Source organism: Myotis yumanensis, unplaced genomic scaffold (assembly GCF_028538775.1).
Source record: "Myotis yumanensis isolate MYYU_CA2020_CCGP unplaced genomic scaffold, mMyoYum1.0.hap1 SCAF_23, whole genome shotgun sequence".
In the NCBI taxonomy this organism is placed as follows: Eukaryota; Metazoa; Chordata; class Mammalia; order Chiroptera; family Vespertilionidae; genus Myotis; species Myotis yumanensis.
In genome coordinates, this window is record NW_027223774.1 from 12665911 (window position 1) to 12802217 (window position 136307).

The 136307-nt window shown below is 56.0% G+C and overlaps 9 protein-coding genes, 1 long non-coding RNA gene and 3 pseudogenes across 21 annotated transcripts in view; 11 read left to right on the forward strand and 2 right to left on the reverse strand.

The window, feature by feature from the left end:
• Nucleotides 1-1670, forward strand: part of LOC138999825 (PRELI domain containing protein 3B pseudogene) — a 2872-nt pseudogene extending 1202 nt beyond the window's left edge.
• An 11877-nt stretch (nt 1671-13547) lies between these two features.
• On the forward strand, nt 13548-14632 carry LOC138999826 (ADP/ATP translocase 3-like; annotated as a pseudogene).
• A 1508-nt stretch (nt 14633-16140) lies between these two features.
• On the forward strand, nt 16141-16569 carry NANOS2 (nanos C2HC-type zinc finger 2). Its single transcript, XM_070402593.1, has one exon. The coding sequence runs from the start codon at nt 16141-16143 to the stop codon at nt 16567-16569; it is 429 nt and encodes a 142-aa protein (XP_070258694.1).
• A 7853-nt stretch (nt 16570-24422) lies between these two features.
• Nucleotides 24423-25487, forward strand: LOC138999867 (alpha/beta hydrolase domain-containing protein 17A pseudogene; annotated as a pseudogene).
• Nucleotides 25488-30084: 4597 nt separating this feature from the next.
• On the forward strand, nt 30085-38088 carry MYPOP (Myb related transcription factor, partner of profilin). The gene is made up of 3 exons (XM_070402112.1): nt 30085-30166; nt 30900-31453; nt 36812-38088. The coding sequence occupies exons 2-3, from the start codon at nt 30952-30954 to the stop codon at nt 37492-37494; spliced, it is 1185 nt and encodes a 394-aa protein (XP_070258213.1). The 5' UTR covers nt 30085-30166; nt 30900-30951; the 3' UTR covers nt 37495-38088.
• LOC138999896 (uncharacterized) lies at nt 31798-41000 on the reverse strand. Its single transcript, XR_011469472.1, has 3 exons — nt 40857-41000; nt 40595-40689; nt 31798-32086 (listed from the first exon to the last, which is right to left on the reverse strand). It is a non-coding gene; the product is annotated as an uncharacterized lncRNA (long non-coding RNA).
• Nucleotides 41001-41181: 181 nt separating this feature from the next.
• On the forward strand, nt 41182-43761 carry IRF2BP1 (interferon regulatory factor 2 binding protein 1). The gene has a single exon (XM_070402082.1). It carries the CDS (start codon nt 41593-41595, stop codon nt 43354-43356), a length of 1764 nt encoding a protein of 587 aa, XP_070258183.1. The 5' UTR covers nt 41182-41592; the 3' UTR covers nt 43357-43761.
• Nucleotides 43762-51831: 8070 nt separating this feature from the next.
• FOXA3 (forkhead box A3) lies at nt 51832-58525 on the reverse strand. The gene is made up of 2 exons (XM_070401647.1): nt 58339-58525; nt 51832-53578 (listed from the first exon to the last, which is right to left on the reverse strand). Exons 1-2 carry the CDS (start codon nt 58405-58407, stop codon nt 52586-52588), a joined length of 1062 nt encoding a protein of 353 aa, XP_070257748.1. The 5' UTR covers nt 58408-58525; the 3' UTR covers nt 51832-52585.
• Nucleotides 58526-59369: 844 nt separating this feature from the next.
• On the forward strand, nt 59370-100361 carry SYMPK (symplekin scaffold protein). The gene is given in 29 exon segments (XM_070401500.1): nt 59370-59453; nt 65971-66047; nt 66506-66629; nt 66772-66837; nt 68057-68110; nt 68201-68274; nt 71183-71309; nt 72501-72750; nt 74509-74679; nt 75896-76135; nt 79421-79575; nt 81850-82000; nt 83399-83603; nt 84718-84868; nt 86140-86375; nt 87365-87446; nt 87655-87768; nt 88679-88826; nt 89777-89937; nt 91482-91590; nt 91908-92008; nt 92489-92579; nt 94251-94352; nt 97677-97864; nt 99063-99239; nt 99437-99532; nt 99710-99898; nt 99900-100031; nt 100155-100361. Coding segments are annotated over 27 exon segments (3819 nt in total). The 5' UTR covers nt 59370-59453; nt 65971-66047; nt 66506-66524; the 3' UTR covers nt 100299-100361.
• A 215-nt stretch (nt 100362-100576) lies between these two features.
• Nucleotides 100577-113942, forward strand: RSPH6A (radial spoke head 6 homolog A). The gene is made up of 6 exons (XM_070402105.1): nt 100577-101139; nt 104155-104392; nt 107434-108198; nt 109336-109480; nt 110209-110326; nt 113640-113942. The coding sequence occupies exons 1-6, from the start codon at nt 100577-100579 to the stop codon at nt 113875-113877; spliced, it is 2067 nt and encodes a 688-aa protein (XP_070258206.1). The 3' UTR covers nt 113878-113942.
• A 2391-nt stretch (nt 113943-116333) lies between these two features.
• Nucleotides 116334-123142, forward strand: DMWD (DM1 locus, WD repeat containing). The gene is given in 6 exon segments (XM_070402154.1): nt 116334-116833; nt 118001-118183; nt 120181-121203; nt 121205-121450; nt 122242-122313; nt 122611-123142. Coding segments are annotated over 6 exon segments (2013 nt in total). The 5' UTR covers nt 116334-116392; the 3' UTR covers nt 122659-123142.
• Nucleotides 123143-124568: 1426 nt separating this feature from the next.
• On the forward strand, nt 124569-134656 carry DMPK (DM1 protein kinase). Of its 10 annotated transcripts, none has more exons than XM_070402156.1 (15): nt 124569-124928; nt 127094-127227; nt 127456-127539; nt 127636-127731; nt 128197-128345; nt 128560-128653; nt 128936-129142; nt 129223-129486; nt 130071-130156; nt 131703-131814; nt 132513-132670; nt 132757-132854; nt 133018-133064; nt 133346-133435; nt 133770-134656. In XM_070402156.1, the coding sequence occupies exons 1-15, from the start codon at nt 124769-124771 to the stop codon at nt 133920-133922; spliced, it is 1932 nt and encodes a 643-aa protein (XP_070258257.1). In that variant the 5' UTR covers nt 124569-124768; the 3' UTR covers nt 133923-134656. The 10 variants fall into 10 exon arrangements, with proteins under 10 accessions (XP_070258257.1, XP_070258256.1, XP_070258262.1 ...); XM_070402155.1 differs by having other exon boundaries at nt 133350-133435; XM_070402160.1 differs by having other exon boundaries at nt 124570-124928; nt 127136-127227; nt 129223-129471.
• Nucleotides 134657-135481: 825 nt separating this feature from the next.
• Nucleotides 135482-136307, forward strand: part of SIX5 (SIX homeobox 5) — a 4172-nt gene continuing 3346 nt past the window's right edge. For all 3 annotated transcript variants that reach the window (XM_070402151.1, XM_070402153.1, XM_070402152.1), the window contains exon 1: nt 135482-136307. This exon is cut by the window's right edge and continues 16 nt beyond it. In XM_070402151.1, the coding sequence (XP_070258252.1) occupies nt 135524-136307 (784 nt within the window). In that variant the 5' untranslated portion in view covers nt 135482-135523.

Genomic DNA, 136307 nt, shown 5'->3' on the forward strand with positions numbered 1-136307 from the left:
TCTCACATCGATATTTCTCTCTGTCTTTCTCTCTCTCTCCCACTCTCTCTAAAAAGCAATGGAAAAATATCCTCGGGTGAGAATTAAAAAAAAAAAAAAGATTCCTGGCCAATGTTCCCAATTGTTAGAGCATCGATACCCGGGCTCTTACACACACACACACACACACAGAAGGGTTGGGGGTTTGATTCCCTATCAAGGGCGTACCTGGGTTGCAGGTTTGCTCCCTGGCCCCAGTCAGGGCTCCTGTTGGAAGCAACCAGTCAATGTGTCTCCCTCCCTCCCTCCCTCCCTCCCACTCCCTCTGAAAAAAGCAATGGAGAAAATACCCTCTGGTGAGGATTAACAGCAACAAAAAAGATTGAGGTAGAGATGACAACTGACATTGGTGTTTGGGTTCTGACCGTGGGTAGGGCTCGGGGTATGTAGGATAAGGGTGAAGATTGGGCACAGAGTTAAGACTCTGCTTGTAGCTAGAATCAGTCAAGGCGAGGCTATGGCTGAGACCCTGGCTGTGTGTGGATCTAGGACTGGACTGGAGCTATGTCTGGGGTCAAGGTCAAGGTGCATCTGTGGTCAGAACCAGGGTTAAGGTTTAAGATTGGAGTATATCATGGTCATCAGATTTATAGTTAAGGGCCAGGGTCAGGTCATAAGTTTAGGATTCAGGACCGTGTTGAGGTGCAGAACAAAGTCAGAGCTAGGTTTATAATAGAGACAGGGCTAGGGATATAGCTGAGGTCAGGGTCAGGTTAGGCCACAGGTAGGGTTAAGAGAGGACTGGGGTAGGCTTACCTTTAAGTGCTGACCCAGCTTTTGTCAGAATGTGGGCTGGGGAGGCTGGAGGGTGGGGCAGGGGCCTGTGTGGCCTCTTTGCCTCTTTTTGCCGCCCGGACACTGCACAGGCCCCTGAAGATCCGGACTTTGAAGCACATCGCTGACCACCCGTGGGAAACTGTTACAACAGCTGCAAGGCGGAAACACCCACACCCTCTGAACCCCAGCGTGGTCGGCGTGGATGCACTGGACAGGCATATAGATCCTTCTGGAGAGATGCACCGCAGAGTGGGGACCGGCTTCCATCGTGCAGCAAGATCCAAAACATACGGGCAAGGACAGTCTGTAGCTGATCCTGTAGAGCAGTGGTTCTCAACCTTCTGGCCCTTTCAATACAGTTCCTCATGTTGTGACCCAACCATAAAATTATTTTCGTGGCTACTTCATCACTGTCATGTGGCTACTGTGATGAATCGTCATGTCAATATCTGATAGGCAGGATGGTCTTAGGCGACCCCTGTGAAAGGGTCGTTCGACCGCCAAAGGGGTCGCGACCCACAGGTTGAGAACCGCTGCTGTAGAGGAAAACAATGGAACGCAAATCCACGCATATTTCATTTACAAATATGGGTTCAGTAGGTGAGAGACATACATAAACCACACCCTCCGGAGGCAGAAAAACACTGTTTTGACTCAAGAGGCCGTAATCGCTGTGAAAGGAGTCGGTGTCAGGAGTGATCTCAAAGGGCTGATGGCAAGTGTGATATCTTCAAATGCTAAGGAAGGCCGAGTAGCGAGGGCTGGGCCATCCATCGATTAAATGCTGAGGTTGAAGAACTGGCACCCACCCACCCCCCACCCCCATGGCGGCAGCAGCATTTGTAGAGAAATGATGACACTTGGTACACAGCACCCACTCCCCCAGGTCTCTCCTAGCGGGCATTATATTTATTTGTTATTTTAAAATACCACTGGTCCTAGGGTCGTGGGCGTGGTTGTGGGCGGGGCTAAGGGGCGGGGCTAAGGAGCGCGGGCCTTCAGCTGACTTGCCTTAGCCCTGGGATTGAGGTCTGCGGAGGGAACCTGGGTTCGCACCCCGCCGGTTCGGCTCGCACCGGGGAGGGGTGGGGGGGAGGGTGTGGGCCTCGGAGAGAGGATGTTGGCTCCCTCCAGGGCTGGAGAGAGGATGCCAAGGGGTAATCTTGTAACTAGTCCTGGAAGCGGAAGATCCGGAAAGTATCTAGCCGGCTCCTCGGACTCAGGAAAACACGGGGTGGCAAACATAGTAACAACACCCAGCGGGCAGCCATGAAGCCGATGCAGTAGGCGCCAGCACACACTGTGGAAGGACACACTTACCCCAAGAGGCCGCCCCGGCTGAGCCCCTGGGCTGAGCCTGGCACGTGACATGCGCCATCTCCCTGAATCCTCAAAAGGCCTACGAGGTAGAAACTTACCTTCATTATACAGACAGAGAAAAAGGCACAGAGACGCTCAGTAACCTGTCCCAACTCGCCCAGCGGGTGAGATGTAAGCTGGGAGCTGAAGTCATGCAACCTCCGTCCCCAGCCCATGTGCTGAGCGACTGGGCCTCAGATATTCCCATGAACCCCAGGAGCAGGCACAGGTAACAAGCCACAGACACAGATGCACGCCCTGGCTGGATGATCCCCACGCCCGCCTTGCCAGCTGTGGGACCCTAACCCAGCCCCCCCCCCCCCCCCCAAGACTGGGGCCCGCACCTGAAGCAACAGTGCAGCCCCTGCTGTGTTCAGCTGGCGGAGCTGGAGCCAAATAACCAACCGCAAGCCCTAGCCAGTTTGGCTCAGTGGGTAGAGCATCAATCAGCCTGTGGACTGAAGGGTCCCGGGTTCAATTCTGGTCAAGGCCACATGCCCGGGTTATGGGCTCGACACCCAGTAGGAGGCATGCAGGAGGCAGCCGATTAATGATTCTCTCATCATTGATGTTTCTATCTCTCTCTCCCTCTCTGAAATCAATAATATATCTATCTATCTATCTCTATCTATATCTATCTACCTAGATCAGTGATGGCGAACCTATGATACACGTGTCAGAGGTGACACGCGAACTTATTTTTTTGGTTGATTTTTCTTTGTTAAATGGCATTTAAATATATAAAATAAATATCAAAAATATAAGTCTTTGTTTTACTGTGGTTGCAAATATCAAAAAATTTCTATATGTGACACAGCACCGGAGTTAAGTTAGGGTTTTTCAAAATGCTGACACGCTGAGCTCAAAAGGTTCGCCATCACTGACCTAGATAGAGAGATAGATAGAAAGATAGATAGATAGATAGATAGATAGATAGATAGATAGATGATAGATAAAACGTGGAGACCTCTACAGGACAAACACCCCAGATTCTTCAGAAAATAAAATAAAAATAACCAGCCGCTGGGCCTGAGGTCCCTGGGAAGACCTGGGATGAACTCTAGGGGGTCCTTGACCCCTGAGATCAAAATAAAGGGAGCCCTGGCCTAATGGCTAAGCACAGGGGCTGCAGGGTGCGCCCCTGCTCTGTCACCGACCACCTGTGTGTCACGGGAGAGGCCGTTACCCTCTCAGATCTCACGTCCCATCTGTGTAATGGGATCATCAAGGTCCTCCTCCTTGGGTTGCTGTGAAGACTGCTTTCTGACTGTCAAGTATCAGAGCCGAGCCTGGCCCAGACTACGGGCTCTGCAGGTGCTAGTCGCTATGAGTAGGTGTGAGTCTGCATTCACCTGTTGAGAGGCGTGGCGTGGACCAAACCAGACAGCAGAACTTCCGTGTCCAGTGAACCCCCTGAAATCACACGGAAAATTGCATGTGTTCGTACAGCTTCCATCAGATTCACCAGGGGGCCCCCCAAAGGGTGAGAAAAGAACAAATACAGACAAAGTGATGTCTCTCTCTACAGCCTGGATCTCCTCGGATCACGTCACTCTCTGCCCATAACAGCCCCCCTCCCCGACCCAGGCCTTCCCGTGTCCCAGCTTCATGTTCTGCAGGCTCTAACCCAGCCGTGGGCAAACTACGGCCCGCGGACTGAAGGGTCCCGGGTTCAATTCTGGTCAAGGCCACATGCCCGGGTTATGGGCTCGACACCCAGTAGGAGGCATGCAGGAGGCAGCCGATTAATGATTCTCTCATCATTGATGTTTCTACCTCTTTTGAAATGAATAAAACTAAAAAAAAAAAAAAGACCGTACCCTTTTATGTAATGCTGTTTACTTTGAATTTATATTAGTTCACACAAACACTCCATCCATGCTTTTGTTCCGGCCCTCCGGTCCAGTTTAAGAACCCATTGTGGCCCTCGAGTCAAAAAGTTTGCCCACCCCTGCTCTAACCTGAACTCCAGGACCTGGGCTCAGTCTCACTTGCCCCCCTTGCTCCGCACCCCCACCCCCAGCTTTCTCTTTGCTCATAAAACACACCACATTTGGTCTTGCCTCGGGACTTTTTTTTTTTGTACAACAAAAGAAACTTTATCTAAAAATACTTTACAGCCCTGACCGGTTTGGCTCAGTGGATAGAGCGTCAGCCTGTGGACTCAAGGGTCCCAGGTTCGATTCCGGTCAAGGGCATGTACCTTGGTTGCGGGCGCATATCCACTGGGGAGTGTGCAGGAGGCAGCTGAATCGATGTTTCTCTCTCATCGATGTTTCTAACTCTCTATCCCTCTCCTTTCCTCTCTGTAAAAAATCAATAAAACATATTTAAAAAAAAAATACTTTACAGACCTGGGTGCTTGCGAAAGCTCTTCAGTTAACTGTGTATATAAATGGAAAAAAAAATGAATAAATAACATTAGTATAACAGACCTAAACAAGAACACACTGGCAAAACAACTGGACTTCAAATGGAAACAAATCTTCAAGCTCTGCCATTCTCCCTAGGAATGTTTACCTTCTGTTTTTCTTACTCTTTACCAGTGAGAAAGATTACATACTATGAATACAAAGTTTCTTGTGTTAATGACACACTTTTTAAATCGCCAACACAGATCTCTGTTTACCTTCCACACTGAGGCACAGGGGCCTTTTACACTGGCTGTTCCCCTTCTTTCCAACTCAAAACATCCCTGAGCCGGGGGTGTTCTCCAGCATCCTACCTACAAGAGCCACACAGCCCGCCCCAGCCCACCCTGGAGCCTCTTCACCGCACACTCTGTTTTTAGAGTCTTCACGGCAACATGATTCATTCATTCATTTCAACATGTCTACGCCGAGTGTATTGCCAGGTGCTGTTCTAGGCACAGACACAGCAGCAAACCAAGTCCCTGCCGTCACACGCTAACCTCATAACCATTTCTTTGCTGGTGTATTGTGCTTCCCCCCTCAACCCCACTCCCAACTAACAGGTTTGCTCCCAGAAAGCAAGAAGCATTTCTGTCACATTCTGATCTGCATGTTGGAAATGGCACTCTGCTGTGTACCATTTAAAGCCGGTCCAGCGGCCCACAGGGTCCTGCACTATCTCTCACCTCCTCGCACCCTCCCTCTCAGCCTACCTAAGCCACCGTGTCCCTTCAACACACCAGGCACACTCTGACCTTGGAGCCTTTACACTGGCTATTATTTCCTCTGTCTGGGACACGCTTCCCCCACATGTCGATAAGGCTCCCTCTCTCTTCTCCTTTAAGATTCTTCCCAAGTGCCGCCTCCTCCAGGAGGCCTTCCCTGACCACTCTCCATCTCCCTACCGCCTTTATTTTTTTTTTCTCTTCAGCACATAGACCTACCTGACATATTATATTTCAGTTGTCTATCGTATTTGCCATCTGTCTAGAATTCCAGCTCCATAAGAGCAGGGATTTTTGTATGTTTTGTGCATCACTGTATCTTCAGCACCTAGAACAGGGCCAGACACACGTTAACTATTCAGCAAGTCTTTGCCAAATGAATGAGCAAATATTCTTCCGCCTCTCTGTGCCCCACAGTCCCCGTCCCTCGGCCTAGCACCCTTCAGTAAATCTTTGGTGAGGAAATGAAATTAAAAGTACTGGCTAAAGCTCACTATGTACCTATTCTAATGACTTTACCTGCATTGTCAGCTGTCATCCTCAAAGCAGCCCCAACGTGCCCTAGCCGGTTTGGCTCAGTGGATAGAGCGTCAGACCTGCGGACTGAAGGGTCCCAGGTTTGGTTCCCATCAAGGGCACATGCCCAGGTTGTAGGCTCGATCCCCAGTAGAGGGCATGCAGGAGGCAGCCAATCAATGATTCTCTCTCATCATTGATGTTTTTCTCTCTCCCTCTCCCTTCCTCTCTGAAATCAATAAAAATATATTTAAAAAAAAAACAAAAAAAAACCACAGCCCCATCTCAGGAGGTCTGCAATGTTCTCTCTTTTTGTGAAAAGGAGGAAACAGGAGCCCAGAGAGGTGATGTCACTTGCTCAGAGCCACACAGCCGAGAGTGGCAGTGCTGAGGCTGTACCCAGGCCCTCTGGCTGCAGCGGCCACACCCCCAACCACCATGCTAAGTATCACATGATTCTTGTTTTCTGGCTTCCGTCTCTGTCCCCCTCGCCTGGAACCTGCCTCCTTCCATCACGGCCGATGTGCGTGTCCCTCTTCTCTCTCTGCAGACCTGAATTTGCATCCAGGCTAACTGGGTGACCCTCTCCGGGCCCCATTTCCTGTTCTGTAACATGGGGGGGATTAGGAAGCCACTCGACAGGGTTGTCCTGAGGGTTTCATGGGATTGCACGGGCCAGCACCCAATAGAGAGGCTGCAAGGACCATGACCGTGAGCTCCTCGGTCCTGGTGGGGGGCGGGTGTCTCTCATTATGCTGATCGTCATCTCCCCTGTCTTGGTCTCTGCACAAGTGCGTCCCTCATGCCCTCTCAGAGTCCTTGTCACCTGGGTATGTTTCTCTCCCCCTCTGTCTCAGCATTTCTCTCTCCTGCCCCTTCCCAGCCCGGAGAGCTATCTTCTGCCAGGCACCAGGCACCGGGCACCAGGCATGAGGCCCAAGGTGCCCCCCCCCCCCTCCCGTAAACAAGGGAGCCGTGAAGTCTGGTCAGCAGAGAAGTGAGCCCTGCTGTGGGCGTAGACGAGGTGCTCAAGTAAACAGCCCAGGCTGAGGAGTTTCTCATCAGTATCGCCTTGGACTTTCCCTTCCTGCACAGGGCAGACGCACCTCGGAAGAAGGCTGTCTGCAGAGGGATGCCCTTCAATTAGGGACCCAATTAAACACCACAGGGAGGAGGGGGAGGAGAAGGGTCGCCATGGCCTCAATCATAGAATCCTAGAGAGAAAAAACAACAACGATTGCCGGAAAGATAGCAATAAAAGATTCTGGCAAGCCACAGAATCTAAGTCTCCGGCCAGCAGGTGTGGTTGTTAAGGGGAGTTCCGGGAGCCCAGAACCCTCACCCCCCCTTAGTCATTCCACGCGTCCAGCAGACGCCACAGCGGCAGAGAGGGCGCTGGGCCCCGCGAGACAGCTCTGCCACCCACAGGGGCTCCGCGGTCTCAGCCGTGCTTCTGTGGAAAGCACTTACTGCGGAGACCTCCACGCCAGGCTTGGTTCCTCCCCTCAGGAACCTCGTGCTTCCGCACGCAGACCCCCTCCCTTCTGCCTTCAGAATGTCCGTGGATGTCCACCCAGGAGGCCTCATCCGTTCTTCCTGTGAAGATCTCTGTGGCTCATAGACCCCGTCCTTCCTGATTTCCCACCTCGCTCTGTCCCTGTGCCTGGCAGCACCCTCCACGCTCCCCTGCTTTCTGCTCACCACTTTTGCCAGCTCTTAGAAAGGGCAGACGGCCCTGGGCTCGGCTCCAGCCTCGCACTCACTGTCCGTAACCTTGGACAAGCGCCCCGGCCTCTCGGAGCCTCCCGCTGCTCATCTGTCAAATGGGACTATTAGACCCTCCTTCACAGGGGCTGGGGAGGTTTCCTGGAGAAGGCACAGGTAGAGCCTGGCCTGAAGGAGACACTCAACAAATAGGGGCCCTTAAGATTACTGCCTCATGCCCAGCCAGCGTGGCTCAGTGGTTGAGTGTCGAGCTATGAACCAGGAGGTCACGGTTCTATTCCTGGTGAGGGCACATGTCCAGCTTGCGGGCTCGATCCCCAGTGTGGGAAGAGCAGGAGGCAGCTGATCCATGGTTCTCTCTCATCATTGATGTTTCTCTCTCTCTCCCTCTCCCTTCCTCTCTGAAATCAGTTTTTAAAATATATTTTAAAAAGACTATTGCCTTGCCGAAACCGGTTTGGCTCAGCGGATAGAGCGTCGGCCTGCGGACTGAAAGGTCCCGGGTTCGATTCCGGTCAAGGGCATGTACCTGGGTTGCGGGCACATCCCCAGTAGGAGATGCGCAGGAGGCAGCTGGTCGATGTTCCTCTCTCATCGATGTTTCTAACTCTCTATCTCTCTCTCCCTTCCTCTCTGTAAAAAATCAATAAAATATATTAAAAAAAAAAAAAAAAGACTATTGCCTCAATTGTGTCTTAATTACTATAGCTCACACCTAATGAGCACACCCAGGGGCCGGGCTCTGTGTTATTGAGAGCCACCATCCAGTCTGTGCTCAAGGGCAAGCAGGTGGCAGAACCAGGCTGATTACTGAGCTGTTACCCATGATGCTTCCCACTCCCTTAACTCAAGTCACCCCACTGCCCAACCCAGGGACCCCAACATTATGCCAGAGAGGTCTGACTTGCCTCTTCGGGGAGGTGAGCAGGCAGAAAACCTCGCAGCCGGCCATGAGACTATGGGTGTGCTTTTATCTATAGGTTTTCAGAAAGTGCTTAGTCTACACATGTGTCTGGGGACCTTGGCCAGGAACCATGGCTTTAAGAGACTAAAACTTGGATCCTTCTCATCTTAAGACTCTGTATCATTAGAAAGTGGGGTGAGTTGGACCCGGTGATCTGGGAGGTCCTGTGGAGCCCTCAGAAGCCTTCATTTATACATTCATTCATTCCGTTGACAAGTAGTCATTGAGGCAGGATAGAGCAGTGGTTAAGGACTCTGCTGGCTGCCGGCTGTGTGACCACAGACAAACCACCTAACCTCTCTGAGCATCGGTTGCAAATCAGGAATAATAAAGTACTTCACTCAGGGAAGCAATGAGATTCAATGACACGCGGTGCCTAACAGGCCTTGTAGAAACAACCTTGGCTCTGCCCTCGCTCGCACAGTCCAGGGGGAGAGAGAGAGACACATCCCAGTCAGTGATGACAGAGTGGACAGGCCTGGGATGTAGTCACCCATAGAATTCGACTGACCCAGCGTGAAGGCTGGAAGGCTTCCTGAAGGAGAACGTTAGAGCTGAGCAGTGCTGGACGTCGTAAGCACTAAAGACGTAGGAATCACCACGTGAGAGATGTATCATTAGTCTACGGGCAGGTTGCCTCTCCATCCATTCATCCTTCTAACATCCCCTGCTCTGCTCTCTGCCCAGCCCTGAGCTAGCCGATGCTGGAGACACATCAGTGACCAAGATACCTTGTCCCTGACCTTCAGGCTCACGGATTACCAGTCAGGACAGACATCAAACAAGCGTTATGAAAGAAATTACAGCCCTGGCTGGTTTGGCTCAGTGGATAGAGCCTCAGCCTGCAGCCTGAAGGGTCCCAAGTTTGATTCCAGTCAAGGGCACATGCCCGGGTTGCAGGCTCGATCCCCAGTAGGGGGTGTGCAGGAGGCAGCCAATCAATGATTCTCTCTCATCACTGATGTTTCTATCTCTCTCCCTCTCCCTTCCTCTCTGAAATCAATAAAATATATATATTTTTTAAAAACATGCAGCAGCCCTAACTGGTTTGGTTCAGTGGATAGAGCCTCCGCCTGAGGACTGAAGGGTCCCGGGTTCGATTCCGGTCAAGGGCATGTACCTTGGTTGCGGGCACATCCCCAGTAGGGAGTGTGCAGGAGGCAGCTGATCAATGTTTCTCTCTCATCGATGTTTCTAACTCTCTATCCCTCTCCCTTCTTCTCTGTAAAAAAATCAATAAAATAGATTTTAATAAAAATAAAATAAAATAAAATAAAAGGGTAATATGCTAATTAAACTGGATGTCCTTCTGGACAAAGCCGCGGTGCTGGGGGCCGAGGCAGAGGCAGTTAGGGCCGTGGTCGGCAAATTGCGGCTCACGAGCCACATGCGGCTCTTTGGCCCCTTGAGTGTGGCTCTTCCACAAAAAACAAACAAAAAAGAAAACATGCAGCTATAAGCATAACCAATGGATATAAGACACTGGGGGGTAGGGGAGGCCAGGGGATTGTCAAGGGCGGGGGGGGAAAAAAAAGAAACATATGTAATACCCTTTGTAATACTTTAAGCAATAAAAAAAAATTTTTAAAAACCTGCAGCAATAAACGTTCACACATATTTTTAAAAAAAGAAAAGAAATTAAGTAAACTGGGAAACGATATCACAAGAAGACCTTTCCTGTGACATTCACAAATTCCTCCCTTTGTCGCCTCCCAACTGTAAGCCCATCCACAGAGACAATGCACCCCCTCAGGCAGCATTGATGAAGCTCTTTCTAAGGGATGACAGATACAGCGTCATCACGGAGTCCTCAGCACTTTGTTCAGCCGTTGGTCCATGACCACACAGAGACACGGTGAGCAGACGGGGACAGTCCGCTGCCCCCGTTCAGTAAATAGAAACCTAAAACACATTTCTCAACGGTCCCTTCCCTGCTTATCCCCTTCTGTGGCTCCCTATTTCTCTGAAGGCAAATACCAACAGCTGACCTTGGCCGACATCCTACTGGTTCTTAGCACCATGAGACCTGACACCCACTTTATATAACATTTCAAAATGCCCCTTTAGTACTCTGAAATTAAACTCATAGGTAATACAGCCACCAACACCAATTCTATTTTCAAAACTTTTTATCATGTCCTAAGTGAACTAACTACAATGGAGAAATTTATAGTAAACTAGAGGCCCGGTGCACGAAATGCGTGCACTGGTGGGGGGGGGTCCCTCAGCCCCACCTGCGCCTTCTCGCAGTCCAGGACCCCTTGCTCCTTACCGCCCGCCTGTTCGCTGCTCCTTGCCACTCAGCTCACTGCTGCTTAGAGGCTCCCGCCACCACCACTGCGCTCACCATCCCTGAGTCCAGCTTCTGGCTGAGCGTAGCTGCCCCTGTGGGAGCACACTGACCACCAGGGGGGCAGCTCCTGCGTTGAGCGTCTGCCCCCTGGAGGTCAGTGCTCATCATAGCAACCAATTGTTCCACCGTTTGGTCGATTTGCATTTTAGGGTTTTATTATATAGGATTAATAATCTCCTTTTGTATACAAATGCTCAGGCACTGCTGTTCTAAAAAATATATATATATATATATATCATCAGCCCTGGGTGGTGTGACTCAGATGGCTGAGTGCCATCCTATGCACTGAAAGGTCACCAGTTCTATTCACGGTCAGATCACATGCCCAGGGGTGGGGCTCAATCCCCAGTCAGGGTTCATGCTGGAGGCAGCCAATCCATGTTTCTCTCTCTCTCTCCCCCTCTCCCTCCATGTTTCTCTCTCTCTCTCTCTCTCCCTCTCCCTCTAAAAAAAAACAATTAAAAAATTTCATCAGGCAGATACTAGCATCTAGTGTCAATTCACCACAAATGAGATAAGAATACACTGTGTGTTGTTTGGACAGTTACCACAATCAGCATTGCCCGGGGTAACGTGGCTTCCAGCAATAGTGAATAAATCTAGATAGAATTCCCGGCAAAACCAAGAACAGGCAGGCCACCATGTGCACAGGTAGTTGAATTCCAGGAAAAGTCAGTGCCTCTTACAATACTGCAAAAGCACTCAGCGTTGGTACGTACAACACGGCTCGGTTCTGGACTCAGCTCTGCGTACACAGGGTGTCCAGCGGGACACGGGGAAGTTAAGTGGGCCGGGAGGAGGTCTGGCTCGTGTGGGCTGTTGAGATACCTGGCATCCCTGGACCCTGTCCACTAAAGCCAGTCACACCTCCAGGCACTGAGACAAACTCGAAATGTCCCTATTATTTCCTAAACATCCCCAGAGGAATGGCCACAGTCTCATGGCCCCTGCACATCCAGCTAGCCTCCTCTTGGGGTCCTCACTCTGTTCTGTCCACCTCAGCCCCCTGCTGTCCCCAAACTTCAGGCCTCCATACCTTGTGTTCCTCTTTCTAGAAGATTCTTTGTGGTTTCAGCTTTCAGGTCACCTCCCTCCCCTAGCCCAGCCTCTCTCAGAGCAGGTGGTTATGGTCTAATGTTTTCTCATTTGCTGGCTGTTCCCAGGATGGACTGGTTGCTCATGAAACAGGCACAAGGTAGCCGTGGTGGCTGCTGAATTTTCCGTGCCCAAAACAGGGGGCCTCACTGACTGTGTTGGGTGGTCACGGTGACCACTTCTAAGATGTTTCCGGACCCAGGCCTGGTGCGGATCCCAACTCTGTCATCTCCCTGCTGTGTGACCTTGGGTACATTCCTTAACCTCTCTGAGGTGCACAGCCCTCTCTGTAAATTGGAAATGATAGTGTCTACCTCCTTGAGTGGTTATGAGGTCCAAATCATGTTTATAGATCATGTTTCTCAAACAACTAGTGGCCCTGTGCACTAATTCGTGCACATTGAAAGGAAATTAATTAGAAGAAATATTTTACTATTGCTATTCGCCCTTTCTCTGTAATAGAAGTGTCAACCAAATTCACGATTGACAAGGACAGATTGAAACACACGTATGCGATTGGCACCGATGAGAGCTTTATATGTATCATGCATGCAAAAGTCAACTTAGCCCTTTATACAGTGGGGTCTTGACTTACGAGTTTAATTCGTTCCGAGACCGAGCTCGTTAAGGAGCTCGTTAACTCAAATTACTCTGTCAACTCAATGCAAAAAATCTGCCGAGAGACAGCTGGTATCTCAAAAAACTCGTTAGTCAGGACACTCGTAAGTCAAGGCTCCACTGTATATAGAGAATAAACTTGCCTAATTAGACCTGCTTTCTGATGTAGCTAAACCTTTTCCAGCCCAGTGAAGCACCCCAACTTCTCTTTCAGGTAATTGTCAGCAACACAGCAGTAAATATCAACACGAAGCAGATTATTATTATAGATCACACAGGGAGAACAAAGGGTGAAATATTTAACTGCAGCAGTGTTTGACTATATTCTGCGCAGTGAGAAAACCTGAAGTCATTTTCAAGGTCCACCATTTCTTACTTCTTTTCAGTCGGGTCAAGTTTCTAAGCTTTCTAAATCTCTGTTTTCCGGCTAATGAAAAGAAAATAGGATTCTACCGAGTCTCCTATCTACCTACTCCAGGACTTCTGTGAGGATCAAATGAGATGAGGCACGGGAAAACGCTTCACAGACATTTGGGTACAGTGTAAAATGTTTGCACCTGGCTATAAAGCAAGTCCTGTTCCTAGGCTGAAAAAACTCCAAGGAGGCTAGTCGCTAGGGAGAGGAAGCCGGGCATTGCTACGTAACATCATTATCCAGCGCCCACAGCCACCGTTTCCGGGCTGGGCTGGGCTGTGGGCCGCATTTTGCGCCATGGGGTCTTGACAGCGTTGGCTGCAATTTGGTGGGGTGTCTCTGCAGGGTGGTGCCAGGGCCTGTGCCCCACTTGGGGGAAGCCAAGTGTTGCTTTGTGAGCGCCAGGTCCGAAGTGCCATTTCTCTGTAAATGGCCAGTGCGTGTCACGGCAGCTCCTGCATTGAGCATCTGTCCCCCTGGTGGTCAGTGCGCATCATAGCAACTGGTTGGACGGTTGGACACTTAGCATATTAGCCTTTTATATATATAGATGAACCCCTTTTGGTCCTACAGTGGCAATGATGATCCAGCAGCACCCACCCTCCGTGTATCTGCACCTGCCCTCCACTCTGTGCCCTCTGCACGGCCCACTGGGCAACCAAGACAGACCAAGCCATCTCCTTTGCCAAGGACTTCTGGCCTGAGGCATCGCCATGGCCCCAATGGAGCCGGCCAACCTGCCGCTTCAGGCACAGCACCAGCAAGCAGATCGCAGTGGACAAGCGGTACCTGGGCATCGGGGGCTGCACCGTGCACCTTCCCAAGGAGCAGGGCGTGCTTCCTGCTGGAGGGGCAGCCTGGCCAACGTCATCCGCTACCTCCCCACGTCAGCCCTTAACTTCGCCTTCAAGGGTAGGTACAAGCAGGTCTTCCTGGGGGCGTGGACTAGCACATGCAGTTCCAGAGGAATATTGCCGGCAACCTGGCCTCCAGCGGCGCCACCGGACCCACCTCCCTCTGCTTCATCCACCCCTGGATTTTGCCAGAACCCACCTAGCAGCCGATGTGGGGAAATTTAGAATCGCGTGGAGTTCAAGGGCTTGTAACTGTCTGGTGAAAATCACCAAGACTGTCGGCATCCCGGATCTGTGCCAGGGCTTCAGTGTTGGTTGCCTCCCGGGCTGCCTACTTGGGGCTTGTACAGCACGGCCAGAGGCAAGCCCCCGGGCCCCAAGAACACCCACATGGAGGTGAGCTGGATGACGGTGACAACCATGGCGGGCCTGGTCTCCTACCCCTTCAACACCCTGCGGAGGTGATGATGGTGCAGTGGGGGCTCGAAGGGGCGGACAGCACGTGCGGGGGGACCGTGGACGGCCGGCAGGAGATCTTCAAGGACAAGGGGGGCAGGGCCTTCGTCAAGGGCGCCTGGTCCAGCGCCCTCAGGGGCCTGGGCAGAGTCTTTTGCTGGTCCTGTACGATGAGCTGAATAAAGCCACCGAGGTGTGCTCCTTACCTAGACAGGGGACCAGGAGAGCCACAGAGACGATGTCACTGTTACAGACCATTGATCTTCCAGAAACTCCAGTGTTCTTGCCCAGCGGGATCATGGGTAGAGCGCTGGGGAGGCTCTAGAACCGGTTCCTTGTGATGAGGACCACTGGCACCCTGATTCCAAGCATAGATGGGGGGGCGGGGGACACTATTGCCTTCCCGGGTCCATAGGCAGGGCTGCTCCACCACGCAGGCCTACAGCCCAGGTGCTCGCAGGCCGGCCGTGCTGATAGTTCACTTAAAGGAATTCAGCCCGCGCCCTAGCTGGTGTGGCTCAACGGATAGAGAGTCGACCTGTGGACTGAAGGGTCTCAGGTTTGATTCTGGTCAAGGGCACATGCCTGGGTTGCAGGCTCAATCCCCAATAGGTGGTGTGCAGGAGGCAGCCGATCAATGATTATCTCTCCTCACTGATGTTTCTGTCTCTCTCTCCCTCTCCCTTCCTCTCTGAAATCAATAAAAAGATATTTTAAAAATATAAATCAATAAAGGAAATCAGCCGAAACCGGTTTGGCTCAGTGGATAGAGCGTCGGCCTGCAGACTGAAAGGTCCCAGGTTCGATTCCGGTCAAGGGCATGTACCTGGGTTGCGGGCACATCCCCAGTGGGAGATGTGCAGGAGGCAGCTGATCAATGTTTCTCTCTCATCGATGTTTCTAGCTCTCTATCTCTCTCCCTTCCTCTCTGTAAAAAATCAATAAAATATATTTTTAAAAAATAAAATAAAATAAAGGAAATCATATCACCCATTTGTACTTAAGCACCATCCTCATTGCACAGCTGAACGTTTGCGACTAAGTTCTATGCCGGATGTAATCTGCTGCAAACAAAACTAGGCACAGAGAATAAAAAAACACACACACACACACAAGGAAAAAACCCCTGAACACGGTAGTGTGCCCTCAATAAATAGTTATTGAGTAAGTGGCTTCTAGTTCAGGACATAAGACGTGGGGTTTTAATTTATTCAAGAAAGGTAGGGGAGCACTTGTTTCGGAGTCTCACAAACCTGGGTCAGAGCCCAGCTCCGTCACTGGCAGGCTACGTGCCTCTGGGCCCATGAGTCTCCCCCTCTGAGCATCACATGTTTGTCCGTCAAATGGGGTCATAACCGTGCCTCCCACGGGGAGCTGTTGTGAGGGTTAAGTCAGATGGTGTCGGCAACTGTGCGGCGGTGCCCAGCTTGGAGTCAGGGGCTGTACTGTTATTAGGGATGACCCTGGAGCACACGGAGGAAGCGAGGAGGGGGTGAGGGACATTTGCTCCATCGAATGGACATGGGAACAGAGGCCCATGGAGGGGAAGGGCGTTCCTAGAGGTCACAGAGCAGCTTGGAGGCAGAGCAAGAACCAGAGACCAGGGCAACGACCCCTTCCCGATCGATCTCCGTGGGGGGCTAGTCAGACAGGAGTCGTGGGCAGGGAGTGGGCCCTTTAAATCCTAAGCTCCACCTTTGCTTAGAAGGGTCTTTGGGGGAGTATAAAAGGGGGGGTGCAGTTCTCCTCTGCTCCAGAACACCACCCGCTGCTCCTGCCACCGGCCCCCAGCCCAGCCTCTGTCCGGAGGCCCAGCCTGGCCACCTGGGCGCCATGCAGCTGCCACCCTTCGACATGTGGAAGGACTACTTCAACCTGAGCCAGGTGGTGTTGGCGCTGGTCCAGAGTCAGGGGCAAAGGCCGGAGGCCCGGGACATGAGGGAGCCAAGACCCGAGCCCCAGCTGGAGCCGGAGCCGGAGCCGGAGCCGGGGCAGGGAGGGTTGGGGGCCAGCGGAGGCCCGGCCACCCTGTGCAACTTCTGTAAGCACAACGGGGAGTCTCGCCACGTCTACGCCTCGCACCAGCTGAAGACACCGGAGGGTGAGGTGGTCTGTCCCATCCTGAGGCACTACGTCTGTCCCCTGTGCGGGGCCACCGGCGGCCAGGCCCACACGCTCAAGTACTGCCCACTCAACGGCGGCCAGCAGTCTCTCTACCGCCGCAGCGGGCGCAATTCGGCTGGCCGCAAGGTCAAGCGCTGAGGGCCGTGAGGTGCCCCCACCCCTGCACCCCTAACCATCCTGGTGAAGTCCCTACTACGTTCCTGGACCCTCCCCAGACGCATCCGGCCCTTTGGAACTGCTGATCCCCAGAACTCCGGCCCTGACGGATCCTGAAACAAGGGTGGCTGCTGGGGAGCCAGGCCGGCCCAGCCCCTGGGGCCCACTCAGCCTGTGGGGTTCTGTCCTGCGGGCGCCTGTGGATTCTTGGTGCAGCAGGACCTCTACCCCTTGGACCACACCGCCCCGGTGGCTCCTTCTGGGGCCACAGTTCATGGATCTGCAGGGACACCAGCTCTGCCCCTCTGACTTCTCAGCCCCAGCCCCGGGCTCCATTCCTGGTGGAATTCTTGGGTCCTGGGACCCACGGGGCCCGCTGTGCTCTCCCAGGCCAGCCGTCAGAACTGGCAGAGTGAGCAAGACTGGCTTGGACCCGCAGCCCGAGAACTGCAAGATGGGACTGTGACCTTGAGGCCAGCCTGGCCCACCCACCGTCCTCAGCACCTGCAGACCCGGGTTCATTGTGAACCGCAGGGATGGCGCCCTCCTGCCCTCCAGCCCCCCATCAGCCCGTCCATCAGGAGCTGGGGGCGGGAGGGGGCCCACTGCAGGACCCCGTGTCTGGGAGTAGAGAGCTTTGAGGTGAGCTGACACCCTCCAACTGCCCCCTGATTAGGTCCCCCCTCCCCCCAGGCTGTTGGCTGTTCACTTGTTTGCGTTACTGAGCTCCTGCCCGCAACAAACCACTCAGGTCCTCTCCCCCAGCCGGAGGGCGTGGGCCGGGCGCGGGCAGACAGAGACTGCGTGGGCTGGCCTCTCCCCGCCACCTCCCGCCCACCCCCACCGAATCACACAGTTTGCTTAAAGGCCGGGTCTGTTGTTTTGTTCTTCCTCCCGGTTTTAACAGTCAAGTCCACAACGTGCCCGGCTGGGAATGGCAGTTGCCTCGCGCGTTTATTTTAAGGGGCGAATCCGAGCCCCAGTGAGGTTTTAAGTTGTTTTGGCGCACGGCTGGGCCCACGCGTTGCCCTCCGGTAAATAAAGAGCGTTGCTGTTTGCCTTTGAAATCGCTGTGTCTGTTTGTGTCTTTTCGCCGGCCCCCTCCCCCCAGTCCCCGCTGGTGGGGGAGGGGGACCCGCGTTTGCCCGGAGGCGGAGCAGGTGGGGGTCCTGGGTTCCTCCCAGGATGTGCCCCTCGTATGTCCTCCACACCGGTCTCCTGGGGACTGGCCCTCCAGGCCCAGCTTCCACCGTGATCCCCTGGTTCGTTCTTCTGGCTCTTTCCAGGGGCCCCCCCTCCTGCCCTGCTAGACCACAGGTCTTCAAGGACCAACTTTATGGTAATTCTTAAACTTTGGGTGCCAGACCCCCTTGTCGAGGTGATGAAAAAGTATGGTCCTGCCCTGACGGGTTTGGCTCAGTGGATAGATAGAGCGTCGGCCTGCGGACTGAAGGGTCCCAGGTTCGATTCCGGTCAAGGGCATGTACCTTGGTTGCAGGCACATCCCCAGTATGGGGTGTGCAGGAGGCAGCTGGTCGACGTTTCTAACTCTCTATCCCTCTCCCTTCTTCTCTGTAAAAAAATCAATGAAATATTTTTTTTAAAAGAAAAAGCATGGTGCCCAGGGAAACACACATATGCACAAAACGCTGGATATAATATCAGAGGGTCTTTTATTCCATTTTCCACAAACATTTACTGTGCATCCACTTTGTGCCAGGTACAGGTCGAGGCATGGGCGGGTACAGCAGTGGGCAAAGCAGGCAAGACCCCTGCCCTCAGGGAGCTGACACTCGAGTGGGGAAGGGAGTTGCCTGACAATCAATAAATACACAATGTCAGGGGTGACGGAAAAGGAGGCAGGTAAAGGCATGGAGCGTGAAGGAGAGGCTGTTATATACGCAGTGGTCAGGGAAGGCCTCTCGGTGGAGGTGGCATCTGAGCAGAGTCCAAATGAAACGAGAAAAGCAGAGAGTATTGCCCTAGCCGGTTTGCTCAGTGGTTAGAGTGTCGGCCTGCAGACTGAAGGGTCCCGGGTTCGATTCCGGGTTGTGGGCTCGATCCCCAGTGGGCGGCATGCAGGAGGCAGCCGATCCATGATTCTCTCTCATCCTTGATGTTCCTATCTCTCTCTCCCTCTCCCTCTCTGAAATCGATGTAAAAAATATTTTTTTTAAAAAAATGAAAAGCAGAGAATATCTGGGGAGAGGGCATCCCAGGCAAAGGGGACAGCAAGTTCAAAGGCCCTGAGGTGGAACTGAACCCGGCCAGCTGAGTGAGAGGTGAGATCACAGAGGCTAACCCTGGTGAGTCTGGCCTTCACTGTGTACCCTCAGATGCAGAAATCCTCGCCAGGCTCCCCTCACACACAGGCCAGTCACACAGAGCGCCAAAGACCCAGGAGGACCTCCGCTTACTGATCCTTTTCCAGAAACGCAGCTCTGCCCATGACAGAGACCCCCGAGTTAAGCCAAACAGAACTGCGGTGTGCAGCTGTGGTGCTGAGCCCTGCACAGGGTGCCCTGGAGGAAGCAGGGGGAGGGGGTGCTGCATCAGGCAGCAAACTGATGGCCCCTCCAGTGGGGTGACAGGAGAGTTTGTTAGTTTAATAAAGGCCCCAAGTGTGACAGCGTGTGGGCAGCAGGCACAGAGAGCAAGCAGCCAGGACAGGCCGAGTGGAGGGGTGCAGTGAGACCTGCAGAAGGGGGGGCGGAGGGTGCTGAGGGCGGTCTGGGGTGTGGGTGACATGAAGTGCCTGGGGCACAAGGGGAAGCGTCCGGGAGGCTGCTGGACACCGGGTCCTGGGTTCAGCAGAGAGGACTAGAGAGAAACAATTAGTAGTCGCCAGGTTTGGTGTGTGTGTGTGTGAATGAATTAAGCCATTTATTTGACAGAGAATTAAGTGGCAGGGTGGCTGGAGGAGCTTCGGACACCGCAGGGGCTGAGGGCATCATCTAGCCTGACCTTGATCTCCCCCAGCATCTCGAACCTGCACTGCTCCACGTGCCGGGGCTGATGGCTCCCTCCCGGCCACCTCTCAGGAGCTCCACCTGATTTAGGCCCAACTCCCCACTCAGCCCAGACGCTCCGGGAGCCACAGCACCCTGGCTGCCTCCCTGGACACCCAGGGGACAGGAGACGCCTAGGCGACACCCGGTGGTTGGGGACATGGGGTCCGTTAGGATATGGCGAGTATAAGGTGCTCGGTCGGAGCTACGGGGTGAATGTTGTCCTCCCCCCAAAAGGTATGTCCTCCCCTCAGCGCATCAGAATGTGGCCTCACGTGGAGACGCCATCAGTTAAGATGAGGTCATACTGGAATAGGGTGCGCCCTGATCCACCATGACTGGTGTCCTTAGGAGAAGGGGGGAGAGGCACACAGAGGGGAGGCAGAGACGGAGATCAGAGTGATGCTGCCACCAGCCAGGGAAGGCCCGGGGCTGCCAGAGGCTGGAAGATGCCATGAAGGATCCTTCCTAGAGCATTCCAGGGAGTGTGGCCCCGCCTCCAGCCTGGATTCCAGCTCTGGCCTCCAGCCTGTGAGGAAATGCATGCATGTCTGCTGCGTAAGCCGCCCAGTGTGCGGTGTTGTTATGGCAGCCCTGGGAAAGGACACGCTGTACATCCAGGGTGTCGTCGGTGCCTCAGGAGTCTGGGCCGAGGGACGGATTGGGGTCTAAATCAGCCTGGAGCTAAATGAGGAGGCTGAGCAGGGAGCCAGGGAGCTGGGGCAGAGTTGAGTGGATGGGGCGGTGCAGGTGTCAGTGAGCGGAGACAGGATGCAGGGGGGCTGCTCAGACTCCAGCACCGCCCCCCCCCCGCCCCCCTCCCCCTCGGGTCCCTACCATGAACCAGGGACTAAGGAGCCAGGGGGATGGACAGCACTAGGCAGCCTCCGGGACCGGGGCAGGCAGACAAGGGACAGCATGGGCCTGGAGGGCACCACAGACTTCCGCTCGCAGGCCTCGTGCGTCCACCCTGGGTGTTCTAGAACAGAACCGGGAGAGAGACAGAGGCTGGAAGTCAGGCAGAGCAGCAAATGCTTAAGAGTGAACCCCTCCCTCCTCCCTCCAGCACCAGAGGATAAGGAGGGGGCGGGGCAGCTCTCCACCCACATAGAGCTGGGGGAGAAACATTAGGTCCATAGCCCTACCCGGTTTGGCTGAGCGGATAGAGCACCGGCCTGCAGACTGGAGGGTCCCGGGTTCATTTCTGGTCAAGGGCACAGGCCCCGAGTTGTGGGCTCCATCCCCAGTGTGGGGCGTGCAGGAGGCAGCTGATCAATGATTCTCTCTCATCATTGATGTTTCTATCTCTCCCTTTCTCTTCCTCTCTGAAGTCAATAAAAATATTTTTTTTTAAAGGAAACAAGAGCCCTAACTGGTTTGGCTCAATGAATAGAGCGTCCGCCTGCAGACTCAAGGGTCCCAGGTTCGATTCCGGTCAAGGGCATGTACCTTGGTTGTGGGCACTTCCCCAGTGGGGAGTGTGCAGGAGGCAGCTGATCGATGTTTCTCTCTCATCGATGTTTCTAACTCTCTATCCCTCTCCCTTCCTCTCTGTAAAAAATCAATAAAATATATTTAAAAAATAAAATAAAAGGAGAGCAAAAAAAAATTAGGTCCATTAAAGACGGCCCTAGAACCCCACAGCGTTCCCATTGTGCCCTGAAGTGTACACACGGAAGGTGGGATTCCTGAACCTCACCTTCCCCCTCAGGTCAGGGTGCCCACCATCTCCCCTCCCCCTCAGGTCAGGGTGCCCACCATCTCCCCTCTCCCTCAGGTCAGGATGCCCACCATCTCCCCTCCCCCTCAGGTCAGGGTGCCCACCATCCCACCTCCCCCTCAGGTCAGGGTGCCCACCATCCCACCTCCCCCTCAGGTCAGGGTGCCCACCATCTCCCCTCCCCCTCAGGTCAGGGTGCCCACCATCCCACCTCCCCCTCAGGTCAGGGTGCCCACCATCGCACCTCCCCCCTCAGGTCAGGGTGCCCACCATCTCCCCTCCCCCTCAGGTCAGGGTGCCCACCATCCCACATCCCCTCAGGTCAGGGTGCCCACCATCCCACATCCCCTCAGGTCAGGGTGCCCACCATCTCCCCTCCCCCTCTGGTCAGGTGCCTACTAGCTCGTGAGACTCCGAAATTGAATTTGTGCTCCTGTCAGGTTCCGGGGTCTAGTGTGCTGTGACTGTCGGTTAAAGCTGATGTCCGAGGCTGGCCGGAATCTGGGCCACGCTGGAGAAATTTATGCACATGGAACAGGTCGCTCCACGAACTGAAGTCCCTGTTTTGGATCTGTTGACCATGCTGAGATCTCTCTTGGGTTTAGCCTTCTGTTTCTTTGTGTCTTTCACTCTGTCCCTTTCCTCTCCTTCCTTCCTCCCTCCCCCACCCCCTCGCAGTCATTCTGACAAATGCAAACCTTTCTCATAGACTCCACTCTCATCATACACAGCTGCCTAAGGAATCCCCACCTGGATGCCTCATCACGTCCAAAAGGGAAGTCACACACCCACAGGAAACCCTGTCAGCGCTCCCCTCAAAGTACTGACCACACCCAGATTCTGACCACGCCACCCCGGCCCCCAACTCCTCTCACCAGGACTGTGGCAGTCACCTCCTCACCCCTCTCCCTGCTTCTGTTCTTGACCTCCTAGACTCTAGGCCAGGGATGGCAAACCTTTTGAGCTCGGCGTGTCAGCATTTTGAAAAACCCTAACTTAACTCTGGTGCCGTGTCACATATAGAAATTTTTTGATCTTTGCAACCACAGTAAAACAAAGACTTCTATTTTTGATATTTATTTTATATATTTAAATGCCATTTAACAAAGAAAAATCAACCAAAAAAATGAGTTCGCGTGTCACCTCTGACACCCGTGTCATAGGTTCGCCATCACTGCTCTAGGACCTAGAGTACACGTTCCACCTCCAACAAAAGTGATCCCACTAAAACTCAAGTTCAGTTCACATCCCTCCTCCGCACGGAGCCCTCCTACGGTCTGTCTCACTTAGAGTAGAAGCCTCTCTCTAAGCCTCTCCTCTCACTCTCTTCTCGCTGTTCCACGAATGCTTCAAGAACATACCTGCCTGAGGGCCTTTGCCCACACCCTGCCCCTCCTTGGGTCACTCTTGTCCCAGATTCTCACTGGTGGTGGCTTGCCCCCTCACCTCCTGCAGTTCTTTGGTCAAATACCACCTCCTCTGTGAGGCCTTCGCATCCTCACACTGCTGATCCCTCTTGCCTGCTCTACCTTTCGTTCCACCTTAACCACCAGCGAACGTGCTATGTGGTTTCATTACTGGTTATGTCTATGGTTGCGATGGTCAGTTTGATGTGTCAACTTGGTGAGGCTACTGTCCCCCCAGCTATTCAAACACCAGCCCCACTGCTGCAACGCAGGTGTTTTATGGATGCAATTAAAGTCGATACTTGGTTGACTTTTATATATTTTTAAATATATTTTTATCAATTTCAGAGAGGAAGGGAGAGAGAGAGAGACAGAAACATCAATGACGAGAGAATCATTGATCGGCTGCCTCTTGCATGCCCCCTAATAGGGATGGAGCCCGCAACCCAGGCATGTGCCCTTGACTGGAATCGAGCCCGGGACGCTTCAGTCCAAAGGCCGATGCTCTGTCCACTGAGCCAAACCAGCTAGGGCCTTGGTGGACTTTAAGTAAGGGAGCTTTGGAGCTCCAGTGGCGCAATCGGTTAGCGCGCGGTACTTATAAGTAAGGGAGCTTAGCCTAGCTCAGTGGTCGGCAAACTCATTAGTCAACAGAGCCAAATATCAACGGTACAACAACTGAAATTTCTTTTGAGAGCCAAATTATTTAAACTTAATCTATATAGGTAGGTACATTGTTATTAACTTAATTAGGGTACTCCTAAGCTGGCCTTTGCTAAAAACGTCCTCAATCTGAGGGGTCGACCTCAGCGAACGTACCCCCACTTCTTCTAACGCCACTTCTTCAAAATAGACTCATCCAGGCCGAAAACCGACTTCTGCACATGGACCACGAAGTTTCAATCGCACTGTACGTGCACGCCCGCACGTGATATTTTGTGGAAGAGCCACGCTCAAGGGGCCAAAGAGCCGCATGTGGCTCATGAGCCGCGGTTTACCGACTACTGGCCTAGATAATCTGGGTGGGCCTGGTTTAATGGTTTGAAAAGTCTAAAGAACAAATTTCCTCTCCTAGATCCAGTTCCTTTCACTTCTTATTGCAACCCACAACGAGGAGTTTTACATCATGAACTAACACATGCATGTGCGCGCGCATGCGCGCGCGCGCACACACACACACACACACACCTCTGAAACCAAAGTTCACAAAAGAGTACTCTTAGTAATAATAACAAAACAATTCTTACATGCTAGGCCCTGCTCAAATGCTTTCTACATATGGACCCAGTTAACATTCTAACATTCCAATGAGGGAGACACTAGGGCTAATCCCCATTTCACAGACAGGAAAGCCAAGGGCCAGACAGGCTAAGCAACCTGTCCGAGGTTACACAGCAAGTAAGTGTGGAAACTGGAAACCAGACAGCCTGACTCCGGAACTGAGCAATTTGCACGATCCTAGGATGTGTCTTAAAAACCTCTGAAAATGGACTTCCGCCACGGGTGAGCGGCGGCGGGGGCGGCTCGGAAGGAGTAGGAGGCTGAGCCACGGCGCCGAGGGACCCACGGGCGCACAGGCGGGCGGCCAGGAGCCATGGAGTGTGGCCCGGGACTGGGGTGTGCGGGGCCGCGGCAGGCTTCCCTGTGCAGGACATGGAGACGTGAGGCTGCAAGGCTCCCCAGGGCTCGGCTTGGACCGAGATGGGGCTGGGCTGCTGCCTCCTAACAGGGCTCTTGTCTGGGGCAGTGGCTGGGGGTTGCCCTCCCCGCTCCCACCCACATCTCGGAGCGACCCTTCCCCTCTGCTGCTGAGCGAGGCCTGTCCTGGGGCCCGGGGCCCGCCATGAACGGCCTGTCGGTGACTGAGCTCTGCCGCCTCTTCTGTTGCCCGCCCTGCCCTGGCCGCATTGCCGCCAAGCTCGCCTTCCTGCCGCCGGAGCCCATCCACTCCCTGGTGCCTGAGCCTGAGCCCAGGCCTGGTGGGGCTGGGACCACGGCCTCGGGGACCCTGCGGGCCTCCACGGGCACCCCCAGACGTTGGAAGCTCCACCTGATGGAGCGCTCTGATTTCCAGTAGAGCCAGCGTGAGCTGGACACTATTGAGGTCTTCCTGACCAAGAGCAGCCGGGGCCACCGCGTTGCCTGCATGTATGTGCGCTGTGTGCCCGGAGCCAGGTACACAGTCCTCTTCTCACGTGGCAATGCAGTAGACCTGGGCCAGATGAGCAGCTTCTACATTGGCCTGGGCACACACATATCTTCTCCTATGACTACTCGGGCTATGGCGTTAGCTCGGGCAGGCCCTCTGAGAAGAACCTCTATGCCGAACATTGATGCTGCCTGCAGGCCTTGCGCACCAGGTACGGCATCAGCCCAGAGAGCATCGTCCTGTATGGCCAGAGCATCGGCACAGCGCCCACCGTGGACGCGGCCTCCCGCTAGGAGTGCGCCCCGGGTGGTGCTGCACTCCCCGCTCACCTCGGGCATGCGTGTTGCCTTCCCAGACACCAGGAAGACCTCTGCTTTGATGCTTTCCCCAACATCAAGAAGGTGTCCAAGATCACATCGCCGGTGCTTATCATCCATGGCACGGAGGACGAGGTGATCGACTTCTCCCACGGGCTGGCGCTCTATGAGCGCTGCCCCAACGCCGTGGAGCCACTGTGGGTGGAGGGCGCCGGGCACAACGACATTGAGCTCTACAGCCAGTACCCGGAGCGCCTGCGCCGCTTCATCTCCCAGGAGCTGCCCAGCCAGCGCGCCTAGCAGAGCTGCCGCGCCGGGAGCCAAGCCAGGAACAGAACCTCGGCAATAAGGCGGCACCCCGGCCCCAGGGGCTGCATGTGTACCCCTCATGAGCCCCAGTCCCCCCAGGCAGCTGGCCGGCAATGCGGTCCAAACTGCCTGCCCCTGCGTAGGGGCTGTGGACGATGTGCAAGGGGCAGAGCCACGCTCTCCTTTTCTTTTGGAAGCAAAACAAAGGAAAAAGGTGAAAAATTAAAGATTAAAAATTAAAAAAACAAAAAACCCTCTGAAAATACACAACTGAAGCAAAAGGTCCTCAAAGCAATACTTATCTTACTACTTAGAATGCACTCCGACAACTTCCTACTCTGCTGTATCATGTTTGTTTGTCTGCGACCCACTGAATGTTTTTCTGGACCACTAATGGGTCAGGACCCACAGTTAGTTAGGAAAACAGGCCTTAGGACATGTTCCCTAATTCATCCCCATTCCAGGGGCCTTGCCCTTTGACCTCCTGCATCCTGTTCAACACCCCCACACCTACACAAGTCTAGGCCTCACCTCTGCCAGGGGCTCCCTGGCTCCAGGCCTGATTTAGACCCACATCGTCCCTCAGCCCACACTTGCCTGGCACCAACAACACCCTGGATGCCTGGCCGGATGCCCAGCGTATTCCTTTCTGAGGGCTCCCATAGCAAACTGGGTGCCTAAAACAGCAGAAATGGCCCTGGCTGGGTGGCTAGATTGGTTAGAGTGTCATCCTGTCACCGAAAGGTTGTGGGTTAAGGCACATACCTAGGTTGTGGGTTCCATGTGTGGAAGGCAACTGATCAATGTTTCACTTTCTCTCTCTTCTCTCTCTCTCCTCTCTCTCTCTCTCTCTGATCTACAAAAACATATCCTCGGATGAGGATTTAAAAAATTAATAGAAATGCACACTCTCACAGTTCTGGAGGCCAGAAATCTGAAATCAAGCTGTTGGCCGGGTCACACTCCCTCCCCACCCCCGCCCCCGAAGACTCTAGGGGAGGGTCCTTCCTCACCTCTTCCAGCTTCTGGCAGCCCCGGGCCTTCCCTGGCTTCTGGCAGCATCACTCTGATCTCGGTCTTTCCTCTGCGTCTCTCTCCTCTTCTTATAAGGACTCCAGTATGCCATCATTTAAACGAATTACGTCTCCAATAATCTATCTATTTCCAAATAAGATTACATTCTGAAGTACTGAGGGGTAGGATTTCAATATCTCTTTTTGGGGGAGGGGAGGGGAGGGTACAAAACTCAATGAATGTCACCTACTGAACACTTCATACTCACCATGTCCTATCTGACCCTATGTCCCCAACTGGGACCTGGGCCAGAGAACTGGGTGTCACCTACACATCTCCCTGCTCCCCAGCCTGACAGGCTCTGCACTCTTTACATTCCGCCTTCCAAATGCCTCCCAAGTAATTTCCACCTTTCCCACCATCTCTGCCCTGGCCCAGAATCCCCACCCCTTCCTTGCCCCTGCTCTAGATTTCCCCCTTGACTCTGCCCAAAACACTTGCCCCCTCCCATCCACCCTGCACACAACGGCCAGGGCGACACCTTCCTAAAGCACATGTCAGACCCTTGCTTCCTGGCTCAGAGCCCACTGCCTTAACACTGCCCGTAAGACCCACTCGGTAAAATACAGCCAGAGCAAGACACGCGGCCACAGCGACGCATCTCATTTCAGTTTAATATCCAGTAACCTCAAGGGATTGGGTCTATGTGTCTACCTCTCCCCGGCCACTCACTCACTATCTCATGATTTCCCCTCTCTCTCTCCAACCTCAGCACCTCCCTCCACCTTGACGCTGCTTCCTAATTTACTGAGACATCACCAGGAAGGAGGAGAACGTTCACATTTCCTGACAGCACATGTTGCTACCTGCCTGCCTCCATGCCCATATGCCCCTCCCCCCTCATTGTGGCAGAACAGCGCATGCCCCTTGGACCACCCTCCACTGGGGCCCTGGAACCCACCGACCGTGCTGACCCAAGGACAGGGCTCCAGCAACCTCCCCTTTCCCCTCTGCAGCATCCATCTCCCCTCTTCTAGATCTTTCTCATTGGCACATGACATACTGTTACATCTACCATCTGAAATACACCTTCCAAGATCCCATTCCCCCTTCAGACACCACCAAATTTCTGTGCTGCAAAGAATCACCTACACTGGCTCTCTCCAAACCTTCTCTTGAACCCACCTAATCAAGCTTATGTTTCTAACTCTCTATCCCTCTCCCTTCCTCTCTATCCTTCCCCCCCACCCCCCCCCCCACACACAAAATGACTCTTTTCTACATGACTGGTGACTTCCATCTTGCTCGCTCTAGTGGTCAGTTCTCAGTCTGCGTCAGACTCGGTTTCTAGCAAGCATTTGGCATCCACGACCCTTCCCTCCTCCTGGATTTGCACCCTTGACTTGGCCTCCAGGGCATCACACAGCCAGGTTCTCCTCTGACTTCCCTGATAGCTCCTCCCCAGCCTCCTCTGCTGACCCCAGCCCTCTCCTGGAATGCCCCAGCCTCAGGCCTGGACTTCTCTTCTATCTACAACGGCGCCCTTGTGGACCTCTCCCAGCCTTGGGGACTTACAGGTCACTTACTCACTGACAACTCCTCAATTTCTGTCTCAAGACTGAAGCTCTTCCTCTGAAGTCCAGACTCAAATATCCAACTGCCTACCTGACATTTGTACTTGGGAGACTAATGGGCACCTCAAGTTGAGGCAAACTTGAACTCCCGATCCGCTTGCAGCTCTGCCCATCATTGCTTCTGGCAGCTGCATCCGTCCTGTTACTCAGGCCAAAGACACTGGAGTCACCCTCGACTTCTGTCTCTCACTTCCAAATGCAATTCCATTTCACCTCACCTTCCCCGCTACCACCCTGGTTGGAGCCACCATCACCTGAACCGCTGCAGTGGCCTCCTCGCTGGGCTCCCAGCTTCCACCCTGGCTCCCTGAAGGCAGGAACCCAGAGGAATCTTACTAAGTCTTTCCCCAGTGCAGGGCCCTCCCCTGGCTCTCATCTCATACAGGGTAAAGGCCGGAGTGCTTGCAGTGACCCACAAGACCCCGCACCATCTGGCTCCCCACCCAGCCCGCCCCTGGCTCTCTCCATCCCCATTGGCCTCCCAGATGTTCCTATAACACAACAGGCAAAGTCCTGGCCCGGGCGGCACTTGCTCCCTCACCTGCTTCACCTCTCTACTTAAATGTCACCTCTCTGCTTAAAGGAGGGCTCTCCTAGCCACCTTATTTTAAATTACACACACACACACTCACACACACACACACACACCATACTCCCCAACCCTTTTCCCTTCCATTTAAAAAATATATATATTTCTTTATTGATTTCATAGAGGAAGGGAGAGGGAGAGAGAGAAACATCAATGATGAGAATCATTGCTCGGCTGCCTCCAGCACGTCCCCTACTGGGGATCGAGCCCACAACCCAGGCATGTGCCCTTGGCCTGAATCGAACCTGGGACCCTTCAGTCCGCAGGCCGATGCTCTATCCACTGAGCCAAACCAGCTAAGGCCCCTTCCATTTTCTTCATAACACTTACCACCTTCTCACGTATATGTCTATTTATTTTGCCAGTTGTCTGATTCTCCCAAGTAAAGAGTGAGTACCATGAAGGTATAGGTTTTTGTCTCTTGTATTCACTGCACCTGGAACTGTGTAGACGTTCAATAAATATTTGTTGAACAGATGAAGCACCGTTGGTTGAATGACCTTGAAGTCTCCTGCGGGTTACTGAATTACAAATGTTTCGGCCCGCCTTGCATCCTGCCTTCCAGCTCACCCAACCGGTCTTCTAGATTCATTCCTGCTTCCATTTGCTTAAAGTCATGCCCGCGCCAGGATCACCCTCCCTACCGAGAAGGCTCTCACTCTGGTCTCCCTCCCTTACCTCGTGAAGTAAATGTGTAGATAGGGGGGGCCCCCAGGCATGGATGGAAGGTTTATGCGTTGCCATAGTTACCGCGCCCGCCTGGAGCAACATATTCCCAGGGTGCCCCGCCCCTACGGGTAATAGGTGGTTAGCAGATCCCGAGCAGTACCGCGCAGGGGCGAGTATAAGGAGGCGACAACCCGGTTTTCTTACAACGCGCCCCCCCCCCCCCCCGCCCCATCCGCTTTCACTCCACCCAGGCAGTTGTCATGGAAACAAAGCGCATCCCTCCAGCGCCGTCTCCCTCCCTTTTCTCCTAGAGAAAAAAACATATGCAGAGATATGGAGCTGGGTGGGCCGAGAGTCCAAAAGGCGGGGACGCCGCTCGGTCCCCGCGCTCTCTCCCTGCTCTCTCCTGCCTCCTGCAGGGATGGCGACGCCTGCGCAGGGCGATAGCCTTGGGTACCAAGGCTAGAGGCGAGTGGCGCGCATGCGTGAGACGGGGTTTTGCGCGTGCGCCGCGGTGGCACCCGGAGGCTGCGGCCGGCGGAGGCTGGCGGGAGGCGGGCCTGCGCTGGCGACGTGGGCGGGGCGTGAAACCCCGGCGGTCAGGGCGTTGGGGACCCACCGGCGTGTGCTGCGCCTGCGCCGCGGCTCTCCCGGCAGCGGGAGGCGGGGTCCAGAGCGGGAGGACGGAGAGCAGCCGGGGGAGGGAGGAGGCCGCAGGAGCCCGAGCCTTGACCGACGGGCAGGCGGGGGCTGCGGCGGCGCCGGTGAGTGACCCGCGGCCCGACTCGGTCCCCACCCTCCGCGACCCTCACTCTTCCAGGAGCCCCCCATAGCCTCCGCTGCCCCCCGCCTCATCCCTGACTCCCATTACCCCCGGAGCGCCCCTTAATTTCTAGCAAGCCCCCGCCATCTCTGCAGACCCCAGTTCCTAATATTTCATGGTCCCAGCTCCCCTGCCCTAGGAGCCCCCAACTCACCGCTATTCCTGCTCATCCCCTCCGAGGACCCCTTCCCATAATAGTCGTACAGACGTCCCATTGGCCCGGAACCCCCAGAGCGCTCCTCTGCTCCAGATCCCCCCTTCTTGCTGCATCTCCCCTTCAGCATCTTGCACCCCCGTTACCCTTGTGCTTTTTCGACCTCCGAAACACCTCCATTCTCCTTGCACTTTTCCTATGCCCCCCTTCTCCTCTGACTCCTGCAGACACCCCCTCTGCCGCTTTTCCTCATTTCCCTCCACCCCTCCAGATCCTCCCCAGTTTCCATCAACTCCTCGGCTTGGCACTTGGCGCCTCACTGGCAGGAGAGGAGCGCTCCCCGGGTGTCAGCTGCCATTAGGCACTCGGACTGCCCCCCACGGCCCATCGCCCCCCGTCCCCTGCCCCCATCCCCGGCCCCGGGTACTTAGGAGCCGGTGTCGCAGCGGCCGGCCGGGGTGGGGTTGGCGGCGCGGGGGACGCCGAACCCCCGCCAGCGCGGTGCGCCCTGTGCCCGCAGCGCCGGCGCCCCCCATGCGCCAGGCGGCCGGACGGCGGCGTCGGGGGGCGCCATGGCCTCGGCGGCGGCGGCGGGCGAAGCGGAAGAGACCACCCGGCTGCGCAAGCCGCGGTTCTCGTTTGAAGAGAACCAGATCCTGATCCGGGAGGTGCGCGCCCACTACCCGCAGCTCTACGGCGCGCAGAGCCGTCGGGTGAGCGTGGCCGAGCGGCGGCGCGTGTGGGACGGCATCGCGGCCAAGATCAACGGCATCACCAGCTGGAAGCGCACCGGCCAGGAGGTGCAGAAGCGCTGGAACGACTTCAAGCGCCGCACCAAGGAGAAGCTGGCCCGCGTGCCGCACTCCACGCAGGGCGCTGGGGCTACCGCCGAGGACGCCTTCTCTGCCGAGGAGGAGACCATTTTTGCCATCCTCGGGCCGGGTGTGGCGGGGCCAGGCGCTGGTGCAGGGGCGGAGCAGCCCCCAGCGGCGCCCCCCTCACAGCCACTGGCCCCAAGTGCCTACACCCAACGCTATGTGTTGTCTGAGGACCGCAGGGAAGGCGGAGGGGCAGGTGAGTTCCTTAAGCATCACCGTAGCAAGAGTCTGCTGTGTGCCTGGCACTGGTCCAAGCCCTTTAGGTGGCTCATCAGATTCTCACTATAACCCTGCTAGGGGGATGCTGTCATTATCCCAATTTTAAACCTGGGGAAACTGAGGCTCAGAAAAGTGAAATGATTTGCCTCGGGTTCCACCGCTGGTGACTGTCAGAGTCAGGAACAGAACCCAGACCTAGGAGGCCTGGCCCCAGAGTCCACAGCCAGAGTCATCAGCTCAGGCATCATTTCTTTTCTTCTTCTTTTTTTTAAATTTTGTGATCGAATCTTTTTTAAAATATATTTTTATTGATTTCAGAGAGGAAGGGAGAGGGGGAGAGAGTTAGAAACATCAGTGATGAGAGAGAATCATTGATTGGCTGCTTCCTGGGGATCGAGCCCACAGCTTGTGCCCTTGACCGAATCCAACCAGGGACCCTTTGGTCCGAGGGCCAGTGCTCTATCCACTGAGCCAAACCAGCTAGGGCCAGGCATCATTTCAATTAAACGTCTTGTAGGGTAGTGACTCTGGAGGCAGACTGGGCTCCAATCACAACTTTGCCACTCAGCTGTGTCATTTCAGGTAAGTTACTGCAGATCAGTTTCTGCATCTGTAAAATGGGGATAAAAAGTAGTTGCTACCCAAAGGTTGCTGTAAAGATTAAGTGAATTAATATGCCTAAATTGCTTAGAACATGGCCTCTTGAACATTATTAGCTTCTGATATAATTGCCAATGCTGTGAGGTACGGACTGCTTCACTATTTTATAAGTCAAAGTCTCACAGAGGTTTGGTCACCCCCAAGGTCATGCCGAGTCGAGGAGATGTAGAGAGCTGAGCACACGATTTTCCACTTAGCCTTGAGTCTAGGTTATTATTTCTTATACAGCTATTCCCCAGGCACTGTCCTATGGTGGGTAGTGTTGGGGACACATTGAAGGTCAGACTTTGGACTTCATCTTGAAGGCATTTGGGAGTCTTAAGCAAGAAAGAAACACAATAATCTGGACCTTTGTTCTTAGTGTGAACCAAACCTCAGCGTTTCTATCTGTGACTGAGGAATCCTCAGCCCTGCCCTCCTGGGGCTCACAGTCCAGTGGGGTAGACAGACTCATAGACAGTGATGACTCCCAGCTGACCTACCCTGGGAAGTCAAGGAGGGCTTCCTGGAGGAGGAGAAATCAGAGCTGAGACATAAAGTGAGGATGAAGCGCTAGTTAAGTGTTCCTGGTAGAAGGAACAGCATGTACAGTGGCTTAGAAGCAAGAAACCTTGACCAGTTTAGAAAATTGAAGTCTCCCAGTTGGAGAGAGGAGCAGGAGAGTGGAAAGATTGAAGAAAGGAAGTTTTGAGATGAGGTTTGAGAGGTTAGCAAAGACCAGACCCTGCAGGGCCTTTAGGCTGGATTGAGGAGTTCGAATATTATCCTGAAGTGCTTTGGGAAGCCACGGAAGGGTTTTGAGGAAGGGAGGGACATGATCAAACAAAGCAGTTCAGGATCTTGTGATTCAAAGAGGTTCCTTCACCTACCCAAGGTCACACAGCAAGTAAGTAGTAGAGGTAAATCTGGAATACACATGTGACCAACTCACAGTCCATGCACTTAGCAATTGGGCTAGATTGCCTGACAATAACAACAATTAGTGTGACGGAAAGTTAATGAGGATGCCAGAATTGGGTCATACATGGCTTACAAGTGAAGGCCAGGCTTTGGGTTTTATCTTTTTTTAAAAAATACATTTTTATTGATTTCAGAGAGGAAGGGAGAGGGATAGAGAGATAAAAACATCAATGAAGAGATAGAATCATTGATCAGCTGCCTCCTGCACGCTCCCTACTGGGGATTGAGCCTGCAACCCAGGCATGTGCCCTTGCCTGGAATCAAACCTCGGACCCTTCAGTCCGCAGGCTGATGCTCTATCCACTGAGCCAAACCGGCTAGGGGGTGGACTTTATCTTGAGGGCATTTAGAAGTCATAAAAGTGTCTTGAGCAGGAGAGAGACACAATCACTTGGGACTCTTATTCTCGGTGTGAAAGAAAACTCAGTGTTTCCATCTGTGAAATGGCCCCGTTGAACTGGAGCAGACATGGTAAACTTATTTTTTCAAAACCTGTGCAGCCCCTTCATTCATTCATTCATTCATTCATTCAACAAATGTTTATTGAGTACCTTTCTGAGGCAGGCACTGTTGTAGATGCTGGGAATACTGTGCAGAAAGACAATTTCCCTTCTCTTATGAAGCTGACGTTCTAATTATGGGAGACAGACCACAAACAATCCAACATGGGTCATATATAGGAGGTTATAAAAAAACTAAAAAAAAAAGAAAAAAGAAAGCATTAAGAGGATAGTGAGTGATGGAAGGAGGGCTGCTTTAGACAGGGTAGGAAGGGTCAGCTTCTCTAAGGAAGTAAACCTTGAATAGTAACCTGAATAGAGAGATTGAGCCTAGTGGATGAATAGCTGAGGAAAGCACTCCATCCAGCTAGAGGGAACAGCACGTGCAAAGGCCCTGAGGCAGGAATGTGCAGGAAGGTGCTTAAAGCTCCTTGATTAGAATAGTACACAGAAGACCCACAGTGTAAAACTCAAAAGAGGAACTGAAGGACTGAAACAGCCTGGGGCTGCCTGAGGTGTCTTTACTGAGAGAGAATTAGGACCATTTCTCTCTGACCTAATCTTTGAAAAAACAGTAACAACGTGGAGAATTAGAATTCACTGTGTGTCAGGCATGTGCCAGAGGTGAGTCAGTGACTCCTAGGAATGGCCCTCAGGAAGATGATCTGTTACTGGAGCCGTTGGTCCCAGGCACTCACACACATCCAGTTACAGGTAGGGACACTGAGGATCAACGTTGGCAAATAGGATTTTAACTCTGGTGTGATGGTGCCTCCATGAGCCCTGTGGGTGTGGGGAGTGGGCCACTTTCTGTTCCTCATAGTCAGTAGACGAAAAGCCATATTTTCAAGTGGCTGCAGTTCTCATGTCCTTCTGAGTGAGACTCACCACCCTCAGGCCCACAGCCACTGCCCAGGGAGTGGATAAAAGTGTGGGCTCTGGAACCTACCTGGGTTCCACTCCCTCTTCTACCATTCGCCAGATCTGTGACACCTCTCTGGGCCTCAGTCGCCTTATCTGTAAGATGGGATGATAATGATAGCACCTATCCCAGAGAATGGCTGTGAGGACTCTGAAATAGCGCAGGAGGACAGGGCCTGGCCAGGAGACAAAAGGACAATGAAGGGAAATATTTAAGAGGGACGATATCAAGGAAATGTCTTCCCAAGGAGGCCACCTTTGAGCGGAGGCCTGAGGAGGTGAGGGAGGGAGCCAGGCAGGTGTGTCTGGGGAAAGACCTTTCCAGGCCAAGGAATAGCAAATGCAAAGGCCTGGATGCAGGAGCATCCTACTGTGAGGATCAGGAAGAAGGCCAAGGTGGCCCTAGCCGGTTTGGCTCAGTGGATAGAGCGTTGGCCTGGAGACTGAAGAGGCCCAGGTTCGATTTTAGCCAAGGGCATATGCCTGGGTTGTGGGTTTGACCCCCAGTAGGGGGTGTGCAGGAGGCAGCCAATCAATGATTCTCTTTTATCATTGATGTTTCTATCTCTCCCTCTTCCTTCCTCTCTGAAATCAATAAAGAAATACTTTTTTTAAAAAAAAAGAAGAAGGCCAAGGCGGTGGAGCCAAGTGAACAAGGTATAGACCGTGGGGAGGGAGATGAGGTCAGGGAGGCCGTGGGGGCAGATCATGCAGAAACTTGGGGTCTTTGAGGACTTTCCTTCCTCTGAGACGAAAGCCACGAGGCGTTGAGCTGCGAAAGACATCTGACTTGTGTTTTTTAACGTCTTCATTAAGCTAGAATTCCCCTACCGTATAACCCGCCCACCTCAAGTCTGCAATTCCGTGGCTTTTCCTATATGCAGAGAGTCTGCAACCATCACAATCAATTTCAGGTACTTTTCATCACTTGAAAAAGAAACCCTGGCCCTAACTGGTTTGGCTCAGTGGATAGAGCGTCGGCCTGCGGACTCAAGGGTCCCAGGTTCGATTCCGGTCAAGGGCATGTACCTTGGTTGCAGGCACATACCCAATAGGGGGTATGCGGGAGGCAGCTGATCGATGTTTTTCTCTCATGGATGTTTCTAACTATCCCTCTCCCTTTCTCTCTGTAAGAAATCAATAAAATCTATTATAACAAGAAAAAGAAACCCTGCACCTCTTAGCTATCACCCCCCTCCCTATTCCCCCATCTCCACTCTGCCCTAGGCAACCACTAATCTACTTTCTGTCTCTGTAGATTTGCCTATTTTGGACATTTCATATAAATGGGTCACGTGACATGTGGTCCTTTGCGACTGGCTTCTTCCCTGTAGCATAACTGACATGTATTTCAGTTGGACCCCTGAGGCTCTGGTGGAGGACAGACTGTGAGGGGCAGGGTGGAAGCAGGAAGCCAGTGAGGAGGCACGTGCCATGGTTCGGGTGGGAGATGATGGTTGGACCAGGCGGGGGCCTGGAGGCTGACAGAAGAGGTTGGGTGTTGGATTAGTTTGAAGGCAGAACCAATGGTGTTTGTATATGGATGGGGCCTCGGGAGAGAAAAAGAGAAAGTTTTTGGCCCAAGCAGTTGGAAGGATGGAGCTGCCATAGCCGCGATGGGGGGCAGGGCGGTGGGGGACTGGGGGAGGAGCAGGTTGGGAGCACCAGGAGCTCAGCTCTGGGCAAGTGAGCGAGAGGCATTAGTAGGTGATCAACGGGGTATGCTGAGTCCACAGCTGGAGAGAAGGGTTCAGGCTGGGTCTGGAGATCCGGGAGCCGCTGCCTGTGGACTGTGTTCAAGTTCATGAGCATGAATGAGATGCCAGGTGAGAGGAGATGGAGGCAGCCCAGCAGGCCTGGGGGTGAACTGGTACAGACCAGAGCCGAGGTTGAAACCCTGGCATCCGCATAGGGGACAACCCCTACTGCTCCGGCCACCACACCTCTCCCCCTGGGATCCAACAAAGAGGTCTGAGAAGTGAGCGGGGGCGGGGGGACGGGGGGGGGGGGGGGGGGAGTATCAGATGGTCTGAACCTTCTAGATTCTAGGCTGGCTCTGCCTGACTCAGCTGCAGGCCTCCGGGACCCTTTTCCACTAAGGCTGCCAGAGGCTACCAGGTTATTACTCAATATAACGTACCGACTCCACAGTCTGCGGGCTTCTGTTCCAAGGCATGATCTGACTTGAGTTTTAAAGATGGTGGCTCTAGGGCTAAGGTGGGTGGGAGATGGAAAGGAGAAATCCAGACAGCATTGCAGGGTCACGCACACCTTGCCTACATCTCTCTCCGCAGATACACCAGCCCACAGCAAGGGGGGCTCCAGCAGCCCGGAGCCCTGGGCCCGGCCCTCCTGCCATCCCCAGGAAAGGGGCTGCCCACCACCCAAGGAGCGTGAGTCCTCGCCCCCTCCAGCCCTGCAGACCGTCCAGCTGCCCCGTCTGGCCTTGTCTCCACCGCCCCCAGCCCCTCCAGCCCCCCAGCCACCGCCACAGGTTCAAGTGGCACCCTCGCCCGCCAGCCCCTCACCCCCTCTCCTGCCTCTGCTTGTGCCCGCGGCCCCAGACCCCTCCCTGGACTTCCTGCGGGCGCAGCAGGAGACTGCCAACGCCATCAGGGAGCTGGCTGGCACCCTGCGGCAGGGACTGACCAAACTGAGCGAGGCCCTCAGCGCCCTGCTGCCCCTGCTGCCTGGAAGCCCAGTTGACCCACTGCCCCCACCTCCCCCTCCACCCCCCAGGCCTGTCCTGCCTCCACCTACCCCCAAGGTGGAGATCACCCCTGAGCCCGTGTCTGTGGTGGCTGCTGTCGTGGACCGGGCCAAGGTGGCGGCCAGGGGGGTGATCATCGCCCATAGAAACGAGGAAGGGACGCCCCGGCCACCCCCAACCCCTCCTCCGCCCCATGACTCCCCCCCACACAAGAGGAGGAAAGGTTTTCCTACACGGAAGAGGCGAGGGCGATGGAAATCTCCGTGAAATCGACCACTGGATTCAAGCTTGTCTACACTTTCTGCCTGCACCACCGCTCCCAGCTTAGCCCAGCGGAGGAAGGCCATGCACCTTCCCCATGCCAGCTGCACCCTGGCTTCCTGCTGCAGGGGCGTGAGCACCCCACTCCCTGTACTAGTTAGTGCCTGATTCGCGGGGGCCCTCGTTGATGGGCCCCCCCAGCCCTTTCTCCAGTACAGCGCTGTCTGCCTGGCTGCTTTCCTTAACCCTGACTTCTAAGCCATCAATTTTACGTTATTTCTTACTGCCCTTGGTGGGCTGCAGAGGGAACCTCATGCCCCCTTTCCCTAATCACTCCTGGTCTTGACTTGAAGAGAACTGATCTGTCCGGAGGCCTCCCCGCTTCCCAGTCCAGACTTGGGAGGGAGTGGGGGCTGCGAGACAAATCAGACGTGGAAGACAATGAGGGGACAGCAGTCTGTATTCTGGGGGGAGAGGGGCGAGTTCTCAAGGGGAGGTACAGGTTGGGTCCTCTGCCTCCCAGTGCAGTCTGACCTCCAGAACTCAGCCCCCTCCTTTCTCCTCAGTGGTGACAAGATAACAATAAACTTATTTTTCATACAATCACTCGAGGCTCTGGCTGAGACAGGCCTGGGATTTCAGTCCCTACACCTGCCCCACCCTCCCGTGAGCAGGCGACACACCCTTGAAGTTAGAGGCTGGAGCCTTCTTTTGTTAAAACCATCAAGGCCAGTGTTCACATGTTATTCCTACTTACTCATCCATCCTTCAGATGCCACCGCAATGTCATCGCCAGGAAAGCATCCTGGATTCCCTCCCCGCCTAGGATGGGCCTGCCCCCAAGTGAAGACGTGTTCAACATACTTAAGGCACGTTTCCTCCATAGTTCAGGAAGGCAGGAGCTCATTTTTTTTTTTTATAGCAAAGGTGGGAATTTATTGAGAAACAAGCACAGACTCCCACGTGGGGAGGGGGAAGAGTCCCAGGAGCTGATTTTCTTACTCTGAAACCTGCTGCAGAGCCTGGAGCAAAGCAGGTAATAACCACCTCCCTGGATTCAGACCTGGCTCCGCCCCTGGTGTCACCCTGGGCAGCTGTGTAACCACGGTCCTCCATTTTCCTCATCTGTAAAATGGGCATCTTTTGATGCAGGAGGCTTTATTTTCTACAACTGGATTCTACTTATCTCCCAGGCCTTAGCTCAAATAGCACCTCCTCAGGAAAGCCTTGTCTGACAACCCCCCAGCAGTTGCCAAGAAATGAAGTTAATCATCTGAAGTTAATGAAGTTAATCATCTACATTTAAATGGAAAGTCTACCTCCCTCACTAGGCTGAGCCTTGTCAGGCCCAGGCCTGAGCCTCTCTCAGTCACTCCTGTGTCCTCAGCATTGCCCAATGCTGAAGCGCAGTTGCATCTTTGAAATAATGGGCAGCTAACAAACATACACTTCACTTGCAGTGCCTCATTTCTGGGCCTGGCATGCTTAGCATTCATAGGCATGTTTGCAACTTAACCTGAAGGTAGCCCATGAAAAGCAGAAGCTAGGGGTCTCCATTTTTTTTTTCTGAGTTTAGGATCTTGCCTTAAACTTGCCAGGTGCCAATCCAGTCCACCTGAAGCTGGCATCTGGCCAGAACTCTTGTCTGCCACTAGAGTTTACTAGAGAATGACCCAAATGCAATTTTCAGTGATACCTGCTGGCCCTTTTAATAGTTGTAGATGCACCTTTAACTTACGTAAAAATGTAGCTAGCACATAAGGGCCATGATTGTGCCCATAACCTTGCCTAGGTTGAAGCAAAAGGAGTCCTTTCCAAAGAAGTCCATTAATATATATTCTATATAATAAGGAGCTAACATGCTAATTACACCAAACAACAGAACAACTGTCTGGATGACCTTCTGGACGAAGCTGGGGCTGCAAAGGCCAGCCAGGGCTGTGAGGGCCAAGCCCCTTGCACGAATTTCATGCATCAGGCCTCTAGTATATATATAATTTCAGAGAGGGAGAGAAACATCAACGATGAGAGTCACTGATTGGCTGCCTCCCACACTGGGGATCAAGCCCGAAACCTCAGCGAGTGCCCTGATGGGGAATCAAACTGTGACCTCCCGGTTCATAGGTCAACAATGCTCAGCCACTGAAGCACACCAGCTGGGCAAGAAGTCCATTTTTTATAAGTTATAGGTGGGTAACATAAAATCAGAGCTGCTATGCTTGCAGCTGGATGAGGGAGCGGGTAGGCAGTCCCTGATTAGTTTGACAAACACTGAAGAATGCAATGCTGACAATACATTAAAATATTTTTGTGTCCTTAGCATGGACCCAGGCTTAGGAAGAGGCTAATGAGGGTTAGAACTTAGAGACCTGTCTTCCCTGCCCAGCCCTTGCATCCGCCTGCCTCGCACGATTCCCAACTACACGAAGAAAAAACACGGCTGGGCCAGCATGTCTCGGTGGTTGAGCGGGGACCTATGAACCAGGAGGTCACAGTTTGATTCCCCATCAGGGCACATGCTGGGTTGCAGGCTTTATCCCCAGCAGGGGACGTGCTGGAGACAGCCAATCCGTGATTCTCATCACTGATGTTTCTATTTCTGTCTCTCTCCCTTCCTCTCTGCAATCAATAAAAAAAAAAAATTTTTTATAAGAAAAAACATGGGGGTCACCAGAGCCGGGCTGGGCCTATCAGGTAGTAAGCACTCAAGGTTGCTGAAAGGTGGTCTGGCGCTTGCTCGTCCCAGAAAACACACCCCCCCCCCCACCCCCCACTCTTGCTCGCCATCTCGGGCCTCCTTCCCTTCACTCCAATTGGGGAGCAGTAGAAGGTGGTGATCCCCTCAACTCCGTGCCCCGAAAACACGGGAGAAGCACCCCCCACCCCCCGCAAAATTGACTGGGGGTGTCGGAGGTAGGACAGTCTGTGGGAATAGGGAAGGCCTCCCCAAGACCTCCCAGACAGCGGAAGTGCGTCAGTTTGTCCGATCCGCGGGGCATTTTGGGAATTGTAGTAAAAGTTGGAGGCGGGCGCAGAAACGGACGTCGTAACCCTTTGGACACCAGAGCGCGCTGTCAGCGCTGGAACAGAGTTGGAGGGCGCTTACCGCTCCAGCAGAGGAGGCAACTGAGGCAGAGGACCTCGGGCCTCTCTTCTTACCCGGCTGATGCTGGGCCGGCTCAGGGGCTGATACCCAGGATTCTGGGGAGAACAAAGTGCTAAGTGGACAAACCCCTCCCCGCCCCCCCCCCCCCCACACACACACCATCAAATGGCCAACTTCCCGTCCCCTACCCAGAAACCATCCAATCAGGGCCCCTCCACCCCAACCCAGAAGCGCCTGCCTTCTTCACTGGCCATTGGCTTACCTTTGATGGGCGGGGAACTCAGTCTCAGAGAGGGCAAGACTTATGCTCGAAGCTGCACAGCAAGTCCGAGCAGAAACTGCACGCTCGGAAACATGTCCGCCTCCTACAATTTCTGGATTCGTGGTACCTCTGGCCGTTGGTACCACATCCTCACCCCCAACTCTTGTGCCCGAGCTCCCCGAAGCGCGCCCAACTCCCTGGCCTCTTGGAGGAGTGGGAAGGGCTGCGCGGCAGGGAGGCGACGAGTCCCCCTCAGCCGTCCCCTTTAAGAACCGGCCCCGGCGGGACTACGTTTCCCAGAAGGCTTTGCCGGCGCGTTATGTAACTTTCCCTGCGAAGCGGCCTCTGGGGCAGAAGAAGGTGGAGGCGGCGGCGGCGGCCGTTGCAGTGGCGGCGGCGAAAGCGACGCGAGCGGCGGGAGCCCGAGGCGGCGGCCCCCGCGGCCCATCACTGGGCCCAAGCTGTGCGCCTCGGCCCGGAGCCTGGACCGGACGGGGGCGCCGACGTGCCTCTGTGGCTGCCTTTTCAAGGAGGCGGGAGTGAGGAAAAAGGCTTAGGGCCCAGGGGGCGGGGAAGGGGGGCCGGGCCTGGATCCGCGGGGAGGCCGAGCCCAAGGCCCGACTGTGGCTCGCGCTTCCCGGGGACACGAATAGAACGTCGACGGCGCGGATCGAACGGCGGCGGCGGGTGTAGCGCGGGGGCCCGGCGGCGGCGGCGGCGCGCGCGCGCGGGGGCCATGGCGTCGGTGCAGGCGTCCCGCCGCCAGTGGTGCTACCTGTGCGACCTGCCCAAGATGCCGTGGGCCATGGTGTGGGACTTCAGCGAGGCCGTGTGCCGCGGCTGCGTGAACTTTGAGGGCGCCGATCGCATTGAACTGCTCATCGACGCCGCCCGCCAGCTCAAGCGCAGCCACGTGCTCCCCGAGGGCCGCTCCCCCGGGCCCCCGGCCCTCAAGCACCCCACCAGCAAGGACCTGGCGGCGGCGGCGGCCCAGGGACCCCAGCTGCCGCCGCCGCAGGCCCAGCCGCAGCCCTCGGGGACCGGCAGCGGCGCCGCGGGCCAGGACCGCTATGACAGGGCCACCTCCTCGGGCCGCCTCCCCCTGCCCTCGCCGGCCCTGGAGTACACGCTGGGGTCCCGCCTGGCCAATGGGCTGGGCCGCGAGGACGCCGTGGTGGAGGGGGCGCGCAGGGCCTTGCTTGGCTCCATGCCTGGCCTGGTGCCCCCGGGGCTGCTGGCAGCTGCCGTGACTGGCCTGGGAAGCCGAGCGCTGACGCTGGCACCCGGCTTGAGCGCCGCCCGCCCGATCTTCGGCTCCGATTTCGAGAAGGAGAAGCAGCAGAGGAATGCGGACTGTCTGGCCGAACTGAATGAGGCCATGCGGGGCCGGGCAGAGGAGTGGCACGGCCGCCCGAAAGCGGTGCGGGAGCAGCTGCTGGCGCTGTCCGCCTGCGCCCCCTTCAACGTCCGCTTCAAGAAGGATCACGGGCTGGTGGGGCGGGTGTTCGCCTTCGATGCCGCCGCCCGCCCACCCGGCTACGAGTTTGAGCTGAAGCTCTTCACCGAATACCCCTGTGGTTCCGGCAACGTGTACGCGGGAGTCCTGGCCGTGGCGCGCCAGATGTTTCATGATGCGCTGCGGGAGCCGGGCAAGGCGCTGGCCTCCTCAGGCTTCAAGTACCTTGAATACGAACGCCGGCACGGCTCGGGGGAGTGGCGCCAGCTCGGAGAGCTGCTCACCGACGGCGTCCGAAGCTTCCGCGAGCCGGCTCCCGCCGAGGCCCTGCCCCAGCAGTACCCGGAGCCGGCTCCTGCAGCTCTGTGCGGCCCGCCCCCGAGAGCCCCGTCCCGGAACCTGGCGCCCACCACGCGCCGGCGCAAGGCATCCCCTGAGCCCGAGGGCGAGGCGGCCGGGAAGATGACCACCGAGGAGCAGCAGCAGCAGCAGCAGCGACACTGGGTAGCCCCGGGTGGTCCGTTCTCTGCCGAGACCCCCGGGATGCCCTCGCCCATCGCTGCCCTGAAGAACGTGGCTGAAGCTCTGGGCCACTCCCCCAAGGACCCCAGTGGGGGTGGGGGCCCTGGGCGGGCAGGGGGTGCCAGCCCAGCGGCCTCCTCCACGGCCCAGCCGGTAGCCCAGCATCGCCTAGTGGCCCGAAATGGTGATGCCGAAGTCAGCCCGACCGCCGGGGCAGAAGCTGTTAGCGGGGGTGGTAGCGGCACTGGGGCGACCCCTGGAGCCCCCCTGTGCTGTACCCTCTGCCGGGAGCGGCTGGAAGACACCCACTTCGTCCAGTGCCCCTCAGTGCCCGGACACAAGTTCTGCTTTCCCTGCTCCAGAGAGTTCATCAAGGCGCAGGGCCCTGCCGGTGAGGTGTACTGCCCCAGCGGAGACAAGTGCCCGCTGGTGGGCTCCTCTGTGCCCTGGGCCTTCATGCAGGGCGAGATCGCCACCATCCTCGCTGGAGACATCAAGGTTAAGAAAGAGCGGGACCCCTAGGCCACCACTGCCACCAGTCTACTGCCCCGTCCCCTTGCCGCCCACCGCTGCTGCGGATAAATTATTCCCTCCCTCCCTCCCCCAGCCCAGTGCCACCCCCACTGTGTACATACTCCCTTCCTCGTCCCAGAGGGGTCCCTGGGTAGACGCATTGAGGGTGGGGGGAGAAAGCTCGTGGCTTCTGTCTGAGGGGGGTGTTTGGGGTCCCTTGGCCCCTCCGATTTCCCTCTCCCCTCCTTGGCTTAGCTTTGCTGCTGCTTGTAGTTGGGGAAGAGGTGGCCCCTTGCTCCTTGAGAAGGGCCTCCTGGAAATGTCGCTCTTTATAAATGAAGCAAAAGCATTTTATTGCTCCCCTCTCCTGCCCCCTTTCCTCCTTCAATAAACCGAAAAATGGGTTTTTTCCTTCTTGGTCCCTTAGTTTGTGAGCTGCTGCGCCCTCTGTGGGACGGAGCTGGTCCTGCAGGGAGAGGATGTTCAGTGTGTCCTCCAGGTGTCGCTCTCCACCCAGGCAGGCCCGCTGGCGATCTTGGCCAATGCTGGCGGCTGGTCAACCGGTCTAGCCATCGCCTGCTTTTCAGGTGACAGGACAGGCTCAGAGGAGATGGCTGTTGCACGGGAGCCATAGCCACGCTTGGGAATTAGGTTTCTTTTCTGGTCCTTCCCCTGTATGTACCCATAATATGGGGAGGAGGACTCTGCCCATGCGGGGAGGGAAAGGTGCAGCAGGAGGCTTTAGGGGGGTGGGTAGCGAGGCTTGCGGGGCAGAGTCAGAATTAGGGGCGGTTGCTAGACGGACTTCCCGGGGAAGGAGGCTGACTGCTGTGGTCACACTCACAGGGTCCTTGGCTGCTTCTGGCCTCGTGGGGCCCAAGCGCGCAAGAGGGAGGTGCTCGGGCAACCTGAACTGGTTCCTCGTGTGCATCCGGGGAGACCATCCCAGCACCCTGACTGGCAGGGTGAAAAGCACTCCCCCCGCGGCCGCCTCTGATGTGCCGGGCCTTGTCCTGCACCTGTCCAGATGGGCTGATCATTAACCAGGACTTCCTGCTCGCTGACGTCAGGGGGCGGGGCCTGAGCAGGCTGTGGCCAAGCAGGGGTTAAGGGAAAGGGGGAGCCCCAGAAGCCCAGCCCCCACCCCAGCGGCCTCCCCTGTGACCTGGATTGGCAATTCCGGGGAGGGGAGGGGAGGGGGAATGCCGGGCACAAAGGCTAGCGGATGGACAGGTGGGGGATGGTAGTTCTGCCCCTGAGCAGCCCTGTCTTACACCTCTGGGACCCATGGTTGCCCCAATCTCAGGAGGCCAGGTGTTAGTCACTCAATCGGGAAGATCCTAACATTCTGACCTGGGTCACCCAGGGGTCCCACCCACACCTCTTCAGACCACATGCCCCAACCTCCAGATATTAGGGCGGTGGGTAGGGGGTGCGGTTTGTCCACATCTTGAGTTCTTCAACCCCCAGTTCTTGGACTGAGGGTTCCCACCCCCTCCCCCAAGCCAGCAGGTCTCAGGTGTTCAGTCACCCCTGGCACTGCCAGCCTGGGCTCTGGGCAGGGCTGGGAAAACCACCCCTGGTTAAATAACACCAGGCGATAAGCCTGGGGCAAGTGAGACTGGATGGAGTCCCCAGCCTGTGCACCCCTCCCGGGCAATCTTGGGGCCTCCCCAGACACAGCTCTGCAGCCCCAAGCACTGGGTCGCTCCTCCTCCCCCATCCTCAGGGCTAGAGGCCTCCAAACACCAGGGCCCTCCTTCTCAATGGGAGCCAAAGAGCTGTGGAGGACACCTGGTCCTTTAAGAACAGCTGGTGGGTGGGTGGGGGGCAGGGGAGTCACCCCCAGCCTGGTCGGTGTGTGTATTCTAGATAGAGGTTGGGTTAACCATTAACAGAGCAGAGGACCTGACCTGTGTGGGTGTGAGGGGCTGGATCAGCCCCCCTCCCCCCAGCACCAGGGTGGGTCCAGGGTGAAGGGGTTCTGGATGTATCTGGGGATCAGTGAGGAGGCGACCAAGCTCCTAAAAAGAAAGACAGAAACACAAAAGAGACCTAGGGGGAAATGGGAGACAACAGGTGGTAGCGAGATGCAGGGAGCAGCTCACTGGAAGAAAAGGCAAGCCTAGAGGGACAGGGAGAGCTCAAGAGACCCCCTGAGATGGGGAGATGAGGCAGAAACAGACATTCAGAAAAAAGGAGAGGAAGATCCAGATACATGGATATTTCCAGGAGTAGAGAACTATCCTGGTATACAATAGAGATAGAAGGAGGGAGAAAGACGAAGGTTCAGAGAGAGGAATAAAGAGCAAATGAGAGAGACACTGAAACAGAAGGAGCAGGTTTGAACGAGACAGTTCTGTGAGACGGGGAGAGAAGGGGGCTCTGTGAAGGACAGGCTCCATCTGTTTTGGTCCCTTGGTCCCCTGGAAAGGCCTGGCCAACTCCCCCCCACACCAGGTCTCAGCTCAGCTGATACTTGCTCCAGGAAGCCCTCCTGGACCCCCAGGCCGCATCAGGTGCCATTTCTGGGCCCTGACAGGTCCTGCACTTCTCATATCCCAGCCCTGCTCCTGTAGTGGCTGGCGGCTCAGAGGCATAGGAATAGAGGCTGACACAGAGGGACAGGGACAGAAGGAGAGAGAAACTTACAAGGTATCAGAGGAGAGAAGCAGAGACCCAGAGTGTGGCCTGCAGAGTAGGAGGCTGGCCCCAGTGGAGACAGAGAAGTCAGACTTCCCTGAGAAAACTGAGGTCACCACTGTGTCCCCGCAGCGCGCAGCACAGGGCTGGTGTGAAGGCCCGATAGCTAGACAGTCCCCTCCAATAAACGTGTATACAGCACCCGCGGTGTCACAAGCGCTGCGGTGGGTCCTGTGAATACAGCCGGGAGCAGACGAGTCCCTACTCTCATGGAGCTGGCATTCGGGTGCGAAATACAGACAGACCCAGAAGATGTGACAGTCGTGGAGCGTTAAGTCCTCAGGAGAAAAAAATCAGCCACAGACTCCAGCTGGGTGGCTCCGTTACCAAGAAGGTCGCGGGTTCGATTCCCAATTGGGGTGCCTACAGGAGGCAACCAATCAATGTTTCTCTCCCATTAGAATCAATACACCTATCCTCAGGTAAGGATTGAAAAATAAGAAACCAGAGAAAAGGGATAGAGAACAATGGAGGTTGCTATTTAAAGAGGGAGGGAGCGAAGGGCTCACTGAGGGGATGGCACTAAGAACTGAAGGCGGCCCTGGCTAGTTTGGCTCAGTGGATAGAGCGTCGGCCTGTGGACTGAAGGGTCCCAGGTTCGAATCCGGCCAAGGGCACATGCCTGGGTTGCGGGCTCAATCCCCAGTAGGGGACCTGCTGGAGGCAGCCAATCAATGATTCTCATCATTGATGTTTCTCTCTCCCCTTCTCCCTTTCTCTCTGAAATCAATAAAGAAATAATAATAAAAAAAAAAAGAACTGAAGGCGGTAAGGGGGTGAGCCAGGAGAAATCTGGGGGGGATAGCACGTGCAAAGGCCCTTGGTTGGTTCCATGTGGCCAGTGCAGCTATGGCAAGGGGGGAGAGTCATAAGAGTGAGGTTAGAGGGACAGTGAGGGAGCATCGGGGGGCCCTGTAGGCCACGGTAAGGACTTTGGATTTTGTCTTGAACAGGTAGAGGGTCTCAAGCACCGAGAGAAGGGATGGAGCAAGTGAGACAGAAATGGCAAAGAATCAGTGGGCTGGATAGCAGCTCATTTATCTGCGTGTCCAGGGTTCAATAGAGGACCTAGCACATACGCCCCATGGCAGACGAAGACCCAAATCGACAGAGAAAAAAGTCAGAGTGACGTCAGGTGAACGGACAGACTCCCTGGGGACGCCCAAGGACAGCGCACACACAGTAGCCCAGCTGAGAAGTCCCGTTTCTTTCAGAGCCCTCCCCACCCGGAAAGCTTCCCTGGAGCTGTGAAAATCCCCCAGGCCCCCCTGCCCGCCTCACCCATGGCGTGCCCACTCACACCTCAGGCAGAGGAAGCTGGCAGGCCCCACAGGAACCTTTCTGTGCGGGGGGGGGGGGGGGGGGGGTAGAGGCCGGCGGGCGGGCGGCAGGGACGAAGGGAGAGGAGTGGCGGGCAGGCAGGCAGCGGGCAGCAGCTACACAAAGGCCCCAGTGTCTGCCCTTCTGCCCCCGGGTACAGATATAAATAATACGTGCATATACCTCTATATATGTGTGTGTATATATATACACACATCCCAGTGGGCTGGGGGCCACACACTTCCCTGAGGGGCCTGGGCAGGCAGAAGTCTGCTCCTGTGGTGGCTGGCGGCTCAGAGACAGAGGAATAGAGGCCGACACTGAGAGGCTGGGACTGAGCGGGACGGTGACAGAAGGAGAGAGAGAAACTTACAAAGTATAAGGGGAGAGAGGCCGAGAGAGACCCAGAGTGTGACTGGCAGAGCAGGAGGCTGGCCCAAGTGGAGACGAGAAGTCAGGCTTGACTGAGAAGACAGAAAAGTGGGGACAGTGACGGAATGCAGGCAACGGTCGTTCTAGAGAAAGGCTCAGCCAGAGAAACCCAGGTGAGAGGATTAGGGACAGAGAGGGACAGAGAGGACAGCAGACCCCCAGAGAGGCACGCACACAGGAGCAGACAGACAGACAGACAGGACGGGGCCCAGGCTGGGGCTTGGGGAGGCTGGTGACTAAGGGTGGGGGAGGGGCCGGGCACATGTCCAGTTCGGGGGCACCGGCAGTTCGGTCCAGCCCAGTCCAGGGCAGGCTGAGGGGCAGGGCGGAGGTGAGGGAGGCGGCCCTTGGCTTCCGGATCTTGGTGTTTACCTGGGGCAGGCACTGCAAACAGGCGTCCGGCCTGGCCCATGGAGGGTGGGATGGGGTGGGCCCCAGCTCTGGCACCACTGGGCCCGACACGCCCACCTGTGGCCTAGGCAGTGAGTAACGCGGACGCGGCGACACCTGGGTAGATGGTGACACATAGAGGGACAGACACAGTGACACACAGAGACAGATATAGGCAGACCCACAGGCCCCAGTGACAAAGACGCACTGTAACAGACACACAAAAGACAAGGACAGGACAGGGACACAGACCCCGCAAAACCTACAGAAACCCACCGACAGACACGGACACACGCACATGCAGGCACACACAACGCACGCTAACATGGCGACCAGAGACACATCAGTTAACATACAAATCCGTAGGCACAATGACACAGCCTGACAGCAGGATACATGCATGACACCCAGTGACACGCTGACACGTACCCACGTACGCACTCGTAAACTGCCCCGACTGCTAGCTTCCAGAGCCCCCCTGCAGCCGGTTGTGGCGGGGGTGCCTATGAGAGGTCTGGGGACCCCAGGGCCCCCTGGCTGCTGTTGCCCCTCCCAGGCTCTCGAACAGCTTGGCAGTCAGGGGCACTGACTCTGCCAGACTGTCTGGGTTCAAGTCTAGCTCCCCCACTCATACTACCTGTGTGCCTGGGGGCAACCGTCTTCACCTCTTTCCACCTCAATTCCACCGACAGTAACAGGTTCACACAACGCCTGGCATGGTAAACCCTAAACCCTCGTGGCTATTCCTATTGCCTTGGTCATCTCCTGTCTTCTGATGCAGATGGCCCCCGGCCCACTGCAGGGACCCACCCTGGCCCTGTTCCCCCCCAGGGGCCCCTCCTGTGGACCGTGTCACCTCAGGCCCACAAACTGTGTCCAGGTCCCTGTGTTCCCAGGCTCCTCTGTGTCCCCACGGCCATCCCTCCATCCCCGATCCCTGGCGTCCTCATGTCTGTCCATGCGTCCCCCATCTGGCCATGGTACTTTTCCACGCTGGACAGCAGCCGGCTGTCCCTGGGGTGGGGGTCACACCTGCCCACGCCAGCCGAGCTGGTGGCCACGAGACACCCTGACGGATGGCCCCACCCTCCGCCCAGGACCCTACAACAACACCCGCCTCTCCGGCCACCTGAGGTCCCCGCAGGGGCGGCCTGAGGCCCGAGCCTGGGGACAGGAAGCCCCAGGCCTGGCCGCCCTGAAAGCCTCTTTCAGCTTGGGCCTCCTCCCGCTGCCACCGACTCCTCCTGCGGAATAATATTTGGGCTGTTGGCCGGGGGGTGGGGGCCAGATCCGGAGGCCGCCTGGGAGAAGCCAGAAACCGCAGGGCTTCCTGCCTCGGGCCGGCCGACTCTGGGAGAGACCCCCAGGCCCGAGGGAGGGGGGCAGGCGCCCGGGGAGACTGAGGGCCTTTCTCTCGGCCCCAGTTGTTTTTTCCAGGAACCAGGAGGAATTCCCCAGCCTGCCCAGGACAGCGAGGCTGGAGGGACGACTGACAGGGAGCCAGCACGGCAGGGGGCGGGGGTGACACGCAGCCGGCAGGGCGGGCACAGCGACAGAAATAGAGGGCCCGGCCTGTGCGAGGTGGCAGGTAGGAGCGGAAACTCGGGGAGCTGGGAGAGGGAGACCAGAGGAGGAGAGAGGCCAGAGATCCAAAGAAGGAATGGGGGGAGGTGGACCCCAAGAGAGAAAAGGAAGTCCCCTAGAAAGAAAAGGAAAGACCCAGAGGCCCAGAGGGAGGGACAGAGGTAAAGCCATGAGAGAATGAGAGAGAGAGAGAGAGAGAGAGAGAGAGAGAGAGAGAGAGATGTGTGTGTGTAAAGGGAGCAAGGAAGACGATATGACAGATGTAGAGAATGAGCGAACATTTTCAAAAAAAACCAAGGGGCCTTAGCCGGTTTGGCTCAGTGGATAGAGCGTCGGCCTGCGGACTCAAGGGTCCCAGGTTCGATTCTGGTCAAGGGCATGTACCTTGGTTGTGAGCACATCCCCGGTGGGGAGTGTGCAGGAGGCAGCTGGTGGATGTTTCTCTCTCATCGATGTTTCTAACTCTCTGTCCCTCTCCCTTCCTCTCTGTAAAAAACCAATTTAAAAAAACAAGGGGCAGAGATAAAGCCACAGAGAGAAGGTTAGGGACCAAGTGACAGAGAGAGATGACATTAGGAGACAGAGCTGGACACAGGCACTGGGAGAGATGTCTCACGCACACTCACGGGTAAATAGACAGCCTTTGGTCTCTGAATGAACACGTGGACGAGTGACAGAGCCCATGACCAAGGAAGACAAATGTGAACTAAGGAAAACACCATCCAGACAACCGTGCCCACCTGCTCCCGGCTGGCTGCGTGACCCCAGTTCTGTCCCTCCCCGCCCGGGCCTGTTTCTCCCCTGTGAAATCAGGGCTGTGCAGTGCACAGCGGTGTGTCTGAGCACCAGGTCCGCAGAACATCTGAGTGACAGACGTCAGCCTCGGAGCCGAGGCAGAGCCTGGAGGAACAGACACCCAGGCCCCAGAGCCAGAGACCCCCAGAGGCCCTCGGTGGCCGAAGGAGGACCCAGCCCCTTCCCCACACACCTGCCTGCAGAAGTGACAGACATGCACCAGGGCCGGCCGACCCTCCATACAATGGTGACAGGCGCACAGCAGACAGTCAAAGTATGTAAACACAAGCAGGCTCTCTTGTCAACAGACAGACGCTGACACACATACACAGGAAACACGATGACAGGCGCACCTGCAACACAGCACAGTCGCACACTCCTTAGACCGGCGATGGCGAACCTTTTGAGCTTGGCGTGTCAGCATTTTGAAAAACCCTAACTTAACTCTGGTGCCGTGTCACATGTAGAAATTTTTTGATATTTGCAACCACAGTAAAACAAAGATTTATATTTTTGGTATTTATCTTATATATTTAAATGCCATTTAACAAAAAAAAATCAACCAAAAAAATGAGTTCGCGTGTCACCTCTGACACGCTTGTCATAGGTTCGCCATCACTGCCTTAGACCATGGGTATGCAGACAAACTGACACACAGAGACACACACCTAACAGTGAGACCCAGAGAACCACACACAGCATATGGACACACACACAAGTCTGGTATCCTAAGGCACCCACAGTAAGCACACACCCAGAGGAGGAACAGACATACAAACAAACACCATGAGATAGAAACAATAGTTAACAACACCCTATGGAACCTCAACAGACATAATGGTCACCCAGAGCCTTGGCGCACAGACACGCACAGGCTCCCACACACAGTCTCTTTCAGTTAACACCGTGTTTGTCCCTGCTCCGCCACAGCTTAACCAAAAATTGAGCAGCCCCAGGGCCTCAGAGTTGGAGGTGAGGTGTGTGTCTGCGGAGCGGGGGGGTGGGGAGGTGGCCTTGGTCACTGCACAGCCACCTCCCCCTGCTGCCCTGGCCCCACTGCTGCTGCGGGGGCTGCTATCTGTGAGCAAACTGTCCTTGGGGTCAGGGACAGCCAAGAGCCAAAGATCAGGTCGATGCCTCCCCGAGCCCCTCCCCCAGAGGCCGCCAGCTCCTGGGGGCAGGAAGGAGAGGGGACAGGGAAAGAGCAATTCAGGTGTTCAAGTTCCACCGGGCCCACCCACCAAGGAAGAGACGTTCCGGAAGAGGCAGAAACGGTGCCTTTAATGTTCACACACAGCCAGTATCCCACTTCCCAGGCAAGAACCAGACTTCAGTAGAAATTCCCCACACCCTCACGTCCTTTCCGGTTTCTCCTGAACCAGAGGGGCCATGCGCTCCAGAGAAAACCAGGGCATGTTCCTATCTCCATCCCCCGCTCAACTCACACCGAAGAGACAGTGACGACAGGGCCAACACCGGGGCTGTGGCGGCCGTCATGGTGCACGTTGGTACATCGATATGTCAGCCAGCCAACATGGTGGCCATCAGAGCACCCAGGGCGCCCAGACAGGTGTTACATGGGACGGTGGCCAACTTGGCACCTACTATGCCAAGAAGTCCACCAAAAAGAAGTGATCCCGGCGCCCAACGGGCCAAAGAAATTGCAATTGAAACAGCATCGCCATCGCCACCGAAGGGTCAGCCACGGGGATGCCCATCAGTGTCCAAAGGGCCAACCACGAGGTCATCCCCAGGGTGGCCATCAGAGCACCCAATGGGGTCGAGTGGAGACCTTCCCAGTGCCCCACGGCCCACCACGATGTCCAAGTCAGTTATCACAGTACCCAATGGATTGACATGATGCCCGCAGAAGCGGCCGTCACCACAGTGAGTCACAGACCAACCGAGATGTCAGCTGGCAGGGACAGGCCAAGCGACACCAGGAGGACCAGGCCGAACAGCCTGATGGTAGGAGCTACGGCCATACCCCACCCGCCATGCTCCCAGGCCCCTGCTAGGATGCGTTCAGCAGGGAGCGGGAATAGAGGCCCTGGTAGTAGACCCCCGGCTCCCCGCCCTCTGCCCCGTAGCCTCCAAACCCCACGTCCAATTTGGGAGGCGCCGGTGTCTGTTCCGACATCAGGTTGTTGATGGAGAAAGGGTGGTTGAAGTTGTAGGGAGCATCCAGCTTCAGCTCCCCTGGGAGCTCCAGGCCAGTGAAGTAGGGTGTGGAGGAGGAGGGTGAGCCACAGTCTAGAGCCCCCACATCTTCCCCACCCTGGGCCTCGGGCTCGGGGGGCGGAGGCTGGGGCTGCGGCGGAGAGGTGACCGTGGCAGCCGTGGCAGCCGGGGCGGTGGTGGACGCGGCGGACCCTGCACTGTTCCTGGTGGCGGAGGTCCCGCTGCCCCCTTTCTTCACCTTCTCCTCCAGCTTGAAGCGCTTCTGGCGGCGCAGGTAGCAGCCGTTCTCAAACATGTTTCCTGAGCTGGGGTGCAGGGCCCAGTAGGAGCCCTTGCCCGGCTTGTCCGGGGAGCGCGCCACCTTGACGAAGCAGTCGTTGAAAGACAGCGAGTGGCGGATGGAGTTCTGCCAGCGCTGCTGGTTCTCCCGGTAGTAGGGGAAGAGGTCCATGATCCACTGGTAGATCTCGCTCAGGGTCAGCATCTTGCCGGGCGCCTGCTGGATGGCCATGGTGATGAGCGAGATGTAGGAATACGGCGGCTTGGCATGGGCCAGGGACCGCCGGTACCCTTTGGGCATCTCCTTCCCGTGCACCAGCCCCGGGCCTGGGCCCCCGTACCCTGAGCTGCTGCCTCCACCACTGCTGGCACCCAGGCCTGGGAAGGTGGGGCCCAAGGGCGCTGTGGGGGCCGGGGGCGCCAGGGGTCCTGAGGGCAGCGGGGAGGCGGGGAGCCCCCCGGGAGAATAGGGAGAGCTCAGAGGGTTCAGGGTCATGTAGGAGTTGAGGGGGGCCATGGTGGGCACTGGGGTCACTGGAGAGTAAACCTGCATGGAGAGAAAGAGAGATAGGGAGGGTCAGTGAGTCCCCACTCGTTGCTGGACCCACTGTGTGTCCATCTGTCTGTCGGTCTGGTGGCTTTGAGACCCCTTCCATCCTTTTCCCAGTAGACAGCTGTTTCTTGAAGTCTTTCTCTCATCCCTCCTCACACACCCCTCCCCGATCTCACCCCCCACCCCTCACGCTCCAATACCCTGAAGCTCATGCTTCAAGAGTTCTCCAAGTAGCCCTGGCTGGTTTGGCTCAGTGGATAGAGCATCTGCCCGCAGACTGAAGAGTCCCAGGTTCCATTCAGTCAAGGGCATGTACCTTGGTTGCGGGCACATCCCCAGTAGGGGGTGTGCAGGAGGCAGCTGATCGATGTTGCTCTCTCATCGATGTTCCTAACTCTCTATCCCTCTCCCTTCCTCTCTGTAAAAAAATCAATAAAATATATATTTTTTTAAAAAGTTCTCCAAGTGGAGACCAGGACACCCTGGGGAGTGTCCAGGGCCTTTTTAGGGTTCAGGGTGTCTACGAGGTCAAAACTATTGTCATGTAAGGCAAAGGTGTCTCTAGCCTTCTTCACTCTTTCTCTCACGAGCGCACAGTGGAGACTTCCAGAGGCCACGTGACATATGACGTGGCAACAGACCGAATGCAGAAGCAGCTATGAGAACCCAGCTGCTTCCTACGGCGCAGACACTGACGGGATCCGCCAAAACGTAGCAGTACCACCCCTCTCACGGGATGTCTTGAAATATACTCACTTTAATAAAAAGACATGATTCCCACTAACAAGTTATTGCTGCTTTGGAACTACATAGTACATTTTTCTCCGTTTTTATTTCTTATGTGGAAACCATTAAGAGCTATAGCCCCACCAATGAAAACTGCTGGAGGTCCTCAATCATTTTCAGGAGTGATGAGTGATCCGGAGACCCCCAAACTGAGACCTGCTGGTTTACCCAATAACCTAATCTACACATCTACTCTCCATCTCGGAGGTTATAAAATGACAGTTTTTAATGGGTCAAAACGTTTGACTATCTGAAATCACATGTTTTAACCTCAGATCATCTACTTACTATACATCATCAAATCCAGGACATCACCGTTTGTAAGCTGCAATGTTAAGTATCAGTAAGAACGGGGGAAAACCCACCGCCGATTAGAACCCCTAGACACCACTGGCTGTAAACCCATTCCATTTTCAGAAACGTTCAAACGGTGAAAAACGTGCATCAGTGAAATACGGAAGACATCGATCGCTCCGTCTAAGTAACCCTCCACAGTCTTCCATCCATTCCACAAATACTCACTGGCCACCTGCTCTGTGCCAGGCACGGCACCCGGCCCTGCGCCAAAAGCTTCCCTTTCATCCTCACACTATGGGGAGGTGCTATGATGATGCCCATTTTACAGCTGAACAAGCTGAGTCCCCGAGAGGCTGCCAGGGTCACACAGCAAGGAAGGGGCAGACGTGTGGTTCTGAATCCAGACCGGCGTTCTGGATCTTCCTGTAAGAGCAGTGACCACGCGGACTGAAAGGCCTGCCCTCCTGGAGCTGACAGTCCAGCAGGAAGTGAACAAGATATGAGAAATAGGAAGCCTGGTGGATGGTGCTTTCTCTCTTTCTGTGTCTACTTACTCCCTCCCTCCACCGTCTCCCATCCTCTCTCCTCCATCTGCTGGGCTACCCTGCTCCCTCCTCCCTGACCCTGCTCCCTCCTCTCTGACCCTGCTCCCTCCTCCCTGACCCTGCTCCCTCTTCCCTGACCCCGCTGGGGTCTCCTGGCATTGGGGGTGCTGCTCTAGCTCTGGCAGGAGCCGACTCTCGACCTATCACTGTGTCTGCGGGTCCCAAGGTGCAGAGAGAAAAGGGACAGGTGGCAACCCACCCAGCTCTGAGTTCCGGTGGGAAACTCTCTTCTCTTTCACATGTCCATCCAGGAAGCGACTTTCTCCTGGTCTCTGAGGCTCCCTGTCTCTGTATATATGTCTGTCCCTCTCCCTGTCTCAGTACCTCTACACTCCTTGGCCCTCCCCTTCCCCATCTCTCTCCTCCCCACTGTCTTCCCCTCTGCCTTTCTCTGCTCAGGACTCTCCCTAACCCCGGTCTCTCTCCCCCTCTCCCTACCCCCACCCTCTCTCTCCCTCTGTCTCTCTCTCCCCCACTCCTCTGCCACCCCCATCTCTTTCTCCTTCAGCACACCTTTGTACCTATCTGCCTCCTTCCATCCGTCCCTTTCACTCTCCCCAGGAGTCTCACATTGAAATTGAAGCCATAGCTACTCCCCTCCCCATGCACTGGTCTCCCCCCTGGTCATCTGGCTTTGCCCCTCCCAGAATAAGAGATGAGTGAGACTGTGCCTGAGTCAGGGGATGTACAGAGAGCTCCCAAATCCCTCTGCAATCCCCCCTCCCACTTTTCCAACTCAGCCAGACTTTCTTGTGTCACAGAGGAAGACGGACTGGGACCCCAGGGCCCCCTTTGCCTGGCTACCCAACCCACCCGGAAGTCCTCCTTGAGGTCTGACCTCCAGCAGTGCAGCTGCCCTAATCCACCGGAGGCTTTCCCACGCCCTGGGGCTGGGATGAACCCCCAGTGTCCGGGTCTGAGCCGGATTTCCCTGCCAGGGCGGGGCTGAGGTTGTGGGGGGAAGCCCTCAGGGGACCTGCACCCCCACCCCAGGAGGGTGAAATTTCTCCCCTTTCATTTCCTTATTGTCTCTGGAGTTGGGTGTGACGGGGAGCAGAGGAAGGCAGTGTGAAACCAGAAGCCTCCTTTCTAGTCCCAGTCTCTGCCCAGAACCTCAGGCAGCCCCCCACCCTCCAGGCGGCTTCAGGGTTTCGGCCTCTAAAAGCTGGGGGGGGGGGGGCTGTGAGAATTGGAGGCCAGGGGGCACAATTTCCTTCCAGGCAGGGAGCCAGCCTGGGGGTGAAAATATCCCCCAAGCAAGACCCTGTGGAGGGCTGGAAGCAGTGTGGGGGACCTCTCACTTCTCAGTTGCTGAGTGAGTGCAAATGTTTCTCTCTCCACAGTCCTGACCCAAGGGGAGGAGGTGGCTCAGCTGAGGGGAAGGCTGGGGAACCCTCAGACAGCATTTCCGTCTCCAGCGCCCCATATGTCAACTCTCCCAAAATATGCTCCCCAAGTGCGGATCATCTCTGGACGGTCCCTCAATTCCTGACACAATTTCCACGCAATTGTCCCCTCCACTTCAGATTGTGGCCCAAATAACAACTGCCCTATCCTAGACCCCCCCACAATTTACATAAGATGTGCCTACGCAAACACTGATTTCTAGTTGGTTCCCTGAAATCATATTCCTAGACTCTGAACTCTCCGGGGGCTCAGCTGGCTCCCCCCCGCCCCCCCCCCCCCCAGCTTCCTGGGAGCCTTCACCTCCAACCACCGGGTCTCCACCTCTCCACACTTCCAAATCCCTCCCTGGTCAGCCTGCCCCACCACCCCACGTGCACCTAACACCTCCACAGCCCCAGGACGGGCCCCTCCCGGGCACCAGGCCAAGCCCCGAAAGTCTGGGGATCCAAGAGTCCCACCCGACAGCTTCAAACCCCAGACCCATAACTCAGGCACGTGGGGGCCCCTGTAATGCCCAGGTCTCAGCCTCAGAGAGCTCAGCCGCTCCAGCCGCCCTCCCCGACCTCAAGCCCACAGCCCCCTCCCAGGTGAGGAAGCTAAGGTCCAGATCCCCAAAACCCTCAACTGGGACCTCCTCCCCCTTCACAATGTTGACTGTAGAGTGAGCTAAGGAGAAGGAGTCCTTGCAGCAAGAGGAGTGGGAGTCAGACTTGGGGAAGGATTCTGTCTGGGGGGGTTGGGGGGGCGGGAGTTAAGACAGACCCCTGCCCCCTAATCCAGGGTGGTCTAGCAAGAAGCCGGGCTGCTGAGGACATTAGCAATTACTGGAGAATAGAGAGGTGTGAAAGCTGAAACCCTCCAGCCCCAAGGAGGATCCCCGCTGAGGGTCCCTAAGAACAATGAAGCCGTGAAGTTCAGCTGGAAGGACTAAGGGTCAGGAGGAGAGATGGGGGCGGGGAATGGACCCCTCTCCCTGCTCTCCCGCCCCCAGCTCGGGCTCCATCTGGGCCCCCACCTCGCTGAACCCCAACTCTCACCCACCTGTTGTTTCAGACTCCCCCAAACCAATCTCCATCTCTTATTCCTGAGCCCTAACCCTTATTTCTGACCTTACCTTAGATCGCACTCTCGCCTTGAACCCCAATTGATTTCTACCCCCAGGACCCCCATCTTTAACACTATATTCTAACCCTGAGCTCCCACCTCGGATTTCCCTGAATGGTGACCCCTTCTTCCATCTCTTAGTTCCTGTCCACCCCCAGCACCCCGACTTTGATCCCCTTCCTAATTCCCCAGCTCTGCCCCTATCTATCCTGCTGTCCTGGAGGTCCGACTCCTAGCTTTGGTTTGTTCCTGGGACGCCCTTGCATTTGGGGTCGCCCACACCCAGGCCTCGTGTTTAAGCCGGGACCTGCCCCTCGCCTCCGCTCCCCTGGCCCCCATGGACCCCTCGCCCCGACGAGCCCGCGGAAAACGCGCTCCGGCGCCGGCCCCCCGGCCCTGACGCCCATGCACCTGGCCTCCGAGTCTGCAGTTCCTCTGCTCCTCGGCTCTGGTCGGGGCCCCCCTCGGAGCCCACACCCCGGTGCTCGCCCCCATGGAAGCCCGCACCTCGATCCCCGTGCCCCGCTTCCCGCCCCGCCATCCCCGCCGACACACCTCGCCCGCCTCCGGGTAGTAGCTCCACTCCGCCAGGTCGTGCGCCTCCATCTTCACCGAGCCCAGCATCCCCCGGGCCTGCGCCCCCACCTGCCCCCGCTCCGGCCCGGGGGGAACCGAGCGCTCCGGATCCCTCAGCCCGCACGGCCCGCGTTCCGACCGGCACCGCCCGTCCGACTGCCCAGGGTCCCCGCCGTCCCGGGCGCCGCGGGAGGCGGCCAAGCTTTATAGCCGGGACGCCCCCCCTCCCTCCGCTGCCCCCGCCCTCCCCGGGCTCCCCTCCCGCGCTCGGACTGGGGCGCCCCCTGCGGGATCGCGAGGAGACAGACCTCAGGCGCCGGGAGCCGCAGCCCGCGGGCCGAGCGCTGGACGTGGCCGGAGCGCGAGGGCGCTACTGGTAGGAGGCACCGCTGGTCACCGAGGCCGAGAGGGCAGGACGCCGGCCCTTCTGCCCCGGCGGGTTTCAGCTGCTAGACGGGATCGGGAGGAGAGCCGGGGTTCAGCATGACCGCCGGGAGGAAGGGGCCTCAGAGCGCGGGGCACTCCCGGGCTCCAGATACCGCCACCGGGACGGGTAAGAGACCCCGAAACCACATGCCCATTGGACGGGCTGGAACACGGACGCTTCCGACAGCTGGAAATGCTCCAAACTGTGCCAATGGTGGGACCAAAGGTGGAGGCGATTGGGGCCTCAGCTCATACACCCCTCGGGCCCCAGACCGCCGTCAAGACCTAGGAGCGACGCCACCCAGACTCTCCGCACTCCCTCTACCGTCAGCCGTCCAGGGACTCGGAGCCACGGAACTCCATTTCCCAGAATCCTCTCTCCCGTCCCGTCCCGCGCCTCCGCCGGGGGACTACATTTCCCAGAAGGCATGACGTTCGAAGACAGGAAACGAAGAGCCGCCCGCCCGGAGACGTCCGGGCGGGGGCGGGAGGCCGCTCGCGCGGCTGGAGGTCGGGGCGGGCTCGGCCTGCTGCGCGGACTCCATTTCCCGGCGACCCCGCGCGCGCCGCGCGTGCGCCGTGTGGGGCGGCGAGCGGAAGATGGCGGTGGCGGCGTCAGGGAAGGGGTGCTGCTGAGGGTGCGCCACGGGACGGAGGCCGGAGCTGCGGTGAGCGGGGCGGGCGTGTGGGCCCGGGTCCCAGGGAGGAGGGACCCTGAGGCTGCAGGGCGCTGGCGGAGGGCTGGGGGCGCTCCGAAGAGAAGGCAGCGGTGACGATTGGGACCCCGATTTCTTCTGCTCCGGACCCTCCCGTGCTCCCCTCGGGGCAAAGTTCCAACGTGGCCCCCGAGGCGTGTCCGCCCCCGGCCGCGGCTCTGCCTCCGCTGACTCTGCTCCTGCCTCCCTTCGAATAGCCGCTCTGGCCTTTGGTTCCTCAAACGCGCCATGCGCCTTCCGGCCTCGGGCGTCTTGCACGTGCTGCCCCTTCGCCTGCAACATCCTCCCACCCATTCTGCGGGGCTAACTCCCATTCATCTTTTGGGTCTCAGCGCCAACGTCACTTCCTCTGCCGAGTCCTCCTTTCCTGTCCTCTGTCCCGAAATCTGCCCATTGAACGCTCTCCTAGGTCCCAGTTCCTTTGCTTTGTGTCACAGGTGATCTAATTTGGGTTTGGACCTTTATTTGTTTGGCTATTTGAATAATCAAATACCGTGAGCTCCATGGGGCCGGGGCTGGGTTATGTATGGTCACTGCTGTGTTCCCAGCACAGCGCTGGCCACACTGAAGACGCCCAGTTATTTGTTGAATGAATGAAAGATACCCTTGGGGCCATTCTGTATGTGAGGGTAGTTGTCCCACTCCCAGGTGGGAGAGGGGCAGTGGTATTCCATGAGGGGTGCACCTGGAAGGAAGGGGAAACAGTGGTTGCTGGTAATGGCAAAAGACTGCACACACACCCAGTGTTTTTTAATAGGAAGACTGGCAGAAAAAAAAAAAAATCCAGCCCTAACAGGTTTGGCTCAGTGGATGGAGCATTGGCCTGCGGACTGAAGGGTCCCAGGTTCGATTCCGGTCAAGGGCATGTACCTTGGTTGTAGGCACATCCCCAGTTGGAGGTGTGCAGGAGGCAGCTGATCGATGTTTCTCTCTCATTGATGTTTCTAACTCTCTATCCTCTCCCTTCCTCTCTGTAAAAAATCAATAAAATATATGTATATTTTAAAAATCCACATAATAAAACACTATGCAACTGTAAAAAGGAACGAGGGAAGTCTTTACACACTGATACAGAGAGGGCTCCAGCATATATTAAGCGAAGGCAAATGAAAAGTAAGGTGGTGTTTATTGTACTGTATGCTCCCTTTTTATTAAAGAAGGGGAAATATGGATATAAACTTTAAAAAAATAAAGGCTACACCAGAAAGTGGAAGAGGAAGGACAGGTAAAAAAAAAAATTGGTGGATCTGAACATATCATCGTGAAAAGAGTGGAAAGGTTCATCATGAGAAGGCTCATTATGCTCGAATGGGCGACAGGGGTATGCTGGTGGTTGGGAGGCCGTGCCCCTTGGCTTGCATTCACAGACCTGGAGGGGAGAAGCCGTCCCTTTTAAAGAGGCAGTGCAGCACAGTGGTGAGGGGGGTAGATTCTGCAGCCTTACTCCTAGGTCTGCATCTTGCAAACCGTGGGCCTTTGGTCAGGGGACTTTACCTCTCCGGCTCAGTTGGTTGGGTGTTGCTCCAGGTATGGAAAGGTTGCTGGTTGATTCCTAGTCAGGGCACTTGTTAGGGTTTCTGGCTCAATCCCCAATAGGGGGTTTGCAGGAGGCACCAGGTTGGTTTCTCACATCAATGTTTCTCTCCCTCTCCCTTCCTCTCACTCTAAATATCAATAAAAATAATTAAAAAAAATAGTACCTACCTGGAAGAGTTGGCGTTGTGAGGTTAAATAAGTTCATACACAATAGCGGTTAAGCCTGGCCGGTGCAGCTGAGTGGATTGAGCGTGGTCCCGCGCACCAAGAGGTCGCCGGTTCAATTCCCACTCAGGGCACATGCCCAGGTTGAGGCTTCAACCCTTAAGGAGGCAGTGGATCGGGGTTTCTCACTCATAGATGTTTCTATATCTCTCCATCTAAAATCAATAAAAGCATTTTTATTTTATTTGCTCACATTTTATCTACTTTTTTTAAATTAAATCTTTATTGTTCAGATTATTACATTTGTTCCTCTTTTTTCCCCCCATAACTCCCCTCCACCCAGTTCCCACCCCACCCTCCACTCTCACTCCCCACCCACTGTCCTCATCCATAGGTGCACGATTTTTGTCCAGTCTCTTCCCGCACCCCCCACACCCCTTTCCTCCCCAAGAATAGTCAGTCCACTCCCTTTCTATGCCCCTTATTCTATTATAATTACCAGTTCATTCTGTTCATCAGATTATTCACTTGATTTTTAGATTCACTTGTTGATAGATGTGTATTTGTTGTTCATAATTTGTATCTTTACCTTTTTCTTCTTCCTCTTCTTAAAGGATACCTTTGAGCATTTCATGTAATACTGGTTTGGTGGTGATGAACTCCTTTAGCTTTTCCTTATCTGTGAAGCTCTTTATCTGACCTTCAATTCTGAATGATAGCTTTGCTGGATAAAGTAATCTTTTTTTTTTTTAAATATATTTTATTGATTTCTTACAGAGAGGAAGGGAGAGGGATAGAGAGTTAGAAACATCGATGAGAGAGAAACATCGATCAGCTGCCTCCTGCACATCTCCCACTGGGGATGTGTTTGCAACCCAGGTACATGCCCTTAACCGGAATAGAACCTGGGACCTTTCAGTCCGCAGGCCGATGCTCTATCGACTGAGCCAAACCGGTTTCGGCATAAAGTAATCTTGGTTGTAGGTTCTTGGCATTCATCACTTTAAATATTTCTTGCCACTCCCTTCTGGCCTTAAAATCAATAAAAGCATTTTTAAAAAGAAAAGAAAAATAATCATTTTGTTAAAAAAAATATAGTGGTTATTTTTCAAACATTCTAAATTTTTTAAAATATATTTTAAAATTTATTGTAGAGAGGAAGAGAGGGAGAGAGAGAGAGAGAGAAACATCAATGATAAGAGAATCATTGATCAGCTCCTCCTGCACGGCCCCTCTGGGGATTGAGCTGGAAACCCGGGCATGTGCCCTGATAGGGAATTGAACTGTGACCTCCTGATTCATAGGTTGATGCTCAACCACTGAGCCACACTGGCTGGGCTTCAGACGTTCTAGAGCCAAAGGGCAGGGATACTAAGCCCAGTGATTGGGGAAGCCCTTTGGCATTCACTCAGCAGATAATTACTGAACACTTCTTAGGTGTCAATCACTGTTCCATAGTAGGGAAATAGAAAGTAAACACACACACACACACACACACACACACACACACACACATTTGCCCTCAGGGAGCTTACTAATAGGAAGTTCATTGATGATAAATGCCATGGAGAAAAATAAAGCAACACAGAAGGGGAGGGAGAGGAAATTGAAATATCTCACAGCCAAGATATTTCAGCTGAAACCTGGAAGGCTTGAGGAGGGCGGGAGTTGTGCTGGCATCTGTAGAGGAGTATTCTAAGCAGAAGGAAGAGAAGCACAGAGGTTTTTTGTTTTTTTTTTTTTTTAAATATCTTTTATTGATTTTTTACAGAGAGGAAGAGAGAGGGATAGAGAGTTAGAAACATCGATGAGAGAGAAACATTGATCAGCTGCCTCCTGCACACCCCCTACTGGGGATGTGCCCACAACCAAGGTACATGCCCTTGGCCAGAATCGAACCTGGGACCCTTGAGTCCGCAGGCCGATGCTCTACCCACTGAGCCAAACCGGTTAGGGCGCACAGAGGTTTTGAGGAAGGGGCATGCTGGGCATATTTAACGGACAACAGGAGGCCAGAGCAGAGAGAGGTGAGGGAAATGAAGGCAGAGGTAGAAGGGACCAGATCCTAGGCCAGGGGTGGGCAATCTTTTTGTGAGTGCGTGCCAAAACCAGCAAAATCTCTGACTCAGAATTCTTCTGCGTGCCAACCCTAATTTTTTGAGAACATGTTACGCCTACTTGATATCTCTTACGGTGTACGTATGTGAAGAACCTTGAAGAAATAATAAAATTCATTCCAGCGACAAAAACAGTATATGATGAAAAATACATTTATTTATTTATTTATTTTTTAATGTATACATGTACACTGTTAGTCCGACAGAAAACTTTATGACTCCATTTGATATTATCAGTGGGACTTTTGCTGCTGCATCACTGATGACAGAGATTTTACATCAGGTTTATATTTCGTGACCTTCAGAGATATGCACGACGACTACTTTCATCCGTCAGGCTACTCCTATTACGAGACTTAACTAAATTCATCACTGAGAACAAAGATTTACAAGCGTATGTGAATGAAAACATGGAGAGTAACGCTGTTGCAAAGTTTTTTAAACAGAAAAAAATTTTCTGGAATGGCATTCCAAGTCCTCAATAGTTTGTTTTCCACACTATTGAAATTGCTCTCCCCCTCTCTCGTCAATCCATGTCTATGGTCTTTAAGATAACTTGTTATGTAAAATTATTTATTTATCTAAGATGCACCTACACTGAATTTATCTGAAAAATAAGAGTCGATATTAAGAAAAAAATTGTAAATGGAAGAGTATAAGAGAGGGTTTCACGTGCCAGCAAAAGTTACTGGCGTGCCATGTTTGGCACGCGTGCCAGGGGTTGCCCACCCCTGTCCTAGGATGTCTTCTAGGCCTTGGTATAGATGTTGGCTTTGACTCGAAGCAAGATGTGGGGGTGACGGGCAGAAGGGAGACTGGGAAGCAGGCTATTGGCTGGTCATTCATTCAGCAAATACCTGTGTACAGTATATATGTTCCTTTTAAAAGATGCATCTTTTTAAAAAATATATTTTTATTGATTTCAGAGAGGAAGAGAGAGGGAGAAAGAGAAACATTAATGGTGAGAGAGAATCATTGATTGGCTGCCTCCTGCACGCCCCACACCGGGTATCGGGTCTGCAACCCAGGCATGTGCCCTGACCGGGAATTGAACCATTGAAATCCTGGTTCATAGGTCAACGCTCAACCATTGAGCCACACCAGCTGGGCTCTTTTTGTTTGTTTAAAATGTATTTTTATTGATTTCAGAGTGGAAGGGGGAGAGAGAGAGAGATAGAAACATCACTGATGAGAAAGCATCATTGATCCACTGCCTCTCACATGCCCCCTACTGGGGATCAAGCCTGCAACCCAGGCATGTGCCCTTGACCAGAGTTGAACCTGGGACCCTTCAGTCCGCAGGCCGATGCTTTATGCACTGAGCCAAACCAGCTAGGGCCAGATGTATCTTTCTGACCTTCCTCAAATTTTGTTTAACAGTTTATACAGTACCCGTCAGATCTTTTCCCATGGACAGTAGCAGCTGTATTTATCTCATACTAGTATTTACTACGTGTACCAACTCATCTACTCTCAGCATAGTCCTGGGCGGTAAACACTGTTACCACCTCTGTTTCACAGAAGAGGAAACTGACTCCGGTCACTCTGTGTATACACACACAAACTTGACAAAATGGATTGAATTGCACATATTCTGTGGTACAACAGGCTGCGTGGACATCTTTTTATGATACTACACCAACACCCACCAACCTGTTTTTTATTGTTGTTATTTAATCCTCACCTGAGGACATGCTTAGAAAGAGGAAGAGGGCGAGAGAGAGAGAAATATCGATTGGTTGTCTTCTGTATCCTCCCAACCATGGCTCCAACCCGCAACCCAAGTATTTGCCCTGACCAGGAATCGAACCTGTAATACTTTGGTGCACAGACGATGCTCAACCAACTGAGCCACTTCGGCTGGTCCACCAAAGTGTTGTTTTTTTAATCATTTCCTTGCTCTTCTACTTTCAGCCTTCCTTCCTTCCTTCCTTCCTTCCTTTTTAATATATTTTTGTTGATTTCAGAGAGGAAGGGAGAGGGAGAGAGAGAGATAGAAACATAAATGATGAGAGAGAATCATTGATCGGCTGCCTCCTGCACACCCCCTACTGGGGATTGAGCCCGCAACCCGGGCATGTGCGCTAGACTGCAATCAAACCTGGGACCCCTCAGTCCGCAGGCCGATGCTCTATCCACTGAGCCAAACCAGCTAGGGCATCTTTCTTTCTTTTTTCAATCATATATACATAATTCCCTCTCTTTTGTAAAAAGGGAGCACACAGTAAACATTATCTTCCACTTTGCATATTTTCACTGAATGCGTGCTGAGCCCACTGTTTATTAGTGTATAGAGATTGTCCTCGTTTCTTCTTTCCTCCTCCCTCATTCCTTTTTACAGTTGCGTAGTATTTCATTATGTAGATATGTCATAGTTTTTTAGCCAGTCTCCTTATTTGAGAACGCTCGGATTACTAGTAGTCTTTAGGAATAGTTTTGTGGTTGGTATCCTTCTTGTTTCATAATTGTGCCCGTGTGGCTTTGGGACAGATGCCCAAAGTCTCCCCTCCCCATCCTACCCCACTTTTTTTCGCTTTAATTGTTTTTTAATTTATTTATTTTGACATTCGTTTATTTTTATTTTATTATTAACTTTTAGAGAAAAAGGAAGAAACACTGATTTCTTGTTCCGCTTATGTATGCATATCTAGGTTGTTTCTTGTATGTGTCCTGACCGAGGATCGAACCCGAAACCTTGGCGTATTGGGACGACGCTCTAACCAGCCAGGTGAGGACACAGTATTATTACCACCTGTTGAAAAACAGCCCCATAGCGTTCTAGAAAAACGGCTGAAACGTAATTTCTTTAACTCGGCCTTTTGCTGTGTATTGAGTCCTTACTGTGCAGGACTCTGCAGCTAGTCCCTGTTTTAGAAAGCTTGCTCTGGTGTCCTGTCCAGAGCATACAGCTCAGATGGAGAGACCCCGAGGCCAGCAAGGGGCTGCTGTGTGTTCACTGGTTCATCACTCAGCAGATGTCTGCGGTCAGTCCGCTGTGTGCAAAGTCCTGGAGGGGAGGCTTGGTACTGCCCCTGACCTGCCCCAAATTACAACCCTCATGTACCCTCCAGTCTGAGACAGACCCTGAGACGGGGCGGGGCTTCGGAAAACCCAACAGGCTGGGGAGGAGGGTGGAGCCTCGGTGGGTGCTGAGGGGAAGGCCCGGCCCATCTTTGTCTTCTCCAGGGCACACGGGACAGCAGCCATGGCAGGCAGCAGTGGGGACAGCATCACGCGGCGGAGCGTGGCTTCACAGTTTTTCACGCAAGAGGAGGGGCTGGGCATCGATGTCATGACCACTTCAGAGAGAGTGAGCATGGAGAGAAGGTCTTGGGGTAGAGGGGCACCGCCCCTGTGTGGGCGACCCACCCCCAGCTGGCAGAGCCCAGGGAGTGCTGAGGGGGCTGGGCTGGCAAGATGAGCACCACCACTGCCTCTCCCCCTCCTTCTAGGTGGTCGATCTCCTGAACCAGGCGGCACTGGTCACCAGTGAGTCCAAGATCACACTGCTCAAGCAGGTGAGGGGCAGGGTGTCGCTGGGCAGGCAGGGCGCGGGGCATGGGAAGCTGTGAACCGGAAGACGCTGGTGATGGCACTGTGTCCCCATCCCAGCACTAAGGTGATGCCTGCTGTGGTGCTCGGTGCTGTTCAGCCCGCCCTCCTTTCATTCCCACCAAAGCTCTGGGGCAGGGTGATGTCATCCCCGTTTTTTAGGGGGAGAAGCAGTCTCAGAGCTTAAATACCAGCCCAAGGTCACTCTGCTGGGAGCTGGATTCCAGCTCCAGATCCTGAGCTCTTCACCCTTCATTTCCTCTCTGCCAGGGTCCTGCCCAGTGGGGAAGAGAAGCAGGTCACGTGACAGTGAGGACCCAGAGTGAGCAGAGCTGGGGAGGAGGCGGCCAGGGGCCGTGGAGCTCAGGGAGGGCTTTCTGGAAGAGGCGACCTCTGAGCTGAGACATGGAGGATGAGGACGGAAACCAGCCAAGAGTGGGCGGGGGGCTTGAGAAGAGGTCACACTAGCTTGTGCAAAGGCAAAAGAGGACATGGGAATTAGTGTGGGGTGGGGGTGTGGTTCAAAACAGGATGCAGGTGGAGTTCAGAACCCCAGTCCTGCTGCTTGCTCAGCACGCAGCCTCGTGCAGCTGACTCCCCCTGCCAGTGGAGTGGGGTACTGTGGGGCCACCCTCCTGGGAGATGCCATGAAGGTATCTCAACAGCAGCCCCTGGGTCATAGGAGCCAGGCCTGTGCTGGCACCGGGTTGACATGAGCATGCCCACGGGAGGCGCTGATTCCAAAGAGCCTGGCCGGGACCAGGGCCTCAGGCACGGCTTCTCAGGTCAAAGTGCCTGCTGGCCTGTGGCCATGCGGGTGGGGAGCAGAGACAGAAGGAGAGTGGGGAGCTGATGACGGCCGAGCCTCGGGGAGGCAGGAGCCTGCAGCACTTCCGTCTCCTCTTCAGCCCTGTGCGTATCACGGCGTCACTGTCCACCAGGACGTGGCCTGTAGGACCTTAATGAGACTCCACAGCAGCCCTCGGAGTCGTGTGTGAGATCCCCACGCACAGAAGAGGCTCGGGAGAAGCCCTGCCAGGCCCCGGTGCGGAGTGGCAGAGCCAGGGTTTGAACTGGATCTGCCTGCGGCCTGCCCCGTGCTCCTTTCCCCAGGCACTCCTGTCTGCACCGATAGGACCCTGGGTTTATATAGTGTCCTCCTCCCCATCCCCAATCTCCTTCCAGGTCCAGGAACTGATCATCAACAAAGATCCCACCCTCCTGGACAACTTCCTGGATGTGAGTGACGGATGGGAGAGGGTGTGGGGGCCGGGGTGAGAGGATGGATCCTGGTACCACCCTGACACGCCTTCTTCCTGATGTTGGCAGGAGATCATCGCTTTCCAAGTAGATAAGTCGATTGAAGTGCGCAAGTTTGTCATCGGCTTCATCGAGGAGGCCTGGTATGGGGCCCCGGGAGTCACCCTCTAGCTGCCCACCTGGCCCTGCCCTCAGACCTGCCCTCCGCTTCCTAGACCCAGTCTCCCTCCCAGGCACGGGCTCCCCAGCAAATAAGTCAGAACGTTGGAGTTGTCCACGGTAACCTCTGCTTCGCCCACACTTCACCTCCCTCAGTGAGGACTGTTGGCTGTGCCTTCAAAATGTAAACAGCATTTGACCGTCTCAGCTGCTTCCCTGGCTGTCACTCCAGCCGCCATACCTCCTCCTGGGCGACCGCAGTGGCCTTCTGTCGGGCTTCTCTCTTGTTTACTTGAAGAAATGCACATGGCAGACAATTAACTGTTTTTAAGTGAACTCTTCAGTTGCATTTAGCACATTCAGAATCTAGTTCCGAAACACTTTAATTCCCCCGGAAGGAAACACTGTTCCCATTGCCCGCTTCCTCCTGCCAGAAGGTGGACCCCCCTGGGCCCTCCCTGCTCCCAGGCCTCCTGGCCACGGCCTCACACATTGAAACCCACACTCCCCACCCTCGCTCTTCCCGGGCCTCTCCGTCTTCACTCACATCTCCTGGCCTCCCTGTGGTTCCTCGGAAAATGCTGTTCTGCTCCATAGCCCCCCTGCTTGTAACAGTGTATCTGCACGGGACGCTCGCCTCCAGGGAGCCCGCTCACACCCTCTGCCTCTGTCTCCCTCAGCAAGCCCTTCCTGGCCTTGCCAGCACAGCCCACTCCGCTGACACCCCTTCTGCACTCCTGTTTATTTAAAAAATATTTTTTTTTCTTGATTTCAGAGAGGAAGGGAGAGGGAGAGAGAGAGAGAAACATCGATGATGAGAGAGAATCATTGATCAGCTGCCTCCTGCACGCTCCCCACCGAGGATCAAGCCCACAACCAGGGCTTGTGCCCTGACCGTGAATCGCACCGTGACCTCCTGGTTCATAGGTCGACGCTCAACCACTGAGCCATGCTGGCCGGGCTGCACGCTTCTTATTTTATTTTTTGAAATATATTTTATTGATTTTTTACAGAGAGGAAGGGAGAGAGAGAGAGAGAGCTAGAAACATCAATGAGAGAAACATCGATCAGCTGCCTCCTGCACACCTCCCACCGGGGATGTGCCCGCAACCAAGGTACATGCCCTCGACCGGAATCGAACCCGGGACCCTTCAGTCCGCAGGCCGACGCTCAACCACTGAGCCATGCCGGCCGGGCTGCACTCTTCTTTATAGTGTTCTTGGCGTTACCTTGTTGCATCCCCACAAGCATGTCCGCTCCATAGGGCAGAACTTCTCTATTGCAGACCCCTGTGTCCCAGTGGCTAGAACAGTGCTGGCACACAGGAGGGGCTGAATATGTATTTGTTGGGCAAGAATTTAAATCAGAATAGTAACCACGTGGAGTGCTTACTCTGCCACACACGCTTAACTCCTGTCCTCTGTGGTCGCCTGCAGTCTCCACCGTAGCCTTCCGGATGGAGGCTTGGTTTTCCTCCTTTTATGGAAAGGGAAACTGAATGTTAAAGGGACTTGCTCAGGCTGAGTCAGTTCTTCATTAAACATTTACCAGATGCTCTGTGACTGCAAGAAAATAAAATAGCCTTTCTTTTGTGAAGTTTCTCATTGTCAGGCACTGTACTAAATGCTTTACCTACTTTGTTATTCAACTCTCAAAAAAATACCGTGCATTTTGGCCCATTTAGCCAAAGATAAAACGGGCTCGGAGAGAGGAAGTGAGTTTCTTGAGGTCGCACAGCCAGCATGTGGCAGGGCTGGGATTCTAAACCAGGTCTGTAACACCATTGCCCAACCTCCACCTGATACTCGGAGAATCTGTGCTAAGTGTCTGAGTTGCACAAAAACCCAGCGAAACGATTTGTTCAGCCGCTGTGTGTGACTCGCCTGCGATGTGCCAGGCATCTGTGCAGGCGGTAGGAATATGAGTAAAAACAGATTTTGTTCCTGCTTTCATGGAGCTGACAGTTGAGTTTCATATCTTTTGACTAATTAGCTTCAGGTTGTGTGTGAAATGATACTTATGGTCTGAGTTCTAGGTGTGGCCTTTAATTTCTTTATTATGTTTATTGAAGGCCTTTCATTCTTGCCTTCAACAAAAAACGAGACTCTGCTAGTACTCAGACTGAAAAGGGTCCCTCCCCTCATTCAGCGCCCTCAGACTTAGGTAGACAAACTAGCAAACAAAACTAGTGATTACGTAAAGCAAAGTGTTCTAAAGTAGTGATGGCTTGCCGAAGCCGGTTTGGCTCAGTGGATGGAGCGTCGGCCTGCGGACTGAGGGGTCCCAGGTTCGATTCCGGTCAAGGGCATGTGCCTGGGTTGCGGGCACATCCCCAGTGGGAGATGTGCAGGAGGCAGCTGATCGGTGTTTCTCTCTCATCGATGTTTCTAACTCTCTCTCCCTTCCTCTCTGTAGAGGGTCAGTAAAATATATTTAAAAAAATAAATAAATAAAATAAATAAATAAAGTGGTGATGGCTAATATTAGCCAAATGCTTTCTACACTGTTCTAAGCACTTCGCATGTATTGCTGCAATTTTCACAACAAGCTATGAGAGAAGTACTGTTTTAAATGAGACAAAGTTGGTTGCCCAGACTCATACAGGCGTCTAGCTCTGTTGCCCCTTATTTGAACAGCAGGGGTCTATTAGGGCAAAGAGGGGGTTGCATGAGCAACGTAGATAGAGGGTTCAGGGGCAGCTGTGTCCGAAGGCGCCAGCCACTGTTCTCAGCGTCCGGATGTGCTGGCAGACGAGAGGTGCACTCCCTGCCTTCACCCCCCTCTATTCCAGCGTCCTGACACACTGACCCTGACTTCCTTTTCCTCATGGAGCCCAGGTTCCTTTCACCTGCCCAGAGGTGATTTGATTTGCCCTTTCTCCTCCACCCCCAGCAAGCGAGACATCGAGCTGTTGCTGAAACTGGTCGCGAACCTCAACATGCTCCTGCGGGACGAGAACGTGAACGTGGTGAAGAGGGCCATCCTCACCATGACCCAGCTCTACAAGGTGGCCCTGCAGGTAGGAGCTCCCTCCCGCTGGGCGTCCTGGCCTCACACGGCGTATTTACAGACTCGTCTGTCAGTTCAAAACCAGGGTCCGGTCAGATTCTTCCTGAGCAAGAGGTGCTGTTGGTCTTTGGGAACAGACAGCAAGGGATCTGACGTTAATGTTGTCTGATGGTCCGGGACCACCATGAACCCATCCGCTTATACATTTATGCATTCAGCAAACATTCCCCGAGTAGCTCTTCTGTGACCGAGATGGGCCAGTGAGAGACATACCCTAATTAAAGAGTCACAGGGCCCTGGACGGTGGGGCTCAGTTGTTTGGAGTGTCGTCCCATGCACCGAAAGGCCGCTGGTTCGATTCCTGGTCAGGGCATATACCCAGGTTGTGGGTTCTATTCCTGGTTGGGGTTCGTACGGGAGGCAGCTGGTCGATGTTTCTCTCTTACATCGATGTTTCTGTCTCTCTCTCTCCTTTCCTTCTCTCTCTAAAATCAATAAAAACATACCTTAAAAAAAAAAGAATCACAAATACTAATTTGGGCTGTAGTTAGTACTATAAGGAGAAGACACACTATGGTGTGTTCATTAACGATCACGTAAAGATGAATTCATTTAGTCTCTGCCTCCACCGCTTATGGTCAGCATGGTCATTCCTTTGTCTTGCTTCCGATTTGAGCCTTCATCACTCTGGGTGGTCACTGTCTGTGACCCTCATGTGGGCCGGACCAGGTCTGTCTGGGTCACCACTGGGTCCTGTCCCCAGTGTCCCTTAGCACAGGGCTGGGGGCAGAGTTGTAACCCAGTGTTTCCCAAATGAAATTTTTTTCTTAATTTTTTTGTTTGTTTTTGTTAATCTTCACCTGAGGATATTTTTTCCATTACTTTTCAGAGAGAGTGGGTGGGAGGGAGAGATGGGGGGAGAGAGAAAATAACATCACTGTGAGAGAGACACATCAACTGGTTGCTTCCTGCACGCACCCTGACAGGGCAGGGAGCAAACCCGTGATCCAGGTAGGTGCCCTTGACCCGGAATTGAACCACGACCCTTCAGTACGCAGACTGACTCTCTGACCACCGAGCCACACTGGCCAGGGCCAAATGACATGTTCATCATCGTTCATGGATATCTGGGTGTGGGAGAGCTGGCGACTGATGTCTTGTCCCCCTTTCTCTCTGTGCATCCCTCCCTGGCCGCTCCCAGTGGATGGTGAAGTCGCGGGTCATCAGCGAGCTCCAGGAGGCCTGCTGGGACATGATGTCCGCCATGGCCGGGGACATCATTGTGCTGTTGGACTCCGACAACGATGGTGTCCGTACCCACGCCATCAAGTTTGTGGAGGCCTTCATTGTCACCCTGTCGCCCCGCATGGCTGACTCGGAGATACCCCGACGCCACGAGCAGGACATCAGCCTGGACCGCGTGCCGCGGGACCACCCCTACATCCAATACAGTGAGCACCCCGTCCGCTGCGCCATCTTCCGGTCACTTCCTCTTCCTCCTCCTCCCTCTCTTCTTGGTTTTTAATTTCCGGAGACAGTATGCAGTGCCAACGCCTGGACACTAAGTTCAAATCCCAGCTTCACCACTTACATACCACTTACTATACTCCTTGTGTGAACTTGGGCAAGTTCCCTCTCTCTGAACTTCATTTTCTCTGAGAAATGGAGGTGATGGTAAGACCCTTTACGGTTGGTAGTGAGGCTCCATGAGGATAGATATGAGCACTCAGTAAATGCTAGTTTTTCCTGTTGCAAATTATGAAAGTAGCACACTGATACTACTGAAGTGTCAGGCAATAAATGTGGAGGGGTAAAAGGGAAAGTATCCCGCAGCCCTGCTTCCCAGAGGTAAGTACTGCTAAGAATGCTGTTTCCTTCCAGATGTTTTCCACGCAAAGACAGGTACTTGCCTGTATGTATTCCTAGTTTCTACGTTTGATGACTTTTGTTTATAGAAAACAGGACATGCTTTAGATTTCCAGCTGAGAGATATTAGAGTGTAATGGCTTGTGTTTGAATCTCTGCTCTATTGGGGAAGCCATCTATTCTGTTTCTTCATTGGTACTTGGGGGTCATTATATACGTTAGGGTGTGAGAAATTAATATGGCTGGCAGAGTGAGCATGCCTCCACTGCTGCTATTCTTCCATGTTGTTTGGCAACCTTTTTAACTCAACAATATTAAGTTTTATCTTTCCCTATGAAAATCATGTCACCCTGGCTGGTGTTGCTCAGTGGATAGAGCATCAGCCCACGCACCAAAGGGTAACGGGTTCAATTCCCAGTCAAGGGCATGAACCTGGGTTGTGGGTTCAATCCCCAGCACCAGTCAGGGCACATGAGGGAGGCAACCAATCGATGTGTTTCTCTCACATCCATGTCTGTCTGTCTGTCTGTCTCTCTCTCTCTCTTTCTCTCCCTCTCCCCCCCTCCCTCCCTCTCTCCCTTCCTCCCTCCCTCCCCCTCTCCCTCTCCTCACTTCCACTCTCTAAAACTCAATGGAAAAAATATCCTCAGGTGAGGACAACAAAACAAAAGAAAATCATGTTCAGTTGCTACACAATATTCCATAGTACTGTTACATCCCACTCGATTATTTATTTATTTATTTACTTATTACATTTTTATTGATTCAGGGAGGAAGGGAGAGGGAGAAAGAGAGATACAAACATCAATGATGAGAGAGAATCATTGATTGGCTGCCTCCTGCACACCCCACACTGGGGATGGAGTCTGCAACCCGGACTTGTGCCCTGACTGGGAATCAAACCATGACCTCCGGTTCACAGGTCAACGCTCAACCACTGAGCCATGCCAGCTGGCTTTATTCAATTTTTTATCCAGTGTTTTTGCAAAGAAAGATAACCACCAAAGTTATGAAGGGTTAACTTTTGGGGACTGGATCGAGGAGACTCAGTTCTCTGTGTACGTACACATATGTAAGTACTCAACGTTTACATCAACATAGTTCATCCAGTCAGATTCTGATAGTTGGATATTTAAAGTTATTTCATGTTTTAAGCAGTCTCATCACTACGTCTTTATACTCATTAAGTCTCAAAAGACTCATCAGTACTAAATGTTCTGTTTTTCAGCCAATCACAGCCATCCACGTACAAGGCCTCTTTTCCTGTTGACCCCGTAGGCTCCTCTCTCCAGAGCCCTAGGAGAAAGGCTCCTACTGACTGGTTCCCTTCTCTCCCTCATTAGACGTGCTGTGGGAGGAGGGCAAGGCAGCCTTGGAGCAGCTCCTCAAGTTCATGGTGCACCCCGCCATCTCCTCCATCAACCTGACCACAGCGCTGGGCTCCCTCGCCAGTATCGCCCGCCAGAGGCCCATATTCATGTCTGAGGTGATTCAGGCCTATGAAACCCTGCATGGTAGGTTGGTCCCCCCGCGCCCCTCCCCACTACCCGGCCGTCGGCTCTTCCCTGAGGAAATGTGAGCGCTAGGTGGTGGACTCCTGAGGGCTTCGTCATTAATTTAGGAGGTGGTGGACACCGAGAAGGGCTCTCTGGGTTACACAGGAACCTTTCTGTTGCGTGTGACAGAAGCCTGGTTCAATGCTGGTTTAATACTGAGGTACATGTGGGTGAAATGACATGATGTCTATGAAATACCTTAAAATATTCCAGCCTCTCCTCCCTCTCCCCAAAAAGCAGGGAGGAGGATACATGTGTCAAAATAAGCAGAACGTTGATGGGTGCATGGTGATTCATTGTACGTTTTCTCTGCTTTTGTGCACATGTCAAAACTGGAAAGCTGAGTCGAGATGTGAGTGCGTCAGATCACGGCTCTGTCTCCATCTGTCGGTTTATTTTCTCCATGTTGGGGTCCTTCTGTGTCTCTTCCCTGGGGGAGCAAAGATGGCCCCCAGCAGCTCCGGGCTTCCCTTCTGTTCACTTGGCAACCCAGGAAGAGAGTGTCTCCTTCCCAGTCATTCCAGCACCAGTCCATGACCTGATGTTCATTGTTTCTGATTGGCCGAGAAGAGATTACAAGCCTGTATCTGAACCAATCGCAGTGGCTGAGGGGTTGCTGCGCTCTGACTGGCCCTGAGACTTTGCCCACTTGGACTGAGAATGGAGCCAGGGTGGTTCCCTCAAAGGAGGATGGGAGTGTTGATGGCCGAGGAACGGGGGAGGGACGCTGGGCAGGCAAAGCTACAGGCATCCTCCTTTGCTCTGGAGCAGGGGAGGCTCGCTCAGCAAGGTGACTATTAGGAGGCACTCCAAAGTCATTCTGCTGGCAGGGGCCCACAGGGAGCTGTGGTAGCAGCTCGGTTGGGCCATTCTGGAGGTGAAGGTGATGGTTATAGTCATCCCCAGGGGAGGCATATTGGGATTTCCAGCCCAGAGGTGGAGGGAGATGGGATTCTGTGTGATAAAGGGAAGGGTGCGTTTTCTCCTTGGCGTCAGGTTGTAACACTATGAAAACCTCTCGGGGCTAAGCATAAGCTTGCAGAGAGGGAAGGCTACACAGTCCATTGGAGGGGGAAGGGACTTTCAGGAGATGCCTGCGAGCACTGCTGGGGCTTGGGAGTGAGACTGAGGCCCCGAGCTCCGCCCACAGCAGGACCCTCCTGTTTCTCCTCAGCCAACCTGCCCCCCACGCTGGCCAAGTCTCAGGTGAGCAGCGTTCGCAAGAACCTCAAGTTGCACCTGTTGAGTGTGCTGAAGCACCCGGCCTCCTTAGAGTTCCAGGCCCAGATCACCACCCTGCTGGTGGACCTGGGCACGCCCCAGGCCGAGATCACCCGCAACATGCCCAGCAGCAAGGATGCCCGAAAGCGGCCTCGCGATGACTCGGATTCCTCGCTCAAGAAGATGAAGCTGGGTGAGCTGAGGAGCCGCGTGGGGCCTGGCAGGAGGGGGTGACGGGCTGACCATGTTTAAAGGGTTTCAGTTATTTCATTCAACTAATCTCCATTTTTATTAATATTATCAATTACATTGTATAAATGTGATGACATAATAAATGATACCAAAATAGAGTTATTAAAGTTAGAGTATACTCTAAAGTAATTATGAGTTACTTAAATTATACAGACAGGAACAGAATAAAAATAGTCTCTCTTGCCCCTCTCCCCAAAAGTAACCACTCCCCAAGTATTACACTCAGCCTCGTATGTGTAGAATTCTCCTTTCTTTTGTTTCGTTTAAGTGGGTTTTCTTTTTTAAGTAATTCTTAATGGTCACATTACTTACCAATAGTATCAATCACGGCAACCTTCCTGACTCGAAAATTTTCTAAAAATCACTTTTGTTTGTTTCTAGAACATGTATGAAAGAAGTGTGTGTGTGTGTGTGTGTGTGTGTGTGTGTGTTTTGTTGTTATTCATTTAAAAAAATAAGGAATTAATTTTGATATAAGGAGTGAGGTAGGGATCTATTCCTCCCCCACCCCACCCCTCCCCCCCTCCATTATTAAGCATACAAAACAGAGTGTTCTATATCTTAATTTACTGAGTAATCATCTTGGAGCTCTTTCTATATCTGCACATAGAAATCTGCATCCTTTTAATGGTGGAGTAATCGTCTGGAGTGCATGTGGGTCATTTAAACTAGTCCCCCTGTTGATGGACATTTCATTTTTTAAAGTATAAAGATTTCTATAGTGTAACAGTCTTACAAACGTTTCCAGTCACAGGACAAATTCCTAGTAATGGGACTGGTGGGGCAAAGGCTTTGTGCATTTAAAGTTATATTTTGTGCACCAATTTTGTTTTTCTATTTCTTTTAACTGTTTATCTTGAAATAATTTTGAACTTGCAGACAAGTTATATAAATAGTACCAGAACCTCCCGTGCACCCTTCAGGAGGCCGATCCTCCATTGCATGTCACTGTCGTGTTTCTTTTGTCTCGGCCTTGCTCTGTTCCACCTTGACACGGTGAAGCGTCCAGGATGGCTTTTGGTGGGATGCCCGGCCTTTGGGTCTGTCTGCTCTTGCTCCTGAGTGCATTATTCAGGTTCTGTGCCTTTAACAGGAACAATGCAGACACGGTGCCCTGACTTCGTGGCATCAGGCGGCACACGGTGTCGGTCTGTCCCGTTGGTGATGGAACTTTGGTCACTTGGTTTCTCTGGTGTGAAAGGACCCCTTTCCCTTGTACGTACGAGCTGAGGGAGACACTGTGTAAAATACCTGTTTCTCTTCAGACTTGGACCCAGGGGTCGTAGACATCCATTGATGATTGCCGTCTGCATCTGTCATTGCTATAATGGCTACGAAAAATTTCCCTTCTACACTTATTAGTTGAAATTCTGCTATAAGGAAGAGTTTTCTTCTCCCCACTTTATTATCAGTATGGATTTGTGGATTCTTATTTATCCTCTGGGTTATGATCCATTACTGTTGTCATTAATTTTGCTGCCCAAATTGCCTTTATTGAGCCTTTGAGCTGGCTGCTGTGTCCCTTTAATGTGCTCTGTAAGTTTTGTTTTTAATTGATTTTAGAGAGAGAAAGCAAGAGGGAGAGAGAGAAACATCGATAGGTTGCCTCCTGCATGCACCTGGATCGGGGATCGAACCTGCAACCTGTGTATGTGCTCTGACCTGGAATTGAACCCACCACCTTTGGTCTACAGGATGACTCTCCAACCAACTGAGCCACTCTGACCAGGGCCTATACGGTTTTTTTTAGTGTTCTTTATTTTTGACATAAGATATTCTGGGCTCATCTTGTACTTTCCTTACCCTAGCCTTGGAATCAACATTTCTCTAAGGAGCCCTGGTTTCTTTTAGATATGGAATAGTTTCAGAGATCATATCTGGGGGCGGGGGAGGCCACATCTGTGCCCATTGCTGCTGGGTGCATTTAAATGCTTGATGCCCATTGCAAAACTGTTTTCCAAAAAAACTGCACTGGGGTTTACACACGCCACTCTTCCCAGCCCTGGACATTCTGTACGACCTCTGGGTATAAACCGTATCCTGGGTTTATTTGCTTTCTTACTTCAGTTGGAGTCAGGCTACACATTGTTTTACATTTATTATCCGTTTGCATTTCTATGAAGTGCCCACTATTGAGCTGTTCAACCTTTTGTAATTAAGTTACATGTGCCTTTGGTTAATGCAACATTACAAATTACTTAAATCATCACCCTGTCGAACATTCCCGTTTTTCCATTTTTATAAAGACAACTTCAAGGAACATGACTGTTCATGAACGCTTCTTTCTAAGGTTCACATGATCGGTGTTTCTCCGTGAGCTAGAGCCACTGTGCTTGTGTTCAACCAGCCTGTTGCTACTGATGGAGACTGTTTCACCTCTCTGTGCTGTCCGTGCCGTGAATTCTCTGTACATTTCACCTTGAAAATAGATAGACGCTTTCAGAGTAGATATCTAGAAGCGGAATTGGCTCTGTCGAAGAGATGTGCACATTTAAAATCTTGACCTCCTAACAAATTGCCGCTCCGACAAGCTGTACCAGTTTACATTTCCACAGTCCACACCCCTACTAACAACTGTCATACCAACCTTTTCTTTTTTAAATATATATTTTTTTATTTCAGAGATGAAGGGAGAGGGAGAGAGAGAGAGAAACATCAATGATGACAGAGAATCTTTGATTGGCTGCCTCCTCCTACATGCCCCCTACTGGGGGATCGAGCCCACAACCTGGCATGTGCCCTGACTGGGAATCAAACCTGCAATCCCGTGGTGCATGGGACAGTGCTCAAGCAACTGAGCAGCCCAGGCTGAGCAGCCTTTTTATTTTTTTGTCCATCACAGAGGCAAAAGTGCTCTTACTGGGTGGTTTTTACATTTCCCTGAACCTGGTGAAGTTGAGCACTATTTCAAAGATAGAGGTTTTGAAACAGTAAAGCTCTGGAAATGATTACTTCACCAGTTTTTATCCTCTTGGAGCTTCGTGTGACCCCTGGGCTGGGCTGACTTAATCCCGTTTCCCAGATGAGAACTGAGGCCTAGAGAGAGGCAGTGAGTTCCCAGGGTCACGTGGCCCTTCGGTGGCAGATCCAGGCCTGCAACCCAGTCTTCGCCCACCGCACTGCGCCTGTCCGCTGAGCTGCCCGGAGGCAGGGGCCCTGGGCTCCCGGGGAGGAGGGGGGACCCGCTGCCTCTGTAGAGCCAGCATCTTGTCTCCTTCTCTCCCAGAGCCCAACCTGGGGGAGGACGACGAGGACAAGGATTTGGAACCAGGCCCATCGGGGACCTCGAAGGTCTCAGCCCAGATCTCGGGCCAGTCAGACACAGACATCACGGCCGAATTCCTGCAGCCTCTGCTGACACCCGACAATGTGGCCAACCTGGTGAGGAGGGGGGGCCGCTCCCCACGGGGCGGGGAGGAGGGGTCTGTAGTCCTTCTCCTGCCTCCGCTCCACCTGTCACCTCTGCAGGTGGCATCAGTCCTGAAACACCCTCTGTTCTCAGTGCGGAGGGTGTGGGCCAGGGGGTCCTCGGACCTCTTCTCTGACCTTTACTCCTTCAGGGGCCACTGGTCACCACCCCCTACAGTCTCTCTTTTTTTTAAATATATATTTCTTTATTGATTTCAGAGAGGAAGAAAGAAGGAGAGAGAGAGAGAGAAATATCAATGATGAGAGAGAATCATTGATCGGCTGCCTCCAGTATGCCCCCTACTGAGGATTGAGCCCACAACCCGGGCATGTGCCGGAATCGAACCTGGGACCTTTCAGTCCACAGGCTGACGCTCTATCCACTGAGCCAAACTGGCTAGGGCCCTACAGTCTCTCTTTAGGTGGTCTGAGTTCCCATCCAAACCCACTCACTCTCACTCTCACCCAGGGGCAGGGTGTATTAATGAGAGAGTTAACCCCATGACTTGTGTGCTAAGTGGTGTGAGATTAGCACCGGGGAGCAGGATGGCCAGCATTTTCCTCAGGTTCCCCAAGTGACCCTGCTCCACAAAAAGAACAGCGGGATTGAGCTGATTGGGGGCTGGGGGGAGTGTGTCTCACGTCTGTCGTCGGGCTGTCGCAGCACCCAGACCTCTCTGTTGGGTGCTCGTGGAAGAGTGTGTCTTCCCACGCTGGTCGGCAGTCACCCTCAGCCTCCCCTTCTCTCTGCCTGGGGACCCCACCGGGTTAGCTGTTGGGAAAGGGGTGGAACTCCTGTCATGATAGTGGCGAGGAGGAGTTCGCTCTCCAGCTCAGCTCTCTGGTGAGCTGCAGGCCTCGGTATGCAGCTATCTCCTGCATCTTTCTCGGATATTCCCCAGGCATCTCAGACTCAACATGTTAAACGTATGACATTTCTCTCTACACTTCTCTACAGGCCGTGGCCCCTCCTGTCCTGGCACACCAGCCTCCTAGTTGCTAAGCCAGAAACCTGGGAGTTAAGCTCTGTGCCTTCCCCCGATCCTGCCCCTCTTCTCCATCCCCAGACCCCGGCCTGGTCCCGGCCCCACCCTTTCACCCGGAGCACCACCCGCCTACTTCCTGGCTGTCGCGTTTTTCTAACATACAAGTCGTGACACTTCCCTGTTCAGATCCCTGCCATGGCCCTCTGTTTCCTTGTAGATAAAACTTAAATTCAACTTGCCTCAGTCCCTGTCTGATTTGGCTTCCATTAACTCGTACCTTGTCTATCCTTATTCTATGGGAAATTGTCCTTTTCAAATAATTGGCAGGAAGTTGTTTATAAGATTCTTATGCTTTTACAATACCTGCTGTGGTAATGTGCCACTCTGTGTCCATACTCTTTTTTTCTTTCTTTCTTTTATTTTTTTTAGTTCAGTCTTGCCATAGATTTGCTTGTTTTCAGTGATTTCCAAGAACTGGCTCTTAATTGTTGTTGATATTCTTTTTGTAACCTTTTCTGTTTTATTCTGCTGTCTTTTTCTTTCTCCCTTTCTCTTTCTTTCTTTCTTTCTTTCTTTCTTTCTTTCTTTCTTTCTTTCTCTCTCTCTCTCTCTCTCTCTCTCTCTCTCTTTCTTTCTTTCTTTCTTTCTTTCCTGCTTCTTTCTTTGAATGTTCTTTTCCCACAGTTTTAAGTTAAATGCTTGGTTATTAGTTTTCTGTCTTCTTTTTAAATATAAGCATTTAAGAATGTGCTTAAACTTCCAAGTTTAAACTTAGTTTGAAATTATCTTTTGTTTTAATTTCCTGGCAGACATGGATATTCTTTGTTAGGACACAGATTTTTTTTTTTTAAGCGAATTTCCGGTCCATGTTCTATTTCTTACTGAACCATCCTCCCCTCTTCGGGCCACACCGGTTCTGTACCCCTTTGCCTCCACCCCTGCTGCTCTTGTACCTGGAGCACATACCCCTCCCACAGCAAGACTTTGCCCTTTGCCGGCCGATTCTCATCCCCTCTCAGTTCTCAGCCTGGGTGCCAGTTCCGCGGGGACCCCGAGCTGTCCCTGGCCCTTCTCCTTCCCCCGTCACACACCACACTGCGTCATTACTCGTGGCCCCTCTGACTGCCCCAGCGGTCTGAGCTCCAGGAGAGTAGGCCCAGGTCTGTCATGGTCACTGCCGTTTCCCCGGGGGCCTGGGCATGGAGCCCCCGCTTATCCAGTCAATGAGTAAGGAAAGGCTGCTCTTCCTGGCTGCCCACAGGTCCTCATCAGCATGGTGTACCTGCCTGAGGTCATGCCTGCCTCCTTCCAAGCCATCTACACCCCAGTGGAGTCGGCAGGCACCGAAGCCCAGATCAAGCACTTGGCTCGGCTCATGGCCACACAGATGACGGCCGCCGGACTGGGGCCAGGTGAGTGTCACACGGAGCCGACTCAGACCAGGGATTGGCCCTGTGCCTCCTGGTTCCTCCTACAGGAAGGGCCCTTCCTCGTGGTGGGACAGATGAAAATCACATGAGCTTTTAGGTGTTAATAGTTACAGACCCACAGGAGGCAGCCAGTCAGTGATTCTCAACATTGAAGTTTCTATCTCTCTCCCTTCCTCTTTGAAATCAATAAAAAGATATTTTAAATAATAATGAATAGTTACAGATCCTGTAGATCTATTAGTGCTCAGTATTTTAGACCCTGAACTTTGAAATCTGACAGACAGGTTTGATGTCTAAGTTGAATCAGAGTGTCTCAGTCACTCAGTGGCTGTGTGGCTTGGGCTAAGTTTCTTAACCTCTCTGAGCCTCGGGTGTTTTTTTGTTTTGTTTTTTAATATATTTTATTGATTTCAGAGTGGACGAGAGAGGGAGGAGAGATAGAAACATCAATGATGAGAGAGAATCATTGATCGACTGCCTCCTTGCACGCCCCCTACTGGGGATTGAGCCCACAACCCAGGCATGTGCCCTTGACTGGAATTGAACCTGTGACCCTTCAGTCCACAGGCTGATGGTCTATCCACTGAGCCAAACCAGCTAGGGTGAAACACAGAACTCTTACTAGTAAGTGTACACATAACTGTTAAGTGTGAATTTTTACAAAGTGAGCACACCAGTGTGAGTACCACCCAGATGAGGATGCAGTGGGAAGAGAGAGACATTTCTACCCTAAAAAGTTCCTTCTGGTCAACACTCCCACGCCCTCCCTCCATAGGTGCTCACTGTCGTGATTTCTGTCTCCGAGATTAGTTTTCTCTAGTCTTGAACTTCATATAAATGGGTTGTGGAAAGTCTGACCTCGTTTGCTCAGCAGAAGCTCTTGAGGTTCATCTGTGTTGTCGTGTGAACCGTAGTTGACATGTTCTCGCTCAGTATGACTCCCTCCGGTGCACAGGCACCGTTGTTTACCCGCCGTCCCACTGGCGCACCTGTGGGCTGTTTCCGACGTTGGGCCGTTGTGAGTAAAGCTGCTGTGAACATTGTGTGTACATGTTTTGATGCACACGTGCCCTCGTGTATCTTGAGTATATAATGGCGTTGTTGGGTCATGTGTCAGGGTATGTTGGTTGCCATTAAATTCGCTTCCCGAAGTGGCCGTCCATTAGATAGCCCCTCCAGCAGTGAGTGGCATCTCTAGTCGGAGCCTCCGTTGTTGTGTTGCCAAGTGATACAAAGCCTGCTTGTCCCAGACATGCATTTTGCAGGTTTAAATGAGTGTTGTGTGTCTGAGGCTTAGAATAGAGCCTGGTACACAGGAGGTGCTTGCATGGGAGCAGGTGGGTCTGACGGGCCTGGAGCCTGTTTGCGCCTCCCTCTCAGGTGTGGAGCAGACCAAGCAGTGCAAGGAGGAGCCCAAGGAGGAGAAGGTGGTGAAGCCTGAGAGTGTCCTGATCAAGCGACGCCTGTCAGCCCAGGGCCAGGCCATCTCGGTGGTGGGCTCCCTGGGCTCCATGGCCACCCTGGAGGAGGAGGCGCCCCAGGCCAAGAGAAGGCCAGAGCCCATCATCCCTGTCACGCAGCCCCGGTGAGTCCCCCTGCAGGTGCTGGTATGAGACCTGGGGGCCTGCGTGTGTGTGCGTGTGTGTGTGTGTGACAAAGATAAACAGAGACAGGGTCTTTCTTTTTTTTGTTTTTATTGACTTCAGAGAGGAAGGGAGAGGGAGAGAGAATCAGAAACATCAGTGATGAGAATCATTGACCGGCTGCCTCCTGCATGACCCCCACTGGGGATCGAGCCCACAACCTGGCATGTGCCCTTGACCAGAATGGAACCTGGGACCCTTCAGTCCACAAGCTGATGCTCTATCCACTGAGCCAAACCAGTAGGGCTAGTTTTTTTTTTGTTTTGTTTTTTTTTTAGAGAGTGGGAGGGAGGATTGGTTGCCTCTTATACCCACCCAACCAGAACTGAAGTTCGAGCCTGCAACCCACTATGTGCCCTTGGCCGGAAGTCGAACCCACCACCCTTTGGTGCCTGGGTTGACGCTCTAACCACTTGGCACACTGACCAGGGCCTTAGTAGTTTGTGGGATTTTTTTGCATAAAAACATCCTCTTATATATAAAATTGGGATATTATCGATCTCTAAGGATCAAGAGAGAATTAAATTGAGTTCACAGTCATGGTTAGATAATTAACTTCGGGTTGAGCGTGATCATGGTTCCTAACGTGTCGTAAGTGCTGCTGGCTGTGACCATCACTGTCCTCATTACTACCTCCCTCACAGACCCAAGATCCAGCTGGTCCCTGCCCCGTGTCCAGTCAGCGGGGCCATGCCTGATCTGCTGCCCCTCCAGGCTCTCTGTTCCCCTCTCGGTCTCCACTTGAAGGCTTTGCACTTCCTGTTCTCTCTGCCTAGAATTTGTGCAAATCGTCCCCTCTCTTCATTCAGATCTCTGCTCCCTCATTGCCTCCTCATGGCCGCTCTCCTGCGACACCCTTTACACAAACGAGAACCTCCTCCTCCTCCTCCTCCTCCTCCTCCTCCTCGTTACCCCGTGCTCTGCCGCGCCTCAGGGTCACAGGGGTGTCAGGCAGGCAGTGTGCGGGTCTCTGCCTGGCCTGGAGAGTCACGGCTGGGCCCGAGCTCCGGAAAGGATGTTCTGAGTCTCTGTGTCCCTGTCGTCTCTCCCACGTAGGCTGGCGGGTGCCGGGGGCCGCAAGAAGATCTTCCGTCTGAGCGATGTCCTGAAGCCCCTGACCGACGCCCAGGTCGAGGCCATGAAGCTGGGCGCTGTGAAGCGCATCCTGCGGGCTGAGAAGGCCGTGGCCTGCAGCGGGGCGGCCCAGGTGCGCCCTGTCCCCCCAAGTCCATCCTTCCAGCCCCTCACGGCAGAGAGACGCCCCTCCCTGGCTCTCATTCCCAGCTCGGCCGCTCGCCAGCCGACCACTTCTCCAAGCCTCCTGTCCTCCACATCCACGCAGGTGGTGGAGGAAGGAGTGCGTGGACCGCACGTGCTCTCACTCAGCACAGAGCTGGCTGCGAGGAGGAGCCCCACACGGAGGGCTGCTCTTGTGTTCTCTGTGCTCAACACTATTTTTATTCTTTTTTTTTTATTGATTGATTTCAGAGAGGAAGGGAAAGGGAGAGAGAGAGAAACATCAATGATGAGAGAGAATCATTGATCGGCTGCCTCTTGCACGTCCCCTACTGGGGATCGAGCCCGCAACCCAGGCATGTGCCCTTAACCGGAACCGAACCTGCAACCTTCTGGTGTACAGGACAATGCTCCAACCAGATAAGCCACCTGGCCAGGCAAGTTTGTTTCATTAACCAACTGGTATATAAACGCTCTGTTAGAAAAGGTCTCCAGCCCTGGCGGGTGTGGCTCAGTCGGCTGAGCGTCCTCCCGGGCGCCAAAAGGTCTCCGTTCAATTCCTGGTTGGGAGACATGCCCGGGTGTCAGGTTCAATCGCCAATCGGGTTGTAGAAGGTACGCAAACCATTGGTGTTTCTCTTTTCCTCTCCCTTTCTCTCTCTAAAATCAATAAAAGTCTATTTTTTTTTTTTTTTTTTAAATATATTTTATTGATTTTTTACAGAGAGGAAGGGAGAGAGATAGAGAGTCAGAAACATCGATGAGAGAGAAACATCGATCAGCTGCCTCCTGCACATCTCCCACTAGGGATGCGCCCGCAACCCAGGTACATGCCCTTGACCGGAATCGAACCTGGGACCTTTCAGTCCGCAGGCCGACGCTCCATCCACTGAGCCAAACCGGTTTCGGCAAAAGTCTATTTTTTTTAAAAAGAAAAGAAATTTTTAAAGAACTCCAGACTATAGAGATATCTGCACCCCACCCCCGTCCCTAGGCAAATTCGGGAATCCTTCAAGATCTTTTTTGGTGTATTTAAGTGCATGGGTCCTGCTCTTAGAAACTCATTTTATTCTATGATGATTGATTTTTTTTCTCCTTTTCATTTGTTTCCCCCAAAATGGGACCTGCTGGGCATAAGGCTCCTCACCTGGCCTTCCTCGCTTAACCTGGGGTCTGCACTGGGGGCGCTGAGCCTGGGCGGGGGTTGCCCACTGCATGCCTTCGCGCTCGCTCTCCTGCCAGGTGCGCATAAAGATCCTGGCCAGCCTCGTGACGCAGTTCGACTCGGGCCTGAAGGCTGAGGTCCTGTCCTTCATTCTGGAGGACGTACGGGCCCGTCTGGACCTGGCCTTCGCCTGGCTCTACCAGGAGTACAACGCCTACCTCGCAGCCGGTACCTCGGGCTCCCTGGACAAGTACGAGGACTGCCTCATCCGCCTGCTCTCCGGCCTGCAGGAGAAGCCAGACCAGAAGGATGGGTGAGAGGGCGGCCCTGCACCCTCCTGTTCCCCAGCAGCACCCTCCTGCGTCCCGGCTTTCCTTTCCAGTTCCCGGCCACCTCCCTCTCCCCGCCACCCAGTCAGCCCTGCGTGTGTCCGTCCTTCTCCCTCCTCTCCCACTGGCTGGAGGCCCGTAGAAGGGCGCTCGGTGTGGGCTCTGGCCACACCCCGCGGGGGCTTGAGCTCCAGCTCTGCTGTTTGCACCTCACTGAGCCTGTCACTCACCCTTTGGGCCTCCTTTTCCCACCTGTAAATAGCAGTGCCGGCCCCATGTCTCCCCGGACTGGTTGTGTGCCTGCCTCTGTGTTCTCAGCCTCCAGCTTGTCTGTCCATTCTCCACCCAGCAGCCAGGGGACACTGCAATGCAAATCCTGTCTTGTTGCTTGCCCACTGAAACCCTTCCCTGGCTCTCCATTGCTCTCGGCATGAATTGCAGGCGCCTTCCCATGCCCCGGGGCCTTGTGGAATCCAATCCCTACCTACCTCTTTAGGCTCTTTTTTTTGGCCCTCTGCTCCTTGCCATCCCCAAACTTTCACCACGCTGGCCTCTGTCATCGATTTCTTGAACATGCCAAGTTCAGGGCTTGGTACTTCCTGTTCTCTCTACCTGGAATGCTCTCCCCACTCCACATGGCTGGCTCCTTCTCACCCTCCAGCGTTGACTCTTGTTATCGCTTTTGTGGCCTCCACATCTAAAATAGCAAACTCCTCCCTCCCCCATCTTTCCCTGCTGTTGATGTATTAAATGAGTAGAGCTAGGAGTCCCCAGTTGACAAAGGGGAGAAGCTGAGTTTCAGAGCGGTGAAGTCTCCTCCCAGGTCACCCAGCTGGCAGCGTTTGAACCCTGCTCTGCTGCCCTCAGAGCTCTGAATAGGCTGCGTGCGCCGCGGCCTCTGAGCTCTGTGGTTCATAGAACCAGGGGGCCAGGCGGCCTCTCTGCAGCCACTCCCTGTCCCTCCCTCTGGCAGGATCTTCACCAAGGTTGTGCTGGAGGCGCCACTGATCACAGAGAGTGCCCTGGAGGTGATTCGCAAGTACTGCGAGGATGAGGTAGGCAGGGCCGCAGACTCCCTCTGTCCCCAGCTTCGCGGAGGGGCCGGAGCCCTGCGCACTGCAGCCAGTGGCGGGGACGGGGCCCTGCGTGGGGCCGAGACCGTGTGGAAGGGGTGTGTGAGGGCAGGTCCAGCTCTGAGCAAGGCAGGAGAGCCACCCGGGGCTCCCTGCTGGCGGCTTGAGCCCGGTCCCTCCCTCTTGCCAGAGTCGCACCTACCTGGGCATGTCCACCCTCCGAGACCTGATCTTCAAGCGCCCGTCCCGCCAGTTCCAGTACCTGCACGTCCTGCTGGACCTCAGCTCCCATGAGAAGGACAAGGTGATTCTCCACCGTCCCGGGCCTTCCCGTCCTGAGGACCCAGCCTGCTCCCACCACAGTCCCCTGGGAGGTGCCCTTCTTGCAGCAGTTCTTGGGTGGTGTTTGTGTTTCCATGTATGATGTCATGAAGCTGTTAGGATGTACACACATGTATACTCACCCTCCCAGAAGGGCAGTTCCATTCCTGCTCCTACTCCGCCCGTGTGGTGAGCCCCTCTTAAAGCCTGGCGCTGTGCTGGGACCTGGGGCACTGACCAGGAGAGGAGCGGTGTGACCAGTCAGCGGGCGGTGACACTGTGGGTGGCTGGGAGCCCTGACCCATCTGCTGGGGGATAGGCAGGGAGAGGTCAGGAAGGCTTCTGGAGAAGGAGGCGTGGGAGCCGTGTGCTCTGGGCAGAGGGAACATGTGTGTGCATGTGCTGAGAGGGCCCTGGACCCATCCCTGCTGCAGCCTCACGCCAGCCCCTTTCCTGGTGTCCTGTGGCCATTCGCTCAGCAGACCCTCCGTGTACTCCGGCTCAGCCTGTGGTGCTGTTGGGGACAGAGTGCCCAAGACCAGCCCCTGCCTATGCTCATGGCTCCCAGCGGGGGTCTGAGTGACCCAGGACATGGCCAGTGGCAGGCATTCCAAACAGTGGGGACCTCTGCCAACTCCCACAGCCAGGGAGATGCTGTCCCCTTTGAGGAACTGAGGAAAGCTCATTCTGGTTTGGTAGCAAGCAAGGCAGGTGACACGGGGTGGGCTGAGCAGGTAGGCTGCCAGGCGAGGTGGGACTGGAGTGGGTTCACAGCCGGGGGCGCAGGTAACTCGGCTGGGCCTGGCCTTTCTCGAGCGCGGGCCCGCTCACACGGGTGCTGCCGGCCTCGGCTCAGCTGCCTCCCTCCACCATCCTGCCACCACTCTCCGCAGGTGCGCTCCCAGGCCCTGCTGTTCATCAAGCGCATGTACGAGAAGGAGCAGCTGCGAGAGTATGTAGAGAAATTTGCCCTCAACTACCTGCAGCTCCTGGTCCACCCCAACCCGCCATCGGTGCTGTTTGGAGCCGACAAGGACACAGGTTTGGTGCAGATTCATCAGATGCCTGTTGAGCACGTGCTGTGACCAGTGCTCTGGACTGGACCCTGGAAACAGCTGGGGCCAAGCCGAGCCCCGCCCCGCCCCGCCCACTGGGGAATACAGCAGAGTAATAGCCAGGACCAGCACGCCAGGATGGCGAAAGCAGGGAGCTCAGGAGCCCAGGGGGCACCTGACCCAACCCGAGGGGTCGGGAGAATGGAGGAAGGGACAGTTGGGCTGAGAGCTGGAGGACAGGAGAGCTAGCCATGGGGCTCCAGGAGGGGCCAGGCAGCACCATCGCCTGTTCCCTCAGCAAAGGCCTGGTCCCCCCAGAACTACAGATGGGGAGACCTGGGCCCTAAGAAAGTGAACCATCAAGTTGGAAGGTGCAGGCTGTGGAGGGAAGCACAGGGCCTCCTGGGAGCACAGGAGCCCTGCACAGCCTGGGTGCTGGGAACGCTGCCACGAGAGGCACTGGCCACGTGCAGCCCAGAGGAAGAGGAGGTGCGAAAGGAAGAGCTGGGCAGCAGCGTTCCAGGCACAGCCTCCCAGTGAGGGCTGGGGGTGGGGGACGGGGGCTGTTAGAGCACAGAGCCCAGGGGCAGAGGCTGCCCCACAGGGCTGGGGGGGGGGGGGGAGCAAGTTGAGGAGCTAGGACTTAGAGCTGAGGGCACAGGGCATTCGTGTGCTCTGAGCAGGAGACGGGCAGGGAGACCTGCTGCCCTGTGGATTGGTGGTCAGAGGGGACGAGGTGGGAATTCAGTGCAGAGGTTTCTAAAAGGGGGGCAGTCCTGGTCCCACCCCATTTCCCCGATGATTGGCTTCCTGCCCTAGGACAGTCTGCTACCAGGCCCGGCTCTCTTCTCTGCCTGCCCCCAAGAAGGGGCAGGCACGGGGGTGGGAAGGGATGGAGGGGAGTGGGCCAGCCTGATCCCGTCTCCTGCCCGTCAGAGGTGGCAGCGCCCTGGACCGACGAGACCGTGAAGCAGTGTCTGTACCTCTACCTGGCCCTCCTACCGCAGAACCACAAGCTGATCCACGAACTGGCAGCTGTGTACACTGAGGCCATCGCCGACATCAAGCGGACGGTGCTGAGGGTCATCGAGCAGCCGGTGAGGCCCACCCCCGGCCCCTCCCCTGGTGTCTCCTCCTCTGTGGGAGCGAAGCTCTAAGGTTTGTCCTCCGGGCCCAGCTGCTCTGCAGCTTGTGGGTCGTGGACACGCCCATCCGTTCCTGAGAAGACAACAGGCTGGCCCACAGTTGTAGCCTGGAGTTGGGCAGACCTGAGTTCACATTCTGTCTCTTTTATTTTTCTTAATATATGTTTACTGATTTCAGAGAGGGAGAGAGAGAGAGAGAGGGAGAGAGGAGAGAGAGGGAGAGAGAGAGAGAGAGAGAGAGAGAGAGAGAGAGAGAGAAACATCAGTGATGAGAGAGAATCACTGATTGGCTGCCCCCTGCACACCCACTACTGGGTGTTGAGCCCGCAACCTGGGCATGTGCCCTGACTGAGAATCAAACCACGATCTCTCGGTTCATAAGTCAACCCTCAACCACTGAGCCACACAGGCTGAGCTGCCTCTCTCTTTCTCACTCTGCGAACATGGCAGGGCGGGCGCAGTCCCCGAGTTCGTTGGAGGAGTTTGTGTGAACATGTCATGTACGCGCTGGCCCTCCCCCGCCTCTGGAGCCGCAGGGTCACCCCCGTGAGAAGCGGCTCAGTTGCAAACTGGCACCTGGGACCTGAAGGGTCTGACCTACCCATGTGCAGCTGGATTTGAAACCGCTCGTATGTCCCTGCCTCTGATTTTTTTTATTACGGAACGTTTCCAACAGGAGCAAAAGGAGAGTGTGGTATCGTTATCCCACCCACCTGCCCCCCAGGCTCCGCCTGTCCCTCCCTGTAAGTGGGGACGATGGGCTCCTTGTGAGCAGGGAGCAGTGTCCTCCCGGCCTGGAGGTGAGGCCCTGGAGTGCGGCTCCTTGAGGGCAAAGACTTGTCAGTTCCACTCGCTTCTGTGGCAGAGCAGGGCGCCGTCACTTGAGGCCTGGCCCTCCGCTCCCTGTGCTGGGTGCTCACGGAGGCAGCAGCCAGCTGGGGCGCTGGCAGCCCCGGAAAGGGGGGGGCAGGTGTCACTGATGCCTTCGGAAGCCAGAAAAGTCTTCACTGAGAAAGCGAAGGTCAGGTGAGGTAGAGATGGCAGTGAGAAGAGGCGTGGCCTGCACCGAGGAGGCTGGTGCTGTGAGATTGGGTGGAAGAGACCGAGATGCTCTGCCCTGCCCCTCCCACCTTCCCCAGGTGTCCCCCGTTCTCGGAGCACTGTCCCCAGCTCTTTCCCCCACCCCCAAGTTCTGTTGAGATGAAATTGTCCTATAACGTGGTGTTAGTTAAAGGTGTACATCGTAATGATTTAATATGTTTATATTGAGAAATGATTGCAGCAATAAGTTTAGTTAACCTCCGTTAAATTTCTTTTTCTAGTGATGAGCACTTCTAAGATCTATTGTCACCAGTGCTTACCCCAGAGTCCCAGCACCCCCCTCGCCACCCTGCCCCTGACACTCGGGTCTCCCTGGGCTTTCACCCTGGGCCCCTTGTCCTCCCCACGTCGCCCAGCCCCTGGCTCAGGCCGCCCTGTCTCCTCTCTCCCTCCAGATCCGGGGAATGGGCATGAACTCGCCAGAGCTGCTGCTCCTGGTGGAAAACTGCCCCAAGGGCGCAGAGACTCTGGTCACGAGATGCCTGCACAGCCTCACAGACAAAGGTGCCCCCTGGGAGTCCCGCCTGTCATCCTTCCCTCCATTGCCCAGGCCTCCCCTCCCCCTCCCAGGACCTGGGACTGAAGCTGCTGGGCCCCCGGTGGTTGGACCTCTTGCGGCCCCTCCCCACCCCTGGTCCTCAGTTTCTGCATCTAGGACTGTGTGGTTAAATGCATTTGAAAAACCAAGGGCCAGGATTCCTGCTCTGAATTGAAGTTGTTCCTCCCCTCCTCCCCCACACACCCCCACCATCTCTCCCCTCTCAGTGCCCCCCCGCCCCCCCCACCCCAACACCCGTGCCGCCTCCTCATTCTGCCTGCAGTCCCGCCCTCCCCGGAGCTGGTGAAGCGCGTCCGGGATCTCTACCACAAGCGGCTGCCGGATGTCCGCTTCCTCATCCCCGTGCTCAACGGGCTGGAGAAGGTAGGGGACTGGGTGCCCCCACTGTGAGCACATTCTGGGGCTTAGACCAGTGATCAGCCGCAGCCTCATCTGACCTCAGGCAGGCCACTCCCCTCAGCCTGGATTTTCTCCTGTCCTGAGGCCTAAAGGAAACCACAGAGCAGATCTGTTCCCAGCACGTAGGGAACCCCCCCCCCCCCCCCCCCCCCCCCGCCCCAAGCATGTTTCCCCTGGATCTTGTTCCCAGGGGGCTAGGGACCTTGTGTGTAAGGAGGGGGTGATGTGAGAACACTCCATTTGTGGGGGAAGTCAGTGAGCTGGTCCAGGGGGTGAGTTTGGCGGCAGGGGGCAGGGGCGAGGGGGAGCTGGGGCTGTCACTGAGCTGGGGAGAAAGACCAGCCCCGAGGGGCCAGAGGGAGTGAGAGGAGGTAAGGATCAGAGGCCAACCCCCACCCAGGCGAGCCACAGGCCGCTGACCTGCCTCCCCGCCCTCCCCTGTAGAAAGAAGTGATCCAGGCCCTGCCGAAGCTCATCAAACTCAACCCCATCGTGGTGAAGGAGGTGTTCAACCGCCTGCTGGGCACCCAGCACGGTAGGTCAGGCCTGCCCTCAGCTCCCTCCTCTGGGAGGCCCCCTCACGTGGTCAGGCAGGAAGAAGGGTCCCGGAAATGCGGTGTGGGCGGCTGGGGGGCTGTGATGCCACCTTTAGGGAGAAAGGGCTCGCCCTGCAACCTGGGCTGCCATCCAGACTCAGCACCGTCTAAACACCTGTCCAGCCTCCCGCACCGTCCCCTGCCACCCCCACCACGCCTGTGCTCTGTGCTGTGTGGGTGATGGTTCCAACCACAGCGGAAGCAGCATTGTAGAGCCTGGGGCTGACTCTCTGCTCCTGTCTTCCATTCCCAGGCCCAAGTGCTTTTCTCCCTCAGGCATTTTTTTTTAAATATATTTTATTGATTTTTTTACAGAGAGGAAGGGAGAGGGATAGAGAGTTAGAAACATCAATGAGAGAGAAACATCGATCAGCTGCCTCCTGCACACTCCCCACTGGGGATGTGCCTGCAACCAAGGTACATGCCCTTGACCGGAATCGAACCCGGGACCCTTGAGTCCACAGGCAGATGCTCTGTTCACTGAGCCAAACCGGTTAGGGCTCCCTCAGGCATTCTTGCTGCTCCTCTGCTCCTGCCTGAACCCCTGAGCTGTGGGTGAGGGGAATTTTTCTCAGGGTCAAAAAGAGAGAGACTTGCCCTGGCAGGTGTGGCTCAGGGCCTGAGTGTCCTTCCTGCACCAAAGGTCACGGGTTTGATCCCGGTCAGGGCACATGCCCCGTGCAGGCTCCATCCCCGGTGCGGGGTGTGCAGAGGCAGCCAATCACCAATGTTTCTCTCTCCCTCTCCCTTCCTCACTTTCTAAAATAAATAAAAACATACTTTTTTAAAAAGAAACAAACTAAACGTTTAACTTAGAAAAATTACCCCAGTGGGTGTTGGAGGCTGTTCCACACAACCTGGTGATTTAGAACATGCACGGAGAGCAGGGGTCCTCAAACTACGGCCCACGGGCCACATGCAAATATAAATATTGTATTTGTTCCCGTTTTGTTTTTTTACTTCAAAATAAGATATGTGCAGTGTGCACAGGAATTTGTTCATAGCTTTTTTTTAAACTATAGTCCGGCCCTCCAACGGTCTAAGGGACAGAGAACTGGCCCCTGTTTAAAAAGTTTGAGGACCCCTGACGTAGAGTGTCTGGGGCCCTCAAAGTGGCGCCTGCAGAGGGCCATCCCCCAGCCGCCGCCACGGCATCCGTGTGAGCCTCTGCGGGCACTGCCTGGTCCTGGCCTGGCCCGCAGATGCCCAGGTGTGTCCGCTGTGCTGAGGACCCCATGAGCTCATCTAGCCCTGCCCTCATGGGTGCACAGCCAGTGGGCGGGGAGTGGGGGGCGGGGGGGACCGCCAAGCCACACTCAGATGTTGCCCTAACTCGGAGAACCCAGTAGGGATGGAGAGCGAGAGAAGGCCTTGCCTCCTGAAGGAGGGCTTCCCGGAGGAGATGGCTCTCGGGCTGCTGCCTCATTCGGCCCCCCCTTTCTGTGTTCTCAGTCTTCCCTTACTCTAGTCCTTTGTCACCCCAGTCCCATTGAAGCAGAGGGCGCCCCATCTTCATTCACTGTTCCCCCAATGGGGGGGACTCGGAGATCTCACTTAGGCTGCCATACTGTCTCCTTCCCACCCCCCACCCCCACTCTCTCCCACTGCAGGTGAAGGGAACTCGGCCTTGTCCCCGCTGAACCCTGGAGAGCTGCTGATCGCACTGCACAACATCGACTCGGCAAAGTGCGACATGAAGTCCATCATCAAAGGTGAGGCACTCCCCCCACCCCCCTTTCGTGCCTGGCCTCCACGGACCCAGGAAGAGCTCAGCTCCCCCCTGCCTCCCAGGAACCTGCCAAGTCAGCCATTGTGCCACCTGCAGCTCCAACTCAGAGCTCCAACACCCACCCTCGTTTTTCCCCTCCCTCCCTCCTCCTCTTCTTCCTTCTTTTCTCCTTCTAAGAAAACATTGCACGTACTATGTGCTGGCACAGACTTGCCCTCAAGAAAGTTGGGGAGCCCCTCCCTCCCCAGCCCTGGCCCAAGGAGCGAAACAGAGCCTGCAGCCTAGTGTGTGGGGTGGGCAGAGGGCACCAGGGCCCAGGTTGGGCCAGGAGGAGATGCCGAGTCCCATCTGAGCTCCAGTTGCAACAGGAGATGGTGAGGCGGGGGCGGGGGTGATGGTGACAAGGTGACAGGCTCGCCACCATCAGCAGTTTCATGGTAGCTGCTGACCCTTTTTCCTGAGTGCCCCCCTGAGCCCTGCTCTCCTGGGTGCCTACAGGCTGCCTACCAGCCCACACCCGTTACCTGGGGAGAATGCGGACTTCCATTCTGTAGAGGAGGAAATGGAGGTTCAGAGAGGTTCAGTAACTTGCTTGGGGCCACACAGCACCTACGTGGTGTAGTAAATACAACAGAATCTGAAGTCAGTGGACCTGAGTTGGAGGCCCAGTCCAGCCGGTCCCACCGGTTCCACCTCTTCCTCTCCCTCGGCTCTCAGCACCCCTCCCACCCTCCCCTACCCCCTCCCCCTCCCCGAGAAGGTTTCTGGTCCAGAAGCCAAGCTTTCCCTGCAGCGGAGGTGGACGCCCTTCCTGTCGCTTGCTCACTCGGAAGACACTGTGCTCTGATTCCTCCTGTCCTCTTTCAGAGGCGGTGGCGGTTCCCCTCCTGTCCCTTTACTTCCATGTCTGGCCTGAAAGCTGCCTCAGTGCTGGGTGCCTAGCCTTCCCCAGCAAGCTCTGCACCCGTTCAGGCGGGAGGAGCTCTAAACTGTAAGCCCACACCCAACGAGGAGGCACGGGCCTCCAGTGGCCCTGTCCCACCTGTGCACCAGGCAGGCTGCGTCCTAGAGCAGAAAGGTGGGCCGGCTTCCAAGAGAAGCTAGAATCTGGGTTTCAGGAATACCACGATGAAACGAAAAACCAACTTCCACCAGCCCCTCGGGGAAGGGTCTGGAAGCCGGGGTCGGAGTGGGCTTACTCCCTCTGGCCGCTTTGATGATCTGAGGAAAGTTACGGGCTCATTCCCGACGACGATGAGCTCACAGGGCTTTGTGTGCAATTTGAGGGGATTCGCAGACCCCGCCCCCCGCTGAGCCCATTCGAGGATCTGGGTTTAGTGCCTGGTTTTCCACGTGGGAACCAAGCCCCCGGAGGTGTCAGCACGGCCTGGCCTTGAGAACGCCCCGCTGCCTCCTGCCAGCCCGGCCCACACAGCCTCCCGCTGCCGGTGCGCCCGGCCAGCTGTCGTCCCCGCACCAGTCCAGTCAGTGCCCAGCACTTTCTCTGCTCGGGCACCAGTCACTCCACTGGACTGTAAGCTCCAGATCAAAGTCCAGTCCTGTTTTGTGCACCATTGAACCCCAGTAGCTGATAGTATTAGCAATGCCCCCCATTAAACCACCCTTTCTCTGGTGAGTTTTTCTATCACTAGACCTGCCCTCAAGTCTAGTCCAGCGATTCACTCACTGAGCACTTCTGTTCAGCCCTGTGCTGGGCTGTGCTAGGAACACAGCGGGGATAGAGACAGCTCTGACCCTGCCCTGGCAGGGGTCACAATCCATCCTCAGTAACAACTCAGTGAGCCAGGTTGAGATAGGGGAGCTCAGAGGGGCCACCTAGCCTCTGGTGAGGGATATCAGGGAGGGCTTCCCGGAGGAGAGGACACCTGAGCGGAGGCCACAGAAGGATGAGCATGGGTGAGGCAGCAGAAGAGAAGACCGTCCCAGAGAAAGGAAGAAAAATTGCAGAGGCCAAGAGATGCACGTGCATAGCCTGTAATCCTTGAGGAAACCCGCCTGGGCCCCCATAGGACTGGATCTCGAGGGCCTCTGGGAGGTGCAAGGTCAGGTTGAGTTTCAAAAGACCCTTCGGTCTGCTGTGTGGAGGGTGGGTTAGAGGGCTGAGGCGGGCAGCCCAGGAGGAGGCTGGGGCAGAGCTGAGGGGGAGGAGAGGGGAAGAGGCCAACTTGAGGCTTTGCGGCAAAATAGATGGGAGCTGGGACGGCCTGGAAGTGAGGGGAGGGGCAGCCACCTCAGTGTCCAGCAGGTGCTCTCTGACACTTTCCTCACGTACACTATCCGCTGCCCTTTGGCCTAGATACCCTCCCTGTCCCCTGCCCCGCCTCCTCCCACCTGTCCACCTGTAATTCTTCATCCCCCCCCCCCCCCTTTTCCTAATGGGAGCTGCCCCCTTTCCTTACAGTGCCCACCCCTGTTCTCCATTAGCCTCGCAAGTATTGGGGGCCTTTCTTTTAGCTCAATAAAGACTTCCTGGTTGACAGACTCACATGGCCAGTGGTGTTTGGGGAAGAGGGGGTTCAGAGGCAGTTGGCTGGGGCCTCCCCATTAGCACAATGGATTGGAGCACCACCCATCCCGCTCATGTCAGGGTGCCACAACCCACGCCCAAGGGAGCAGACCCCAGGCCTTCGTGGGTGCTTGTGTTGTGCCAGCCGTCTGTGGGCCCTTGCTGGCCTGGCAGCTGAGCTGGGGAGCTGAGTGTATACCCGGCTTCCTCACCCTCCCTTATTCCTGTATGGGTCGTGCCCCCACATACTCTTGGCTTGGTGCCCCAGCAGTAGCACATGCCCCATGCCCTGAGGAGGGTTGGGTGTGGGTGGTCCCTTGCTGGTGGAGCACCATCTCTCTTGTCCGCTACGGGGTGTTTATGGAATTCAGAGCTGCTTTCCTGTCTAGTAGGGGTGGAGGTGCTGTGCTGCCCAGATCAAGCCAGAATGGGTCCCCAGCGGTTGACAGCATGCCTTTCCTGCCTCGGCTCTCCAAGGGTTGTCCTCAGAGGAAGGGCCACGGTCTCCCCACGGTGTCCAGTGTGGGGCTTGCGGGAGCTGGCCATGCCTTCCCCCTGGGGCCAAGCCACCAGGCTTGCAAGGACCAGGCCAGTCCCCTCAGGAAGAGACCCTCTGCTGGGTGGGGGCAGTGTCCTGTTTTGCCCGGAGCTTCTGCAAGTTGGTCTGGGTCTGCACACGGGCAGAAAGTGGGGCTAGTGCTCTCTAAGGGTGGTGGCGCTCCCACCCCCCCGGGGGGCAGCTGGGCAAAGAGGACAGGCCCACTCTCCGCCTCCTCGCAGCCACCAACCTGTGCTTTGCGGAGCGGAACGTGTACACATCGGAGGTGCTGGCCGTGGTGATGCAGCAGCTGATGGAGCAGAGTCCCCTGCCCATGCTGCTCATGAGGACCGTCATCCAGTCCCTGACCATGTACCCCCGCCTGGGGGGCTTCGTCATGAACATCCTGTCCCGCCTCATCATGAAGCAGGTAACCCGCCCTGGACCATCCAGGCCCCCGGCAGTGGACTGGCCGCAGCAGGAACTAAGGTAGATGAGGCCGGACCGCAGGCTTTTCCAGCCTGCCTGCCTCTCACCCCCTAGAGCAGCGGTTCTCAACCTATGGGTCATGACCCCTTTGGGGGTCCAACGACCCTTTCACAGGGGTCGCCTAAGACCATCGGAAAACACAGATATAATTGCATATTGTTTTGTGATTAATCACTATGCTTTAATTATGTTCAATTTGTAACAATGAAAATACGTCCTGCCTATCAGATATTTACATTATGATTCATAACAGCAGCAAAATTACAGTTCTGAAGTAGCAACGAAAATAATTTTATGGTTGGGGGTCACCACAACATGAGGAACTGTATTAAAGGGTCGAGGCATTAGGAAGGTTGAGAACCACTGCCCTAGAGGGAGCCCAGATGAGGAGAGCAAGCTCCACCCACACTGGCCAGCCCTTTGCCCTGCCCTTGGCGCTCCAGGGGTCCGACTTCAGCCATGGGGTAGCTACCTGATGTGTGGGTGGGTGCTAGAAGCAGGCAGTAGACTTCAGGGGTGCGCATCCCAGGAGAGGCATGGCTTCCCTTTCCCCCACCACTGCACCTAGGCAGGATGCATCCTAGAGCTGAAAGGTGGGCCGGTTTTCAGGAGAAGCTGGAAATCTGTGTGTTCAGGAGACCATGATGAAACTAAAACCTCCACAAGCCCTCAGGCTGGACTCGGCCCGCAGGCTGCCGCGTGGCTCCGTCTGGCTTAGAGGCTAAATGCAGATTCACACAGACGTGGGTCAGATGTTGGTTCTGCCTCTAGTTACCAGGGTAACCTTGGACAAGTCCCTGCATCTCTCCGGCCTCCTCTGTTTCTCAGGGCGAATGACGCCCCCTGGCGGCCGCTGTGGGAATGAAATGCTCACCACACAGCCTGGGCCTGGCCCAGGGAGACCAGAGTGAAAGGGACACTGTTTTCTTCCCTCCTTGTCCTCCTGCCCAGCTGCTAGCGAGCTAGAAGAGGAAGTTCGATCCTCTGTAAGGAGGTCAGGGCTGTGTGGAGCCCAAAGGGCATCTGTGTGATGGCAGGGATTTGAGCCCCAGCAAAGCCCCATCCTGGCACGGTCCTTCCGGTTCCCAGGGTGGCCACTGCATGCCCCCTTATGCCCCCTTCCTCCCTGCCCCATCCAGGTGTGGAAGTACCCCAAAGTGTGGGAGGGCTTCATCAAATGCTGTCAACGCACCAAGCCCCAGAGCTTCCAGGTCATCCTGCAGCTGCCACCCCAGCAGCTGGGCGCCGTGTTTGACAAGTGCCCAGAGCTCCGGGAGCCCCTGCTGGCCCATGTCCGCTCCTTCACCCCCCATCAGGTACCCCAAGATGTGGGGTGGTTGGCCCCATGGGTCCAGCCCCGGGGGACTGGAGGGGAGTGGGCAGAGGGGAGCCCTGCAGGGCCACAGAATGTCAAGGGTTCTGGAGGGCCAGGGACCGTCCAGGCATCTGGGGTGCCCAGGAGGGGTCTCTGGGTTAGAGCTCTCCGCAGCACCCCTCCCCACTCTTCCCCTAGCAAGCACACATCCCCAACTCCATCATGGCCATCCTGGAGGCCAGTGGCAAGCAGGAGCCGGAGGTCAAGGAGACTCCTGCAGGGCCTCTGGAGGAGGTGAGGGTCCCCCGCCCGACACCGCGCCGCTCTGGGGGGCTCCTGCTGAAAGGGAGGTGGGGTGGGGGGCAGTTGCCCTGACTCCGTGCCCATCCTGCTGTCTGCCACCATCCTCAGAGCAGCCTGGGCCCGAGCCCCACCCACCCCTGAGCTTCTGTGTGCCCCTCCCGCCCCCAGGATGACCTGGAGCCCCTGGCGCCGGCCCCCGCCCCCGCCCCGGCCCCCAGACCCCCCCAGGACCTCATGGGCCTGCGGCTGGCCCAGGAGAAGGCCTTAAAGCGGCAGCTGGAGGAGGAACAGAAGCTGAAGCCTGGGGGAGCGGGAGCCCCCTCTGCCTCCTCGGCCAGGCCGGCCCCCCCCACAGCCGGACGAAGCCGTGGATTTCCGGGAGGAGGGGCCGGAGGGGGAGACCCCGGCCATCTTCATCAGCGTGGACGAGGACCCGGGGCTGCCGGAGGCCGCCTTGCTGGACGCGAGCCTCGAGGGGCCGCTGCCTAAGGTAGGGCTGGCTCCATGGAGCGGCGAGGAAGGAGCGCGGGGCTCGGGCAGCGGGGCTCCGGGCCCAGATGTGCGGGGCGGGCACAGCCCAGCAGCTGTCCTGACCGGCGCCCTCCGTCCCCAGGAGGCAGCAGCGGGCGCGGCCCCCAAGGAGGAGAGGAGCCCCCGGCCCCGCACCCCCGCCGGCGAAGACCGCGTGAAGACCCCCAGCCCCCCCGCCACGGCCGCGGAGGAAGCCGGGGACCCCGAGACCAAGGGGAACAGCTGACGGGTTTGGGGGGGAGGGCGGGGGGGGTGCTTTGCCTTTCAAAAAAAATAATTAAAAAAAAAAGATCGTGGGACTGGGGCGCGGTTGTCGTCTCTCCGCTCAGCACCTCAGCCATGGGCCCCCGCGGGCGGCCGGGGAGCCCCCCTCCCCCCCAACCCGGGCTGCGCCTGCGCGGACACCCGCCCCGCCCGCGCCGCCCTCCTGGGAAACCGGCAGCCACCGGGCGTGTGCGCGGGCGGGCAACCGGCCGGCCTGTCTGCAAGCCTCCCTCCCGGAGGATGGGGGACCCGCCGCCCGACCCCGAGCAGCCGCCGCCCAGCAGCTCCCAGGGCCCCGAGCCGGGGCGCAGCGGGGAGGCCCCCTTCGTCCAGTTCTCGCTGCCCCCGGAGGGGCCGCCGGCCGAGCTCGAAGCCCCGAGGGGCAGCCAGGAGGGGCCGGCGGGCCAGGGCTGGGCGCCGGGGGCCGACGAGGAGCCGCCCTCGGACTCGCAGCGCCTGGCCTTCCTGGACGAGGACGAGGACGAGGACGGGCTGCAGGCCGAGCTCCTGGAGCAGCTGCAGCAGGGCCCGGGCAGCCTCCTCCAGCAGCTGGAGGCGGCCTTCCAGGACCCCCAGCCCGACGCCGCGGGCCTGTTCAGCTACCAGCGAGAGGACCAGCCGTTCGGCGAGGACGCCCTGCACGGGCCCTACGCGAGCGATGACCCTTCGCTCCAGTTCTCGCCCTCCGAGCTGGGCTTCCTGCCCTTCGACATGGAGGTGTCGGAGCCGGAGCCCCGGGAGCTGGCCGTGCAGAACGCCAAGGCCTACCTGCTGCAGACCAGCATCAGCTGCGACCTGAGCCTGTGAGAGGGCGCCCCGAGCGGGGAGGGACGGCCCGGCGGGGAGAGGCCCCGCCAAGACCCCCCTCAGGCTCCGGGGCTCCTCCGTCCGGGGATCGCTCCGGAGCCATCGCACTCGGACTGAACACTCACAGTAGCTGGAAAGCCAATCGTTACTCAGCAGGCATTGTGCCGGCCCTGCACACGTCGCCCTTAATGCTCACATCACAGCTGAGATGGGCACCTCCACTGTCCCTATTTTAGAGGCGGAAGCAGACACAGAAATTAGGGCCCGCATCCCGGATAACACAGCTCCAATGTAGCAGAGCCGGGATTCCCGCACAGATGATTTGGGGACGGGTGGGGGCGGGGCGGGGCGGCTATTTACTAAACTTTCCTGCTGGAGGAAGGCGCTAGCCAAGGCCACTTGGCTGTAGTCATAATGCATCCCTCAGCCCCCTTCCCCATGGCCTCCTCATGGAGCTCACATTCTAGAGGGTGAACGGACAATGAATACAATGCACGGTAAGGCGAGAAAGTAAGGCAGGATGCGGGGAGCGGGAGCGCCCGGTAAAGAGCATAAGGTCAGGGAAGGCCTCGCTGAGCAGCCAAGTGACCAGTGACCTGAGCACGGTGAGGGCGGGCACCTTGCCAACAGCGAAGCATATGGGGCACAGTGAGTCTGAAGGCTTTAAGGGTGGCTGAGTTTGAGGCACAGCGAGGAAGCTGGTGTGACTAGAGCTAGGGGAGGAGATGAGGTTGCAGAGGTCACAGGTCTTGCTAAAGCACAAAGCGGACCCCCATCCCTTCCATGCTCAGAACCTGCCGTGGTTCCCCAGTGTCCTCAAAAGAGGGTTCATGTTCCTCACAGGCCTTAAATATATAACTCAGCCCCTGCCTGCTCCCCAAACTTCATCTCCTAGAGCAGGGGTTCTCAACCTGTGGGTCGCGACCCCTTTGGGGGTCGAACGACCCTTTCACAGGGGTCGCCTAAGACCAGCGGAAAACACAGATATAATTACACATTGTTTTTGTGATGAATCACTATGCTTTCATTATGTTCAATTTGTAACAATGAAATTAGGGGTCACCACAACATGAGGAACTGTATTAAAGGGTCGCGGCGTTAGGAAGGTTGAGAACCACTAGAGTCAGTCAGAATCAACCAGTCGCAGTTCCCAGCCCCCTAGAGCTTCAAGTTCCCTTACTGAAAAGCCCTGGCCAGACGCCGACCTCTCCTTACCCTTCCAAATGGATGGGCCTCCACCACACCCAAGACGTTGCCAAAGGGTTTCCGCACCACAGGCGTTTGGATCTACACCCTGTGGAAGCAAACCAGTTGGTCCTGGTGTTAAATCCTGGCTGTGCTACCAAATACAATTAGACCTCACATTTCCTAAGCCGCAGTTTCCTCATCTGGAGGGTGCGGACCATCATTGTTCCTCATATGACTGCGGTGAGAATTCAACACTGCTCTCAGGCGCCCAACATACCGCCTGACTTGGTGAATGGAAACCATTGCCATACGGTCATCACTCCGGCCTCCTCTCCTGCCACAGCCCTTCCCCCTCCTCCCCTCCAGCCACACCGACCTCCTCCGTGTTCCTTCCACGTGCTAGGCACACCCTCAGCTCTAGGCTTTTGCACGTCATTCCCAATCACATCATCTATGAACCATGACAGTTTTGCCTCTTCCTTTTCAATACTTCTCTTTTTCATGTCAGATTGCATTGGCTGAAGCCTCCAGTGCAGAGTTAAATAGAAGTGAAAGCAGGCATCCCCAATCGCATAATGGAAAGCACTATAGTCTTTTGTCATGTTGTGGTGTGTGCTGTAGGTTCCTTGTAGCTATCCTTTATAAGATTATTTAAAATTTGCCTTCTATTCTTGGTTTCCTAGGGTTTTGTTTTTTTTTTTAATATATTTTACTGATTTTTTACAGAGAGGAAGGGAGAGGAATAGAGAGTTAGAAACATCAATGAGAGAGAAGCATCAATCAGCTGCCTCCTGCACGCCTCCCACTGGGGATGTGCCCTCAACCAAGGCACATGCCCTTGACCGGAATCGAACCTGGGACCCTTCAGTCCGCAGGCTGACGCTCTATCCACTGAGCCAAACCGGTTAGGGCGGTTTCCTAGGTTTTTAAAAGTCATGAATGGGTGTTGAATTTTATCAAACAACTAGAGGCCCAGTGCTTGAAATTCATGCACTGGGTGTGTGTGTGGGGGGGGGGGGGGTTTCTCAGCCTGGCCTGTGCCCTCTTGCAGACCAGGAGCCCTCAGGGGATGTCCAGGGGGAGTGGACCTAAGTCGTCAGTCGGACATCCTTAGCGCTGCCTCAGAGGCGGGAGAGGCTCCTGCCACTGCTGCTGTGCTCTCCAGCTGTGAGCCTGGCTTCTGGCTGAGCAGTGCTCCCCCTGTGGGAGTGCACTGAACACCAGGGGGTAGCTCCTGCGTTAAGCGTCTGCCCCCCGGTGGTCAGTGCGTGTCATAGCGACCGGTCGTTCTGCTGTTCGGTTGATTTGCATATTAGCTTTTTATTATATAGGATTTCTCTGCACCTATTGAGGTGATCTTACCGAGCCCCTTTAACACACTGTCATGACGAGTTACAGTTTTTTCTATTTTTCTAACATCCATCCAGTCTTACATCCCTGTCAATTCATCCAGTTCCACCATTGCGTGTCATCCTTTTGAGCAATTGCTGAATGCCATTTTGCTTAGGATTTCAGCATCTCTTTTCTAAATGAGGTCAGCATGGAATTATTTTCCTTCCTCCTGCTGAAAATTGCAAACCATCACCTATCCCGGGCATTCCCAGTCCCATTCCCTGCTTTATTGTCTCCTTAGAAATTATCACCCCTGACAGTATGTATTTTGCATATTTAGTTAATGTCTGTCTCCATCATCAGAATGTCAGCTCCACCCTGTCAGGGATCTTGTCTCCTCTGCTGTGTCCCCAGGGCCAGGCCCAGGGCCCTGCATAGAGCACTGAGCCGAGCGAGTAATGTCCCCCACCTCCCACTCCCTCCGGAGGCAGGTATGAGCACCTGGTGAACATGCTGACCAAAATCCTGAACCAGCGCCCAGAGGATCCCTTGGCCATCCTGGAGTCGCTGAACCGCACAACACAGCTGGAGTGGTTCCACCCCAAGCTGGACTCGCTGCGGGATGACCCCGAGATGCAGCCCACCTACGAGATGGCCGAGAGGCAGAAGTCGCTGTTCGTCCGGGGCGGCGGCAGTGCGGAGGGCGAGCAGGAGATGGAGGAGGAGGTGGTGAGTGAGCCAGTGGGGAGGCGTGGCCGGTGAGTGGCGGCCCAGACTTGGGCATCGCCTGTGCTGGAGCCTGTGGACTCCCGACACACAGATGATCTCAGTTTAATGTGTGTGTCCAGGCGAGGGGCCGGGACCCTGTCACAGCGGGCTAAGGGGTGCAGGCTTTCTCCCGAGGCCACTGGGGCGCCTGGGAAGGTCTGGAAGCCGAGGAAAGGCTGGTCAGCTCTGCACTTTGGGAAGCCACCTCCAGCTGCCATGTGGAGGTGGAGGCTGGCCTCTCCCACCCTCCCTCACTCCTCCCTCCCCCAAAATTCCAGCTTTGCAGTGTTTTCTGTGGAACACTGCCTCCTGGGATCTCTCAGCACTGAATTGTCCCCTACCCCCTGGCCTCGGTTTCCCCTTTTGTAAGTTGAGACCTGCCAAGAGCTCTCCCACTGACTCGTTTCCAGAACTGGATGACTGCTTAAAATTCGGGTGGAGTATTCTTTCACTCGTTCAAGAAACATTTGTTGAGGACTCTCTGTTTATGATCACTCTGACGCCTCTTATGCCCTCTGCGAAGACCTGAAACAACCCACAAGGCAACTGCTACTTATTATATTCGTACTAGAGGCCCAGTGCACGGATTTGTGCACCGGTGGGGTCCCTCTGCCTAGCCTGTAGGGATCGGGCCAAAACTGGCTCTCCGACATCCCCCAAGGGGTCCCGGATTGCAAGAGGGTGCAGGCCAGGCCAAGAGACCCCACCGGTGCACAATCAGGGCCGGGGAAGGATGCAGGAGGTTGGCCAGCTGGGGAGGGACTGCAAGAGGGCTCCAGGGCATGTCCAGCCCATCTAGCCCAGTCCCGATCAGCCAGACCCCAGCAGCAAGCTAACCTACTGGTCGGAGCGTCTGGCCCCTGGTGGTCAGTGTGTGTCATAGCTAACGGTTGAACAGTGGAACGGTTGGTTAGGCTTTTATATGTATAGATAGATTTGTAGAAGAAGGACTTGGGCTCAGAGGGAACCAGGAAGGCAAGACCTTGGCCCCCAAAGCCGTGCTAAGCTCTGCCCAGTCTGCAGATGCTGTTTGTCTGTGCTGGCTTCTGAGATGCTAGAATTCTGGCGAGAGTGGGGTGGGCTGGTGAGAGAACCAGGAACAACAATCTGGCAAAGAAATGAGCCCTGGTGAGCAGAGCGCACTTGGGAATACAAGTTTTAGGCACGAAGGGGGACAGTTTAGTTTTATTTGAGAAAATAGTTTTGGGTTTCAAATCGACAGTCTCTCCTGGGGAGGCCCCACCCCCTTAGAACTGCACCTTTCCTCCTCCGCACCCCAACCCCACACACTGATCAACTCCTTTAAGGCCCCGCCTCCTTAGAATGCTTTACCCCCAGAGGCCCCGCCTCCTTAGAATGCTTTACCCCTAGAGGCCCCGCCTCCTTAGAATGCTTTACCCCTAGAGGCCCCGCCTCCTTAGAACTCCTGGCTATTGGAGCTCCGCCTCATTGAAATTCAATCTCTTGGGAGGGTCTGCCCCTTAGAACTTGGAGTTGGAGTTCTTCTTCTTCTTTTTTTAAATTGATTTCAGAGAGGAAGGGAGAGGGAAAGAGAGATAGAAACATCAGTGATGAGAGGGCATCATTGATTGGCTGCCTCCTGCATGACAGGATCGTGCCCACAACCTGGGCATGTGCCCTTGACCTGAATCAAACCCAGGACACTTCAGTCCACAGGCTGATGTCCTATCCACTGAGCCAAACAGGCGAGGATGGACGGAACTGGAGTTGGAGTTCTTTTTTTTTTTTTTTAAATATATTTTTATTGATTTCAGAGAGGAAGGGAAAGGGAGAGAGAGATAGAAACATCCATGATGAGAGAGAATCATGGATCGGCTGCCTATTGCAAGTCCCCCACTGGGGATCGAGCCCAAAACCTGGACACATGCCCTTGACCAGAATCGAACCCAGGACCCTTCAGTCCGCAGGCCGACGCTCTATCCACTGAGCCAAACCCGCTAGGGCTGCACATCCCTTTTGCCATGTAAGCTCACGTGTTCACAGGCCCCAGGAGCAGGACATGGACTTCTTTGGACGATCATTATTCCGCCCACCCAGCACCCCCCCTTTCTCTCCATCCTGACAAGGGAGCCTGCCGTCCCCCTGATCGGGGCTGTGTGTCCCCTGCTCAGTCGGGCTGGCCAAGGCCGAGGGCAGGTTGTGCCGACTCCTGAGCATCAGCCTTGTTCTCTGACACACGTTGGTGCGCACACTAGTTTGGACCTGGTGCTCATTGGGTCTTTAATGAAGATTTCTGGACTGACTGAATGAAGAAATATCGGGGCAGCCTTGTGGCCGAATGGATATGGGGCAACTGGGCCGAAACCTCCCTGTAGTCTAGTCCCAGCCCTTGACTTTCTTGTTATTACTCCCTTTCTGCTCTCTCTCTCTTTCTCTCCCTCTCTCTCCCTCTCTCTCTCTCCCTCTCTCTCTCTCTCTCTCTCTCTCTCTCTCTCTCTCTCTCTCTCTCGTCCTGAACAAAGCAGACGGTGAAAAAGGAGGCAGTGAGGGCAGGATTTGTCACCGCCATCCTCCAACATCACTGATTCCTGGGTTCAAGACCTGCCTCTTAATTTGCTGCGTGATTTTGGGGGTGTCTCTTAAAAGTGCATTTAGTTGCAAGTCACAGTAAACATGACCAGCAGTGGGGAGGTAAGGCAGCTCACCGAGGACCAGGCCGTTTCTACCTGTCAGCTCCAGCACCGTGAGGGCGTAAGACATGAGTGGCCTCATGGTCCCAATATAGCTGCTGCAACTCCAGCTCTCACATCCCACTCCAGGCAGGAACGAGAGGGAAAGAGGAAGAAACAAAGGACTTTTTCTGAGTGTGCCTTTTCCCTCAAGGGACATCCTCCCCAAGGCCTTGCCCCGCTTCTAAATGCCAGAGGGCGGCAGGAGCGGCGGGGTTACCCAGGACTTGAGCTCTCTGGCCTCCAGAAGAGTCAGGTCAGGGAGCAGAACTCCAGCTTCCTCCCCTCTGCCCTCCCCGCTCCCCTCTGCAGGTAGACACAGCCGTGCCCAACGTCATGGAGTCGGCCTTCTACTTCGAGCAGGGTGGCGTGGGCCTGAGTTCCGACGAGAGTTTCCGCCTCTTCCTGGCCCTGAAGCAGCTGGTAGAGCAGCAGCCCATCCACACCTGTCGCTTCTGGGGCAAAGTCCTGGGGCTCAAGCGCAGCTACCTGGTGGCCGAGGTGGAGTTCCGGGAAGGCGAGGAGGAGGTGGAGGAGGAGGAGATGGAGGAGCTGACCGAGGGTGGCGAGATCATGGACGCCCACGGCGAGGAGGAGGGCGAGGAGGACGAGGACAAGGTGGCCGACGTCATCCCCAAGCCGCTCTGGAAGCCACCGCCTGTCATCCCCAAGGAGGAGAGCCGCTCGGGCACCAACAAGTACCTGTACTTCGTGTGCAACGAGCCCGGCCGGCCGTGGACCAAGCTGCCACACGTCACGCCCAACCAGATCGTGCAGGCCCGCAAGATCAAGAAGTTCTTCACCGGCTACCTGGACGCACCGGTCATCAGCTACCCGCCCTTCCCGGGCAACGAGGCCAACTACCTGCGGGCCCAGATCGCGCGCATCTCGGCGGCCACGCACATCAGCCCCCTGGGCTTCTACCAGTTCAACGAGGAGGAGGGGGACGAGGAGGAGGAGGGCGGCGCTGGGCGAGACTCCTTCGAGGAGAACCCGGACTTCGAGGGCATCCCCGTGTTTGAGCTGGTGGACTCCATGGCCAACTGGGTGCACCACATGCAGCACATCCTTCCGCAGGTGAGGACCTGGCCCCCGCCTGTCCCAGAACCAGGGGCTCAGGTGTGACTCCCCCGTAATATCAATACCAATAGCTCTCTGCTGGCCATGGTGCTGAGCCCTCCTTCATGCATTCACTCATCCATCCGTCCCTCATGCACTCGTTCACTCAAAGATAAGTCAGAACCCTTTGGGGCCAGAGGCGTCTTGGAGTTCTGAATTTTTCAGGTTTTAGAAGGGTCACGGCACCTCCCATGTAGCGTGCAACGCCTCAGGCAAGGCGAGGGCTGCAGCCGTGCTCGAAGGCCTCCTCGCTCTTTCTGCGGCAAAGCTGCCCGGCCTCCCTCCCGCTGGTCAGGTCAGGGGCGCTGCCAAATGACTCAGGACAGACTTCTGATTCTCAGAGCTTTTCGGGTTTTGGCGCTGGTTGTGGATAGGAGATTGTGGACCTGCATTTATTGAATGCCTGTGTGTCTGAACTTTATGCCCACTTATTTACTCATTCAAGGAAACACTGGCTATAGGCTTAGGATCATTCATTCATTCATTCATTCAATAAATAGTTATTGACTCCACAAGGTTTTAATAAATCCAAATAACTCCTCTGGAGATCCTCACAGCTCTCATTCCATCCCACAGTTGATGAAACTGAACTCTGCAATATACTGTGCACTTGGGTTCATTCGTTCCTGCAGCAAACACTTACCAGCTCTTCAGTATCTCGTGTAGCCCAACAGCAATCCAATGGGAGAGGCATCTATAACACCCCCATTTCACAGCTGGGAAAACCGAGGCTTATGCGGGCTGCCCAATGTCGGCTCCACAGGGCAGAGATTTGGGGTCTCTTTCCTCAAGGGTGCACCCCAGCACCTAGAGCAGTGCCTGTGTATAGTAGGTGCTCATTAAGTATCTGATGAATGAATGAATGAATGCACAGATGGGGGCCACACAGCTCTCAGGAGGCAGGAGTCCCTACCTCAGTGCAACAGCTATCTGGGCCCATTTTCTGCCCCCAACTTATGTGACTAACCCTGTCCTCCTGCCCTTACCTGGGTCCCTGAGGACAGTCCCCAGGGCCCTGCCTGGCCCTGCACCGCCTCCCAGAGTGCAGGCTGTCCTCTGTCCTCCGGGCGCCGCCTGACTTTCCCCCACCTCCAGGGCCGCTGCACTTGGGTGAACCCTTTGCAGAAGAAGGAGGAGGAGGAGGAGCTAGGGGAGGAGGAAGAGAAGGCCGATGAGGGGATGGAGGAGGCGGAGCAGGAGATTGGGCCCCCTTTGCTGACGCCGCTCTCAGAAGATGCAGGTAAGGGCTTCCTCACCTGGTGCCACCAGCCGGAAGTGTGTGTGTGTGTGTGTGTGTGTGTGTGTGTCTGGGGGGGGGGTGATGAGAAAGGGCCAAGCTAGAACAGTGCAGGGTCATCTCTCGGAGCCTAAGCTGTTCTCTCACCTATAAAACGGACATCATGACAGGCTTCCTCCTGGGGTTACGGAAAGCATCCACCTTGTGAGTTTCGTCTGGGGTGATGTGGGCTTGGGGAACGAGAGAGAGAGAGAGAGAGAGAGAGAGAGAGAGAGAGAGAGAGAGAGGGTTAGGGAGGCCTCCCCAGAAGAGGAGGAGCTTGGATGGGGTTTTGGAAGAAGGTTGGGGCCTCAGGCACCTGGAGAAAGCAGGAAGGGGAGGCTGAGATGGGAGTGGGCCTGGACAGAGCCCATGTGGCCCCTGCGCTGCCCTGTGCCTCTGGTCCAAACCAATGGCCACTGGAGGGAGAATGGCAGCCGCTGGCCCAGATTAGTACCTCCCTTCCGGGTGCAGGCACTGAGGCTCCCTGGGGCGCACGGGAGCAGGGTGCCCCCAAGCAGGGTTCCAGCGCTAAAGCCCGTGCAGTTAGCCACCACAGTTCCCTCCACACCCCCCTTCATTTCCCCTCTTCACCCCGTCCCGCCCCTCCCTGGGCGGGTGGGGGGCTGTGCCGGGCGTGCGCACCCAGCAGTGGAGCCTCTGACCTCCTGATGCTCTTCACGTCCCCACAGAGATCATGCACATGCCACCCTGGACCGCCCGCCTGTCCTGCGCCCTCTCCCCGCAGTACTCCGTGGCGATCGTGCGCTCCAACCTCTGGCCGGGGGCCTGTGCCTTCGCCGTCGGCAAGTAGGTCTCCTCCTCCTAGTCTCCCAGCAGAGGGCGCCCCACCAGGCCGGCTGGGCAGAGATTGGGAGGGAAGCCCCTCGGATAAGAGAACGGGGGACGGGAGAGGGGAAGGGGCTGGCCCCAGGGAACACAGCATGTGCAGGATTCAAACTGGGATGTCTGGTCTCCTGGCCCAGGCTTCCCTGCTGTGGGTGTCACAGCTGCCGGGACTCAGGGTGGCCCTGACAAGAGCACTCTCCTCCCTGGGGGAGCTAACTGCTCCCCCGAGCCCCGTGGCCAGTTCTTCCCATTTGAAGGGTCTTCTTTCTCTGGGCCAGAAGTCATCCCCACCAGTTGCTCCCCAAGATTTTCAGGCCGAAATCACTTTTGCATCTTCCCACCGGCAGCTACACACTCCCACCAGCCTCTTAGCCCCTCGTACCAGGCACATCCCTGCCTTTCTGACCAGCCACTAGAGGGCGCCACCTGCGGCCACAGGGCGAGCGTACTTACCAGGTCTGTCCACCAGATGGCATGGCGGTTTTTCACAGATTCTCCTTTTCTATTCGCTACCATGATACACACAGTCGAGGTGGGAATTCATGTCATCTTGATACTTTAACCACATGCTTGGCAATTATTATTTTTCCTCCTCCAGAAGCAGGGAAGAGGCACACTTGCTTTTGCCAGCACACTTCTGGCCACACCCTAATTTGCCAATATCCATCTGAAAACAAAAGATCCAAATCGGGAGCTCCAGTCACCCATCCACCCTATATCCCCTAACCACTTATCTATCCCACCCTTCACCCAGTCATTCATCCATCCAGGCATCCATCCACTCATCTATCCATCCACTCATCTATCCATCCACTCATCTATCCATCTACTCATCTATCCATCCACTCATCTATCCATCCACTCATCTATCCATCCCCTCATCTATCCATCCACTCATCTATCCATCCCCTCATCTATCCATCCCCTCCTCTATCCATCCACTCATCTATCCATCCACTCATCTATCCATCCACTCATCTATCCATCCCCTCATCTATCCATCCCCTCATCTATCCATCCACTCATCTATCCATCCCCTCATCTATCCATCCACTCATCTATCCATCCCCTCATCTATCCATCCCCTCCTCTATCCATCCACTCATCTATCCATCCCCTCATCTATCCATCCACTCATCTATCCATCCACTCATCTATCCATCCCCTCATCTATCCATCCCCTCATCTATCCATCCCCTCCTCTATCCATCCACTCATCTATCCATCCCCTCATCTATCCATCCACTCATCTATCCATCCCCTCATCTATCCATCCCCTCCTCTATCCATCCACTCATCTATCCATCCACTCATCTATCCATCCACTCATCTATCCATCCACTCACCTATCCATCCTTTTTTTTTTTTCACTATGAAAGACTTGAATACCACTGTTTGCCAGCTGTGTGCTGGGCCCCAGGTCCTTTGTTGGAAAGGCAGACATGGATCCTGCCCTGGGAGCACACAGGAAACATGGACATTAATTGTGTAACATCCCTCACCCCCCACTCACTCCTCCAGCAAACCTTCCCCCAAAATCCTGTTACAAACTAAGATGAGTACCACTAAGGAGGATGGAGGGACCAATGGAGGGACAGCTTTTATTTGTCATGCCTGGAAGGGATCAAGGAAGGATTCCTGAGGAAAGCGGCCGTGACCTGAAATCTTTGGGGGAAGAAAGAAGTAATGGGGGGAGGGGAGTAGGCAGAAGGACAGTCTAGACTTGAGGGTGTCACACTGAGTGCTGGGACTCGCTGGGGCGTCTGGTTGAAGCTCAGGTCCTGGTGGCATGGGTCTGGGGTGGAGGCCCGGACTCTGCCTTCCTAGCAAGCTCAGCCTCTGGATCAGCAAGGTCAAAGTCAGACTGCTCCCGTGACAACCTCTCCATCCCCATCTCTCCTGCTGTCTCTCTCTCTCTCCCTACTTCTCTCTGCCTCTCACCCTGTCTCTCAGTTTATTCTCCTATTTGCTCCTCTTTGCTTCCCCAGTTAAAACTGGGGAGAGGTGAGCCGGCCGGGACCCGACCAATTCTGTCCTGTGCATTACCTCCTCCCGTTAGGGCGCAGGCACCGCAGCAGGGATTCTTGTCAGCTTTGTCACTGCTAGCGAGGTCCCCACATCTAGACCAGTGCTGTCCATCATAGATGAAATAGGAGCCACATATGGCATTTTAAATTTCCCAGTAGCCTTACTCAAAAGGTAAAAATAGCCCTGGCCGGTTTGGCTCAATGGATAGAGCGTCAGCCTGTGGACTGAAGGGTCCCGGGTTTGATTCCTGTCAAGGGCACATGCCCGGGTTGTGGGCTTGATCCCCAGTTCGGGGCATGCAGGAGGCAGCCAATCAATGATTCTCTCTCATCATTGATGTTTCAATCTCTTTCTCCCTTCCTCTCTGAAATCAATAAAAATATATATTTTTAAAAAGGTAAAAATAAACAGGCAACATTCATTTTAATATATTTTATTTAACCCCAAATACTCAAAATATTATTACAACATGAAATCAATAATGTAATAATGATTGACGAGCTATTTTACATTCTCCTCTTTCGTACTAAGTCTTTGGAATCCGAGCTGAGTTTATATTTACAGCACATCTCAATCTGGACCTAAATTTTTTTTTTTACCTAAATTTTAATTGGAAATACTTGACCTATATCCACAGTTCACAACCTTTACAATTGCAAAAGTAGACTTAGGTGTTTCCAATACTGAATTGAGTATTGGCTTCCTTGTTTACATTTAAATGAATTAAAACTAAATAAAAATCCACTCCCCCCAACAACAGCAGAATACAGATTCTTCTCAAGTGCGCATGGAACATTCCCCAGGAGAGACCATATGCTAGGCCATAAGACAAGTCTTAATGGATTTGAAAGGACTGATCATAGAAAATAAGTTTTCTGACAACACTGGGATGCAATTAGAAATCAGTAACAGAAGGAAATTCACACACATGTAGAAATCAACGCATTCCTGAGTCACCAATGGGTCATAGAAGAAATCACAAATGAAATCAGAAAAGTAAATAAACTCAGTGTTTGGGGTGTGCTGGCCTCGTTTCACGTGCGCAGTAGCCGCCGTTGGGCACAGTTTGGCCCTTAATATCTGCACAGTATTTAAGGAACAAATGAACAGAACAGCCTAGTGGGCACACGTCTCCCTACCCCACACAACTTTTCCATCCTGCTGTGTCTGCGCTGACTCCCACCCTCACGACCTCCAGGCCGGGGCCTGGGAGGGAGGACTTCCCAGTATCTCACTGCCCCTCCAGGAAGTTTGAGAACATGTACATCGGCTGGGGCCACAAGTACAGTCCAGAAAACTTCAACCCGATGCTGCCACCGCCCATCCAGCAAGAGTACCCCAGCGGCCTGGAGATCATGGAGATGAGCGACCCCACGGTGGAGGAGGAGCAGGCCCTGAAGGCCGCCCAGGAGCAGGCCCTGGCGGCTGCGGAGGAAGAGGAAGAGGATGAGGAGGAAGATGAGGACGAGGACCTGGAGGACTGAGGCCCGACAGGCCCCTCCCCCAACCAGGTAGATAGATAGATCGAGCGTTGTTCCTTATACATAGTTATGAGCTATTTTTTCACTGTTGGTTTGCCCTCTGCCCCTGGAAGGCAGCTGCTCTGAATGAAATGTTCCCATGGCATTACGACCCGGTCATTTATTCATTTGCTCACCAATCTGTTGGCACGACCTCCTTGTCAGGGCTCTTGGGCTCTGCAGGGAACACTGACACTGCAAAGCCTCCTGTCAGCTCAGTCCAGCCCAGGGGACACAGAGATGACCAAGCAGCCTCTGCTTTCTCATGGCTCTTACTCTACAGGGGAGATGGGAGCGTCCCAGGCAATGACAACCCAGAGGGTGCTGCCCGGAGGACTGACAGAGCCTCTCAGCTGACTCTTAAAGGGTCAGGAGCAGCCCTGGCTGGGTAGCTCTGTTGCTTAGAGCATCAACCCGATATGCTAAGTTTGCAGGTTTGATCCCTGGTCAGGGCACATACAAGAATCAACCAATGAATGAATAAGTGAAACAACAAATTGATCTCTCTCTCCCTTCCTCTTTCCCAACTTAATAAAAAAAAGGGGGGGGGGGCCCTAACCGATTTGGCTCAGTGGATAGAGTGTAGACCTGTGGACTGAAGGGTCCCAGGTTCGATTCCAGTGAAGGGCATGTACCTTGGTTGCGGGCACATCCCCAGTAGGGAGTGTGCAGGAGGCAGCTGATTGATGTTTCTCTCTCATCGATGTTTCTAACTCTCTATCCCTCTCCCTTCCTCTCTGTAAGAAATCAATAAAATATATTTTTTTAAAAAGGGGAAGAGGGGGTGAATGACAGAGTGGGGAAGGGCATTCCAAGCAGAGGAACAGCATGTGCAGAGGCCCAAGGGTAAGAGAGAAGGTGATGTACTGAGGTAGCTTCTCGAACCTCATTTTTGGGGACACGGTGTGAGGAGTTAGTGGTGAGAGAAGTGACAGGAAAGCAGTTGGCAGGAACAGATCATTCAGAGCTTAACTTTGCCCTGAGAGCACTAGGGAGCCACAGATGGACTTTTCAGCAGGGGAGGGCCTGGTCATGTTTGTGCTTCAGACATACCTCTCTAGATGCCACGGGGAGGGTAGACAGGAGAGTGAGACAGGAGCCTGGGAGAGCAGAAATAAGGCTGGTTCAGGGCCCGGAGCAGGAGAGGAGCAGGTTGGACCATGGCTGTGCAGAGGAAGGGGCTGGAAACGAGGATTTTAGGTGACAGAATGCAAGACCTGAGGACAGGAAGCGGGGGACAGGGGGGAAGGATTGTACAAATCTAGGCAGACACTTAGGTCTGGGGGGTGATAGTGCTGGCCCTAAGAATGGGTCACAGGAGAGGAGCAGGATTTGGAGTAAGATGTCAAGTTAGTTCATTGTAGGACTTGTTGAGTGTGAGTGAGATGCCCCTGGGACGTTTGGTGACCAATCTGGGAGGCCACTGAATAAGTGGGTCTCAGAATATCTGTGATGGGGCAGCGTGGCTTCAGCAGAAGTCAGGGGCACTGGCTACCTGTGGGCACAGCTGGGACCAGGAGGAGGTTCGGGGGGACTGGTGGATCATTGGAACACTGGGGAGCTTACGGGGCCCAGTGAAGTATTGGAATCGAAGGTGGGTGTTGGAGGACCGAGTGAGATTGTTGAAGACAGTGAGTCATGGAAATACATATTGGAGGTTGGTGGGAAGCATGGAGATGTTCGGGGTCGGTATTAATCAGTAGTGGGCCAGATGAAGTCCTCGGAGTATTTTTTTTTTAAATGTATTTTTATTGATTTCAGAGAGGAAGGGAGAGGGAGAGAGGGAGGGAGAAACATCAATGATGAGAGAGAATCATTGATCGGCTGCAACCCAGGCATGTGCCCTGACCAGAATCGAACCCGGAACCCTTCAGTCCACAGGCCGACGCTCTATCCACTGAGCCAAACCAGCCAAGAAGTCCTCGGAGTTTTATGGGACTTGAGATCAGTGAGGTTTGGGGGATCATCAGGGGTGCGGAGGAATGGCTGGCGAAGCTGTGGCCAGTGGGGGAGAGCAGACGTCCGTGGGAAACACTGGAAGTCAGGAGGGTGTGTGTTGAGAGTCTCTGGAGACACTGGGATCATCTGGGGTCATCTGTAAGGTCACAGGGAGGCCAGGGCAGGAAAGAGGCCTTCTCTGGAGGGTTTCTCCGTTGCTAGGCAAACGGTTCCCAGGGCGCCGTTGCTAGGGACCTGTTCTTTTTAAATGCCACGCCCCTTCCCTGCGGCCCCGCCCCCGCAGCCAACCACACGGTCGTCTCCGGCACGAAGGCCACGCCCACCTTCTCGCCCCGCCCGGAGACCCAGGACCGTTACCCGAGCGACAGCCGGGCTTGTCCCTCCTCCCGGCCCCGTTGCCAATCAAGGAGACGTCGTCTGGGCGACGACCCCACCTCTTCCGGCGCGGGCCCGCGGCTTCCGGCAGGGGGCCCGGCGGCGGGCGGCGGGCGGGCAGCGGCGGGCCCGGGGGGCGCCCAAGATGGCGGCGGGCGGAGCGGAGGGCGGCTCGGGCCCGGGCGCCTCCATGGGGGACTGCGCGGAGATCAAGTCGCAGTTCCGCACCCGCGAGGGCTTCTACAAGCTGCTCCCCGGAGACGGCGCCGCTCGCAGGTCGGGCCCGGCTTCCGCCCAGACCCCGGCGCCGCCCCAGCCGCCGCAGCCCCCGCCGGGCCCTGCCTCCACCTCCGGCCCCGGCGCCGCGGGCCCCGCGTCGTCCCCGCCACCCGCAGGCTCCGGGCCCGGGCCCGCGCTGCCCGCGGTGCGCCTCAGCCTCGTGCGCCTCGGAGAGCCGGACACCGCCGGCACCGGGGAGCCGCCCGCCACGCCCGCGGGCCTGGGGGCCGGAGGAGACCGCGTCTGCTTCAACCTGGGCCGCGAGCTCTATTTCTACCCGGGCTGCTGCCGCCGCGGGAGCCAACGGGTGAGCGGCCTGCGTCCCGGGCGGGTGGGGGTCCCTAGGGGACCCAGAAGTGAGGGCCCGGAGATCGGCATCTGGGTGTGATGGACATCCCTGGGGGAAAGGGTTCTGGGGGTGATGCATCATCCTAAGGCGATGGAGGCCTCCCGGTGCCGGGCAGCCTGGAGGGGATGGGAAGCCTTGGGGGCCTGTGGGATCCCCGTTGGGGGGGCGGGGGGAGGTTCTGGGATGCTGAGTATGTTGGAGGTGATGGAGAATCCGAGGTGATGTAGACCCTCCGGGGTTCTGGGTGGCAGGCATTCTGCAGGTGACGGGAACCCAGAGGTGATGCAGAACCCAGGGGTATTGCAGTCTGTGGAGGTGTTAGGAGGAGCGGGGGGTCGGGGGGGGGGGGGTCTCCAGACCTGGGCAGCCAAAGGTCAGGATTCCGGAAGTGATGGGGGCTTAGAGGTTATAGGGATCCCAGAGAAAATTCCGGTTCTGGAGTTAATGCGGGTCCCGGAGGAAATGAGGATCTCTGAGCTGATGGGAGAGCTGGAGGTGATGAAGCCCAGAGGGGACATCCTCAGGGGTGATGGTGTCTCTACAGTGATCTAGGGGCCAGAGGGGATGAGACCCCTGGAGTTTACGGTGGTCCCCAGAAGGGATGGGGTCCTGAGCGTCCAGAGGGTGGGAAGGTACCATGAGGTTTAACGGTCCCTGAACTGATTTAGGGACTCCTGAGATGAGCTTTAGAGGCCTGGGGATTTGGGTGACCCTGAGTTGTGGGGGGAGGTGTTGGAATATTGTGTTGCTAAGACCCAGAGGAGATGGCTAAGGTTATGAGTAGGACTGGGAAGGAATCAGAGCTCAGGGACTATGGGAACCCCGAACCCTAATGCTGTGAGTAAGGGTGTTCCTGAAGTTGGAGGGGTCCAACTTTGGGGAGGCACTGTGGTCTTCTGCCCTGGGTGGGGGGGTCCTTCCTGTCTTTTCTTTTCTCTATTCTGTATGAAATTTGGGTCCCTCTTCCTGTCTGTGGTTGCTCCCTCCCTCCCCACTCACCCATCTACCTGCCCACTTCCCTCGCGGGGTTAACCTTGCTTCCTCTTAGTGGTTTCCTCCAACCTCAACACCCTCTTCCTTCCTCAGTGGTAGAAGCCATTAACTCCTTTTCTCCCATCACTTAAGTCCATCGACCTCAACAAGCCAATTGACAAGCGGATCTATAAGGGCACCCAGCCCACCTGCCACGACTTCAACCAGTTCACTGCTGCCACGGAGACCATCTCCCTGCTGGTGGGGTTCTCAGCCGGCCAGGTGCAGTACCTGGACCTCATCAAGAAGGACACCAGCAAGCTATTCAATGAAGAGGTGATTGTGGACCCCCAATGGCCCCTTCCCTTCTCTCCCATCCAACCCCACACATACTGTTTGCCATTAAACTGTGGCTCACTGGGGAGCAGTGTAGGCCGGAGAGGGACAGGATGAGGGAGAAAAGGGGGTGGACTGACAGCTATGCGGGATGGGTGACAGACAGCAGCCAGTGTGATAGCTAATAATGACACCAGCGCCTCCTGTGCCCAGGCCCTGTGCTTTGTTAGTCATATGCTGAATACGTGACTCCTGGAGTTTTCATCAGCCAATGGGTTGGGGATTGAGAGGCCCATTTTACAGATTAGAGAACTGAGGCTAGTCAGTTTGGACTGGTTTTAAGTCAGAGCCGTTGGTCTTTACATTCTGGGCCCTGTGGGCATTGGATTCAAATCCTTGCTGTACCACATGGACTCACCGTGTGGCTTTGGGAAGGTGACAGTGCCACCCGGCACCTCCGTTTTCCTGCTCTGCAGAATGGGGTTTTCATCCCTACCTCACGGGACTGTTGTAAAATCATGCATGGAGATGGCTTAGTCCTGGGCAGACTTGGCACAAGAGGAAATGCCCGCGAGCAGCCTTATCTGTGGGTACCCGTGCCCTGTGTGTCTGTTCAGAAGCAGTGTTCCATCTGCATAGAATTGCCTGGATGGCAGGAGGGAGTGCGTGGAACAGTGAATGGAATAAAGACGCACTAGCTCACCCATTCACAGAATAGTTATGGAGCATTTCTTCAGGGCCAGGCTTGTTCTCAGCACTGGGGATGGCTCATCTCGGTGAACAAAACAGAGGGCCCGCCTCTGTGGAGCTTTCATCTAGCGAGGCAGTTACCCAGCAAGTGGAGCGTATGGTTCGCCAGAGGGTGCTGAGTGCTGCGGAGAGAAGTCAGGCAGGGAAGGGGCGTGGCGGGTGCGTCGTGAGGTGGGGTAGTGGTCAGGGAGGGCCTCGCTGGGAGGGTGACATTGAAATGAAGACCTGAAGGAGGCAAGAAGAAGGAACCGGGGAAGGACATTCTGAGTAGAGGGAGGCGGGGACGGAAGCCCCGCAGCAGGACCTGGTCGGAGCAGTTCTGAGGGGGAGGGAAGTAGGTGAGCTCCCGGAAGTCAGTGGAGGGGCCGGGTCATGTAGGGGCTGGAAGGCTGTGGGAAGGCTGGGGCTTTAGAGCTCTCTCCCCTGGGCTTCAGCTGAGCCGTGTAACACAGAAGTGCTTTGATCTGATTGTTTTCTCAGTTCTCCCAAGAATGAGAAGCAACTTAGATACGGAGAAAAGAAATGAATTCCTTCCATTCGGTGGATGCCTAAGGGCCAGGGCTTAGTTCTCTCTGAACCCCTGGTTGAGAGAGGCTGCCCTGGGGTTCAGAGTGGGGGGCGCAGGCGCTGACTCACACTAATGGCAGCTCTCGGCCAACAGTGTAGGGAATGGACATGGGCAGTGGCGGCCTAGTGGCCAGTTAGGCCACTCCAGGGTTGATGGTGGCTGGGACCAGGGTGGTTGGGGTTCAGGGTGAGCAGAGGTCAGGTTCTGCATGTTATTGAAGAATTGGATGTGAGTTGTGAGGAGAAAAGGAGCAAAGATGAGCTGCAGGCAGGATGGGGTTGCCATTCGTGTGTCTAGGAATCACTTGCCAGGGACCCCCTGTGTGCACAGCTCTGTGCTGGGGCTGGAGCAGTGAACCGCCCCGCTCCTTAGGGGAGCCGATGGCCTGTGGGTCAGGTTATTGCCTTGAGCCTGACATGGAAAGACGGTGGGGGCCTTAGACGGAAGACGGTTCCCTGGAAGGCAGGACTGTCCCCTTGCCACAAACAGGACAGTGAGGCTCCTGGAGCTCTGGCCGCCGCAAAAGCAGCCCGTCTGTGTTCCCTGACCGCCCTTTCCCTCGAGGGGGCTCTTCTCAGGGGGCTGGGCCACGTCTGATGGCCTCCTGGGGAGCCAGGTTGGGAAGGAGGTCTGTCAGGGTCTGATGGCCTTCTCCCAACCCTATCGTCTCTCCTGGCAGCGGCTGATTGACAAGACCAAGGTGACATACCTGAAGTGGCTGCCTGAGTCGGAGAGCCTGTTTCTGGCATCGCACGCCAGCGGCCACCTGTACCTGTACAATGTCAGCCACCCGTGTGCGTCGGCACCCCCCCAGTACAGCCTGCTGAAGCAGGGGGAGGGCTTCGCCGTCTACGCTGCCAAGAGCAAGGCGCCCCGCAACCCGCTGGCCAAGTGGGCGGTGGGCGAGGGGCCCCTCAATGAGTTTGCCTTCTCGCCCGACGGCCGGCACCTGGCCTGTGTCAGCCAAGACGGCTGCCTGCGCGTCTTTCACTTTGACTCCATGCTCCTGCGGGGGCTCATGAAGAGCTACTTTGGGGGCTTACTCTGCGTGTGCTGGAGCCCCGACGGGCGCTATGTGGTGACGGGCGGTGAAGATGACCTGGTCACCGTGTGGTCCTTCACCGAGGGCCGCGTGGTGGCCCGCGGCCATGGCCACAAGTCTTGGGTCAATGCTGTGGCCTTTGACCCCTACACCACAAGGGCCGAGGAGGCGGCGGCAGCCAGTGGTGATGCGGAACGGAGTGTCGAGGAGGAGGAGGAGCCCGAGGTGGCCGGCCCTGGCTCGAATGGGGGAGACCCGCTCTCCCCAATGCCCAAGACCGGCTCCATCACTTACCGCTTCGGCTCGGCCGGCCAGGACACGCAGTTTTGCCTGTGGGACCTCACCGAAGACGTGCTTTACCCACACCCACCCCTGGCCCGCACCCGCACGCTCCCCGGCACGCCTAGCACCACACCGCCTGCTGCCAGCAGCTCTCGGGGTGGCGAGCCCGGCCCCGGGTCCCTGCCCCGCTCACTGTCCCGCTCCAACAGCCTCCCACACCCAGCGGGCAGTGGCAAGGCGGGTGGCCCGGGCACAGTGACGGAGCCGGGCACTCCATTTAGCATCGGCCGCTTTGCCACGCTCACGCTGCAGGAACGGAGGGACCGGGGGGCGGAGAAGGAGCACAAGCGCTACCACAGCCTGGGCAACATCAGCCGGGGGGGGTGGCGGGGGTGGCAGCGGCGGGGACAAGCCCAGCGGCCCTGTTCCCCACAGCCGTCTGGACCCAGCCAAGGTGCTGGGTACGGCGTTGTGCCCACGCATCCACGAGGTGCCTCTGCTCGAGCCCCTGGTGTGCAAGAAGATTGCCCAGGAGCGGCTGACGGTCCTCCTGTTCCTGGAGGACTGCATCATCACCGCCTGCCAGGAGGGCCTCATCTGCACCTGGGCCCGGCCGGGCAAGGCGGTGAGTCGGCCGCACTGGCCTACCCGGGACCTGGGACTCGGGGAGAGCAGCTTGTCACGATCACAGCCTCTAGCCCGTAGGGTGAGGGGCAGCCATGCCATCTTGGTGTCTCAGAGCAGGCCCTGCCACATCTCACGCTAGGTCTAGAACCCTTGGCAGCAGTCCACACGGTCAGGCAGAAGAGAGCGGGGTGTGGTAGGGACCATGGCCAGCTACCAGAAGAGCAGCCACTGGGCCCAGCACAGCCCGGTCTTGCCACTTGTTCCTTGAAGCCAGATCCGTATTTCTGTGGAAAATGTGATTTTTCAATGATGAAACTGGATACTGCGGGTCAAGTTCTGTGGGCAAGACAGAGCCTTGGGCTCGCCCTCCAGCCTGGCCCTGGCGAATGAGCCGGGTGCTGGAGGCACAGGCGGGATTACCAGGCTCCGGTCCAGTTCTGCACGTCTCCCTGTGTGACTTCGGCCAAGTCCCTGGCCCTCTCACCTCTTAGGACGGGGAGGCTTGAAGATGGGCAGTAGGCGGTCAATGTGCCCGTCCTGGGGTGGCCGTGGGGCTCGGGGTGGAGCACAGGCCGGGCGCCTGTAACCTTGGAGCTGTGGACTCTATGTTTCGGCTCCTCGGGTCTGGGCTTGGCGCCCGGCATGTCCCATCTGAGGGCCGTGGCTTGGTTCCTTGGGAGGTTTGGGAATCATAGCGCCCTGCATCCCTAGAACTCAGAGCCTCATAGGTGAGGTGTTGGGATTTGGGGAGTCTTGTGATTCCTGAAAGAGACCCCTCTATCTCCCTAGTTCACAGACGAGACCGAGGCCCAGACAGGGGAAGGAAGTTGGCCCAGGTCACCCAGCAAGTCAGTGGTAGAGGTAGGACTGTCCCTGAGTTCTCCCCTCCAGAATCTCAGCTCCCCCCCCCAGAAGGCGACCCCAGTTTTCCCCTCTTCCCACCTCCACCCCTACCCCATCCTCTGCTCAGGATCACCTGAGGACTTCAATTATTGCCTAAAAGTGCTGCCTGCTGGGACGGGGAAGCTAGTTGAGATGGAAGGTCCAGAACCTAGAGCAGCATCCTGGGTGGGGGGTGTCCGGTGGACTGAAGGGCAAGGCCCGGTGGTGGGACCTCAGATGTTCTCTAACCCCTGCTGTCTCCCCTCCTCTTCCCAGGGCATTTCCTCCCAACCAGGCAATTCCCCAAGCGGCACAGTGGTGTGAAGCCCTGGATGCTGGGTTCCCTGCCCCGCCTCGCCTCCCAGCCATCACCCTTCCGCTGACCTCACGGATCAACCTGTTAACAAGACTAACCATGACGGATGGACTGCTCTGGTCCCCCGCCCTGCACAATCTGGGGGGCAGGGAGTCCCCCCGGACTGGCCTCTACCCTGGGGGGATGTAGTGGCTCCTGTGGCCTCAGCCTTGTCCCCACCCACTGCCAAGTACAATGACCCCTTCCTTCCGCTGAAACATCAGTGTTAGCCTCATCCCTGTCCCCAGCATGTGACTGGTCATGGGCGGGGGAGGGAGGAGCTCCCCACCCACAAGAGCCCAGCTCCGCAGTGTGCCCCTCAGTCTGCGGACCCAAACCCCACCTCCCCTGCTGGTGTTCGTGCTTTTGAAAAGTGTTAAGTTATGGAAGCCCCTTGGGGCCCTTCCTGTCCCCAGCACCTCTTATTTATACTAAAGTTCCCTGTTTTCACACCGTCTCTGAGCCCTTCCTCGCAGGTGTGGTGGGAGTGTGTATGCTTTCACTGCGTGTCCACTTTTTTTTTTTTTTTTTTTAAGATAAAGTTTATTTAGAAAGTTACAGAGCCCTGGCCAGGTGGCTCTCTTGGTTGAGCATCCAGTGCACTGAAAGATTGCTGGTCTGATCCCGGGTCAGGGCATGGGGTGGGGGGAAGATGGAGCACATAGCAGCGGATCAGTGTTTTCTCTCCCTCTCTAAGCTTGTGCTCCAGTGAAGATTAGAAAGAAAAAAAAAAGAGAAGTAGAACCGAGCCACCTGGGCTGCATGGGCTCAGGAAACAAATTACAGAGGCCAAAGGAGGGCCCTGGAGCTCAGGGAAGGAAGCACTTGAAGATCGGATCGGAGTGGGTGTGCCCTGGGGAGAGCGTGTGCCCATCAGTCCACCCAACGGGCGAGCGGGGAGCAGCCAGGCCCTGCCCCCTCCCGCCCTTTTAATAGGAAAAACTGAAGGTGGGAGGAGGGATGTGCGCAGGGCACCAGCCGGCGGTGAGCAGGACCTCTTGGATGGAGGAGAGTCCACCCCCTAAACCCTTGAGGGACGAGAACCACCAGGGCCCCCTCCCGGAGTCCTCGGTGGGAGTTCGCAGCGTTGCTTGGCTTGAAAATGCCCAAACCTCCTAAGTCCATGTTACAGGGTCTTCCCAAATGGGGTCTCCCAGGCAGCTCCACAGGCCCAGAGCGAGTGCCCTTGAGCGCAGGGCTTGGCTTCCTGCTGCCTCCGGCCTGGCTTGCCCAGCCCAGCTGTCCAGGAGACCGGTTCCCTCCGGGAGGACTGTCCGCCCTGGAAAGGACAAGAGATCCCTCCTGGCGGCTCTCCTGCTCCGCCCCCCTCCCCCCTCAAGTGTTTGTTTCTAATCTTGGCCCGGGCAGGAATGTGGCTGCATGCCGGGCCCAAGGAGCTATTTTGGGGGCTCCTCTGCCTCCCCCAGTCTTTGGCCAGTGTCACCCCTGGACTTGGCTCCTGAGGGCCTCCCTTCCCAATTCTCTCACCACCCCTTCCCCACCTCCTGCCAAAAAAAAGAGTATAAAGCAGAAGGCCTGAGGGCTAAATTTAAACTGTCCCAAAGTCTGACTCCAGCTGAGTCACCCACAAAGCTGTCCTGGCCTCCTGCCCCCCTTCCCAGGCCTCACCCCTTCCTCCTCCCCCCAACTCCGGGGCTTGGGAGGAGTGTTCCAGGTCACTGGCCCTTAATTGGCCCCCTCTGGGGAATGGGAGGGCTCATCTGTGGCCCGTCACACCTGTTGCTTTAGCTTTCCTCTGTACTCCGCCTTTTATTGGGGGGCGGGATGTTGAATGGTTGAGATTCTCTACCCCCCAGTCTCACACTGAAGCATTCTGGGGGGGCCTGGCTTGTGAGGGGTTAAGGCTGGTAGGCGGGAGGGGGCTGGTCAAGGGGTGGGGAGAAGAGGAGGAGGCCTTTGCAGCCTGCAGAGAGAAGTGGCCAGAGGCCCAGGGGACAGCCAGGGACAGGCGGACATGCAGCCAGGGCCTTGGGGCCTGAACAGGGGCTGCCAGGCCCCGTGACGAGAGGACCCCGAGCCCCTGGCCCGGGGAGGGGGCCATGGTGCTGCCTGTCCGACATGTCAGCCGAGGTGCGGCTGAGGCGGCTCCAGCAGCTGGTTCTGGACCCCGGCTTCCTGGGGCTGGAGCCCCTGCTCGACCTTCTCCTGGGCGTCCACCAGGAGCTGGGTGCCTCCGACCTGGCCCAGGACAAGTATGTGGCCGACTTCTTGCAGTGGGGTGAGTACCTGCCTGCATGCCCTCTCCCCACTGGGAGGTGGGGGTAGGGCAGAGGCAGGGAATGGGATTGGGCGTTGGAGGCTCTTGGAGGGCAGGGCAGACATGGGGAGAGCTTCCTATTCAGGGGCGCAGAGCTTGGGCCTGGGTCCTGGGGTGACATGCCCCTACCCCTGTGCCACTCTTGCCGGGCAGAGTGGGGTCAGCAGAGGCCAGGGCAACCATGACTCAGAACCATGACTTGGGAGCCATGGTAGGCTGGGCTGGGATCAGCCCCCCATGGCCCCCTGCACCCCTACCCCCCAGTCCAGGCCTAGGGACATGCTTGGACTCCTGTCTCTTAGGTGCCCACACACACCAAAATGGGCCCGATGGCCTCCACCCTGGTTCCCAGAGCAAGGGGCTCGCACAGAGACAGGATGGGGCAGCTGCCAGGGGTGCGGTTCATGGGCAGGTGTTAGGCGCCAGCCTCTCCAGCTGCCCCAACAGGTGCCCAGGCACTGACAGGCTCAGTGACTCAGGCAGGCCCTAGGGGACAACCAGCTCCAGACAGGAGCCTCCCTGTCCCCCGTCTACCCCCAGGAGGAGGAACCGCCCATCCATTTTGGTCCCTTTTAGTCTGCAGGGTCAGCCTTCACTCCAGCTCCACCGACCCGTTCATTCTCCTTCATGACCTCTGTCCTCCGCTTCTCCCACAAAGCCCCTTCCTTCCTGCCAAGTCTTCCCCAGAAATAGGTCCAGTCCTCCAGAGGGAAGATGCTTGAACCTCCGCCTCCTGCCTCGCCTGTCCCCACCCGCTCCTGGCCCGGGACTCAGGCTCACTGGGGCCTCTGTCCCTGCGACAGTCTGCCACTCTGTCCCTCCACGGCCTGTCCTTCCACGGCTTGCTCTCAGTTCTCAGGCTCCCTCTGTCCCTGGGTTTCCTCTTCCTGCCTTCTCCCGCCCCTTCTTTCCTTGTGTCCATCTCTTCGGAACCAGGCCCTGCTCCTCTCCTGCCTCCCAATTCGCAGGTGGGAAGGTGGAGGTCAGGGGCCAGGCCACTCAGCCTCTCAAGAACCTTACCCCCACCCTCCCAGCCCCTTAGCAACTCTCGTAGACGCCTTTTTGCAGGGGATGAAGTTTGACCTGCGGGGTAAACTGAGACCTGTGGTGGGGGCGGGGGTCCGGCTCCCCTGGGAGGAGCACTCCTTTTGTGGCCCGAGCAGTGCCCTGGGGCCCCTCCCCTGCGGGCTTGGGCGGGGGAGGGGGCCTGGGTTCCCACTGCCTTAAAAGGGCTCAATGTCTTGGCTCTCTCCTCCCTCCCCAATCCTGGGCCCTGGCTGGTTCTTCCCTGCTGGCCCACTCTCCGGAACCCCATCTGGACTCCTCTCTCCCCTCCATAACCACTGTGTCTCCCCTCATTCCTACTCACCCCCGTCCTCCCTCCACCCCACCCCGAGGTTTCCAGTGGCTTCCACCCCTGGGGGTCTAGGCCTCCCTCCCCCAAGTCCCTGAGTCTCCTGCCTCCACCCCCCCAGCCCCCCCTCCCCCCTCTATTCCCAAACTGCCCCGTTAGCCTTCCTAGCTGTAGGACCTTGGGCACAGGAGTTCACCTGTGGAGCCTTGAGTCCTCGTCTGTAAATGGGGGAGAACAGAGCGCTGCTCCTGGATTGCAAGGACTGAGAACACATGTGAACTGGAGCCCCGGATGCGGGTCCACCATGGCCTTGTCCCCTCTTCAGTTCCTTCTCTTGGCCCCGCCCCCCAAGTCACTGTTTCCCTAAGTGTGGTCCAAGAGCCACCTGCCTCTGAGCCTAGAGGGACTGGGTAAAGCTGCATGTTCGGACCCTTTTCCTGTCACCCCAGTTGGGGTGGGGGCCCAGGGAGCTAGAACTGGCTCATCCTCCCTGTTCCCGGGTCTCCTTTCTGCAGACACACCCTGTACCCCACCCCTGCTCCCACAGAGCCCTGACCCCATGCCTGGTCCCCAAAAGGGGTTCCCGGGCCTCCCACTTCTGTAGGAGGGCAGTTTTGCATCCCCAAACCTCACCCAGGGCTCATGTGGGGAAGGCTTTGGGAGGCCAACAGTCATAAAGGGAAGGCCAAGAGGAGGGGAGGTTGAGAGTGAGGGTCAGAGAGGGGAGACTGAGGAACAGTGTGTGGGACTTCCTCCTCGTCTCCACTGTCAGTCCCGGTGACCCTCCCCTCGGTTCTCACCGCCCCGCCCCCAGTGGAGCCCATCGCGGCGAGGCTTAAGGAGGCCCGGCTGCAGAGGGAGGACTTCGAGATCCTGAAGGTGATCGGACGCGGGGCGTTCAGCGAGGTGAGCCCTGCGCCACAGCCGGAGCCCGGCCTTGCCCTGCCTTCCGCAGGTCCCAGGACTGGGGGCGGGGCCTTAGAAATTGATGAATGAGTTTAGAGCCTAAAACCAGCAGGGGCGGGGCTTAAGACCAATGGGCGTGGCGTGGTGGGCGGGGTCTCGGTGGAGTCCGGTCTGGGCGATGGGAGTTCCTCCCCGCCGCCACCCCAGCCCCCGCATGTCGGCCTTCAGGTCGCGGTCGTGAAGATGAAGCAGACGGGCCAGGTGTACGCCATGAAGATCATGAACAAGTGGGACATGCTGAAGAGAGGCGAGGTGAGGCCGTGCCGGCTGCGCTGGGCGCGGAGGAGCCTCCCCGCAACCCCCCAAACCCCCAGCCCCCAACCGCTCAGCGCCTCCCGCTCCCCGCAGGTGTCGTGCTTCCGCGAAGAGCGGGACGTGCTGGTGAACGGGGACCGGCGCTGGATCACGCAGCTGCACTTCGCCTTCCAGGACGAGAACTACCTGGTGAGTCCGGCCGGGCGACTGGAGGGACGCACCTCCACCCCACAGCTGTCAATCAAGGAGGCGGGCAGGGAGCGGTTTTAGGGTGGGGAGCCCTGTGTGGTGCGAATAGGCTTCCTTTCCCGGGATGGCGGGCGTTCCCAGGCCGATTCTGGGGGCTCTATAAAGCTGCGCCTTGGGGGGACCTTACCTGGAATGGGAGAGCTCTGCGGAGTCTGAGCGGGGCGTCCGGGGAGCTGTGCACTCTGGGCACCAGGAGGCCTCTGGTCCTCTTCTCGGGAGAGTGGATCTCTGCCTAGTGACATCTGGCAGAATTGGGGGTTCTGGGTGGGGGAGGGGTCTCTGATTTGGCCTGGAAGACCTCTGGGGCTCCCTTGGGGCTCCCGCTGCGGGATCTCTGGGAGTCTGTCCAGGGCTATCAGCCAGGTCACCCCGGGGGCTTACTGACCCCCGACACGCCCCCTCCAGTACCTGGTCATGGAGTACTACGTGGGCGGGGACCTGCTGACGCTGCTGAGCAAGTTCGGGGAGCGGATCCCGGCCGAGATGGCGCGCTTCTACCTGGCGGAGATTGTCATGGCCATAGACTCGGTGCACCGGCTGGGCTATGTGCACAGGTGGGCGCCTCAGGGGCGAGGGGGGGGCTGGACAACTGTTGGAGCCCAGAGGGGGCAGCGCCTGCAGAGGGACCTGGAGACAGAGCCTGAGGGCAAGGCCTGGAGGCTTGGGAGTTAGAGTCCTCTAGTCCCTAACAGAACGGGGCCTGAGCCTGGTGAGAGCGTGGGAGGGAGGCTCACCTACCCCCTCGGCTCCCACCTTCCCGCTGGGCAGGGACATCAAACCCGACAACATCCTGCTCGACCGCTGCGGCCACATCCGCTTGGCCGACTTCGGTTCCTGCCTCAAGTTGCGGGCTGACGGAATGGTGAGCAGTGCGCCCGCCGGTGTCACCAATGAGGGCTGGGGTGGGGGCGGATGCGGTGCGGAGTGCGGGGCGGGCTGACGCGCGTTGGCAGAGCCAGGCCTGGATTTGGGGGGCGAAGGAGGAGGAAGAGGAGGAGGAGGAGGAGGAGGAGGCGACTCGGGCCGGGCTGGCTCAGAGTTAGGAAGGCAGGGGGCGGGGGCGGGCGCTGGGCGTGGCTAGAAGGAGGCGGGGCCAGGGCTCAGAGGGGCGGGGCTGAGCCCAACTCCGATTCTGTTGACTCAGGTTCGGTCGCTGGTGGCTGTGGGCACCCCCGACTACTTGTCCCCCGAGATCTTGCAGGCCGTGGGCGGCGGGCCGGGGGCGGGCAGCTACGGCCCCGAGTGTGACTGGTGGGCCCTGGGCGTGTTCGCCTATGAGATGTTCTACGGGCAGACGCCCTTCTACGCCGACTCCACGGCCGAGACCTACGGCAAGATCGTGCACTACAAGGTGAGCGGAGCCCCCGGAGCCCTGACCCCTCTGCGCCTGCGCCCAGGCTGACATCCCCGCTCTCCTGCCCCTGGGAGCAGGAGCACCTTTCCCTACCGCTGGCGGATGCAGGAGTCCCCGAGGAGGCCCGCGACCTCATCCAGCGGCTGCTGTGTCCCCCGGAGACGCGGCTGGGCCGGAATGGAGCAGGCGATTTCCAGAAGCATCCTTTCTTCTTCGGCCTCGATTGGGATGGTCTCCGAGACAGTGTGCCTCCGTTTACTCCGGATTTTGAGGGGGCCACCGACACGTGCAACTTCGATGTGGTGGAAGACGGGCTCACTGCCATGGTGAGCGGGGGCGGGGTAGGTACCTGCGACCCCCGCTCCCCTCATCCCTTCTCCATTAAGTTCGGGCAACGATAGTGCCCGCCTCCTGGGGGCCTGGCATCATTTCTTCCGTGAACAACTGCTCTGTGCCTGTCCAGGGCTGGGGACCCAGCGGCGGCCGAGACTCGCAGTCCAATGGGGGACACAGACTTGTCCCCAGACGATGACACCCCAGAGCAATCGGGGCCGGGGTGAAGGACAGGGGTAGGGCCTCCTGGAGAAGGGCACTATCGGAGCCGGGCCGGGAAGGATGAGGTGGAGGCAGGAAAGCACCACAGAAGATCACCCTCCCTGAGGCCGCCGCCCTCTCGAGTTACACAAGCTGCCTTGGCGCTTGGTCAGCCCGGTGCCCTGTGCTGGGCACTGCCCTGGTCCCGCTGCCCCTTCCGTTTGGAGAAGTAGATACGGATACTGTGGTGAGCACCTTGAGGGAAACAGGACACCATGAACGACGGAGGGACACGTTATATAGGCCCTAAGTAAGGGTGGGTTTGGGGGGAAATTTAAGTTGAGACGTAAGGGGTCAGGGGCCAGCCTCCTGTCTGATTCTCTTGTATTAGGAGACGCTGTCAGACATGCGGGAAGGCATGCCGCTGGGGGTCCACCTGCCTTTTGTGGGCTACTCCTACTCCTGCATGGCCCTCAGGTAAGAGCTGCCCCTGTGGCCTGTGAGGAGCAGGCTGGGGGTGCAGGAGGCTGCGCAGGGTTACAGTGTCCGGGCCCATCAGCGCCCAGTAGAACTGCAGGGTCAGTCTTGGAACCTTACTGACTTGGGACCAAGGGCTCTTAGGAACCCAGAGCTGTAGGGCCTTAGATCTCAGACCACAGTACTTTGAAATGTTAAGATTCAATTGTAAAGCCTCAGAGCCACTTTAGATTTCTAGTACAGAGTCATGGGACCTCAGAATCCTAGAAAGCAAACTGTTTAGAATCTTAAAACCAATCGTGGAACAACACAAATTCAATGCATCACTCACATTTAGCCTTTTAAAAACATTAATTCCAGCCCTTGCCGGGTGGCTCAGTTGGTTAGTGCTGCCCCGATACACCTAGGTTGTGGGTTCAATCCCTGGTCAGTGCTCATACAAGAATCAGCCAATGACAGCATAAATAAGTGGAACAACAAATCGATGTTTCTCTCTCTTCCTTCGCTCTAAAATCAATCAATAAATAAAAAATAAAACAGGAAGCCCACTAAGAATACATTGCTTGGCATTAGTAAATTATAATATGTGGATCAGAAAAAGGAAGCCCATCATCAGCGATGAACCCTGTCTCATGGGTACACACACATTTTTTTTTTGAAAAATATATTTTATTGATTTTTTACAGAGAGGAAGGGAGAGAGATAGAGAGTTAGAAACATCGCTCAGCTGCCTCCTGCACACCTCCCACTGGGGATGTGCCCGCAACCAAGGTACATGCCCTCGACCGGAATCGAACCTGGGACCTTTCAGTTTGCAGGCTGACGCTCTATCCACTGAGCCAAACCGGTTACAGCTGTACACACACATTTTTAACAACCCCGAGAACCTGCTGCATTCTACCCTGTTTTGTTACCGACAATGTATTACCAACACCATTGGTTATGAATGAACTACAACCCAATCCTGACCCGCTGTGTATACTCTCCTTATTGGGCAGGGCAGGACTCAGTTAGCCTGTCCTCGGCCCTCAGCCAGGTCGCATGAAGCACAGGCTGGTCCAGGTGCATGTGCCGATGGTTAGGTCCCTGAACACAGGACTGGGAGGAACACCTGCTTTTACTGCCACTTAGTATGTGGGGAGCGTCTGTGTCTAGAGTCACAGTCCTGGGATCCACACACAGTCCTAAGGCTCTACCTTTGGAGGTGGGCAGTGTTCCACTCAGAGGGTCGCCTCACTGTCCTGAGGCCCTAAGGAGAGGGGTCTGCAAAGGGCACATGGAGAGGGAGGAGATGAGTGGGCCCTAGGACATGGGTGTTGTTCCCCGAGTTCCCACAGAAGGTGCAGAGGGCAGCTCCCAGGGGCCTGAGGCCATGCAAAGGGCAGCCTTTTTCCTTTCCAAGAGGAAGACCTGTCACACCAATTTAGCAACTTGTTCCCTTCACTCTGCCCCCCTCCTCAAACCATGGGTCTTTGGATCTAGCTGCCCCATGACCAGAGGTTAGGGAGTCCTGGCTCTCTCCCCCTCGAACGCTCCCTCTCCCCAGGGACGATGAGGTCCAGGGCCCCATGCCCATGGAACTGGAGGCCGAGCCGTTGCCTGAGCCACCTGTGCAAGTGCCCAGCCTGGAGCCCAGGGTGCCCCCACCGGAGGAAAAGGTGAGTTGTTGGAGGAAAGGCAAAGATTTCCAGGGTAGCGCGTGCCATGGAGCACTAAGCCCTCTGACAGCTGACTCACAGAGATGGAAAATGTGTTACTTCCGTCAGAGACGACCAGAGGGCATTGAGTGTGTGTGCGGGGAAGCCCTGCAGAAGGAGGGGGACCACCCATGGGAAGGAAAGTGCAGTGCCCACTGGTTAGCAGAGAAGAGCTTCAGGGCAAAGGCCCTGAGGTGGGAACCAGCTGGTTTGTTCGTGACCCTGAAAGGAGGGTATTGAAGCTGAACTGTTCCAGCGGAAAGAGGGTGAAGAGTGAGGGGAGGGAGGCTGCAGAGGTCAAACCAAACCAAACCACACCAAACAGGGCCTCTGGTGCAGCAGGCCTTCTCCGGCCGGCCCTGAGGAGCTGGAGAAGTTCTGAGCAAGGCTGCAACGTGGTCAAGTTGAGCTGGTGTTTTAGGAACAACCCTTTGGCTCCTGTAAGGAGGTGGATGGAAGTGGAGCCCCTGAAAGGCTGGAGACCAGGGTGGGAGGTGCGTTAGGGAAGGAGGATGCCTGGATCATTGCAGGAACTGTGGGGATTCCAGAAAGATCTAGGAGTGTAGAAGGCAAGAGAGGATCCCAGGCCTGGAACCTATGCCCCAGTCTTGAGTGCCCCAGGAGCCACAGGCAGCCCTAAGCCCAGTCCCTATGTGCAGGCTGAAGTGGCAGTTCCAGTGGCAATCCCAGCGGATGTGGCAGAGGCCGAGGTGACCTTGCAGGAGCTCCAGGAGGCCCTGGAGGAAGAGATGCTTACGCGGGAGAGCCTGAGCAGGGAGCTGGAGGCCATCCGCACGGCCAACCAGAACTTCGCCAGGTCGGGGTCAGGGCACAGGGGCCTGTCGCTATTTAGCAGCCTCTCCCAGAGACCCCACAGGGCTCACCGTCCTTACCTCCCCTCAGTCAGCTCCGCGAGGCTGATGCCAGGAACCGAGACCTAGAGGCGCACATCCAGCAGCTGCAAGAGCGGATGGAGGGGCTGCAGGCGCAGGGAGCGGCCGGTGAGTCCCTCATCCACCTCCTTTCCCCAGGGCACCAGGGGAGGGGGGCTCGCCGGCGTGTGTGGACACCTGGGGGAGGGAGAGTGGCCCAGGCTGAGGCACACCGCGCCACTGTCCTCCTCCGTCACTGCACGCACCCTACACCTCTCTCTTCTCCTTCCAGCTGTCACGGGGGTCCCCAGTCCCCGGGCCACGGATCCACCTTCCCATGTAAGACCCCTCTTTTTCCCCTGCGTCAAGCCTGCTGCCCCCTCTTGCAGACCCTGTCCCCGTCTCCCCGTCCAGATTTAGGGCTCACCTACCTCTTTGGGGTTCCAGGCAACAGAACCTTCCATTCAGCCCCATATCCACCAGATCTCCCACGGTTCAGGCCTCTCACCAAATCCCGTCCGGGAGCTCCCTCGATCCCCTCCCCGACCTCGGTTCCCTGTCTCTCGCCCCCAACGAGGCGGCCGGGCTCCGATTGGGTCACCTGTCCCTTCTCTCTCCAGCTAGATGGCCCCCCGGCCGTGGCTCTGGGCCAGTGCCCGCTGGTGGGGCCAGGCCCCATGCACCGCCGCCACCTGCTGCTCCCTGCCAGGGTACGTCCGGCTGCTTCCACCCACCCGCCCGCCCGCCGCGGCGTCCCCCGCCTCCTCCACGAGCCCCAAGCCGCCTGTGCTTAGCTGCTCCTCTATGAGGCTGGGCTTCTGCGGGAGGGAGGGTGCTTTGGAAGCCAATCAACGCAGCCGCTAGAAAAGCAGCCAATGACGAGTTCCGACAAGACTGGAGGCTTGCAAGCCGACCAACCACAGCTGCCCGAGTTGTTGGGGGCGGGAAGAACGAGGACCCATCTATGAGCGGGGGCGGGGCGAGTCCCAGCAACCCATCAAGTACCCGTTTACATCGGTGCTGATCCCGCCCTCTCCTCCGTAGGTCCCTAAGCCTGGCCTATCGGAGGCGCGTCCCCTGTTCCTGTTCGCCGCTCCTCTGGCTGGTACCGCCGCCCTGGGCTGCACTGGGTTGGTGGCCTGCGCAAGCCATCCCGCCCGGGTCTGGCGCCGCCCAGGAGCCGTCTTCGTCCCCTGAACTTTAGAGCCCCGGCCCGTCCTCCACTCGGGCCCCGCGGGAGGGTTGGGTGACGCGCGCTCGGCCCAGAAGCCACTCACACCGCCTCCCGACTCACCGCTCCAAGTGTGCGCCTCCACCCCAGCTGCAGCCTTGTGATCCGGCCCGCCCCCTGGCGGCCGGGGAGGGAGGAGCCGGGCCCGAGGCCGGAGCGCGGGGCTCACAGGAGGCCTGTAACCCGAAGTGGTGCTGTGGGTGGAACGCGGACCACTTCCTCCGGCCTGGCTGAGGCCGCGACGTGGATCGGCAAACTGCGATCGAGAGAAGGCAGCAGGGCCAGAGCTCAGCCATCTGTTTTTCACCCTCCACGCACCACACCCACATCGGCTCGAAAACCACCAACCCTTGTGCATGAAGCCCTGCTCGCTCGTTCTCTGCGAGAGAATGTCTAGCGCGAGCCCCGCTGCTCTCGGGAACCGTTCGCTTGTATTAGCCCCGCTTTTTCGGGGCCTCCCGCGTCCTCCTCACGTGCGCTGCTCTCGGAGCCTCTGCGGCTCCTCCCGCCTCGGCGGTTTGGGTATTTATTGACCTGTCCCCCGACCAGCTGAAGGCTCCAGGACCCTAGCACCCTAATCCACGTTTTGGATGCACTGAAACCCCGACCTTCCTCGGTATTTATTGTCTCTCCCCCACCTAGGAACCCCACCCCCGACCCTTGTGAATAAAAGGCTCCCTTGTCTGCCCCAAACTCTGAACTCCGCGGTGTGTGCTGTTTGCGTTGCGGGAAAGAGGTTGCTCGGTGGGCCAATCAGAAGGCGAGCGGAAGTGGCCAATGGCCTGCCGGGGACTAGCCGAGGAGGACGAATCAGGGACGTGGGTGGACGTTCGGGGGCGTGGCCTCAGAACTTAACCAATAGGAAGAGGCAAACGGGCAACCCACCCCCAAGACACCGCCCGTTGTCCAGCTGTGGCCCAGCTGTGCCACCGGCTCGCGGGGAAGAAGTGGGCAGCACCCGCCGCGCGCGCGTCCATCCTCCTCCTACTGCGCCTGCGCGGGCCACGCGCATCCGTTCCAGGGACTTAACGCTCCAGAAAAGTTACAGCAAACTTTCTAGCCTGTTTCGCCCGCCCCTTCTCCGTGCCAGACCCGCCCCCCTGTGGAGCCGGGAATTCCGAGGGGCGGAGCGCAGGCCGAGATGGGGAGTGTGGGGGCATTCAGAGGACCCTGGAGACGAAGGCGTGCAGAAGCTCAGTCTTGGGGCGGAGGTGGCTTCGCGCCCTTAGCCCTCCCGGACGGCCCGTTACCTTCTCCGTTGTCCCGATGGGAAACTGAGGCCCTGAGCAAGAGGCACACGCGGGGGGAGGCAAAAAGAGCGGCCTGAGGCGGAGGGAAAACAAAGGGAGAATCACGGACAGACGAGGAGGGGAACGGGCACACACAGACATTGGGAGACCCTATCGGGGCGCTGGGCCAGGCATTGGGGGATTCGTAGGGTCGAAAGGGGGAGAAGATCGGGAAGCGCGAACGGGGGGGGTGGAGTGGGGGGACGGGCGGGGGAGGGGGCTGGGGAAAGCCCGAGGGAGGAGGAGAAGGAGGGAGGAACTTCCCAAAGTTGCAAAACATGGCTACCTTGCCTGCTGAGCCGAACGCGGGGCCGGCTGCAGGGGGGGAGGCGGTGGCCGCGGCGGCGACCGAAGAGGAGGAGGAGGAAGCGCGCCAGCTCCTGCAGACACTGCAGGCGGCCGAGGGTGAGGCGGCGGCGGCGGCCGGGGCCGGGGCGGGCGAAGCGGCGGCGGGAGCGGAGGGCCCGGGGTCCCCGGGCGTTCCCGGGTCGCCCCTCGAGGCCGCTGCCGAGCCGCCCACGGGCCTCCGCTTCTCGCCGGAGCAGGTGGCGTGCGTCTGCGAGGCGCTGCTACAGGCGGGCCACGCCGGCCGCTTGAGCCGCTTCCTGGGAGCACTGCCCCCGGCCGAGCGCCTACGTGGCAGCGACCCGGTGCTGCGCGCTCGGGCCTTGGTGGCCTTCCAGCGGGGCGAGTACGCCGAGCTCTACCGGCTGCTCGAGAGCCGCCCCTTCCCCGCTGCCCACCACGCCTTCCTGCAGGACCTCTACCTGCGCGCGCGCTACCACGAGGCCGAGCGGGCCCGGGGCCGCGCGCTGGGCGCAGTGGACAAGTACCGTCTGCGGAAGAAGTTCCCGCTGCCCAAGACCATCTGGGACGGCGAGGAGACCGTCTACTGCTTCAAGGAGCGCTCCCGCGCCGCGCTCAAGGCCTGCTACCGCGGCAACCGCTACCCCACGCCGGACGAGAAGCGCCGCCTGGCCACGCTGACCGGCCTCTCGCTCACGCAGGTCAGCAACTGGTTCAAGAACCGGCGACAGCGCGACCGGACCGGGGTCGGCGGCG

Coding starts and splice junctions, on each gene's coding strand:
- MYPOP (XM_070402112.1), top strand. CDS start 30,952: ATGGCCTCGGCGGCGGCGGCGGGCGAAGCGGAAGAGACCACCCGGCTG. Junction 31,454..36,811: donor CAGGGAAGGCGGAGGGGCAG/GTGAGTTCCTTA, acceptor CTCTCTCCGCAG/ATACACCAGCCCACAGCAAG.
- FOXA3 (XM_070401647.1), bottom strand. CDS start 58,407: ATGCTGGGCTCGGTGAAGATGGAGGCGCACGACCTGGCGGAGTGGAGC. Junction 53,579..58,338: donor ACTACCCGGAGGCGGGCGAG/GTGTGTCGGCGG, acceptor CTCTCCATGCAG/GTTTACTCTCCAGTGACCCC.
- DMPK (XM_070402155.1), top strand. CDS start 124,769: ATGTCAGCCGAGGTGCGGCTGAGGCGGCTCCAGCAGCTGGTTCTGGAC. Junction 129,143..129,222: donor GCAAGATCGTGCACTACAAG/GTGAGCGGAGCC, acceptor CCCTGGGAGCAG/GAGCACCTTTCCCTACCGCT. Junction 130,157..131,702: donor TACTCCTGCATGGCCCTCAG/GTAAGAGCTGCC, acceptor CCCTCTCCCCAG/GGACGATGAGGTCCAGGGCC.
- RSPH6A (XM_070402105.1), top strand. CDS start 100,577: ATGGGGGACCCGCCGCCCGACCCCGAGCAGCCGCCGCCCAGCAGCTCC. Junction 101,140..104,154: donor ATCAGCTGCGACCTGAGCCT/GTGAGAGGGCGC, acceptor CTCCGGAGGCAG/GTATGAGCACCTGGTGAACA. Junction 108,199..109,335: donor TGCAGCACATCCTTCCGCAG/GTGAGGACCTGG, acceptor CCCCACCTCCAG/GGCCGCTGCACTTGGGTGAA.
- IRF2BP1 (XM_070402082.1), top strand. CDS start 41,593: ATGGCGTCGGTGCAGGCGTCCCGCCGCCAGTGGTGCTACCTGTGCGAC.
- NANOS2 (XM_070402593.1), top strand. CDS start 16,141: ATGCAGCTGCCACCCTTCGACATGTGGAAGGACTACTTCAACCTGAGC.